Here is a 113,541-nt window from a genome sequence, read left to right on the forward strand (position 1 = left end):
AAGCTACCAGGAGGCTGAGGTTTGAGGATCGTTTGAGCTCAGGAGCTCTGAGCTGCAGCAGGCTATGTCGATCGGGTGTCCGCATTGCGTTCGGCATTGATATGGTGATCCTGGGGGAACCTGAGACCACCAGGTCACCTAAGGAGGGGTGCACCGGCCCAGGTCGGAGACGGAGCAGGTCAAAGCCCCCGTGTCGCTCAGTAGTGGGATCGCACCTGTGAATAGATGCTGTAGCGCAGCCTGAGCAATACAGCTAGACCCAATCTTTATACACATCCTTATACTTGTCTCTAGATCACACAGCAGCCTCATCAGCATGTCTTGGTCTTTTTAATTCAAGTCCAAAACACTCACAAATCTGCTGCTCTGCTTGTCCGGCACCACCTCCACCTGCAGGACAGCTGCAACTACATCCTCCACTCTAAACACGCCACCGCCCAGCAGGTGGAGACAAACTCAAAGTAGGACATTTCCTTGGTGAGGAGAGAGGATGGAACCAAAAATGCATTTATCCCCGTGTTCTGTGTTGATGAAAATCACCCAACAGGAAAGCAGCTGGGCATTCATTTGAAACCAGTTCACAGGTTGGGCTGTGGTTCCACCTCTAGCGTGTCTGCTTGAACTTTCAACTGTGAACCTCTTAGATCCAACCTTCCCAACTGCTCATCTCGCAAAAGACAAAATAGAAGAACCCAGAATGTCTTTTTATACCTGCTCACGCTTTTTCACGCTTCCCTCACAGGACGTCACATTTCACACTTTGGCCATCCAATCAAGTTGTTGACATCTAATCATTCCTGTCCACCACACCTGATCTTTCTATTTCGATCTGACTTACAACATTTAACACAAACTTTTAAATCAATATATTTTCTTAGTAATTATTTTTATTTGTTTATTACATGCACTTAACATACAAGTATGTCAAATGGAAATCAGCAACTGCATGGGATTATTCAACTAGTTGGCTGCTGCAATGTGTCAGGATGGCCGAGCGGTCTAAGGCGCTGCGTTCAGGTCGCAGTCTCACCTGGAGGCGTGGGTTCGAATCCCACTTCTGACAATTGTATCTTGGCACTTCTTTCTTCCTTCTACTCATGTATCTTTGATCAGTGGTTGTTGATCAATGGTCATGAGAATTTGCATAATCGTGATGAAGGAACTGACCTCCAAGCCCACTGTTCCTTCAGGGGGCTACTTTCAGTCATTATGCAAATATACTGTTTATAAGATTGGGGAAACCTGCAGTCAGCTGACACTGAAGAAGTCACTTGGATGAGTGACGAGACATTTTTCCCACTGAAAACGCTACATTCAGATGAACAGAATCAACCTTTGGAGACTTCTTACTGTTGTGACAAAATACACTTGAAACTGGCAATTCTATATCAGTGGAGAACCAATTCCAACAGTCTAAGAGATGTCCATCAAGAGCCTGGGACGGTGGTATAATGTAGACCTCAATGATACCTGGCAACTTGACAAACGAAGGCAAAACTTGGCTAATGACCTCAGGCGGATTAACAACACTGCACTCCTTGAGTGAGGCTTGAGATGTCACTCAAGGACTCCCGGGACCCCATAGTGAGGGGCGCTGCTCCCACCCTAGCAACAGGGAGGAAGTGGACCACAGCCACGTCTGTGCTACAGGCCAAATCGGCTCTGAGCCATAATGACATGGTGGGTCGCGTCCAACAGGGCAGAGAAGGATTTGGTCTTGGCAACCTCGGTGGCAACAGGCATCTGTAACCGAACGTCAAAAAATGGTGGTGGAGGAGGTGTGTCGAAAGGAGGAAACAGTAAGACACGCCAGAGCCATAGTGCTGGCCAAGCAGGGTCACTGGATGAATTGGGAGAGTTTTGAAAAGAGGAAACTCTTATGGAGTGAAATCTGGTGAAATCGGTGGGACCTGATTTTTGGGGGGTGAAACCATACTGCATGTCTTCTCTGGCACATTGAATTTCTGTATGACTTGTGTTTTCTGTGAGAGCTTTATAAAATCAAGCAGCTAACCATGACGTCTGCCTTTACAAAACACTTGTCAATCACTAAAGTTATCCTTCACTTGTCAGTCACTATGTGGTACTAAAGAGCTGTCTGAAATTCAGTTACAGCCCACACAAAGTTACAGATTGGAGTATCCGAGTGCTGAGGTGCGCTTGTGCGCAAAAGTCACAAACACTCTGCTGACTCACTAACTGTACAGCTCCAAACCTCTTCCGACCTCAAAGTCAGCACAGAAAGTGGGCGCCACGAGCTTCGTAGTATGTGTTTACATGGCTGAACAGCTGCTATATTCGAACAAACGCCTTCAGAGGAGACTGCGACCTGAACGCAGTGCCTTCGCCCGCTTGGCGACCAAAAACAAGTTATCACTATGTGACATGCAGTATGGTTTCACCTCCCAATAAGCAGGTCCCACCGAGATTTGAACGCAGATCGCTGGATTCAAAGTCCAGAGTGCTAACCATTACACCATGGAACCGATGTGAAACTGTGTGAACTGTCATGTCATGGCAACCTGCCTAAAAGTATTCAGCCAAATGATCAGTATGGATGACATTGTAGATTATTCGCACTACGTTTCCATGGCTGAACAGCTGCTATATGTGTTATGAGAAGGATAATGTGTGTTTCTTCCAAAGTATCTGACAGTGGTAACCTCCACCAAACTGGCACTGCAATGTCAGAATGGCTGAGCGGTCTAAGGCGCTGCGTTCAGGTTGCAGTCTCCCCTGGAGGTCTGGCTTTGAATCCCACTTCTGACATTGAAGCTTTACTCTTCTTGATATTGTGACAAAATACTCTTGGGTTAACCACGAGCTTTCTAAAAGCTTGCATATAACAATTGTGCACCATTCATTGCTCATCTTTGCTGCCCATCATTACAACTTTGCTAATGATGGGCAGCAGGTTAGTGTCATGATGTTACCTCAGACATGGTTAAAAGCCCTGTTAACGTAAGTGCTTCTCGCCGGGTGCGTTGGCGCGTTCCTGTAATCCAAGCTACCAGGAGGCTGAGGTTTGAGGATCGTTTGAGCTCAGGAGCTCTGAGCTGCAGCAGGCTATGTCGATCGGGTGTCCGCATTGCGTTCGGCATTGATATGGTGATCCTGGGGGAGCCTGAGACCACCAGGTCACCTAAGGAGGGGTGCACCGGCCCAGGTCGGAGACGGAGCAGGTCAAAGCCCCCGTGTCGCTCAGTAGTGGGATCGCACCTGTGAATAGATGCTGTAGCGCAGCCTGAGCAATACAGCTAGACCCAATCTTTATACACATCCTTATACTTGTCTCTAGATCACACAGCAGCCTCATCAGCATGTCTTGGTCTTTTTAATTCAAGTCCAAAACACTCACAAATCTGCTGCTCTGCTTGTCCGGCACCACCTCCACCTGCAGGACAGCTGCAACTACATCCTCCACTCTAAACACGCCACCGCCCAGCAGGTGGAGACAAACTCAAAGTAGGACATTTCCTTGGTGAGGAGAGAGGATGGAACCAAAAATGCATTTATCCCCGTGTTCTGTGTTGATGAAAATCACCCAACAGGAAAGCAGCTGGGCATTCATTTGAAACCAGTTCACAGGTTGGGCTGTGGTTCCCCCTCTAGCGTGTCTGCTTGAACTTTCAACTGTGAACCTCTTAGATCCAACCTTCCCAACTGCTCATCTCGCAAAAGACAAAATAGAAGAACCCAGAATGTCTTTTTATACCTGCTCACGCTTTTTCACGCTTCCCTCACAGGACGTCACATTTCACACTTTGGCCATCCAATCAAGTTGTTGACATCTAATCATTCCTGTCCACCACACCTGATCTTTCTATTTCGATCTGACTTACAACATTTAACACAAACTTTTAAATCAATATATTTTCTTAGTGTTGCACACTTGAATTAAAATGAATTGAAACCAGTGTGGCTTTGTGAGTTCGCCTTTACTGCATCTGCAAATATATACATGGACATAGCACAGCGTTACACACTTTTGCAGTCTCACATAACGCTTATAGGCGCACTGCCTTATGGGTAGTGGCTGGCTTCTTTACTCCCGCTAGAGCTGCTCATTTTAGGGGATACTCCCTCTTGTGGTGTAACGGAGGAATAACTACGCTTCCTGCACTATGTCATTTTTGGAGACTGGGGCACACATTATTTTACCACAATCAAAGAAAATACAGATGTGAACAATCAGACCATTTAACTAACTACAATATTGTCACTAAAGATTATGGGGGGTGTCTTGTTTTGTCCACAATGTCTTTCTTGTCCTTACACTCTCCCCTCAAAAAGTTAATGGCGTCCCGACATTCTACCAATATCAGTCCTTATGTGGCAACTATACATTGCTCGTAGGAGGCTACATCCCTTTAGGAGTCAGAGTTCAGCATCACTGCTAGCCACAGTGAAACACATGACATGTATCTCCCCTTCATGTCATATGTCGCAGCAGGTGTTATTGTGCACGATAACAGTCCACTGCTTTTCCATCCATATCACGGGTATCTGCATCTTTACTGAGTAAGGTGCTCTCACCTGGACATAACCTCGCTACATAACATGGGTGCCATTCTCATTACAGGTCATTCCACTAAGTCTTCTTTATGGCTAACAAAACAGAATTAACATTTCTTTCCTTCTAATAAGCATTAATAAAAACCTGAAAATGTAACTGTTATAACTGTTTTACTGCAATATGTAACATATGACTGTGTCTGAGGTACTTATTCAAGTGCTAATGTTGGCTGTCCTAACTTGTGGTAAGTAAACATTAGCTTTTGTTTTCTCATTCTGAAAGGATACTTTTTCACACTGGCAGGTGACTGGTCAGTGTCCTCTTGGTCACTGCACTCCATCTCGAGCTGGTGCGTCTGCTCTGTGTCTTTAATGTCCTCTTGTGCCTCTGTATCCTCGTCATGCTGGTCGCGTTGGTGTTCTATATCATTCACGCCCAGGTTCTCTTCTTCGCAATCCTCCTGGTGTTCCCTGTCATTGTCATCACAGAGATCCTCCCTACTGCCTGCTCCACTTTCTGCATTGAACTCTGATGCTTCTGTCCACCAGGACAGTCTACCACGTTCCCCTTGTTCTGTTGCCAGTCCTCTGATTGCCCTCCAGTCATCTTCATCCTCCGAACTGTGCTCTTGCTCATGCCGCTCATGTCTGTCCTTGTTGTTTTTCTGTTTTTGCTTTCCCAGTTCTGCATGTGAGTTGACTTTTCCGGCTGGTAAGAAGTCACACGGCAGCAGGAGGTTCCTGTGGACGACTCTGACACGTCCCTTGCCATTTTCTGGCTTAATCTCATATACTGGGCTCTCCTTATGTTTCCTTTGTGTCACCTGAAACACCTGGTCCTCCCAGAAGGATCTCAGTTTCCCTGGTCCTCCCTTCTCACCAAAATTCCGGACCAGTACTCTGCACCCTGGGTACAGCTCTGCACCATGTGTTTTTCTGTCATAGAGCACTTTTCCCCGTCGACTCTCCTTACAGGCTGTCGCTGAGGCCAGTTTGTAAGCGTCCTGCATGCGAATCTTCCACTTCTCAGCATAGTCTTGATGAGAAGGGCTTTGGTCATTAGCTGTGAGACCAAAAATCATATCAATGGGGAGTCTGGGGTTTCTCCCAAACAAGAGGAAATAAGGTGCATATCCAGTAGCCTCGCTGCGCGTACAGTTGTACGCATGGACCACCTTTGCCAGGGATGCCTTCCAGTCTGCTTTTGCCCCCTCTGGAAGGTTCCGAAGCATGGCCAGCAGTGTCCTATTAAACCTTTCTACCTGACCATTTCCCTGGGGGTGGTATGGTGTGGTTCTGGACCCCTTGACTCCACTGTATCCCTCCAGCTTGGCAAAGAGTTTGTTTTCGAACTCTCTTCCCTGGTCATGATGGAGCTGTGTGGGAAAACCAAACTTCAACACAAAGTCTCCAAATATTTTCTCTGCCGCTGTTTTGGCACTTTTATCTCTGCAGGGATAAGCCTGAGCAAATCGTGTAAAGTGGTCCATGGCCACGAGGATATACTCATACCCTCCCTTACATTTCTCCAAATGTAGAAAATCAATGGAGACCAGCTCAAACGGGTACGTTGTAGTGATATTGATCAGTGGGGCTCTGGTGGGCTTGTGGGGACGCTTGTTTTTTAGACAACTACACACCTGTGTTATGTAGTGCTCCACGTCCTTCTGCATGTGAGGCCAGTAAAAGCGATCCCGAATGAGGGCCAAAACTCTCTCCACCCCCAGGTGACCCATGTCTTCATGTAGTTCTTTATAAATGAGCGAATGGAACTTCTTAGGCAGGAGTAGCTGTGTTCGGCTGAGTGTTTTCCTGTACAGTAACCCATCATTATCAAGGTGCAGTTTCTGTTTTTCCCTTGCCAGGGCAGCGATCTCTTTGTTGCCTGCCTGTTTTCTGCCTTTTGGCCACCGATTAGAGATGACATACTTCAGGACTTCCCCGATCACAGAATCCTCTTTTTGTGCATCTCTTAAGTTTGCCTTAGGGATTTCCAGACCTGACATCCCTACCTCCTCACTTTGCTCTGCTACCACAGTTGAGATGTTTAACGGGCAGAGCCAGGGTTCACTTCCCTGCAGCTGAACAGCCAGAGCCTGAGTCACGCTGTCTAGGACCTCAGGTGTCACTGCTTCTGTACACGTTTGTATGTAGTGTTCCATATCCAAGGGCATTCGTGAGAGACCATCTGCATCCCTGTTAGCTCTACCAGGTCGATACTTGATGGAGAACTGGAAGTCAGCGAGTTCGGCCACCCATCTGTGTGTGGTTGCATTCAGTTTTGCCGTTGTCAGCACATATGTGAGGGGGTTATTGTCAGTGTAGACAATGAAGGGTGGTGAATAGTAGAGATAATCTCTAAACCTCTCACATATGGCCCACTTCATGGCAAGAAATTCCAGCTTCCCTGAATGAAGGTGGTAGTTCTTCTCTGGGGCAGTAAGGGTCCTAGACCCATATGCTATAACCACTAGCTTCCCATTTTGTCTTTGGTAAAGCACAGCTCCAAGTCCCTCCTGTGATGCATCACAGTGTAAGATGAATGGTTGCTCAAAGTCAGGATAACCTAAAACGGGGGGCTGAATGAGGAAGTTGACGAGCTGACAGACCACCTGATGATGCTCAGCTGACCATGCCACTGGGTGAGAGGATGGTAGCTGACCCCCTTGATTCTTTGTCTTTTTATTGTGTTTTGACGCCCTGACTCTCCCTTCCCCTGGCTTTTCTGAGGAGAGCAGGTCATAGAGTGGCTTTGCAATGCGCGAAAAGTTAGGAATATAGTTGCGATAGTATGAGATGAATCCCAACAGCTTCCTCACTTCCCCAATGGTGGTGGGGTTCCTTTGTTTTAAGGCTTGGACAGGCGCAATGTCAGCGGGGTCCATGGTGTGACCATCTTGAGTTACCAACCTCCCCAGGAATCTCACCTGATTTTTGAACAGTTCACATTTCCTGGGTGTTAATTTCACTCCATGGCTCTGATAACGCTGCAGGACCTGCTTTAGATCATTTAAGTGGTCCTCAAATGTTTTTGAATGAACAAGGTTGTCATCCAAGTAAGGCAGACATGTGTCGTCCCGCAGCCCTGCAAGGCATTCTTCCATCGACCTCTGAAACTCTGCCGGTGCAGACGACAGCCCAAAAGGAATTCTTACCCATTCATACAATCCCCAGGGTGTGATGAATGCTGTGAGAGGGCGACTTGACTCTTCCAGGAAGCCCTGGTGATAAGCCTTCCCTTGGTCTAAGACCGAGAACCAGGAACTCCCTTTCAATGTGTTGAGCATATCCTGTATGCGTGGTATGGGATGGCGGTCAGGGATTGACTTCATATTTAGCTCCCTATAGTCGCAGCACAAGCGGAGGCCGCCATCCTTTTTTCGTACACATACGATGGGGCTGGAGTAGGGGGATTTTGATTTCTTTATCCACCCTCTATTCAGCAAGTCTTCCAAATATTCTTTTACTTCTTTATGAAGTGGTTTAGGCACTGATATATATGTTCGGCGGACAGGTGTGGGGTCGCTGAGGCGGATCTTAAGCTGCAGTGAGGGGATATTGCCAACATCCTGTTCATCACGAGCAAAGGCATTACTCTCCTCCCTTAATAGCTGCCTGATCTTCAGCTGCTGTGCCGGAGAGAGATGGTCGAGGGGAACTGGGGTGTCCCAAACACCTTCACTGTTGCTTCTTGTTCTGTTTTCCTGTTCCCCAATTTGGCTAGCTGGAGGTGTAGCTGTTGCTTCTACAGTAGATCTTGTTGTTCCCAATTGTTCTATTTCCACTGTCACTGTGTTGGCTGGGTAAATAGAACCCTCTGAGTTTGTCCCAAAACAGTTCTCGGAGGCAGTATGATCTCATAAGCTTTGGTATTAGTGACTGGGAGGCTCATACGGGACCAGCTGCCTTGCTGTAAATGGACAACGCCCTCTTGCACCTCCAATCCCTCTGGCATCTGAGGGTAGGGGCTGGGCTCGAACAGTACATCTTGACCTGCTGGGAGTGGGCCTGCTCTCACACTACACTTGACCACTCTTGTCTGACCAGGTGGGATACTCATTAATTCTCTCCCAGTCTTCACTCTGCCCTCACCTAGCCCATCGTCTCCACTCTTCATCACCTTTATAAAGACCTCAGCTTTCTTACAGTCAATGGAGAATGCTGTGCTAACAGCTTCTGTTACAGCACGAGGTGGCTCTATTCCCCTCTCTAGCATGTATTCAATCACGTTGAAGCCAATTATTGGCTCCTCCGCCACCCCGTCTTCCTGAGCTACTAATACTGGCACGAGAAGTTCTAACTGTGCAGCCTCTTCTGTGGGCAACCTGAATTTGATTTCAACCCACCCGGAAAATGGGATTGGTGTCTGGTTTACTGCCCTCCCATCTAATATACCAGGCCCAATGATTTCAGTTAAACTCCTAACTTTGAGGTGTGGGATGTTCTGTTGTCTCCATTTTTCATTTATGAGACAAACCTGTGATCCCGTGTCCCACAACGCTGCGGTTTTTACTCCCTCAAGCAGGCAGGTGATCAGGTGCTTCCTCCCTATAAGATTGAGGAGCTGGGCTCTTCGTTTTGGGGAGAGGAGGCTGACGGAAACCGCTTCATTCCTCTTATCTGGTGTGGCGGCTGCTGCTTTTGTCTCCAAATGTTTTATACTGTCCGTCAAGAGTTTGTGAACATCTTGTTGTTGCTCACCTTGGTTTAGTAGCTGAAAAGAGGGTGACGGGCGTGGGTTCACCGTGCTAGCTGACATACCAATCTGCTCTGCCCTGTCTGGAAGTTTTCTCCGGGTGCGGCATCCCCTAGACAAATGCCCAATTTGTCCACATTTGAAGCAGTGGTCGCAGTTTTCTCCTCTATTGCTGTCCTGACAATCCCTGCAGCCACGTTTGAGGCTTGGGCGGTGTGAGGGAGAAGGTCGGTGCGACTCACGAATCACTCCTTTTATTTCAGCTATTTCCCCTTTTAGTTGATTGATGATATCAAACAGCTCAGTTTCCTTGCGTGTCACTGTTGCTGGTGCTTTAGCAGCTTTACCTTTTGTCGAGGTGGAGAATGGCTGGTCTTGCCCACCCACTGCACCAACCATTGCCTCCTGCACTGACTGTGCCTCTGCTTTTATCTCTCTTACTTTCATTTCTCGGATGGTCTTTCTGAATTTTTGTTGCCTCTCCCACTCGAGGCTGGCCGCTTCATTTGTCTTTGCAATCAGCACATCGTCAGTGACTGCTGGATCATCCAGGTAGGGTTTGATCTGGTATTTCACATTGTCGCTAATCAGACCTGTGCCAACGGCTCGCAGAAACTTTTTCTGAATCAGTTCGACACTGTATTGTTCATCTGTCCCTGGCTCCCTTGATGATGCTAGGAGTCTTTCTTTCAGCTCGATTGCCCTAAATAGAAAGTTCTGTGGGGACTCATTACTTCCTTGAGTGATATTTATCAGCCGATGATAGAGGTCAGTAGAGCTATCCTCCTTGTAGTGTCCCCTCAGTATGGTACGAAGCTGCATGAGGGTGAGGTCTGTTTTAATCTCCAACATATCACGGAGACTTAGGCCTGGGCTTATGGCCCTAACAACAGCTTCAATAATTTCAGCTTCGCTGTGATTCTTTTTAAGTCCCATTTCGATTTGATGAATCAGGTTGGAGTATGACAGTTTGTCTTTCTGACCCCGTTCCCCAATTTGGCCACTGATTCTAAATTCCCTGCGTATAGTCACTTCAGGGGGCTGTGTTGCTGGTGAAGCAGGTAACGGTGATGGACGAGTAGGTAACTGTGCAGCCAGACCCTGACTAGTTTCTTGGGAGGCCATTCTGTCTGTCAATCTTGCCATTTCTTCCTCTAACCTTTTTGTTGAGGTTTGAAAACTTAGTTGCAATGCTGCATATTGTTCTTGTAGACTGGCCAATGCAACCGCATCCCTACTGACACTCTCTTCACGTTCCTGTGTAGGGTCATCTCTTTCCTTTAATTCTTTAACAGTTTTAATTAATCTGTCCAGGAATGTGTGTGCTACTTCCTCTTCCTCCACTTCAATAATTGTTTCAACTGCTTCACTTATTGTTCTGATCAGCGTGTGCTTCTTTGTCTGTTTTCCGATTGAGATTTTAGCTTGTAAACACACTTCTTGTAGTTGATCTGACCTTAACTGTAGCAAGCTCTCACTTAGCTGGTCTTGCAGTTGCTCCAACTCCATACTGTGGGTGACGATTCTGTAATCTCACACTGCTTCTCAGTAGCACCGCTGATCCCACCGCTGCCACCAAATTTTGTTGCACACTTGAATTAAAATGAATTGAAACCAGTGTGGCTTTGTGAGTTCGCCTTTACTGCATCTGCAAATATATACATGGACATAGCACAGCGTTACACACTTTTGCAGTCTCACATAACGCTTATAGGCGCACTGCCTTATGGGTAGTGGCTGGCTTCTTTACTCCCGCTAGAGCTGCTCATTTTAGGGGATACTCCCTCTTGTGGTGTAACGGAGGAATAACTACGCTTCCTGCACTATGTCATTTTTGGAGACTGGGGCACACATTATTTTACCACAATCAAAGAAAATACAGATGTGAACAATCAGACCATTTAACTAACTACAATATTGTCACTAAAGATTATGGGGGGTGTCTTGTTTTGTCCACAATGTCTTTCTTGTCCTTACATTAGTAATTATTTTTATTTGTTTATTACATGCACTTAACATACAAGTATGTCAAATGGAAATCAGCAACTGCGTGGGATTATTCAACTAGTTGGCTGCTGCAATGTGTCAGGATGGCCGAGCGGTCTAAGGCGCTGCGTTCAGGTCGCAGTCTCACCTGGAGGCGTGGGTTCGAATCCCACTTCTGACAATTGTATCTTGGCACTTCTTTCTTCCTTCTACTCATGTATCTTTGATCAGTGGTTATTGATCAATGGTCATGAGAATTTGCATAATCGTGATGAAGGAACTGACCTCCAAGCCCACTGTTCCTTCAGGGGGCTACTTTCAGTCATTATGCAAATATACTGTTTATAAGATTGGGGAAACCTGCAGTCAGCTGACACTGAAGAAGTCACTTGGATCAGTGACGAGACATTTTTCCCACTGAAAACGCTACATTCAGATGAACAGAATCAACCTTTGGAGACTTCTTACTGTTGTGACAAAATACACTTGAAACTGGCAATTCTATATCAGTGGAGAACCAATTCCAACAGTCTAAGAGATGTCCATCAAGAGCCTGGGACGGTGGTATAATGTAGACCTCAATGATATCTGGCAACTTGACAAACGAAGGCAAAACTTGGCTAATGACCTCAGGCGGATTAACAACACTGCACTCCTTGAGTGAGGCTTGAGATGTCACTCAAGGACTCCCGGGACCCCATAGTGAGGGGCGCTGCTCCCACCCTAGCAACAGGGAGGAAGTGGACCACAGCCACGTCTGTGCTACAGGCCAAATCGGCTCTGAGCCATAATGACATGGTGGGTCGCGTCCAACAGGGCAGAGAAGGATTTGGTCTTGGCAACCTCGGTGGCAACAGGCATCTGTAACCGAACGTCAAAAAATGGTGGTGGAGGAGGTGTGTCGAAAGGAGGAAACAGTAAGACACGCCAGAGCCATAGCGCTGGCCAAGCAGGGTCACTGGATGAATTGGGAGAGTTTTGAAAAGAGGAAACTCTTATGGAGTGAAATCTGGTGGGACCTGATTTTTGGGGGGTGAAACCATACTGCATGTCTTCTCTGGCACATTGAATTTCTGTATGACTTGTGTTTTCTGTGAGAGCTTTATAAAATCAAGCAGCTAACCATGACGTCTGCCTTTACAAAACACTTGTCAATCACTAAAGTTATCCTTCACTTGTCAGTCACTATGTGGTACTAAAGAGCTGTCTGAAATTCAGTTACAGCCCACACAAAGTTACAGATTGGAGTATCCGAGTGCTGAGGTGCGCTTGTGCGCAAAAGTCACAAACACTCTGCTGACTCACTAACTGTACAGCTCCAAACCTCTTCCGACCTCAAAGTCAGCACAGAAAGTGGGCGCCACGAGCTTCGTAGTATGTGTTTACATGGCTGAACAGCTGCTATATTCGAACAAACGCCTGCAGAAGAGACTGCGACCTGAACGCAGTGCCTTCGACCGCTTGGCGACCAAAAACAAGTTACCACTATGTGACATGCAGTATGGTTTCACCTCCCAATAAGCAGGTCCCACCGAGATTTGAACGCGGATCGCTGGATTCAAAGTCCAGAGTGTTAACCATTACACCATGGAACCGATGTGAAACTGTGTGAACTGTCATGTCATGGCAACCTGCGTAAAAGTATTCAGCCAAATGATCAGTATGGATGACATTGTAGATTATTCGCACTACGTTTCCATGGCTGAACAGCTGCTATATGTGTTATGAGAAGGATAATGTGTGTTTCTTCCAAAGTATCTAACAGTGGTAACCTCCACCAAACTGGCACTGCAATGTCAGAATGGCTGAGCGGTCTAAGAAGCTGCGTTCAGGTTGCAGTCTCCCCTGGAGGTGTGGCTTTGAATCCCACTTCTGACATTGAAGCTTTACTCTTCTTGATATTGTGACAAAATACTCTTGGGTTAACCACGAGTTTTCTAAAAACTTGCATATAACAATTGTGCACCATTCATTCCTCATCTTTGCTGCCCATCATTACAACTTTGCTAATGATGGGCAGCAGGTTAGTGTCATGATGTTACCTCAGACATGGTTAAAAGCCCTGTTAACGTAAGTGCTTCTCGCCGGGTGCGTTGGCGCGTGCCTGTAATCCAAGCTACCGCGAGGCTGAGGTTTGAGGATCGTTTGAGCTCAGGAGCTCTGAGCTGCAGCAGGCTATGTCGATCGGGTGTCCGCATTGATATGGTGATCCTGGGGGAGCCTGAGACCACCAGGTCACCTAAGGAGGGGTGCACCGGCCCAGGTCGGAGACGGAGCAGGTCAAAGCCCCCGTGTCGCTCAGTAGTGGGATCGCACCTGTGAATAGATGCTGTAGCGCAGCCTGAGCAATACAGCTAGACCCAATCTTTATACACATCCTTATACTTGTCTCTAGATCACACAGCAGCCTCATCAGCATGTCTTGGTCTTTTTAATTCAAGTCCAAAACACTCACAAATCTGCTGCTCTGCTTGTCCGGCACCACCTCCACCTGCAGGACAGCTGCAACTACATCCTCCACTCTAAACACGCCACCGCCCAGCAGGTGGAGACAAACTCAAAGTAGGACATTTCCTTGGTGAGGAGAGAGGATGGAACCAAAAATGCATTTATCCCCGTGTTCTGTGTTGATGAAAATCACCCAACAGGAAAGCAGCTGGGCATTCATTTGAAACCAGTTCACAGGTTGGGCTGTGGTTCCCCCTCTAGCGTGTCTGCTTGAACTTTCAACTGTGAACCTCTTAGATCCAACCTTCCCAACTGCTCATCTCGCAAAAGACAAAATAGAAGAACCCAGAATGTCTTTTTATACCTGCTCACGCTTTTTCACGCTTCCCTCACAGGACGTCACATTTCACACTTTGGCCATCCAATCAAGTTGTTGACATCTAATCATTCCTGTCCACCACACCTGATCTTTCTATTTCGATCTGACTTACAACATTTAACACAAACTTTTAAATCAATATATTTTCTTAGTAATTATTTTTATTTGTTTATTACATGCACTTAACATACAAGTATGTCAAATGGAAATCAGCAACTGCGTGGGATTATTCAACTAGTTGGCTGCTGCAATGTGTCAGGATGGCCGAGCGGTCTAAGGCGCTGCGTTCAGGTCGCAGTCTCACCTGGAGGCGTGGGTTCGAATCCCACTTCTGACAATTGTATCTTGGCACTTCTTTCTTCCTTCTACTCATGTATCTTTGATCAGTGGTTGTTGATCAATGGTCATGAGAATTTGCATAATCGTGATGAAGGAACTGACCTCCAAGCCCACTGTTCCTTCAGGGGGCTACTTTCAGTCATTATGCAAATATACTGTTTATAAGATTGGGGAAACCTGCAGTCAGCTGACACTGAAGAAGTCACTTGGATGAGTGACGAGACATTTTTCCCACTGAAAACGCTACATTCAGATGAACAGAATCAACCTTTGGAGACTTCTTACTGTTGTGACAAAATACACTTGAAACTGGCAATTCTATATCAGTGGAGAACCAATTCCAACAGTCTAAGAGATGTCCATCAAGAGCCTGGGACGGTGGTATAATGTAGACCTCAATGATACCTGGCAACTTGACAAACGAAGGCAAAACTTGGCTAATGACCTCAGGCGGATTAACAACACTGCACTCCTTGAGTGAGGCTTGAGATGTCACTCAAGGACTCCCGGGACCCCATAGTGAGGGGCGCTGCTCCCACCCTAGCAACAGGGAGGAAGTGGACCACAGCCACGTCTGTGCTACAGGCCAAATCGGCTCTGAGCCATATTGACATGGTGGGTCGCGTCCAACGGGGCAGAGAAGGATTTGGTCTTGGCAACCTCGGTGGCAACAGGCATCTGTAACCGAACGTCAAAAAATGGTGGTGGAGGAGGTGTGTCGAAAGGAGGAAACAGTAAGACACGCCAGAGCCATAGCGCTGGCCAAGCAGGGTCACTGGATGAATTGGGAGAGTTTTGAAAAGAGGAAACTCTTATGGAGTGAAATCTGGTGAAATCGGTGGGACCTGATTTTTGGGGGGTGAAACCATACTGCATGTCTTCTCTGGCACATTGAATTTCTGTATGACTTGTGTTTTCTGTGAGAGCTTTATAAAATCAAGCAGCTAACCATGACGTCTGCCTTTACAAAACACTTGTCAATCACTAAAGAGTTCCTTCACTTGTCAGTCACTATGTGGTACTAAAGAGCTGTCTGAAATTCAGTTACTTTACTTAGTACTATGTTCCTCCTACATCGGGCAGCTAGTGATCTCCATCGATGTCGGTCAGCAGCGACTGCTTCAGCTTCGTCCCAGGCAATGTCGACAGTTCTCAGATCGTCCATAAATGTTCGACGCCATGTGATCTTTGGTCGGCCTTGCTTTCGCTTGCCAGTGCGTGGACGCCATGTCATGGTAATCTTAGCTGGGCGATGAGGGGGTAGGTGTAAAATATGTCCCGCAAAGCGAAAGCACCTTTCTGCAACAACATCGGCTAATGGGCGGGTGCCTGCTCTTCGTAGGACCTCCTCATTTGTTATTCGGTCCCGGTAGGAAATTCTCAGGATTCGCCGCAAGCCACGTTGTTGAAGCACGTTCAGGTGTTGAATAATTGCACTTGTTGAGCGCCAGGTTTCACTAGCGTAACGTGCAGTAGGGAAGACTATAGAGTTCAGTAGTCTGATCTTGACCCTTACATTCAGGGAGGTCGAGTTCCAAATAGGTTGGAGACGTCGCAGGACACCAACTGCCTTCCCTACTCTGCCGTCGACATCCCGATCAGAGACCCCGTCATTCGAGATGATGCTGCCAAGATATGTAAAATTCTCCACCTCTTCAGCACGTTGTTGGTTGATCATGACAGGAATGCGGGCACGTGCATAGCCAACTCGGAGTACCTTGGTTTTTTTGGCACTGATTCTTAATCCAACTTTCGTTGCCTCCCTCTGCAGGGCCGCGGTCAACGAAATTCAGTTACAACCCACACAAAGTTACAGATTGGAGTATCCGAGTGCTGAGGTGCGCTTGTGCGCAAAAGTCACAAACACTCTGCTGACTCACTAACTGTACAGCTCCAAACCTCCTCCGACCTCAAAGTCAGCACAGAAAGTGGGCGCCACGAGCTTCGTAGTATGTGTTTACATGGCTGAATAGCTGCTATATTCGAACAAACGCCTTCAGAGGAGACTGCGACCTGAACGCAGTGCCTTCGACTGCTTGGCGACCAAAAACAAGGTATCACTATGTGACATGCAGTATGGTTTCACCTCCCACTAAGCAGGTCCTACCGAGATTTGAACGCAGATCGCTGGATTCAAAGTCCAGAGTGCTAACCATTACACCATGGAACCAATGTGAAACTGTGTGAACTGTCATGTCATGGCAACCTGCCTAAAAGTATTCAGCCAAATGATCAGTATGGATGACATTGTAGATTATTCACACTACGTTTCCATGGCTGAACAGCTGCTATATGTGTTATGAGAAGGATAATGTGTGTTTCTTCCAAAGTATCTAACAGTGGTAACCTCCACCAAACTGGCACTGCAATGTCAGAATGGCTGAGCGGTCTAAGGCGCTACGATCAGGTTGCAGTCTCCCCTGGAGGTGTGGCTTTGAATCCCACTTCTGACATTGAAGCTTTACTCTTCTTGATATTGTGACAAAATACTCTTGGGTTAACCACGAGCTTTCTAAAAACTTGCATATAACAATTGTGCACCATTCATTCCTCATCTTTGCTGCCCATCATTACAACTTTGCTAATGATGGGCAGCAGGATAGTGTCATGATGTTACCTCAGACATGGTTAAAAGCCCTGTTAACGTAAGTGCTTCACGCCGGGTGCGTTGGCGCGTGCCTGTAATCCAAGCTACCGGGAGGCTGAGGTTTGAGGATCGTTTGAGCTCAGGAGCTCTGAGCTGCAGCAGGCTATGTCGATCGGGTGTCCGCATTGCGTTCGGCATTGATATGGTGATCCTGGGGGAGCCTGAGACCACCAGGTCACCTAAGGAGGGGTGCACCGGCCCAGGTCGGAGACGGAGCAGGTCAAAGCCCCCGTGTCGCTCAGTAGTGGGATCGCACCTGTGAATAGATGCTGTAGCGCAGCCTGAGCAATACAGCTAGACCCAATCTTTATACACATCCTTATACTTGTCTCTAGATCACACAGCAGCCTCATCAGCATGTCTTGGTCTTTTTAATTCAAGTCCAAAACACTCACAAATCTGCTGCTCTGCTTGTCCGGCACCACCTCCACCTGCAGGACAGCTGCAACTACATCCTCCACTCTAAACACGCCACCGCCCAGCAGGTGGAGACAAACTCAAAGTAGGACATTTCCTTGGTGAGGAGAGAGGATGGAACCAAAAATGCATTTATCCCCGTGTTCTGTGTTGATGAAAATCACCCAACAGGAAAGCAGCTGGGCATTCATTTGAAACCAGTTCACAGGTTGGGCTGTGGTTCCCCCTCTAGCGTGTCTGCTTGAACTTTCAACTGTGAACCTCTTAGATCCAACCTTCCCAACTGCTCATCTCGCAAAAGACAAAATAGAAGAACCCAGAATGTCTTTTTATACCTGCTCACGCTTTTTCACGCTTCCCTCACAGGACGTCACATTTCACACTTTGGCCATCCAATCAAGTTGTTGACATCTAATCATTCCTGTCCACCACACCTGATCTTTCTATTTCGATCTGACTTACAACATTTAACACAAACTTTTAAATCAATATATTTTCTTAGTAATTATTTTTATTTGTTTATTACATGCACTTAACATACAAGTATGTCAAATGGAAATCAGCAACTGCGTGGGATTATTCAACTAGTTGGCTGCTGCAATGTGTCAGGATGGCCGAGCGGTCTAAGGCGCTGCGTTCAGGTCGCAGTCTCACCTGGAGGCGTGGGTTCGAATCCCACTTCTGACAATTGTATCTTGGCACTTCTTTCTTCCTTCTACTCATGTATCTTTGATCAGTGGTTGTTGATCAATGGTCATGAGAATTTGCATAATCGTGATGAAGGAACTGACCTCCAAGCCCACTGTTCCTTCAGGGGGCTACTTTCAGTCATTATGCAAATATACTGTTTATAAGATTGGGGAAACCTGCAGTCAGCTGACACTGAAGAAGTCACTTGGATCAGTGACGAGACATTTTTCCCACTGAAAACGCTACATTCAGATGAACAGAATCAACCTTTGGAGACTTCTTACTGTTGTGACAAAATACACTTGAAACTGGCAATTCTATATCAGTGGAGAACCAATTCCAACAGTCTAAGAGATGTCCATCAAGAGCCTGGGACGGTGGTATAATGTAGACCTCAATGATACCTGGCAACTTGACAAACGAAGGCAAAACTTGGCTAATGACCTCAGGCGGATTAACAACACTGCACTCCTTGAGTGAGGCTTGAGATGTCACTCAAGGACTCCCGGGACCCCATAGTGAGGGGCGCTGCTCCCACCCTAGCAACAGGGAGGAAGTGGACCACAGCCACGTCTGTGCTACAGGCCAAATCGGCTCTGAGCCATAATGACATGGTGGGTCGCGTCCAACGGGGCAGAGAAGGATTTGGTCTTGGCAACCTCGGTGGCAACAGGCATCTGTAACCGAACGTCAAAAAATGGTGGTGGAGGAGGTGTGTCGAAAGGAGGAAACAGTAAGACACGCCAGAGCCATAGCGCTGGCCAAGCAGGGTCACTGGATGAATTGGGAGAGTTTTGAAAAGAGGAAACTCTTATGGAGTGAAATCTGGTGAAATCGGTGGGACCTGATTTTTGGGGGGTGAAACCATACTGCATGTCTTCTCTGGCACATTGAATTTCTGTATGACTTGTGTTTTCTGTGAGAGCTTTATAAAATCAAGCAGCTAACCATGACGTCTGCCTTTACAAAACACTTGTCAATCACTAAAGAGTTCCTTCACTTGTCAGTCACTATGTGGTACTAAAGAGCTGTCTGAAATTCAGTTACAACCCACACAAAGTTACAGATTGGAGTATCCGAGTGCTGAGGTGCGCTTGTGCGCAAAAGTCACAAACACTCTGCTGACTCACTAACTGTACAGCTCCAAACCTCTTCCGACCTCAAAGTCAGCACAGAAAGTGGGCGCCACGAGCTTCGTAGTATGTGTTTACATGGCTGAACAGCTGCTATATTCGAACAAACGCCTTCAGAGGAGACTGCGACCTGAACGCAGTGCCTTCGCCCGCTTGGCGACCAAAAACAAGTTATCACTATGTGACATGCAGTATGGTTTCACCTCCCAATAAGCAGGTCCCACCGAGATTTGAACACGGATCGCTGGATTCAAAGTCCAGAGTGCTAACCATTACACCATGGAACCGATGTGAAACTGTGTGAACTGTCATGTCTTGGCAACCTGCCTAAAAGTATTCAGCCAAATGATCAGTATGGATGACATTGTAGATTATTCGCACTACGTTTCCATGGCTGAACAGCTGCTATATGTGTTATGAGAAGGATAATGTGTGTTTCTTCCAAAGTATCTAACAGTGGTAACCTCCACCAAACTGGCACTGCAATGTCAGAATGGCTGAGCGGTCTAAGACGCTGCGTTCATGTTGCAGTCTCCCCTGGAGGTGTGGCTTTGAATCCCACTTCTGACATTGAAGCTTTACTCTTCTTGATATTGTGACAAAATACTCTTGGGTTAACCACGAGCTTTCTAAAAACTTGCATATAACAATTGTGCACCATTCATTCCTCATCTTTGCTGCCCATCATTACAACTTTGCTAATGATGGGCAGCAGGATAGTGTCATGATGTTACCTCAGACATGGTTAAAAGCCCTGTTAACGTAAGTGCTTCACGCCGGGTGCGTTGGCGCGTGCCTGTAATCCAAGCTACCGCGAGGCTGAGGTTTGAGGATCGTTTGAGCTCAGGAGCTCTGAGCTGCAGCAGGCTATGTCGATCGGGTGTCCGCATTGCGTTTGGCATTGATATGGTGATCCTGGGGGAGCCTGAGACCACCAGGTCACCTAAGGAGGGGTGCACCGGCCCAGGTCGGAGACGGAGCAGGTCAAAGCCCCCGTGTCGCTCAGTAGTGGGATCGCACCTGTGAATAGATGCTGTAGCGCAGCCTGTTCAATACAGCTAGACCCAATCTTTATACACATCCTTATACTTGTCTCTAGATCACACAGCAGCCTCATCAGCATGTCTTGGTCTTTTTAATTCAAGTCCAAAACACTCACAAATCTGCTGCTCTGCTTGTCCGGCACCACCTCCACCTGCAGGACAGCTGCAACTACATCCTCCACTCTAAACACGCCACCGCCCAGCAGGTGGAGACAAACTCAAAGTAGGACATTTCCTTGGTGAGGAGAGAGGATGGAACCAAAAATGCATTTATCCCCGTGTTCTGTGTTGATGAAAATCACCCAACAGGAAAGCAGCTGGGCATTCATTTGAAACCAGTTCACAGGTTGGGCTGTGGTTCCCCCTCTAGCGTGTCTGCTTGAACTTTCAACTGTGAACCTCTTAGATCCAACCTTCCCAACTGCTCATCTCGCAAAAGACAAAATAGAAGAACCCAGAATGTCTTTTTATACCTGCTCACGCTTTTTCACGCTTCCCTCACAGGACGTCACATTTCACACTTTGGCCATCCAATCAAGTTGTTGACATCTAATCATTCCTGTCCACCACACCTGATCTTTCTATTTCGATCTGACTTACAACATTTAACACAAACTTTTAAATCAATATATTTTCTTAGTAATTATTTTTATTTGTTTATTACATGCACTTAACATACAAGTATGTCAAATGGAAATCAGCAACTGCGTGGGATTATTCAACTAGTTGGCTGTTGCAATGTGTCAGGATGGCCGAGCGGTCTAAGGCGCTGCGTTCAGGTCGCAGTCTCACCTGGAGGCGTGGGTTCGAATCCCACTTCTGACAATTGTATCTTGGCACTTCTTTCTTCCTTCTACTCATGTATCTTTGATCAGTGCTTGTTGATCAATGGTCATGAGAATTTGCATAATCGTGATGAAGGAACTGACCTCCAAGCCCACTGTTCCTTCAGGGGGCTACTTTCAGTCATTATGCAAATATACTGTTTATAAGATTGGGGAAACCTGCAGTCAGCTGACACTGAAGAAGTCACTTGGATGAGTGACGAGACATTTTTCCCACTGAAAACGCTACATTCAGATGAACAGAATCAACCTTTGGAGACTTCTTACTGTTGTGACAAAATACACTTGAAACTGGCAATTCTATATCAGTGGAGAACCAATTCCAACAGTCTAAGAGATGTCCATCAAGAGCCTGGGACGGTGGTATAATGTAGACCTCAATGATACCTGGCAACTTGACAAACGAAGGCAAAACTTGGCTAATGACCTCAGGCGGATTAACAACACTGCACTCCTTGAGTGAGGCTTGAGATGTCACTCAAGGACTCCCAGGACCCCATAGTGAGGGGCGCTGCTCCCACCCTAGCAACAGGGAGGAAGTGGACCACAGCCACGTCTGTGCTACAGGCCAAATCGGCTCTGAGCCATAATGACATGGTGGGTCGCGTCCAACGGGGCAGAGAAGGATTTGGTCTTGGCAACCTCGGTGGCAACAGGCATCTGTAACCGAACGTCAAAAAATGGTGGTGGAGGAGGTGTGTCGAAAGGAGGAAACAGTAAGACACGCCAGAGCCATAGCGCTGGCCAAGCAGGGTCACTGGATGAATTGGGAGAGTTTTGAAAAGAGGAAACTCTTATGGAGTGAAATCTGGTGAAATCGGTGGGACCTGATTTTTGGGGGGTGAAACCATACTGCATGTCTTCTCTGGCACATTGAATTTCTGTATGACTTGTGTTTTCTGTGAGAGCTTTATAAAATCAAGCAGCTAACCATGACGTCTGCCTTTACAAAACACTTGTCAATCACTAAAGAGTTCCTTCACTTGTCAGTCACTATGTGGTACTAAAGAGCTGTCTGAAATTCAGTTACAACCCACACAAAGTTACAGATTGGAGTATCCGAGTGCTGAGGTGCGCTTGTGCGCAAAAGTCACAAACACTCTGCTGACTCACTAACTGTACAGCTCCAAACCTCTTCCGACCTCAAAGTCAGCACAGAAAGTGGGCGCCACGAGCTTCGTAGTATGTGTTTACATGGCTGAACAGCTGCTATATTCGAACAAACGCCTTCAGAGGAGACTGCGACCTGAACGCAGTGCCTTCGCCCGCTTGGCGACCAAAAACAAGTTATCACTATGTGACATGCAGTATGGTTTCACCTCCCAATAAGCAGGTCCCACCGAGATTTGAACGCGGATCGCTGGATTCAAAGTCCAGAGTGCTAACCATTACACCATGGAACCGATGTGAAACTGTGTGAACTGTCATGTCATGGCAACCTGCCTAAAAGTATTCAGCCAAATGATCAGTATGGATGACATTGTAGATTATTCGCACTACGTTTCCATGGCTGAACAGCTGCTATATGTGTTATGAGAAGGATAATGTGTGTTTCTTCCAAAGTATCTAACAGTGGTAACCTCCACCAACCTGGCACTGCAATGTCAGAATGAGTGAGCGGTCTAAGGCGGTCTCAGGTTGCAGTCTCCCCTGGAGGTGTGGCTTTGAATCCCACTTCTGACATTGAAGCTTTACTCTTCTTGATATTGTGACAAAATACTCTTGGGTTAACCACGAGCTTTCTAAAAACTTGCATATAACAATTGTGCACCATTCATTCCTCATCTTTGCTGCCCATCATTACAACTTTGCTAATGATGGGCAGCAGGTTAGTGTCATGATGTTACCTCAGATATGGTTAAAAGCCCTGTTAACGTAAGTGCTTCACGCCGGGTGCGGTGGCGCGTGCCTGTAATCCAAGCTACCGCGAGGCTGAGGTTTGAGGATTGTTTGAGCTCAGGAGCTCTGAGCTGCAGCAGGCTATGTCGATCGGGTGTCCGCATTGCGTTCGGCATTGATATGGTGATCCTGGGGGAGCCTGAGACCACCAGGTCACCTAAGGAGGGGTGCACCGGCCCAGGTCAAAGCCCCCGTGTCGCTCAGTAGTGGGATCGCACCTGTGAATAGATGCTGTAGCGCAGCCTGAGCAATACAGCTAGACCCAATCTTTATACACATCCTTATACTTGTCTCTAGATCACACAGCAGCCTCATCAGCATGTCTTGGTCTTTTTAATTCAAGTCCAAAACACTCACAAATCTGCTGCTCTGCTTGTCCGGCACCACCTCCACCTGCAGGACAGCTGCAACTACATCCTCCACTCTAAACACGCCACCGCCCAGCAGGTGGAGACAAACTCAAAGTAGGACATTTCCTTGGTGAGGAGAGAGGATGGAACCAAAAATGCATTTATCCCCGTGTTCTGTGTTGATGAAAATCACCCAACAGGAAAGCAGCTGGGCATTCATTTGAAACCAGTTCACAGGTTGGGCTGTGGTTCCCCCTCTAGCGTGTCTGCTTGAACTTTCAACTGTGAACCTCTTAGATCCAACCTTCCCAACTGCTCATCTCGCAAAAGACAAAATAGAAGAACCCAGAATGTCTTTTTATACCTGCTCACGCTTTTTCACGCTTCCCTCACAGGACGTCACATTTCACACTTTGGCCATCCAATCAAGTTGTTGACATCTAATCATTCCTGTCCACCACACCTGATCTTTCTATTTCGATCTGACTTACAACATTTAACACAAACTTTTAAATCAATATATTTTCTTAGTAATTATTTTTATTTGTTTATTACATGCACTTAACATACAAGTATGTCAAATGGAAATCAGCAACTGCGTGGGATTATTCAACTAGTTGGCTGCTGCAATGTGTCAGGATGGCCGAGCGGTCTAAGGCGCTGCGTTCAGGTCGCAGTCTCACCTGGAGGCGTGGGTTCGAATCCCACTTCTGACAATTGTATCTTGGCACTTCTTTCTTCCTTCTACTCATGGGTCTTTGATCAGTGCTTGTTGATCAATGGTCATGAGAATTTGCATAATCGTGATGAAGGAACTGACCTCCAAGCCCACTGTTCCTTCAGGGGGCTACTTTCAGTCATTATGCAAATATACTGTTTATAAGATTGGGGAAACCTGCAGTCAGCTGACACTGAAGAAGTCACTTGGATGAGTGACGAGACATTTTTCCCACTGAAAACGCTACATTCAGATGAACAGAATCAACCTTTGGAGACTTCTTACTGTTGTGACAAAATACACTTGAAACTGGCAATTCTATATCAGTGGAGAACCAATTCCAACAGTCTAAGAGATGTCCATCAAGAGCCTGGGACGGTGGTATAATGTAGACCTCAATGATACCTGGCAACTTGACAAACGAAGGCAAAACTTGGCTAATGACCTCAGGCGGATTAACAACACTGCACTCCTTGAGTGAGGCTTGAGATGTCACTCAAGGACTCCCGGGACCCCATAGTGAGGGGCGCTGCTCCCACCCTAGCAACAGGGAGGAAGTGGACCACAGCCACGTCTGTGCTACAGGCCAAATCGGCTCTGAGCCATAATGACATGGTGGGTCGCGTCCAACGGGGCAGAGAAGGATTTGGTCTTGGCAACCTCGGTGGCAACAGGCATCTGTAACCGAACGTCAAAAAATGGTGGTGGAGGAGGTGTGTCGAAAGGAGGAAACAGTAAGACACGCCAGAGCCATAGTGCTGGCCAAGCAGGGTCACTGGATGAATTGGGAGAGTTTTGAAAAGAGGAAACTCTTATGGAGTGAAATCTGGTGAAATCGGTGGGACCTGATTTTTGGGGGGTGAAACCATACTGCATGTCTTCTCTGGCACATTGAATTTCTGTGTGACTTGTGTTTTCTGTGAGAGCTTTATAAAATCAAGCAGCTAACCATGACGTCTGCCTTTACAAAACACTTGTCAATCACTAAAGAGTTCCTTCACTTGTCAGTCACTATGTGGTACTAAAGAGCTGTCTGAAATTCAGTTACTTTACTTAGTACTATGTTCCTCCTACGCCGAGCGGCGCATCGGGCAGCTAGTGATCTCCATCGATGTCGGTCAGCAGCGACTGCTTCAGCTTCGTCCCAGGCAATGTCGACAGTTCTCAGATCGTCCATAAATGTTCGACGCCATGTGATCTTTGGTCGGCCTTGCTTTCGCTTGCCAGTGCGTGGACGCCATGTCATGGTAATCTTAGCTGGGCGATGAGGGGGTAGGTGTAAAATATGTCCCGCAAAGCGAAAGCACCTTTCTGCAACAACATCGGCTAATGGGCGGGTGCCTGCTCTTCGTAGGACCTCCTCATTTGTTATTCGGTCCCGGTAGGAAATTCTCAGGATTTGCCGCAAGCCACGTTGTTGAAGCACGTTCAGGTGTTGAATAATTGCACTTGTTGAGCGCCAGGTTTCACTAGCGTAACGTGCAGTAGGGAAGACTATAGAGTTCAGTAGTCTGATCTTGACCCTTACATTCAGGGAGGTCGAGTTCCAAATAGGTTGGAGACGTCGCAGGACACCAACTGCCTTCCCTACTCTGCCGTCGACATCCCGATCAGAGACCCCGTCATTCGAGATGATGCTGCCAAGATATGTAAAATTCTCCACCTCTTCAGCACGTTGTTGGTTGATCATGACAGGAATGCGGGCACGTGCATAGCCAACTCGGAGTACCTTGGTTTTTTTGGCACTGATTCTTAATCCAACTTTCGTTGCCTCCCTCTGCAGGGCCGCGGTCAACGAAATTCAGTTACAACCCACACAAAGTTACAGATTGGAGTATCCGAGTGCTGAGGTGCGCTTGTGCGCAAAAGTCACAAACACTCTGCTGACTCACTAACTGTACAGCTCCAAACCTCCTCCGACCTCAAAGTCAGCACAGAAAGTGGGCGCCACGAGCTTCGTAGTATGTGTTTACATGGCTGAATAGCTGCTATATTCGAACAAACGCCTTCAGAGGAGACTGCGACCTGAACGCAGTGCCTTCGACTGCTTGGCGACCAAAAACAAGTTATCACTATGTGACATGCAGTATGGTTTCACCTCCCACTAAGCAGGTCCCACCGAGATTTGAACGCAGATCGCTGGATTCAAAGTCCAGAGTGCTAACCATTACACCATGGAACCAATGTTAAACTGTGTGAACTGTCATGTCATGGCAACCTGCCTAAAAGTATTCAGCCAAATGATCAGTATGGATGACATTGTAGATTATTCACACTACGTTTCCATGGCTGAACAGCTGCTATATGTGTTATGAGAAGGATAATGTGTGTTTCTTCCAAAGTATCTAACAGTGGTAACCTCCACCAAACTGGCACTGCAATGTCAGAATGGCTGAGCGGTCTAAGGCGCTACGATCAGGTTGCAGTCTCCCCTGGAGGTGTGGCTTTGAATCCCACTTCTGACATTGAAGCTTTACTCTTCTTGATATTGTGACAAAATACTCTTGGGTTAACCACGAGCTTTCTAAAAACTTGCATATAACAATTGTGCACCATTCATTCCTCATCTTTGCTGCCCATCATTACAACTTTGCTAATGATGGGCAGCAGGATAGTGTCATGATGTTACCTCAGACATGGTTAAAAGCCCTGTTAACGTAAGTGCTTCACGCCGGGTGCGTTGGCGCGTGCCTGTAATCCAAGCTACCGGGAGGCTGAGGTTTGAGGATCGTTTGAGCTCAGGAGCTCTGAGCTGCAGCAGGCTATGTCGATCGGGTGTCCGCATTGCGTTCGGCATTGATATGGTGATCCTGGGGGAGCCTGAGACCACCAGGTCACCTAAGGAGGGGTGCACCGGCCCAGGTCGGAGACGGAGCAGGTCAAAGCCCCCGTGTCGCTCAGTAGTGGGATCGCACCTGTGAATAGATGCTGTAGCGCAGCCTGAGCAATACAGCTAGACCCAATCTTTATACACATCCTTATACTTGTCTCTAGATCACACAGCAGCCTCATCAGCATGTCTTGGTCTTTTTAATTCAAGTCCAAAACACTCACAAATCTGCTGCTCTGCTTGTCCGGCACCACCTCCACCTGCAGGACAGCTGCAACTACATCCTCCACTCTAAACACGCCACCGCCCAGCAGGTGGAGACAAACTCAAAGTAGGACATTTCCTTGGTGAGGAGAGAGGATGGAACCAAAAATGCATTTATCCCCGTGTTCTGTGTTGATGAAAATCACCCAACAGGAAAGCAGCTGGGCATTCATTTGAAACCAGTTCACAGGTTGGGCTGTGGTTCCCCCTCTAGCGTGTCTGCTTGAACTTTCAACTGTGAACCTCTTAGATCCAACCTTCCCAACTGCTCATCTCGCAAAAGACAAAATAGAAGAACCCAGAATGTCTTTTTATACCTGCTCACGCTTTTTCACGCTTCCCTCACAGGACGTCACATTTCACACTTTGGCCATCCAATCAAGTTGTTGACATCTAATCATTCCTGTCCACCACACCTGATCTTTCTATTTCGATCTGACTTACAACATTTAACACAAACTTTTAAATCAATATATTTTCTTAGTAATTATTTTTATTTGTTTATTACATGCACTTAACATACAAGTATGTCAAATGGAAATCAGCAACTGCGTGGGATTATTCAACTAGTTGGCTGCTGCAATGTGTCAGGATGGCTGAGCGGTCTAAGGCGCTGCGTTCAGGTCGCAGTCTCACCTGGAGGCGTGGGTTCGAATCCCACTTCTGACAATTGTATCTTGGCACTTCTTTCTTCCTTCTACTCATGTATCTTTGATCAGTGGTTGTTGATCAATGGTCATGAGAATTTGCATAATCGTGATGAAGGAACTGACCTCCAAGCCCACTGTTCCTTCAGGGGGCTACTTTCAGTCATTATGCAAATATACTGTTTATAAGATTGGGGAAACCTGCAGTCAGCTGACACTGAAGAAGTCACTTGGATGAGTGACGAGACATTTTTCCCACTGAAAACGCTACATTCAGATGAACAGAATCAACCTTTGGAGACTTCTTACTGTTGTGACAAAATACACTTGAAACTGGCAATTCTATATCAGTGGAGAACCAATTCCAACAGTCTAAGAGATGTCCATCAAGAGCCTGGGACGGTGGTATAATGTAGACCTCAATGATACCTGGCAACTTGACAAACGAAGGCAAAACTTGGCTAATGACCTCAGGCGGATTAACAACACTGCACTCCTTGAGTGAGGCTTGAGATGTCACTCAAGGACTCCCGGGACCCCATAGTGAGGGGCGCTGCTCCCACCCTAGCAACAGGGAGGAAGTGGACCACAGCCACGTCTGTGCTACAGGCCAAATCGGCTCTGAGCCATAATGACATGGTGGGTCGCGTCCAACGGGGCAGAGAAGGATTTGGTCTTGGCAACCTCGGTGGCAACAGGCATCTGTAACCGAACGTCAAAAAATGGTGGTGGAGGAGGTGTGTCGAAAGGAGGAAACAGTAAGACACGCCAGAGCCATAGCGCTGGCCAAGCAGGGTCACTGGATGAATTGGGAGAGTTTTGAAAAGAGGAAACTCTTATGGAGTGAAATCTGGTGAAATCGGTGGGACCTGATTTTTGGGGGGTGAAACCATACTGCATGTCTTCTCTGGCACATTGAATTTCTGTATGACTTGTGTTTTCTGTGAGAGCTTTATAAAATCAAGCAGCTAACCATGACGTCTGCCTTTACAAAACACTTGTCAATCACTAAAGAGTTCCTTCACTTGTCAGTCACTATGTGGTACTAAAGAGCTGTCTGAAATTCAGTTACAACCCACACAAAGTTACAGATTGGAGTATCCGAGTGCTGAGGTGCGCTTGTGCGCAAAAGTCACAAACACTCTGCTGACTCACTAACTGTACAGCTCCAAACCTCTTCCGACCTCAAAGTCAGCACAGAAAGTGGGCGCCACGAGCTTCGTAGTATGTGTTTACATGGCTGAACAGCTGCTATATTCGAACAAACGCCTTCAGAGGAGACTGCGACCTGAACGCAGTGCCTTCGCCCGCTTGGCGACCAAAAACAAGTTATCACTATGTGACATGCAGTATGGTTTCACCTCCCAATAAGCAGGTCCCACCGAGATTTGAACACGGATCGCTGGATTCAAAGTCCAGAGTGCTAACCATTACACCATGGAACCGATGTGAAACTGTGTGAACTGTCATGTCTTGGCAACCTGCCTAAAAGTATTCAGCCAAATGATCAGTATGGATGACATTGTAGATTATTCGCACTACGTTTCCATGGCTGAACAGCTGCTATATGTGTTATGAGAAGGATAATGTGTGTTTCTTCCAAAGTATCTAACAGTGGTAACCTCCACCAAACTGGCACTGCAATGTCAGAATGGCTGAGCGGTCTAAGACGCTGCGTTCATGTTGCAGTCTCCCCTGGAGGTGTGGCTTTGAATCCCACTTCTGACATTGAAGCTTTACTCTTCTTGATATTGTGACAAAATACTCTTGGGTTAACCACGAGCTTTCTAAAAACTTGCATATAACAATTGTGCACCATTCATTCCTCATCTTTGCTGCCCATCATTACAACTTTGCTAATGATGGGCAGCAGGATAGTGTCATGATGTTACCTCAGACATGGTTAAAAGCCCTGTTAACGTAAGTGCTTCACGCCGGGTGCGTTGGCGCGTGCCTGTAATCCAAGCTACCGCGAGGCTGAGGTTTGAGGATCGTTTGAGCTCAGGAGCTCTGAGCTGCAGCAGGCTATGTCGATCGGGTGTCCGCATTGCGTTCGGCATTGATATGGTGATCCTGGGGGAGCCTGAGACCACCAGGTCACCTAAGGAGGGGTGCACCGGCCCAGGTCGGAGACGGAGCAGGTCAAAGCCCCCGTGTCGCTCAGTAGTGGGATCGCACCTGTGAATAGATGCTGTAGCGCAGCCTGTTCAATACAGCTAGACCCAATCTTTATACACATCCTTATACTTGTCTCTAGATCACACAGCAGCCTCATCAGCATGTCTTGGTCTTTTTAATTCAAGTCCAAAACACTCACAAATCTGCTGCTCTGCTTGTCCGGCACCACCTCCACCTGCAGGACAGCTGCAACTACATCCTCCACTCTAAACACGCCACCGCCCAGCAGGTGGAGACAAACTCAAAGTAGGACATTTCCTTGGTGAGGAGAGAGGATGGAACCAAAAATGCATTTATCCCCGTGTTCTGTGTTGATGAAAATCACCCAACAGGAAAGCAGCTGGGCATTCATTTGAAACCAGTTCACAGGTTGGGCTGTGGTTCCCCCTCTAGCGTGTCTGCTTGAACTTTCAACTGTGAACCTCTTAGATCCAACCTTCCCAACTGCTCATCTCGCAAAAGACAAAATAGAAGAACCCAGAATGTCTTTTTATACCTGCTCACGCTTTTTCACGCTTCCCTCACAGGACGTCACATTTCACACTTTGGCCATCCAATCAAGTTGTTGACATCTAATCATTCCTGTCCACCACACCTGATCTTTCTATTTCGATCTGACTTACAACATTTAACACAAACTTTTAAATCAATATATTTTCTTAGTAATTATTTTTATTTGTTTATTACATGCACTTAACATACAAGTATGTCAAATGGAAATCAGCAACTGCGTGGGATTATTCAACTAGTTGGCTGTTGCAATGTGTCAGGATGGCCGAGCGGTCTAAGGCGCTGCGTTCAGGTCGCAGTCTCACCTGGAGGCGTGGGTTCGAATCCCACTTCTGACAATTGTATCTTGGCACTTCTTTCTTCCTTCTACTCATGTATCTTTGATCAGTGCTTGTTGATCAATGGTCATGAGAATTTGCATAATCGTGATGAAGGAACTGACCTCCAAGCCCACTGTTCCTTCAGGGGGCTACTTTCAGTCATTATGCAAATATACTGTTTATAAGATTGGGGAAACCTGCAGTCAGCTGACACTGAAGAAGTCACTTGGATGAGTGACGAGACATTTTTCCCACTGAAAACGCTACATTCAGATGAACAGAATCAACCTTTGGAGACTTCTTACTGTTGTGACAAAATACACTTGAAACTGGCAATTCTATATCAGTGGAGAACCAATTCCAACAGTCTAAGAGATGTCCATCAAGAGCCTGGGACGGTGGTATAATGTAGACCTCAATGATACCTGGCAACTTGACAAACGAAGGCAAAACTTGGCTAATGACCTCAGGCGGATTAACAACACTGCACTCCTTGAGTGAGGCTTGAGATGTCACTCAAGGACTCCCAGGACCCCATAGTGAGGGGCGCTGCTCCCACCCTAGCAACAGGGAGGAAGTGGACCACAGCCACGTCTGTGCTACAGGCCAAATCGGCTCTGAGCCATAATGACATGGTGGGTCGCGTCCAACGGGGCAGAGAAGGATTTGGTCTTGGCAACCTCGGTGGCAACAGGCATCTGTAACCGAACGTCAAAAAATGGTGGTGGAGGAGGTGTGTCGAAAGGAGGAAACAGTAAGACACGCCAGAGCCATAGCGCTGGCCAAGCAGGGTCACTGGATGAATTGGGAGAGTTTTGAAAAGAGGAAACTCTTATGGAGTGAAATCTGGTGAAATCGGTGGGACCTGATTTTTGGGGGGTGAAACCATACTGCATGTCTTCTCTGGCACATTGAATTTCTGTATGACTTGTGTTTTCTGTGAGAGCTTTATAAAATCAAGCAGCTAACCATGACGTCTGCCTTTACAAAACACTTGTCAATCACTAAAGAGTTCCTTCACTTGTCAGTCACTATGTGGTACTAAAGAGCTGTCTGAAATTCAGTTACAACCCACACAAAGTTACAGATTGGAGTATCCGAGTGCTGAGGTGCGCTTGTGCGCAAAAGTCACAAACACTCTGCTGACTCACTAACTGTACAGCTCCAAACCTCTTCCGACCTCAAAGTCAGCACAGAAAGTGGGCGCCACGAGCTTCGTAGTATGTGTTTACATGGCTGAACAGCTGCTATATTCGAACAAACGCCTTCAGAGGAGACTGCGACCTGAACGCAGTGCCTTCGCCCGCTTGGCGACCAAAAACAAGTTATCACTATGTGACATGCAGTATGGTTTCACCTCCCAATAAGCAGGTCCCACCGAGATTTGAACGCGGATCGCTGGATTCAAAGTCCAGAGTGCTAACCATTACACCATGGAACCGATGTGAAACTGTGTGAACTGTCATGTCATGGCAACCTGCCTAAAAGTATTCAGCCAAATGATCAGTATGGATGACATTGTAGATTATTCGCACTACGTTTCCATGGCTGAACAGCTGCTATATGTGTTATGAGAAGGATAATGTGTGTTTCTTCCAAAGTATCTAACAGTGGTAACCTCCACCAACCTGGCACTGCAATGTCAGAATGAGTGAGCGGTCTAAGGCGGTCTCAGGTTGCAGTCTCCCCTGGAGGTGTGGCTTTGAATCCCACTTCTGACATTGAAGCTTTACTCTTCTTGATATTGTGACAAAATACTCTTGGGTTAACCACGAGCTTTCTAAAAACTTGCATATAACAATTGTGCACCATTCATTCCTCATCTTTGCTGCCCATCATTACAACTTTGCTAATGATGGGCAGCAGGTTAGTGTCATGATGTTACCTCAGATATGGTTAAAAGCCCTGTTAACGTAAGTGCTTCACGCCGGGTGCGGTGGCGCGTGCCTGTAATCCAAGCTACCGCGAGGCTGAGGTTTGAGGATTGTTTGAGCTCAGGAGCTCTGAGCTGCAGCAGGCTATGTCGATCGGGTGTCCGCATTGCGTTCGGCATTGATATGGTGATCCTGGGGGAGCCTGAGACCACCAGGTCACCTAAGGAGGGGTGCACCGGCCCAGGTCAAAGCCCCCGTGTCGCTCAGTAGTGGGATCGCACCTGTGAATAGATGCTGTAGCGCAGCCTGAGCAATACAGCTAGACCCAATCTTTATACACATCCTTATACTTGTCTCTAGATCACACAGCAGCCTCATCAGCATGTCTTGGTCTTTTTAATTCAAGTCCAAAACACTCACAAATCTGCTGCTCTGCTTGTCCGGCACCACCTCCACCTGCAGGACAGCTGCAACTACATCCTCCACTCTAAACACGCCACCGCCCAGCAGGTGGAGACAAACTCAAAGTAGGACATTTCCTTGGTGAGGAGAGAGGATGGAACCAAAAATGCATTTATCCCCGTGTTCTGTGTTGATGAAAATCACCCAACAGGAAAGCAGCTGGGCATTCATTTGAAACCAGTTCACAGGTTGGGCTGTGGTTCCCCCTCTAGCGTGTCTGCTTGAACTTTCAACTGTGAACCTCTTAGATCCAACCTTCCCAACTGCTCATCTCGCAAAAGACAAAATAGAAGAACCCAGAATGTCTTTTTATACCTGCTCACGCTTTTTCACGCTTCCCTCACAGGACGTCACATTTCACACTTTGGCCATCCAATCAAGTTGTTGACATCTAATCATTCCTGTCCACCACACCTGATCTTTCTATTTCGATCTGACTTACAACATTTAACACAAACTTTTAAATCAATATATTTTCTTAGTAATTATTTTTATTTGTTTATTACATGCACTTAACATACAAGTATGTCAAATGGAAATCAGCAACTGCGTGGGATTATTCAACTAGTTGGCTGTTGCAACGTGTCAGGATGGCCGAGCGGTCTAAGGCGCTGCGTTCAGGTCGCAGTCTCACCTGGAGGCGTGGGTTCGAATCCCACTTCTGACAATTGTATCTTGGCACTTCTTTCTTCCTTCTACTCATGTATCTTTGATCAGTGGTTGTTGATCAATGGTCATGAGAATTTGCATAATCGTGATGAAGGAACTGACCTCCAAGCCCACTGTTCCTTCAGGGGGCTACTTTCAGTCATTATGCAAATATACTGTTTATAAGATTGGGGAAACCTGCAGTCAGCTGACACTGAAGAAGTCACTTGGATGAGTGACGAGACATTTTTCCCACTGAAAACGCTACATTCAGATGAACAGAATCAACCTTTGGAGACTTCTTACTGTTGTGACAAAATACACTTGAAACTGGCAATTCTATATCAGTGGAGAACCAATTCCAACAGTCTAAGAGATGTCCATCAAGAGCCTGGGACGGTGGTATAATGTAGACCTCAATGATACCTGGCAACTTGACAAACGAAGGCAAAACTTGGCTAATGACCTCAGGCGGATTAACAACACTGCACTCCTTGAGTGAGGCTTGAGATGTCACTCAAGGACTCCCGGGACCCCATAGTGAGGGGCGCTGCTCCCACCCTAGCAACAGGGAGGAAGTGGACCACAGCCACGTCTGTGCTACAGGCCAAATCGGCTCTGAGCCATAATGACATGGTGGGTCGCGTCCAACGGGGCAGAGAAGGATTTGGTCTTGGCAACCTCGGTGGCAACAGGCATCTGTAACCGAACGTCAAAAAATGGTGGTGGAGGAGGTGTGTCGAAAGGAGGAAACAGTAAGACACGCCAGAGCCATAGCGCTGGCCAAGCAGGGTCACTGGATGAATTGGGAGAGTTTTGAAAAGAGGAAACTCTTATGGAGTGAAATCTGGTGAAATCGGTGGGACCTGATTTTTGGGGGGTGAAACCATACTGCATGTCTTCTCTGGCACATTGAATTTCTGTGTGACTTGTGTTTTCTGTGAGAGCTTTATAAAATCAAGCAGCTAACCATGACGTCTGCCTTTACAAAACACTTGTCAATCACTAAAGAGTTCCTTCACTTGTCAGTCACTATGTGGTACTAAAGAGCTGTCTGAAATTCAGTTACAACCCACACAAAGTTACAGATTGGAGTATCCGAGTGCTGAGGTGCGCTTGTGCGCAAAAGTCACAAACACTCTGCTGACTCACTAACTGTACAGCTCCAAACCTCCTCCGACCTCAAAGTCAGCACAGAAAGTGGGCGCCACGAGCTTCGTAGTATGTGTTTACATGGCTGAACAGCTGCTATATTCGAACAAACGCCTTCAGAGGAGACTGCGACCTGAACGCAGTGCCTTCGCCCGCTTGGCGACCAAAAACAAGTTATCACTATGTGACATGCAGTATGGTTTCACCTCCCAATAAGCAGGTCCCACCAAGATTTGAACACGGATCGCTGGATTCAAAGTCCAGAGTGCTAACCATTACACCATGGAACCGATGTGAAACTGTGTGAACTGTCATGTCTTGGCAACCTGCCTAAAAGTATTCAGCCAAATGATCAGTATGGATGACATTGTAGATTATTCGCACTACGTTTCCATGGCTGAACAGCTGCTATATGTGTTATGAGAAGGATAATGTGTGTTTCTTCCAAAGTATCTAACAGTGGTAACCTCCACCAACCTGGCACTGCAATGTCAGAATGGCTGAGCGGTCTAAGGCGCTGCGTTCAGGTTACAGTCTCCTCTGGAGGTGTGGCTTTGAATCCCACTTCTGACATTGAAGCTTTACTCTTCTTGATATTGTGACAAAATACTCTTGGGTTAACCACGAGCTTTCTAAAAACTTGCATATAACAATTGTGCACCATTCATTCCTCATCTTTGCTGCCCATCATTACAACTTTGCTAATGATGGGCAGCAGGATAGTGTCATGATGTTACCTCAGACATGGTTAAAAGCCCTGTTAACGTAAGTGCTTCACGCCGGGTGCGTTGGCGCGTGCCTGTAATCCAAGCTACCGGGAGGCTGAGGTTTGAGGATCGTTTGAGCTCAGGAGCTCTGAGCTGCAGCAGGCTATGTCGATCGGGTGTCCGCATTGCGTTCGGCATTGATATGGTGATCCTGGGGGAGCCTGAGACCACCAGGTCACCTAAGGAGGGGTGCACCGGCCCAGGTTGGAGACGGAGCAGGTCAAAGCCCCCGTGTCGCTCAGTAGTGGGATCGCACCTGTGAATAGATGCTGTAGCGCAGCCTGTTCAATACAGCTAGACCCAATCTTTATACACATCCTTATACTTGTCTCTAGATCACACAGCAGCCTCATCAGCATGTCTTGGTCTTTTTAATTCAAGTCCAAAACACTCACAAATCTGCTGCTCTGCTTGTCCGGCACCACCTCCACCTGCAGGACAGCTGCAACTACATCCTCCACTCTAAACACGCCACCGCCCAGCAGGTGGAGACAAACTCAAAGTAGGACATTTCCTTGGTGAGGAGAGAGGATGGAACCAAAAATGCATTTATCCCCGTGTTCTGTGTTGATGAAAATCACCCAACAGGAAAGCAGCTGGGCATTCATTTGAAACCAGTTCACAGGTTGGGCTGTGGTTCCCCCTCTAGCGTGTCTGCTTGAACTTTCAACTGTGAACCTCTTAGATCCAACCTTCCCAACTGCTCATCTCGCAAAAGACAAAATAGAAGAACCCAGAATGTCTTTTTATACCTGCTCACGCTTTTTCACGCTTCCCTCACAGGACGTCACATTTCACACTTTGGCCATCCAATCAAGTTGTTGACATCTAATCATTCCTGTCCACCACACCTGATCTTTCTATTTCGATCTGACTTACAACATTTAACACAAACTTTTAAATCAATATATTTTCTTAGTAATTATTTTCATTTGTTTATTACATGCACTTAACATACAAGTATGTCAAATGGAAATCAGCAACTGCGTGGGATTATTCAACTAGTTGGCTGTTGCAATGTGTCAGGATGGCCGAGCGGTCTAAGGCGCTGCGTTCAGGTCGCAGTCTCACCTGGAGGCGTGGGTTCGAATCCCACTTCTGACAATTGTATCTTGGCACTTCTTTCTTCCTTCTACTCATGTATCTTTGATCAGTGGTTGTTGATCAATGGTCATGAGAATTTGCATAATCGTGATGAAGGAACTGACCTCCAAGCCCACTGTTCCTTCAGGGGGCTACTTTCAGTCATTATGCAAATATACTGTTTATAAGATTGGGGAAACCTGCAGTCAGCTGACACTGAAGAAGTCACTTGGATGAGTGACGAGACATTTTTCCCACTGAAAACGCTACATTCAGATGAACAGAATCAACCTTTGGAGACTTCTTACTGTTGTGACAAAATACACTTGAAACTGGCAATTCTATATCAGTGGAGAACCAATTCCAACAGTCTAAGAGATGTCCATCAAGAGCCTGGGACGGTGGTATAATGTAGACCTCAATGATACCTGGCAACTTGACAAACGAAGGCAAAACTTGGCTAATGACCTCAGGCGGATTAACAACACTGCACTCCTTGAGTGAGGCTTGAGATGTCACTCAAGGACTCCCAGGACCCCATAGTGAGGGGCGCTGCTCCCACCCTAGCAACAGGGAGGAAGTGGACCACAGCCACGTCTGTGCTACAGGCCAAATCGGCTCTGAGCCATAATGACATGGTGGGTCGCGTCCAACGGGGCAGAGAAGGATTTGGTCTTGGCAACCTCGGTGGCAACAGGCATCTGTAACCGAACGTCAAAAAATGGTGGTGGAGGAGGTGTGTCGAAAGGAGGAAACAGTAAGACACGCCAGAGCCATAGCGCTGGCCAAGCAGGGTCACTGGATGAATTGGGAGAGTTTTGAAAAGAGGAAACTCTTATGGAGTGAAATCTGGTGAAATCGGTGGGACCTGATTTTTGGGGGGGAAACCATACTGCATGTCTTCTCTGGCACATTGAATTTCTGTATGACTTGTGTTTTCTGTGAGAGCTTTATAAAATCAAGCAGCTAACCATGACGTCTGCCTTTACAAAACACTTGTCAATCACTAAAGAGTTCCTTCACTTATCAGTCACTATGTGGTACTAAAGAGCTGTCTGAAATTCAGTTACAACCCACACAAAGTTACAGATTGGAGTATCCGAGTGCTGAGGTGCGCTTGTGCGCAAAAGTCACAAACACTCTGCTGACTCACTAACTGTACAGCTCCAAACCTCTTCCGACCTCAAAGTCAGCACAGAAAGTGGGCGCCACGAGCTTCGTAGTATGTGTTTACATGGCTGAACAGCTGCTATATTCGAACAAACGCCTTCAGAGGAGACTGCGACCTGAACGCAGTGCCTTCGCCCGCTTGGCGACCAAAAACAAGTTATCACTATGTGACATGCAGTATGGTTTCACCTCCCAGTAAGCAGGTCCCACCGAGATTTGAACGCGGATCGCTGGATTCAAAGTCCAGAGTGCTAACCATTACACCATGGAACCGATGTGAAACTGTGTGAACTGTCATGTCATGGCAACCTGCCTAAAAGTATTCAGCCAAATGATCAGTATGGATGACATTGTAGATTATTCGCACTACGTTTCCATGGCTGAACAGCTGCTATATGTGTTATGAGAAGGATAATGTGTGTTTCTTCCAAAGTATCTAACAGTGGTAACCTCCACCAACCTGGCACTGCAATGTCAGAATGACTGAGCGGTCTAAGGCGGTCTCAGGTTGCAGTCTCCCCTGGAGGTGTGGCTTTGAATCCCACTTCTGACATTGAAGCTTTACTCTTCTTGATATTGTGACAAAATACTCTTGGGTTAACCACGAGCTTTCTAAAAACTTGCATATAACAATTGTGCACCATTCATTCCTCATCTTTGCTGCCCATCATTACAACTTTGCTAATGATGGGCAGCAGGTTAGTGTCATGATGTTACCTCAGATATGGTTAAAAGCCCTGTTAACGTAAGTGCTTCACGCCGGGTGCGGTGGCGCGTGCCTGTAATCCAAGCTACCGCGAGGCTGAGGTTTGAGGATTGTTTGAGCTCAGGAGCTCTGAGCTGCAGCAGGCTATGTCGATCGGGTGTCCGCATTGCGTTCGGCATTGATATGGTGATCCTGGGGGAGCCTGAGACCACCAGGTCACCTAAGGAGGGGTGCACCGGCCCAGGTCAAAGCCCCCGTGTCGCTCAGTAGTGGGATCGCACCTGTGAATAGATGCTGTAGCGCAGCCTGAGCAATACAGCTAGACCCAATCTTTATACACATCCTTATACTTGTCTCTAGATCACACAGCAGCCTCATCAGCATGTCTTGGTCTTTTTAATTCAAGTCCAAAACACTCACAAATCTGCTGCTCTGCTTGTCCGGCACCACCTCCACCTGCAGGACAGCTGCAACTACATCCTCCACTCTAAACACGCCACCGCCCAGCAGGTGGAGACAAACTCAAAGTAGGACATTTCCTTGGTGAGGAGAGAGGATGGAACCAAAAATGCATTTATCCCCGTGTTCTGTGTTGATGAAAATCACCCAACAGGAAAGCAGCTGGGCATTCATTTGAAACCAGTTCACAGGTTGGGCTGTGGTTCCCCCTCTAGCGTGTCTGCTTGAACTTTCAACTGTGAACCTCTTAGATCCAACCTTCCCAACTGCTCATCTCGCAAAAGACAAAATAGAAGAACCCAGAATGTCTTTTTATACCTGCTCACGCTTTTTCACGCTTCCCTCACAGGACGTCACATTTCACACTTTGGCCATCCAATCAAGTTGTTGACATCTAATCATTCCTGTCCACCACACCTGATCTTTCTATTTCGATCTGACTTACAACATTTAACACAAACTTTTAAATCAATATATTTTCTTAGTAATTATTTTTATTTGTTTATTACATGCACTTAACATACAAGTATGTCAAATGGAAATCAGCAACTGCGTGGGATTATTCAACTAGTTGGCTGCTGCAATGTGTCAGGATGGCCGAGCGGTCTAAGGCGCTGCGTTCAGGTCGCAGTCTCACCTGGAGGCGTGGGTTCGAATCCCACTTCTGACAATTGTATCTTGGCACTTCTTTCTTCCTTCTACTCATGGGTCTTTGATCAGTGCTTGTTGATCAATGGTCATGAGAATTTGCATAATCGTGATGAAGGAACTGACCTCCAAGCCCACTGTTCCTTCAGGGGGCTGCTTTCAGTCATTATGCAAATATACTGTTTATAAGATTGGGGAAACCTGCAGTCAGCTGACACTGAAGAAGTCACTTGGATGAGTGACGAGACATTTTTCCCACTGAAAACGCTACATTCAGATGAACAGAATCAACCTTTGGAGACTTCTTACTGTTGTGACAAAATACACTTGAAACTGGCAATTCTATATCAGTGGAGAACCAATTCCAACAGTCTAAGAGATGTCCATCAAGAGCCTGGGACGGTGGTATAATGTAGACCTCAATGATACCTGGCAACTTGACAAACGAAGGCAAAACTTGGCTAATGACCTCAGGCGGATTAACAACACTGCACTCCTTGAGTGAGGCTTGAGATGTCACTCAAGGACTCCCGGGACCCCATAGTGAGGGGCGCTGCTCCCACCCTAGCAACAGGGAGGAAGTGGACCACAGCCACGTCTGTGCTACAGGCCAAATCGGCTCTGAGCCATAATGACATGGTGGGTCGCGTCCAACGGGGCAGAGAAGGATTTGGTCTTGGCAACCTCGGTGGCAACAGGCATCTGTAACCGAACGTCAAAAAATGGTGGTGGAGGAGGTGTGTCGAAAGGAGGAAACAGTAAGACACGCCAGAGCCATAGCGCTGGCCAAGCAGGGTCACTGGATGAATTGGGAGAGTTTTGAAAAGAGGAAACTCTTATGGAGTGAAATCTGGTGAAATCGGTGGGACCTGATTTTTGGGGGGTGAAACCATACTGCATGTCTTCTCTGGCACATTGAATTTCTGTGTGACTTGTGTTTTCTGTGAGAGCTTTATAAAATCAAGCAGCTAACCATGACGTCTGCCTTTACAAAACACTTGTCAATCACTAAAGAGTTCCTTCACTTGTCAGTCACTATGTGGTACTAAAGAGCTGTCTGAAATTCAGTTACTTTACTTAGTACTATGTTCCTCCTACGCCGAGCGGCGCATCGGGCAGCTAGTGATCTCCATCGATGTCGGTCAGCAGCGACTGCTTCAGCTTCGTCCCAGGCAATGTCGACAGTTCTCAGATCGTCCATAAATGTTCGACGCCATGTGATCTTTGGTCGGCCTTGCTTTCGCTTGCCAGTGCGTGGACGCCATGTCATGGTAATCTTAGCTGGGCGATGAGGGGGTAGGTGTAAAATATGTCCCGCAAAGCGAAAGCACCTTTCTGCAACAACATCGGCTAATGGGCGGGTGCCTGCTCTTCGTAGGACCTCCTCATTTGTTATTCGGTCCCGGTAGGAAATTCTCAGGATTCGCCGCAAGCCACGTTGTTGAAGCACATTCAGGTGTTGAATAATTGCACTTGTTGAGCGCCAGGTTTCACTAGCGTAACGTGCAGTAGGGAAGACTATAGAGTTCAGTAGTCTGATCTTGACCCTTACATTCAGGGAGGTCGAGTTCCAAATAGGTTGGAGACGTCGCAGGACACCAACTGCCTTCCCTACTCTGCCGTCGACATCCCGATCAGAGACCCCGTCATTCGAGATGATGCTGCCAAGATATGTAAAATTCTCCACCTCTTCAGCACGTTGTTGGTTGATCATGACAGGAATGCGGGCACGTGCATAGCCAACTCGGAGTACCTTGGTTTTTTTGGCACTGATTCTTAATCCAACTTTCGTTGCCTCCCTCTGCAGGGCCGCGGTCAACGAAATTCAGTTACAACCCACACAAAGTTACAGATTGGAGTATCCGAGTGCTGAGGTGCGCTTGTGCGCAAAAGTCACAAACACTCTGCTGACTCACTAACTGTACAGCTCCAAACCTCCTCCGACCTCAAAGTCAGCACAGAAAGTGGGCGCCACGAGCTTCGTAGTATGTGTTTACATGGCTGAATAGCTGCTATATTCGAACAAACGCCTTCAGAGGAGACTGCGACCTGAACGCAGTGCCTTCGCCCGCTTGGCGACCAAAAACAAGTTACCACTATGTGACATGCAGTATGGTTTCACCTCCCAATAAGCAGGTCCCACCGAGATTTGAACGCAGATCGCTGGATTCAAAGTCCAGAGTGCTAACCATTACACCATGGAACCGATGTGAAACTGTGTGAACTGTCATGTCATGGCAACCTGCCTAAAAGTATTCAGCCAAATGATCAGTATGGATGACATTGTAGATTATTCACACTACGTTTCCATGGCTGAACAGCTGCTATATGTGTTATGAGAAGGATAATGTGTGTTTCTTCCAAAGTATCTAACAGTGGTAACCTCCACCAAACTGGCACTGCAATGTCAGAATGGCTGAGCGGTCTAAGACGCTGCGTTCAGGTTGCAGTCTCCCCTGGAGGTCTGGCTTTGAATCCCACTTCTGACATTGAAGCTTTACTCTTCTTGATATTGTGACAAAATACTCTTGGGTTAACCACGAGCTTTCTAAAAACTTGCATATAACAATTGTGCACCATTCATTCCTCATCTTTGCTGCCCATCATTACAACTTTGCTAATGATGGGCAGCAGGATAGTGTCATGATGTTACCTCAGACATGGTTAAAAGCCCTGTTAACGTAAGTGCTTCTCGCCGGGTGCGTTGGCGCGTGCCTGTAATCCAAGCTACCGGGAGGCTGAGGTTTGAGGATCGTTTGAGCTCAGGAGCTCTGAGCTGCAGCAGGCTATGTCGATCGGGTGTCCGCATTGCGTTCGGCATTGATATGGTGATCCTGGGGGAGCCTGAGACCACCAGGTCACCTAAGGAGGGGTGCACCGGCCCAGGTCGGAGACGGAGCAGGTCAAAGCCCCCGTGTCGCTCAGTAGTGGGATCGCACCTGTGAATAGATGCTGTAGCGCAGCCTGAGCAATACAGCTAGACCCAATCTTTATACACATCCTTATACTTGTCTCTAGATCACACAGCAGCCTCATCAGCATGTCTTGGTCTTTTTAATTCAAGTCCAAAACACTCACAAATCTGCTGCTCTGCTTGTCCGGCACCACCTCCACCTGCAGGACAGCTGCAACTACATCCTCCACTCTAAACACGCCACCGCCCAGCAGGTGGAGACAAACTCAAAGTAGGACATTTCCTTGGTGAGGAGAGAGGATGGAACCAAAAATGTATTTATCCCCGTGTTCTGTGTTGATGAAAATCACCCAACAGGAAAGCAGCTGGGCATTCATTTGAAACCAGTTCACAGGTTGGGCTGTGGTTCCCCCTCTAGCGTGTCTGCTTGAACTTTCAACTGTGAACCTCTTAGATCCAACCTTCCCAACTGCTCATCTCGCAAAAGACAAAATAGAAGAACCCAGAATGTCTTTTTATACCTGCTCACGCTTTTTCACGCTTCCCTCACAGGACGTCACATTTCACACTTTGGCCATCCAATCAAGTTGTTGACATCTAATCATTCCTGTCCACCACACCTGATCTTTCTATTTCGATCTGACTTACAACATTTAACACAAACTTTTAAATCAATATATTTTCTTAGTAATTATTTTTATTTGTTTATTACATGCACTTAACATACAAGTATGTCAAATGGAAATCAGCAACTGCGTGGGATTATTCAACTAGTTGGCTGCTGCAATGTGTCAGGATGGCCGAGCGGTCTAAGGCGCTGCGTTCAGGTCGCAGTCTCACCTGGAGGCGTGGGTTCGAATCCCACTTCTGACAATTGTATCTTGGCACTTCTTTCTTCCTTCTACTCATGTATCTTTGATCAGTGGTTGTTGATCAATGGTCATGAGAATTTGCATAATCGTGATGAAGGAACTGACCTCCAAGCCCACTGTTCCTTCAGGGGGCTACTTTCAGTCATTATGCAAATATACTGTTTATAAGATTGGGGAAACCTGCAGTCAGCTGACACTGAAGAAGTCACTTGGATCAGTGACGAGACATTTTTCCCACTGAAAACGCTACATTCAGATGAACAGAATCAACCTTTGGAGACTTCTTACTGTTGTGACAAAATACACTTGAAACTGGCAATTCTATATCAGTGGAGAACCAATTCCAACAGTCTAAGAGATGTCCATCAAGAGCCTGGGACGGTGGTATAATGTAGACCTCAATGATACCTGGCAACTTGACAAACGAAGGCAAAACTTGGCTAATGACCTCAGGCGGATTAACAACACTGCACTCCTTGAGTGAGGCTTGAGATGTCACTCAAGGACTCCCGGGACCCCATAGTGAGGGGCGCTGCTCCCACCCTAGCAACAGGGAGGAAGTGGACCACAGCCACGTCTGTGCTACAGGCCAAATCGGCTCTGAGCCATAATGACATGGTGGGTCGCGTCCAACGGGGCAGAGAAGGATTTGGTCTTGGCAACCTCGGTGGCAACAGGCATCTGTAACCGAACGTCAAAAAATGGTGGTGGAGGAGGTGTGTCGAAAGGAGGAAACAGTAAGACACGCCAGAGCCATAGCGCTGGCCAAGCAGGGTCACTGGATGAATTGGGAGAGTTTTGAAAAGAGGAAACTCTTATGGAGTGAAATCTGGTGAAATCGGTGGGACCTGATTTTTGGGGGGTGAAACCATACTGCATGTCTTCTCTGGCACATTGAATTTCTGTGTGACTTGTGTTTTCTGTGAGAGCTTTATAAAATCAAGCAGCTAACCATGACGTCTGCCTTTACAAAACACTTGTCAATCACTAAAGAGTTCCTTCACTTGTCAGTCACTATGTGGTACTAAAGAGCTGTCTGAAATTCAGTTACAACCCACACAAAGTTACAGATTGGAGTATCCGAGTGCTGAGGTGCGCTTGTGCGCAAAAGTCACAAACACTCTGCTGACTCACTAACTGTACAGCTCCAAACCTCTTCCGACCTCAAAGTCAGCACAGAAAGTGGGCGCCACGAGCTTCGTAGTATGTGTTTACATGGCTGAACAGCTGCTATATTCGAACAAACGCCTTCAGAGGAGACTGCGACCTGAACGCAGTGCCTTCGCCCGCTTGGCGACCAAAAACAAGTTATCACTATGTGACATGCAGTATGGTTTCACCTCCCAATAAGCAGGTCCCACCGAGATTTGAACGCGGATCGCTGGATTCAAAGTCCAGAGTGCTAACCATTACACCATGGAACCGATGTGAAACTGTGTGAACTGTCATGTCATGGCAACCTGCCTAAAAGTATTCAGCCAAATGATCAGTATGGATGACATTGTAGATTATTCGCACTACGTTTCCATGGCTGAACAGCTGCTATATGTGTTATGAGAAGGATAATGTGTGTTTCTTCCAAAGTATCTAACAGTGGTAACCTCCACCAACCTGGCACTGCAATGTCAGAATGAGTGAGCGGTCTAAGGCGGTCTCAGGTTGCAGTCTCCCCTGGAGGTGTGGCTTTGAATCCCACTTCTGACATTGAAGCTTTACTCTTCTTGATATTGTGACAAAATACTCTTGGGTTAACCACGAGCTTTCTAAAAACTTGCATATAACAATTGTGCACCATTCATTCCTCATCTTTGCTGCCCATCATTACAACTTTGCTAATGATGGGCAGCAGGTTAGTGTCATGATGTTACCTCAGATATGGTTAAAAGCCCTGTTAACGTAAGTGCTTCACGCCGGGTGCGGTGGCGCGTGCCTGTAATCCAAGCTACCGCGAGGCTGAGGTTTGAGGATTGTTTGAGCTCAGGAGCTCTGAGCTGCAGCAGGCTATGTCGATCGGGTGTCCGCATTGCGTTCGGCATTGATATGGTGATCCTGGGGGAGCCTGAGACCACCAGGTCACCTAAGGAGGGGTGCACCGGCCCAGGTCAAAGCCCCCGTGTCGCTCAGTAGTGGGATCGCACCTGTGAATAGATGCTGTAGCGCAGCCTGAGCAATACAGCTAGACCCAATCTTTATACACATCCTTATACTTGTCTCTAGATCACACAGCAGCCTCATCAGCATGTCTTGGTCTTTTTAATTCAAGTCCAAAACACTCACAAATCTGCTGCTCTGCTTGTCCGGCACCACCTCCACCTGCAGGACAGCTGCAACTACATCCTCCACTCTAAACACGCCACCGCCCAGCAGGTGGAGACAAACTCAAAGTAGGACATTTCCTTGGTGAGGAGAGAGGATGGAACCAAAAATGCATTTATCCCCGTGTTCTGTGTTGATGAAAATCACCCAACAGGAAAGCAGCTGGGCATTCATTTGAAACCAGTTCACAGGTTGGGCTGTGGTTCCCCCTCTAGCGTGTCTGCTTGAACTTTCAACTGTGAACCTCTTAGATCCAACCTTCCCAACTGCTCATCTCGCAAAAGACAAAATAGAAGAACCCAGAATGTCTTTTTATACCTGCTCACGCTTTTTCACGCTTCCCTCACAGGACGTCACATTTCACACTTTGGCCATCCAATCAAGTTGTTGACATCTAATCATTCCTGTCCACCACACCTGATCTTTCTATTTCGATCTGACTTACAACATTTAACACAAACTTTTAAATCAATATATTTTCTTAGTAATTATTTTTATTTGTTTATTACATGCACTTAACATACAAGTATGTCAAATGGAAATCAGCAACTGCGTGGGATTATTCAACTAGTTGGCTGCTGCAATGTGTCAGGATGGCCGAGCGGTCTAAGGCGCTGCGTTCAGGTCGCAGTCTCACCTGGAGGCGTGGGTTCGAATCCCACTTCTGACAATTGTATCTTGGCACTTCTTTCTTCCTTCTACTCATGGGTCTTTGATCAGTGCTTGTTGATCAATGGTCATGAGAATTTGCATAATCGTGATGAAGGAACTGACCTCCAAGCCCACTATTCCTTAAGGGGCTGCTTTCAGTCATTATGCAAATATACTGTTTATAAGATTGGGGAAACCTGCAGTCAGCTGACACTGAAGAAGTCACTTGGATGAGTGACGAGACATTTTTCCCACTGAAAACGCTACATTCAGATGAACAGAATCAACCTTTGGAGACTTCTTACTGTTGTGACAAAATACACTTGAAACTGGCAATTCTATATCAGTGGAGAACCAATTCCAACAGTCTAAGAGATGTCCATCAAGAGCCTGGGACGGTGGTATAATGTAGACCTCAATGATACCTGGCAACTTGACAAACGAAGGCAAAACTTGGCTAATGACCTCAGGCGGATTAACAACACTGCACTCCTTGAGTGAGGCTTGAGATGTCACTCAAGGACTCCCGGGACCCCATAGTGAGGGGCGCTGCTCCCACCCTAGCAACAGGGAGGAAGTGGACCACAGCCACGTCTGTGCTACAGGCCAAATCGGCTCTGAGCCATAATGACATGGTGGGTCGCGTCCAACGGGGCAGAGAAGGATTTGGTCTTGGCAACCTCGGTGGCAACAGGCATCTGTAACCGAACGTCAAAAAATGGTGGTGGAGGAGGTGTGTCGAAAGGAGGAAACAGTAAGACACGCCAGAGCCATAGCGCTGGCCAAGCAGGGTCACTGGATGAATTGGGAGAGTTTTGAAAAGAGGAAACTCTTATGGAGTGAAATCTGGTGAAATCGGTGGGACCTGATTTTTGGGGGGTGAAACCATACTGCATGTCTTCTCTGGCACATTGAATTTCTGTGTGACTTGTGTTTTCTGTGAGAGCTTTATAAAATCAAGCAGCTAACCATGACGTCTGCCTTTACAAAACACTTGTCAATCACTAAAGAGTTCCTTCACTTGTCAGTCACTATGTGGTACTAAAGAGCTGTCTGAAATTCAGTTACTTTACTTAGTACTATGTTCCTCCTACGCCGAGCGGCGCATCGGGCAGCTAGTGATCTCCATCGATGTCGGTCAGCAGCGACTGCTTCAGCTTCGTCCCAGGCAATGTCGACAGTTCTCAGATCGTCCATAAATGTTCGACGCCATGTGATCTTTGGTCGGCCTTGCTTTCGCTTGCCAGTGCGTGGACGCCATGTCATGGTAATCTTAGCTGGGCGATGAGGGGGTAGGTGTAAAATATGTCCCGCAAAGCGAAAGCACCTTTCTGCAACAACATCGGCTAATGGGCGGGTGCCTGCTCTTCGTAGGACCTCCTCATTTGTTATTCGGTCCCGGTAGGAAATTCTCAGGATTCGCCGCAAGCCACGTTGTTGAAGCACATTCAGGTGTTGAATAATTGCACTTGTTGAGCGCCAGGTTTCACTAGCGTAACGTGCAGTAGGGAAGACTATAGAGTTCAGTAGTCTGATCTTGACCCTTACATTCAGGGAGGTCGAGTTCCAAATAGGTTGGAGACGTCGCAGGACACCAACTGCCTTCCCTACTCTGCCGTCGACATCCCGATCAGAGACCCCGTCATTCGAGATGATGCTGCCAAGATATGTAAAATTCTCCACCTCTTCAGCACGTTGTTGGTTGATCATGACAGGAATGCGGGCACGTGCATAGCCAACTCGGAGTACCTTGGTTTTTTTGGCACTGATTCTTAATCCAACTTTCGTTGCCTCCCTCTGCAGGGCCGCGGTCAACGAAATTCAGTTACAACCCACACAAAGTTACAGATTGGAGTATCCGAGTGCTGAGGTGCGCTTGTGCGCAAAAGTCACAAACACTCTGCTGACTCACTAACTGTACAGCTCCAAACCTCCTCCGACCTCAAAGTCAGCACAGAAAGTGGGCGCCACGAGCTTCGTAGTATGTGTTTACATGGCTGAATAGCTGCTATATTCGAACAAACGCCTTCAGAGGAGACTGCGACCTGAACGCAGTGCCTTCGCCCGCTTGGCGACCAAAAACAAGTTACCACTATGTGACATGCAGTATGGTTTCACCTCCCAATAAGCAGGTCCCACCGAGATTTGAACGCAGATCGCTGGATTCAAAGTCCAGAGTGCTAACCATTACACCATGGAACCGATGTGAAACTGTGTGAACTGTCATGTCATGGCAACCTGCCTAAAAGTATTCAGCCAAATGATCAGTATGGATGACATTGTAGATTATTCACACTACGTTTCCATGGCTGAACAGCTGCTATATGTGTTATGAGAAGGATAATGTGTGTTTCTTCCAAAGTATCTAACAGTGGTAACCTCCACCAAACTGGCACTGCAATGTCAGAATGGCTGAGCGGTCTAAGACGCTGCGTTCAGGTTGCAGTCTCCCCTGGAGGTCTGGCTTTGAATCCCACTTCTGACATTGAAGCTTTACTCTTCTTGATATTGTGACAAAATACTCTTGGGTTAACCACGAGCTTTCTAAAAACTTGCATATAACAATTGTGCACCATTCATTCCTCATCTTTGCTGCCCATCATTACAACTTTGCTAATGATGGGCAGCAGGATAGTGTCATGATGTTACCTCAGACATGGTTAAAAGCCCTGTTAACGTAAGTGCTTCTCGCCGGGTGCGTTGGCGCGTGCCTGTAATCCAAGCTACCGGGAGGCTGAGGTTTGAGGATCGTTTGAGCTCAGGAGCTCTGAGCTGCAGCAGGCTATGTCGATCGGGTGTCCGCATTGCGTTCGGCATTGATATGGTGATCCTGGGGGAGCCTGAGACCACCAGGTCACCTAAGGAGGGGTGCACCGGCCCAGGTCGGAGACGGAGCAGGTCAAAGCCCCCGTGTCGCTCAGTAGTGGGATCGCACCTGTGAATAGATGCTGTAGCGCAGCCTGAGCAATACAGCTAGACCCAATCTTTATACACATCCTTATACTTGTCTCTAGATCACACAGCAGCCTCATCAGCATGTCTTGGTCTTTTTAATTCAAGTCCAAAACACTCACAAATCTGCTGCTCTGCTTGTCCGGCACCACCTCCACCTGCAGGACAGCTGCAACTACATCCTCCACTCTAAACACGCCACCGCCCAGCAGGTGGAGACAAACTCAAAGTAGGACATTTCCTTGGTGAGGAGAGAGGATGGAACCAAAAATGTATTTATCCCCGTGTTCTGTGTTGATGAAAATCACCCAACAGGAAAGCAGCTGGGCATTCATTTGAAACCAGTTCACAGGTTGGGCTGTGGTTCCCCCTCTAGCGTGTCTGCTTGAACTTTCAACTGTGAACCTCTTAGATCCAACCTTCCCAACTGCTCATCTCGCAAAAGACAAAATAGAAGAACCCAGAATGTCTTTTTATACCTGCTCACGCTTTTTCACGCTTCCCTCACAGGACGTCACATTTCACACTTTGGCCATCCAATCAAGTTGTTGACATCTAATCATTCCTGTCCACCACACCTGATCTTTCTATTTCGATCTGACTTACAACATTTAACACAAACTTTTAAATCAATATATTTTCTTAGTAATTATTTTTATTTGTTTATTACATGCACTTAACATACAAGTATGTCAAATGGAAATCAGCAACTGCGTGGGATTATTCAACTAGTTGGCTGCTGCAATGTGTCAGGATGGCCGAGCGGTCTAAGGCGCTGCGTTCAGGTCGCAGTCTCACCTGGAGGCGTGGGTTCGAATCCCACTTCTGACAATTGTATCTTGGCACTTCTTTCTTCCTTCTACTCATGTATCTTTGATCAGTGGTTGTTGATCAATGGTCATGAGAATTTGCATAATCGTGATGAAGGAACTGACCTCCAAGCCCACTGTTCCTTCAGGGGGCTACTTTCAGTCATTATGCAAATATACTGTTTATAAGATTGGGGAAACCTGCAGTCAGCTGACACTGAAGAAGTCACTTGGATGAGTGACGAGACATTTTTCCCACTGAAAACGCTACATTCAGATGAACAGAATCAACCTTTGGAGACTTCTTACTGTTGTGACAAAATACACTTGAAACTGGCAATTCTATATCAGTGGAGAACCAATTCCAACAGTCTAAGAGATGTCCATCAAGAGCCTGGGACGGTGGTATAATGTAGACCTCAATGATACCTGGCAACTTGACAAACGAAGGCAAAACTTGGCTAATGACCTCAGGCGGATTAACAACACTGCACTCCTTGAGTGAGGCTTGAGATGTCACTCAAGGACTCCCGGGACCCCATAGTGAGGGGCGCTGCTCCCACCCTAGCAACAGGGAGGAAGTGGACCACAGCCACGTCTGTGCTACAGGCCAAATCGGCTCTGAGCCATAATGACATGGTGGGTCGCGTCCAACGGGGCAGAGAAGGATTTGGTCTTGGCAACCTCGGTGGCAACAGGCATCTGTAACCGAACGTCAAAAAATGGTGGTGGAGGAGGTGTGTCGAAAGGAGGAAACAGTAAGACACGCCAGAGCCATAGCGCTGGCCAAGCAGGGTCACTGGATGAATTGGGAGAGTTTTGAAAAGAGGAAACTCTTATGGAGTGAAATCTGGTGAAATCGGTGGGACCTGATTTTTGGGGGGTGAAACCATACTGCATGTCTTCTCTGGCACATTGAATTTCTGTGTGACTTGTGTTTTCTGTGAGAGCTTTATAAAATCAAGCAGCTAACCATGACGTCTGCCTTTACAAAACACTTGTCAATCACTAAAGAGTTCCTTCACTTGTCAGTCACTATGTGGTACTAAAGAGCTGTCTGAAATTCAGTTACAACCCACACAAAGTTACAGATTGGAGTATCCGAGTGCTGAGGTGCGCTTGTGCGCAAAAGTCACAAACACTCTGCTGACTCACTAACTGTACAGCTCCAAACCTCTTCCGACCTCAAAGTCAGCACAGAAAGTGGGCGCCACGAGCTTCGTAGTATGTGTTTACATGGCTGAACAGCTGCTATATTCGAACAAACGCCTTCAGAGGAGACTGCGACCTGAACGCAGTGCCTTCGCCCGCTTGGCGACCAAAAACAAGTTATCACTATGTGACATGCAGTATGGTTTCACCTCCCAATAAGCAGGTCCCACCGAGATTTGAACGCGGATCGCTGGATTCAAAGTCCAGAGTGCTAACCATTACACCATGGAACCGATGTGAAACTGTGTGAACTGTCATGTCATGGCAACCTGCCTAAAAGTATTCAGCCAAATGATCAGTATGGATGACATTGTAGATTATTCGCACTACGTTTCCATGGCTGAACAGCTGCTATATGTGTTATGAGAAGGATAATGTGTGTTTCTTCCAAAGTATCTAACAGTGGTAACCTCCACCAACCTGGCACTGCAATGTCAGAATGACTGAGCGGTCTAAGGCGGTCTCAGGTTGCAGTCTCCCCTGGAGGTGTGGCTTTGAATCCCACTTCTGACATTGAAGCTTTACTCTTCTTGATATTGTGACAAAATACTCTTGGGTTAACCACGAGCTTTCTAAAAACTTGCATATAACAATTGTGCACCATTCATTCCTCATCTTTGCTGCCCATCATTACAACTTTGCTAATGATGGGCAGCAGGTTAGTGTCATGATGTTACCTCAGATATGGTTAAAAGCCCTGTTAACGTAAGTGCTTCACGCCGGGTGCGGTGGCGCGTGCCTGTAATCCAAGCTACCGCGAGGCTGAGGTTTGAGGATTGTTTGAGCTCAGGAGCTCTGAGCTGCAGCAGGCTATGTCGATCGGGTGTCCGCATTGCGTTCGGCATTGATATGGTGATCCTGGGGGAGCCTGAGACCACCAGGTCACCTAAGGAGGGGTGCACCGGCCCAGGTCAAAGCCCCCGTGTCGCTCAGTAGTGGGATCGCACCTGTGAATAGATGCTGTAGCGCAGCCTGAGCAATACAGCTAGACCCAATCTTTATACACATCCTTATACTTGTCTCTAGATCACACAGCAGCCTCATCAGCATGTCTTGGTCTTTTTAATTCAAGTCCAAAACACTCACAAATCTGCTGCTCTGCTTGTCCGGCACCACCTCCACCTGCAGGACAGCTGCAACTACATCCTCCACTCTAAACACGCCACCGCCCAGCAGGTGGAGACAAACTCAAAGTAGGACATTTCCTTGGTGAGGAGAGAGGATGGAACCAAAAATGCATTTATCCCCGTGTTCTGTGTTGATGAAAATCACCCAACAGGAAAGCAGCTGGGCATTCATTTGAAACCAGTTCACAGGTTGGGCTGTGGTTCCCCCTCTAGCGTGTCTGCTTGAACTTTCAACTGTGAACCTCTTAGATCCAACCTTCCCAACTGCTCATCTCGCAAAAGACAAAATAGAAGAACCCAGAATGTCTTTTTATACCTGCTCACGCTTTTTCACGCTTCCCTCACAGGACGTCACATTTCACACTTTGGCCATCCAATCAAGTTGTTGACATCTAATCATTCCTGTCCACCACACCTGATCTTTCTATTTCGATCTGACTTACAACATTTAACACAAACTTTTAAATCAATATATTTTCTTAGTAATTATTTTTATTTGTTTATTACATGCACTTAACATACAAGTATGTCAAATGGAAATCAGCAACTGCGTGGGATTATTCAACTAGTTGGCTGCTGCAATGTGTCAGGATGGCCGAGCGGTCTAAGGCGCTGCGTTCAGGTCGCAGTCTCACCTGGAGGCGTGGGTTCGAATCCCACTTCTGACAATTGTATCTTGGCACTTCTTTCTTCCTTCTACTCATGGGTCTTTGATCAGTGCTTGTTGATCAATGGTCATGAGAATTTGCATAATCGTGATGAAGGAACTGACCTCCAAGCCCACTGTTCCTTCAGGGGGCTGCTTTCAGTCATTATGCAAATATACTGTTTATAAGATTGGGGAAACCTGCAGTCAGCTGACACTGAAGAAGTCACTTGGATGAGTGACGAGACATTTTTCCCACTGAAAACGCTACATTCAGATGAACAGAATCAACCTTTGGAGACTTCTTACTGTTGTGACAAAATACACTTGAAACTGGCAATTCTATATCAGTGGAGAACCAATTCCAACAGTCTAAGAGATGTCCATCAAGAGCCTGGGACGGTGGTATAATGTAGACCTCAATGATACCTGGCAACTTGACAAACGAAGGCAAAACTTGGCTAATGACCTCAGGCGGATTAACAACACTGCACTCCTTGAGTGAGGCTTGAGATGTCACTCAAGGACTCCCGGGACCCCATAGTGAGGGGCGCTGCTCCCACCCTAGCAACAGGGAGGAAGTGGACCACAGCCACGTCTGTGCTACAGGCCAAATCGGCTCTGAGCCATAATGACATGGTGGGTCGCGTCCAACGGGGCAGAGAAGGATTTGGTCTTGGCAACCTCGGTGGCAACAGGCATCTGTAACCGAACGTCAAAAAATGGTGGTGGAGGAGGTGTGTCGAAAGGAGGAAACAGTAAGACACGCCAGAGCCATAGCGCTGGCCAAGCAGGGTCACTGGATGAATTGGGAGAGTTTTGAAAAGAGGAAACTCTTATGGAGTGAAATCTGGTGAAATCGGTGGGACCTGATTTTTGGGGGGTGAAACCATACTGCATGTCTTCTCTGGCACATTGAATTTCTGTGTGACTTGTGTTTTCTGTGAGAGCTTTATAAAATCAAGCAGCTAACCATGACGTCTGCCTTTACAAAACACTTGTCAATCACTAAAGAGTTCCTTCACTTGTCAGTCACTATGTGGTACTAAAGAGCTGTCTGAAATTCAGTTACTTTACTTAGTACTATGTTCCTCCTACGCCGAGCGGCGCATCGGGCAGCTAGTGATCTCCATCGATGTCGGTCAGCAGCGACTGCTTCAGCTTCGTCCCAGGCAATGTCGACAGTTCTCAGATCGTCCATAAATGTTCGACGCCATGTGATCTTTGGTCGGCCTTGCTTTCGCTTGCCAGTGCGTGGACGCCATGTCATGGTAATCTTAGCTGGGCGATGAGGGGGTAGGTGTAAAATATGTCCCGCAAAGCGAAAGCACCTTTCTGCAACAACATCGGCTAATGGGCGGGTGCCTGCTCTTCGTAGGACCTCCTCATTTGTTATTCGGTCCCGGTAGGAAATTCTCAGGATTCGCCGCAAGCCACGTTGTTGAAGCACATTCAGGTGTTGAATAATTGCACTTGTTGAGCGCCAGGTTTCACTAGCGTAACGTGCAGTAGGGAAGACTATAGAGTTCAGTAGTCTGATCTTGACCCTTACATTCAGGGAGGTCGAGTTCCAAATAGGTTGGAGACGTCGCAGGACACCAACTGCCTTCCCTACTCTGCCGTCGACATCCCGATCAGAGACCCCGTCATTCGAGATGATGCTGCCAAGATATGTAAAATTCTCCACCTCTTCAGCACGTTGTTGGTTGATCATGACAGGAATGCGGGCACGTGCATAGCCAACTCGGAGTACCTTGGTTTTTTTGGCACTGATTCTTAATCCAACTTTCGTTGCCTCCCTCTGCAGGGCCGCGGTCAACGAAATTCAGTTACAACCCACACAAAGTTACAGATTGGAGTATCCGAGTGCTGAGGTGCGCTTGTGCGCAAAAGTCACAAACACTCTGCTGACTCACTAACTGTACAGCTCCAAACCTCCTCCGACCTCAAAGTCAGCACAGAAAGTGGGCGCCACGAGCTTCGTAGTATGTGTTTACATGGCTGAATAGCTGCTATATTCGAACAAACGCCTTCAGAGGAGACTGCGACCTGAACGCAGTGCCTTCGCCCGCTTGGCGACCAAAAACAAGTTACCACTATGTGACATGCAGTATGGTTTCACCTCCCAATAAGCAGGTCCCACCGAGATTTGAACGCAGATCGCTGGATTCAAAGTCCAGAGTGCTAACCATTACACCATGGAACCGATGTGAAACTGTGTGAACTGTCATGTCATGGCAACCTGCCTAAAAGTATTCAGCCAAATGATCAGTATGGATGACATTGTAGATTATTCACACTACGTTTCCATGGCTGAACAGCTGCTATATGTGTTATGAGAAGGATAATGTGTGTTTCTTCCAAAGTATCTAACAGTGGTAACCTCCACCAAACTGGCACTGCAATCTCAGAATGGCTGAGCGGTCTAAGACGCTGCGTTCAGGTTGCAGTCTCCCCTGGAGGTCTGGCTTTGAATCCCACTTCTGACATTGAAGCTTTACTCTTCTTGATATTGTGACAAAATACTCTTGGGTTAACCACGAGCTTTCTAAAAACTTGCATATAACAATTGTGCACCATTCATTGCTCATCTTTGCTGCCCATCATTACAACTTTGCTAATGATGGGCAGCAGGATAGTGTCATGATGTTACCTCAGACATGGTTAAAAGCCCTGTTAACGTAAGTGCTTCTCGCCGGGTGCGTTGGCGCGTGCCTGTAATCCAAGCTACCGGGAGGCTGAGGTTTGAGGATCGTTTGAGCTCAGGAGCTCTGAGCTGCAGCAGGCTATGTCGATCGGGTGTCCGCATTGCGTTCGGCATTGATATGGTGATCCTGGGGGAGCCTGAGACCACCAGGTCACCTAAGGAGGGGTACACCGGCCCAGGTCGGAGACGGAGCAGGTCAAAGCCCCCGTGTCGCTCAGTAGTGGGATCGCACCTGTGAATAGATGCTGTAGCGCAGCCTGAGCAATACAGCTAGACCCAATCTTTATACACATCCTTATACTTGTCTCTAGATCACACAGCAGCCTCATCAGCATGTCTTGGTCTTTTTAATTCAAGTCCAAAACACTCACAAATCTGCTGCTCTGCTTGTCCGGCACCACCTCCACCTGCAGGACAGCTGCAACTACATCCTCCACTCTAAACACGCCACCGCCCAGCAGGTGGAGACAAACTCAAAGTAGGACATTTCCTTGGTGAGGAGAGAGGATGGAACCAAAAATGTATTTATCCCCGTGTTCTGTGTTGATGAAAATCACCCAACAGGAAAGCAGCTGGGCATTCATTTGAAACCAGTTCACAGGTTGGGCTGTGGTTCCCCCTCTAGCGTGTCTGCTTGAACTTTCAACTGTGAACCTCTTAGATCCAACCTTCCCAACTGCTCATCTCGCAAAAGACAAAATAGAAGAACCCAGAATGTCTTTTTATACCTGCTCACGCTTTTTCACGCTTCCCTCACAGGACGTCACATTTCACACTTTGGCCATCCAATCAAGTTGTTGACATCTAATCATTCCTGTCCACCACACCTGATCTTTCTATTTCGATCTGACTTACAACATTTAACACAAACTTTTAAATCAATATATTTTCTTAGTAATTATTTTTATTTGTTTATTACATGCACTTAACATACAAGTATGTCAAATGGAAATCAGCAACTGCGTGGGATTATTCAACTAGTTGGCTGTTGCAATGTGTCAGGATGGCCGAGCGGTCTAAGGCGCTGCGTTCAGGTCGCAGTCTCACCTGGAGGCGTGGGTTCGAATCCCACTTCTGACAATTGTATCTTGGCACTTCTTTCTTCCTTCTACTCATGTATCTTTGATCAGTGCTTGTTGATCAATGGTCATGAGAATTTGCATAATCGTGATGAAGGAACTGACCTCCAAGCCCACTGTTCCTTCAGGGGGCTACTTTCAGTCATTATGCAAATATACTGTTTATAAGATTGGGGAAACCTGCAGTCAGCTGACACTGAAGAAGTCACTTGGATCAGTGACGAGACATTTTTCCCACTGAAAACGCTACATTCAGATGAACAGAATCAACCTTTGGAGACTTCTTACTGTTGTGACAAAATACACTTGAAACTGGCAATTCTATATCAGTGGAGAACCAATTCCAACAGTCTAAGAGATGTCCATCAAGAGCCTGGGACGGTGGTATAATGTAGACCTCAATGATACCTGGCAACTTGACAAACGAAGGCAAAACTTGGCTAATGACCTCAGGCGGATTAACAACACTGCACTCCTTGAGTGAGGCTTGAGATGTCACTCAAGGACTCCCGGGACCCCATAGTGAGGGGCGCTGCTCCCACCCTAGCAACAGGGAGGAAGTGGACCACAGCCACGTCTGTGCTACAGGCCAAATCGGCTCTGAGCCATAATGACATGGTGGGTCGCGTCCAACGGGGCAGAGAAGGATTTGGTCTTGGCAACCTCGGTGGCAACAGGCATCTGTAACCGAACGTCAAAAAATGGTGGTGGAGGAGGTGTGTCGAAAGGAGGAAACAGTAAGACACGCCAGAGCCATAGCGCTGGCCAAGCAGGGTCACTGGATGAATTGGGAGAGTTTTGAAAAGAGGAAACTCTTATGGAGTGAAATCTGGTGAAATCGGTGGGACCTGATTTTTGGGGGGTGAAACCATACTGCATGTCTTCTCTGGCACATTGAATTTCTGTATGACTTGTGTTTTCTGTGAGAGCTTTATAAAATCAAGCAGCTAACCATGACGTCTGCCTTTACAAAACACTTGTCAATCACTAAAGAGTTCCTTCACTTGTCAGTCACTATGTGGTACTAAAGAGCTGTCTGAAATTCAGTTACAACCCACACAAAGTTACAGATTGGAGTATCCGAGTGCTGAGGTGCGCTTGTGCGCAAAAGTCACAAACACTCTGCTGACTCACTAACTGTACAGCTCCAAACCTCTTCCGACCTCAAAGTCAGCACAGAAAGTGGGCGCCACGAGCTTCGTAGTATGTGTTTACATGGCTGAACAGCTGCTATATTCGAACAAACGCCTTCAGAGGAGACTGCGACCTGAACGCAGTGCCTTCGCCCGTTTGGCGACCAAAAACAAGTTATCACTATGTGACATGCAGTATGGTTTCACCTCCCAATAAGCAGGTCCCACCGAGATTTGAACACGGATCGCTGGATTCAAAGTCCAGAGTGCTAACCATTACACCATGGAACCGATGTGAAACTGCGTAAACTGTCATGTCATGGCAACCTGTCTAAAAGTATTCAGCCAAATGATCAGTATGGATGACATTGTAGATTATTCGCACTACGTTTCCATGGCTGAACAGCTGCTATATGTGTTATGAGAAGGATAATGTGTGTTTCTTCCAAAGTATCTAACAGTGGTAACCTCCACCAAACTGGCACTGCAATGTCAGAATGGCTGAGCGGTCTAAGACGCTGCGTTCAGGTTGCAGTCACCCCTGGAGGTGTGGCTTTGAATCCCACTTCTGACATTGAAGCTTTACTCTTCTTGATATTGTGACAAAATACTCTTGGGTTAACCACGAGCTTTCTAAAAACTTGCATATAACAATTGTGCACCATTCATTGCTCATCTTTGCTGCCCATCATTACAACTTTGCTAATGATGGGCAGCAGGTTAGTGTCATGATGTTACCTCAGACATGGTTAAAAGCCCTGTTAACGTAAGTGCTTCACGCCGGGTGCGTTGGCGCGTGCCTGTAATCCAAGCTACCGGGAGGCTGAGGTTTGAGGATCGTTTGAGCTCAGGAGCTCTGAGCTGCAGCAGGCTATGTCGATCGGGTGTCCGCATTACGTTCGGCATTGATATGGTGATCCTGGGGGAGCCTGGGATCACCAGGTCACCTAAGGAGGGGTGCACCGGCCCAGGTCGGAGACGGAGCAGGTCAAAGCCCCCGTGTCGCTCAGTAGTGGGATCGCACCTGTGAATAGATGCTGTAGCGCAGCCTGAGCAATACAGCTAGACCCAATCTTCATACACATCCTTATACTTGTCTCTAGATCACACAGCAGCCTCATCAGTCTTTTTAATTCAAGTCCAAAACACTCACAAATCTGCTGCTCTGCTTGTCCGGCACCACCTCCACCTGCAGGACAGCTGCAACTACATCCTCCACCCTAAACACGCCACCGCCCAGCAGGTGGAGACAAACTCAAAGTAGGACATTTATTCAGGTGATTTTTTGGTTTCATATTTGCATCTTATACTGTATATAAAATGACCTGTTTTGAAAGTATCTTTATGACTCTGCATTGTTTTACATACATTATAATGAATCCAGTCCTTTTTGGTCCCTTAAAGTGTGTTTATAGAATTGTTATGTTACATTTGTTCTAATCCCTTCTGCCCTCTTGGTCAGATCTGTTTTGAAAATATTTTTTTCCAAAAAGCTGATTGTAGCTTCTATCTTGTGATAGGAATGCTCTTTCTGGTCAAAATGACTCAATATCATTCATGAGAGACATGTTTGACATATTTGTTTGACAGATTATAAGCCAACAAGTCATTTATTTTTTTAACAGTTTAAATTCTCTGACACAGTGACCAGTTTGGTGTCTGGTTTGTGTTCACTAAGTATTTCAAATGTGTCACTGAATAGAACAAGACCTCAGATAATCCTGAAGAAAGAGAAAGAGATCAAAACTAAAAGTGAGTGACTTTATTTGTCCTCTGTCCTAAATTGCTCAATGCCTCCTCTTCCCGTTAGGTCCTCTGTGTTAATGGGTAATCAGTCATCAAATAAAGGAACTGACTGCATGTCAATAGAAACACTGTTGTTGCGGCTTCTGTTACTTAAAGGTAAAAAAGAAGTTGCTACAGAGACCAGCCATGCACCCCAGGTCTATACTATGGATCCTCCTCCTCGTGTTGGTCCATAGAGGTGAGCATTTCACTTTTAAGTGCATTTGATTGTGTCAGATGTGTGTGGACTGGTGCCACATGTGTGCGTGCAGAGCTGCATGTTTGTTACCCACAGTTTTACTGCGTGCGCTCTAGGGTCCCTGCAAAAGACCGACTACGACTATGTATATGAAACGTACGATGATGAAGAGCCCGTGAACTGCTCGGTCACAGAGAGCATCAAAGGTGGACATGTCACCTACTCCAAGGTAACAAAAGTAATATGTGCACCTGGGGGAGAGGTTTAAGTAAAATGCAAATGTACAGCATTTTAAATAGTGTAAATATTCAGTTTTAGTTCTCATAGTTTTAGTGCAGTTTTAACGTTGCTGACAACAGAAGAATTAGAATTTTCTGATTATGATAAAAAAACAAAAAAAGAAAATAAAATCCAAGTGATGCAACAGGGACATGGCTTTACTGGAAAACCTCATGTTACCTAATCTATTTATTTAAACAACTGTTTGTTTCCTCACCAGGGAGGGCTGGTGGGCAGCGTGCTGACCTATCACTGCGGTCCAGAGAAATACCCGTCCCCAGTTAGCTACAGGACATGTGAAGAACATGGGGAGTGGTCGCCCATGAGACTAGCCAGTGGGAGGCTTGCATCTAGGGCCACATGCAAAGGTAATGTTGATGATGATGATGCCTTCGGTATCATACACACATGAAAGCGGTCCCATTCTGGTGTGCACATACATCTTCCTCTCACCCAGACGTGCTGTGTCCGGCTCAGCTGCAGCTGGATCATGGTGACTTCTGGCCCAGGGACCAGTGGTTTGCTGTTGGGGCGACACAGAGCTTCTCCTGCCAGGAAGGCTTCACCCTGTATGGCTCAGCTGAGAGAAACTGCACTCTCTCTGGGGAGTGGACGGGAGAAACTCCCATCTGTAACAACCATGGTGAGAAAAGAAGAAATTAAAAAGCAAATCTTTCTGTATGAATCATATAATTTTAAGGAACTCCACTTACGTTTGCACGGGTCTTCTTCCAGTTTATCACACTTGCTTATGCTGCAGTTTACACTGCAATGATAATATTATTTCATTGTGACGTGCAAATATTCTGATGTCTCAAAAAGACCATTTGCATAATTTCAACATGCTACATAGTTGCTTTTTTTATAATAAAACCTAATTCTTTAGTCACTGTAATAGTGAAAACATGAAAAGCCTTTTCAAAGATGCTGAAATTCCCAGAAATCACTATTTTATATTTTTTGCATCTGTTTGCAAATTCAGCTGATGACTGTGACGACCCGGGGATCCCACCCGGTGCCCTGAGGTCAGGAGGCCGGTTCTTCAGGGGTGAAAAGTTGACTTACCGGTGTCAGACCGGTCTGGATCTGCTCGGGTCGGCTGAAAGGTTCTGTCTGGAGCACCGGGAATGGAGCGGATCAAAACCACGTTGCCATGGTGCTTAAAATTTAGTTTTCTGTCTATAATTTCACAGGACATTAATTCTTTAATAACAAAAAAAGAAAAGAAAATTGAGCATCATGACAGCAAATTAACAATGTGTTGCTTTGTCACAGGTCCAAATACCTTTGACTCCCCCAGTGCTGTGGCTGCAGCCATGACGGGATCACTTGCAGGACTAATGGATGTACTGTCACCTGATGACAAAAAGAAAGGTGGTTACCATGAAATGTTAAGCACATGTTGATATAATTGGAATACACATAATCAGTAACAAAAAGCCAAAAAAAAAGAAAAATCCACTTTGTGTGTTTAAGAGGAAAGCATTTCCTTTGGCCGAACCTTCCGCGTGGCTGAAGTCAGCCGTATGCACATCTACATCTTACTGGACACATCAGGAAGCATCGAAAGGGAGGAGTTTGAGAAATCCAGGGATGCCACCATTGCTCTGATCAGAAAGGTCAGCATTGAAACAGCTCAGCGTGACGACCTGAGACCCAACAGTGAAATCCTTGATGCACTTATGATCCTAGTTTATGTGTCTTCCTCTTTCAGCGAGTAAGAAACCCACTCATGTTCTTCATTTTTTCTCCAGCTGGACAGTTACGATGTAAAGTTGAATTTCCACGTGTTGTCTTTTGCCACCGAGGCCAAAGACATCGTCGACATCATAGACGAAGAAAGTGGTAACATTGACGACGTCATCTGGAGCATCATGGATTTTAACTACACGAGTATGACTCTGCTTGTTCTGCCTTTATTGGAAAACCACGTCTTTTGATCTGAGTCAGTCTGCATAGCATCACAACTGTGATGCATTTATTTCCATAGTGATTTATTCCTCTTTGTTTGTTCACTTACAGGCCACGGGCGCAAGACAGGCACCAACATCCACGGTGCTCTAAAGCGCGTCGAAGAGAGGATGAGCATCTTTAAGCGCAACAACAATCAATTTAATGAGACCCAGAACATCATCATCATAGCAACAGATGGTGACAACACTCGGAGACACTGTTTTAATGCTGTATATATTACACTAAGTCTGAATATGTAAGATGATATAGTCTGAATAGAATGAAAGTCTGAATACATTGAGTGACGTTACAAAGGATTTGGGACCATCTTTATATATATATATATAAATGGTAAATGGCCTATATTTATATAGCGCTTTACTAGTCCCTAAGGACCCCAAAGCGCTTTACACATCCAGTCATCCACCCATTCACACACAGGTGATGGCAAGCTACATTGTAGCCACAGCCACCCTGGGGCGCACTGACAGAGGCGAGGCTGCCGGACACTGGCGCCACCGGGCCCTCTGACCACCACCACCAGTAGGCAACGGGTGAAGTGTCTTGCCCAAGGACACAACGACTGAGACTGTCCAAGCCGGGGCTCGAACCGGCAATCTTCCGATTACAAGGCGAACTATATATATCACCTTGTAACACAAAGTGTTTCTGGAAAAGCACTTTGTAATGCTGGTTTTAAAAGTGCTGTAAAAATATCATCAGAAAATAAAAGTCAACATTTATTCTGTCTTAATGTTTATCTACTCACAGGTTACTCCAACACAGGGAAATCGGCTAAGATTGTCCTCACAAAGATCCGGCATTTGCTGGGTTATAGTAACCCAGACCCAGACCATACAAATGAGAAAATGCTAGGTATTGTGATGGAAATAACATATTAAAAAGGCTGAGCTGGAGTTGGCGCACTTATCTGCATTTATGCTTCCATGTGCACTTTCAGACGTCTATGTGTTTGGCGTCAAGGAGAAGGTGAATAAAGAGGAGTTGAATTCTTTGGCCTCAAAAAAACGTGGTGAGACTCACGTGTTCATCCTCAAAGATTATGACAAACTGGGAGAAGTGTTCAACAGCATCATTAGTAAGTGGAAGTCAACCCTCCACTCTAACACAAAACAGCCAAATGAAACAACATTAGTGATTTATCTTTCACATTTCATGTTTGTTGAAAAAAACAAAAGTGAAAAACTGAAGTGGAAACATTCATTTGTTTAATCTATAAATCAGGTGACGAGAGTGTGACCATGTGTGGGGTGGCTCAGGAAGACATCTCCAAGGATGAGCAGGACGGCGGGAAGAGAGCTTACACCACCCCCTGGCACGTGACTCTGAAATCAGTAAGAACTTTATTTCAATAAGGAATTCTTTGTGTTCAATATTATCGAGTGGATTTTTACATACTGACATTTTCCTTCCCTGTAGCCTGAATGGGGAAAGGACAAGTCCTGCTTTGGATCCATTGTAAGCCAGAACTGGGTGCTGACGGCTGCTCATTGCTTTGCCAGAGAAAGCACGGGCAGTGTCCCACGGCAGCTGGACATAGAATATGGTCAGTGGTTATTGTGGAAAATTCTTAAATGTGTAGATCAGGGCGTCAATATCATTTTACACTGTGGGCTACATACAGCCCATTTAGATCATAAGGTGGCCAGACCAGTGAAACTACATAATAAATGTGTGAAATTACATAAAAAGTCAGGATAGTTCGTTGCACAGACTATCCTGAAATTATAAAATATAAATATGTTACTATGGACTCAATAATAAAAATAAAAAAAACTGTTAGTGAATTACTTTGGTATAATCCCATTTTATAAACCTTATTTAGTGTTTAATCTTAATCTTAAGATTCTCATTAAATATGAATTCTGTTTACTTTTTCATTCTAATTTAATTTAAATCCTAATCAGGTGGTTTTTAACCCTAAAAAAAGTCTTAATCAGTAATATAGTGTTTTATCCTATTTTCTATTTGATCATATTTCTATCTAATTTAGTTCTAATTTACCTTTTTATCTTACTCAAGTTTAAAGCTGGGTGACAAATTATAATCTAATTTAATCGAATTTACTTTTTAATTCTAATATTCTTTTTAATCCTTTTTCATTTTAATTGCTGATAAAGTTTTAATTTTAATACGTTCTTTTAAATTGTAATTTAGTTTCAATATTCACGATCAATTAAAAAGAAATCCCAGTTAATTTTGTAATTTGCTTCTAAATCCTAAAAAAATGACATAAAAATGTCATCTTTTAATCCTGATTAAAACCCTCCAGTTGTGTGCAACCCCTTACTTTATTGTTCTGGGGGGGTTCTGGGGGGGTATGGGGGTGGATTCCCATTCATTTCCTTTCGACCGGGAGCACCACAGATGCAACAAAATTGATAAAAACAGTCAAAATTGAACGAAAGAGGTGCTCATCACTTTTATATGTTCAAGTGCATAGTGTGGAGGATGTCATAAGGCCTTGAAGCAATCAGATGTAAAACACAATATTTTTGAGTTTTTTAATTTGTAAATCAGTCAGATTTGCCCCGAACACAACAGGAGTATTTAATCCTAGTTTAGCTTTTAATGAATAAACTGCAGGTGCTAATCATTGTGTTATAGGCTGTGGTTGTTTGTCCTCAGGTCTCCCACCCTCCCAGTCAAATGTCAAATTTAAGAGAGTGATCATGCACCCCAGCTACAGCACCAGCGCACTCAAACACAGAAACGTCTCAGAGTTTTATGACTATGATGTAGCTCTGGTGGAGACAAACAGGAGCATCCCACTGTCATGGATGGCCAGGTAAGACGAGTTATACATTGTGTGCGTTTCTAATCCTCTTGTCATGCTTATTGTCTGTGTGCCGTACAACAGACCCATCTGCCTGCCATGCACCGTACCAGGCTCCCGAGCCATGAAGAAAGTCAACTCTACCTGTGCAGACCACAGTACGTGACCTTTACCTTCTCCACAACGTGATTTGTGATGAGTCTGTTATAGTGTGACACAAAACTGAGGATAAATCGTTGAATAAATGATAATTTATTCTGAATAAAATTAATGTTCCAGGAGTGGAGTTACTAACGCTCGAGCAGACTCCTGCTTTTTTCAATCATAAGATCTCAGGAAGCAACAAACGCAAAGAAACACATATTCATACAGGGCGTCAGGTGAGCGCTGCTTTCATCTTATCATCAGTACTGTGTTAACAGGGATTTGTTACAGTGCATCATTTGTCTGCAGAGGCTTGGCTGTGTGGAGAAGGCAAGGAAGCTTGTGGAGCACACGGATGTGACTTTGGATGAGTTTGTACCTGACAGATTCCTCTGCTCTGGGGGAACTGCAGGATATCAGGATGCTATCACCTGCCAAGGTCTGGTCTCTTCTGCATAGTAATCCTAACAGTTTGACCAACATCGGAATCACCTAACAGCTCAATGCGTTTCTTTCTAGGCGATTCTGGTGGGTCCCTGTTTCTGCAGAAAAAGAAGCGCTACTTTCAGGTCAGTTTGCCGATATTTATAAGAGCCTAACTTTGCTGGGGAATCAGGATCAAAGCGACAGTTTCCTTCTCTAATCACCAGGTTGGTGTGGTGTCTTGGGGCATCGTAGATGTGTGTAAAATAATAGGATACACGAGGAGGCCTCCTCCAGATGCTCGAGACTTTCACATTGACCTCTTCAAGATAATGCCGTGGTTGAAGCAGCATCTGGGGAAGGAGATCCAGTTCCTGCCTGAGATAAACTGAGCGGGTCCAGGATTAGACTGCAGATTTCAACAGAGCAAACACAGAGGAGGTGAACTCTCTCCAAACTTAAATACTTACAACCAATCAAATAGATTTTCTAAAGCTTTATTGACATATTCAAGCTGTGCAGTAAAATTACACAACGTACATACTACGTGACGCATCAAACTACTGTTATGTTTATTCATATAGATGTTCAACTGGCCTTTGTTAAAACACCATTTTAATAACGTCTCTGACTTTGGAGTTGGACTTTGTGGCTAGAGATCTTACTGAATGCAGCTTGAAAACACTGGGCTGAAATAAATGTGGACGTCTGCTGATGTTACTGGGTACCATTTGTGTTTTTTCTTTGTCAGTAAAGTAAAAGGTGTCCAGTCAGCCCTCAGAAAACTGTCTGAACAGAGTTTCTGATTGCTTGTCTTTGAAGCTTGGAACAAAATGGATTTGGAGGATCTCGGAGAATCCCTCGGAGAGAGCAGGAGCCTGGAAATGTTTCCTGTTCAGGGAGAGACGGAGAATCTTTTAGAATAAAGAATTAACCCGGTACTGAAAATGGTAGACATGGGCCTTTTGCTACAACAAACAAATATGTCTTAAACTTAAAGAATGAGGGAGGGAGGGCTGTCCTTCCTGACCAGTGTTACTTACTTATAGCTGTGGAAAACCATGTCATTGACCTTGGCGTGTTTGCTGTCTGACGGAGCCATCTCACGGAACTGCCGACAATAATGATGCTTTTTAAAAAAACACAACACAAAAACCCACGAGTGTATAATGGGGCAGTGTGGACGAGTGAGTCATACCCTGTTGTTGTGTTTGGCCTGCTCCAGAGTGGCAGAGAAGTGAAAGCAGCGACAAGGAACACCTGCTGCTTTGGCCACATCCACATAGCTACAAAATACACACAAATACACACAAAGGAACAAAAATAAAATGATGAAACACAACAATAACAATCACTTTGAGAGCATTTTTCTGTAAGGGTAAAATTAGTGCTTGTCATGGCTCTTCTCTCTCTTTACTTATCAAACTTGAAATACAGCACCAGAGTCAAACAGTCTGTCACATAATTCAATGTGACAGACTTTGGTGAGCTGATTCCAGAAACACCAAGCAGATAAGTGACTCTATTAGACTTCAGTGTAAACAGGGTGAATATCTCCACCCTGATTGCAAATATCTGATATATACTTTGAATGTGATGGTAGATACTGGATACGTGTTCATCTTTGAATGACTCCCCAGCCCAGTGAGTGTTCAGGTCAGGTGGGTTTGAAGATATGGGGGTACTATGACAAGTCAGGACACACACCCACACATGCACTCAGACTGAGGTGCTTTACCGTTTGCGAGACTCTGGGTCTGGATTTGTGTTGTCTACGGTGACGCTGCGGCCCTCCTTCAGAGCACGCTCACATGCCGACACGCAGTTTTGCCACGAACCGAGTGTGTCCTGACCCGGAAACAAATGGAGAGGTGTCAATGTGTGTGAATAAATGCTTTGAGTGCTCAGGGAGAGTAAAAAAAGCACCAGATAAGAACCAGTCCATATATGCCATATAGATAATTTTCACTATAGTTAAAATAGTTCGGTGCAAAGACAAAATTAAAGTGGATAAGCACATATTGCCGCAAGCGCCACTCACCCTGTTGACATAAACGTAGCCCTTTGGAATAACGTGGGTGTGGAAGAAGGTGGATTTACCCGCTGCAGATCAAAGGAAGACAGAATGAGATCAGAAGGGTGTTTGTCAAAGGTGAGAACAGAACGATGACTCTGTGGTTTTCTTACATGCTGGGAATCCCACGGCAACAATGACTTCGGTGTCACCGGAGGTGAGGGAGGCAGACGGTGGGTCGTACAGCCTGGCAGCAGAGTCGAGCTTAGTCTAGCGATTTAAATAAAGACAAGCGTCAACGAAACACTGAAGCAGAAGACATATATAGTGTAATATGTACAGTCTATATTGTACCCACAGGGTTAAGTTCAGGCAGGTTGTAGGGGGCGCGCTTCCAACCCAAAAAGTACTCCTCTGGGGTGTAGAACTGCAATCCGATGTTCAGAGCAAACTATGACATAAGAAATATACATCCTCCGTTAACATAAAGAGACAACAGGTAATACTTGACATGCCACAAAAGATCAAGAGTGTAAATAGGGTTTCCTCTAAGCTGCTAACATAGCTCTTACCAAGCGATCACTGCAGGAGAAGTCCTTTTTCTTCTTCCCTGGAGCCCAGTTTTCTGGTCTTCCTGCGGCATCTGAGCACAGATGTAAGTCACGCTGTGTGTGCATGTTTGTGCAGCTTGCATGTGATTGAGTTAATGCGTAGGTTAATTTAGGAAGGAGACGGGGGAGGGACTGAAGTTAGTTTAGTCTCCAAACTGCAGAACTTAGTAGGTAACGCGCAATTTAACAATGGTTAAATGTTCAAAAATAGCCCGACATTTTCTTCTGTTTATGATGAAAACAAGTTTGTGCTCTGTGACAACAGCTGGAATAAATGGACAAAAAAATAAGCAAACAGGAGAAAAAAATAAAACATTAAATGTACTCGCACTTATATAACACTGTTCTAGTCTTCCTGACACTAAATGTGCCATACAAGTCCCACTTTAGATTTGTTTAGCACTTAATTCTATGCATTTCAAGCCTCTCTCTCTCTCACACACACACTCCTACTTGTTACTCAGTATTATTTCAGATTTCAGCATTTATACTCTTCACTGCTGGGCTCTAGATAACAGCCAGTCCTGCATTACGTATGGGCAGCTCACTGTGAAAAGAAGCTGGGATCACTCACCTCCAACATAAAAACTCTGTGTCATGTCAACAGTCACGTCATCATTGGCCTGAGCGGGAAACATACATGCAAAAATATTCAAACTAAATAATAATATATTTTTTAATAAGGACTTGCTGAAACACAAGTATATGTTACACTCACATAAACACATTAAAATACATACACTCATTACACCATTGGATCGTTTTTAATGGTCCTGTTCATTAAAACTGTGTTTGTGGATCACATGACTTTTTAAAATGATTTCATAATCAAATCAAAGGATTTTTCATTTACTTTTTGTTGTCTTACTCTTCTTTGTTTGAAATGAGAAAAGATGAGTGCGGCTTCTATGACTCATCACATCTGTTAACTGCTTCTTTGTGCAGGCTGTGTCTGTGTAAATAACAGATGAGGTGTGGCTCTTAAGTGGGCGTGTGCGCCTTTTTCATGGATGTTACCTGGCATTTACCTTCTCACATAGGTGATTCCACATTCCCATGACTGGTTTCCTGTAAATACCAGGACCTGTTGCTACAAACACCTGAAACACAGACAGTGAGATCACCTATAAATAGTACTATAAACAATGGGAACCAGCTCATGCAACGTGACCAACCTGCACAGGCAGCTTCAAAGTGGCAAGGATGTCCTCCACTTTGGACTTGAACACTTCTGGTCTCAGTTTGCCTTTAGCAATCCCCAACTGGTTGGTGAAGAAGACCACCTGCAGGACAAGAGACAAACCCAGTGACAAATGCTGCCAGAGCAAATCAAATTTAACCTTGCAAAAGTACACTTTAGCATTAGCATCACATTAGCTTCTCCTCACCTTGTAACCTTTCTTGAGCAGGCTGGCTAGCTTGGGCTGAATCTCTGGGTACAAAATTCTGGTAATTGAACACAAACAAACCGTGAAAGTCTGACAAACAATCTGGAAATGAAACTACGAAAAAAAAAGAAAACACAGACACTTATTTGTAACTCTTAATAAAATCAAATAAAATGGAATGAGAAAGATGAACAGGAAAAGCTGAGGAGTGCAGACGTACTTCCAGTCGTCTGGTGCTGTGGGAAAGACTTTGCCAGACTTGGTGGTGATGATGCAGCCATCAATGTCAAACCCAGCGATCTGGAGTTAGAAGAGGCAAATTAGCCATATCTTTCACAAAACCTTGTGCATAACACATAAACCTGAATTTTAACATCTTTTTCATCTCCGAGTCAAGCTCATCTGCTCATGCAACTCTGGTGTGTAAGCCCACGACTGCACGCATCATGAGCTCTGCAGTTCAAACAAACCTTAAACTCGTTCAGGCAGCAAGCACCGACTCCTCTGACAAACTGACCCAAATTTCACATGAAGGATCATCGCTGGTGATGGCAGCCGGGCCTTTCACACAGCGAGACCAGGAGCATGCTCAGTGCCCCGTTCCCCTCCTCCCTGCACCCAGACCTCAATACCAAAATCTCTGCCCACTGCTCACCCCACACAGCATATTTGAATCCATGTGACACACTGGAGGTGATCCAGCAGTCACTGGACAGACACAAATCAAAGGGGACAGGATGGGAATTCCACTGAGAAATATAAAAAAAAAGAAGCAGCTGTGATGGAAGACCTCCAGAGGAGCCTGAGAAGATGATCTTGAAGGGGTAAACGGTCGTGATTTTAATCAGGTAAGGCTTTTTTATTTTGATGGGTGCATTTTTTGACCTTTTGGATCCCAGTTCACACAATAACAAAAAGAGTTGCTGATTAATTTTCTGAGAAGAGCTGAACATGATATGCTGCAGAGTTTTTTAGGTCTTTCGCTCATTTGAACGTTATATAAAACACTGCCTGCTGTAGATAAAGACTCCATATCTGCTGATCATCTGAATGAATCACTCCCCACCTTGTCACTCCCTTTGACACCAGCGGCTGTGTAAACCATTAAGCTGCCAAACTGCTGCCAGCTGCTCTTTAGACTTGGTTTTGAAGACGATGACGGCTGATTGCTGCTGCTCTCCTCTGTCAGGGACTTTTTGGCAAATTCCTGAAGGTACTTGAGCCGTTCGCCAGCCAGTCTCTCCTCCTCATCCTCCTCCTCTTTCATCTGCCAATCAGAAGCTTCCTCCTCTATTCTTTGGCGCTTCACCTCAGGTTGCTCTTTCTTTGGGCTCAGTTGCCTTTTAGATGACTAAATAACAAGGAACAAAACAGCAATTTCTCTCATTCTGGCTTCTCTTTATACATATGCTTGTAGACAGCTAGATCCATGAATCAATACATCACAGAGGTTTACCTTCATGGGAGAGCTAGGGAAGAAATCCTTTATGTTGCGTTTGGGTGTGGGACTGGACTGTGCCTCTTTTTCTTTTGAACTCGTCCCTCCTTTTGTCTTATCTGCTGCTTTCAGCCCTCTCTGTGCCGTGCTGGAGGTGATTCCATTGGAGCTCAGAGAGTAGTTCAGTGTGAATGGGTGGCTCTGGTTAACTAGGTAGAGAGTACCTCCATGGCTGAGTTTACCAGACTGACCCCGGCCCAGCTTCTCACCATCCAGAGAACTGGGGTTGGGACCCAGCTGTGGAGAAATGGACATTGGACTGTAGCAGTTACAGTTAGCACATGAGCTGTGAGGTAGCAAGAGTGGACAAAGAGGACAATGTGCTGACATCAGCTTTGAACATAATGACACGCCGGTTGCTGTGGATCAGGTGTAATTGCTTGGGGTTAAATATTAATTCGCGGTGATGTTGAAGGGAGTGTGCTCTAGTTTAATAGGCAGGGTCATTATTCTACTGTGGAGGCACCCAGTGTTTGTTCTTCATACCTGTGTAACAACAACATCCTGGTCTGCAAAGCAAGCCACCACCTTCACTGTAATAAATAAAAAGACACACACACATTTCGTATGTATACACATCTAGAGCTGGGACCAAAAAAACTAAAAGAAGACAAAACAACAACTTTCTAACTCATTTTAATGCAGATTTTCCATTTAAATGCAGTTTTTATTTTGCAATATGAAAACTAAATGCATAAAAAAAATGCCTCGGCTAATTTTGAAAATTACCATGTGCCATTACATACAGTACTGTGCAAAAAAGGTCTTGAGCCACCCATGTTGTCTTTATACTTTAACAGACTTGTTTTTTTTTTTAAATAAGTCTTGAGTAATAGTCCTCCTGGATTTCTCAAGGTCTTCAAAGTTTTCTTTGGACATTAGCTGCTTTTTCACTCATTTTCAACCCACTCCTTGTACCTGACCGTTTTCAGAGAGATGTTTTTTTAAATTTTGTTTTATTTTTTTTTAGGCCACTTAACACTGAACTAGTCAAGGAAGGAAGTAGTGTTGTGTCTTTAAATAAAAGCTAAAGAACCAATTCCAAACTGTGTTGCAAGAACACAGTCATTTGTTGCCATTTCTTTAATTGAACCTATGAGAAATATCAAAGATAACTCAGTCTACCAGGCAAAAAACTGTATGTATGCACCAATATGGTGATTCCCAAAAAACTATTGTAGGGCACATCTGGCCCCACTAAAACATTTATATACATACCTACTGATTTTCAAAGAGAAAAAAAGTACCAGCCTGGTTCTTTTTCTTGCTCTATTTGACTCCCCGTGGATGCAATTTTAAGCTCCTCACTTATTAAGTACATATGTATGTATGTAAAACTGTAACCAAAGTTCAGTCATCATGAGTTTAAATCCCTGTTAGTGACTTGTAGAGTGAATGCAAGACACTCAAAACACAAAACTCAGTCAGCCCCACTGATTTACTTTCTCACATAAATACATGAATGAATTAAAGCTTACAGCCACATTAGCAGTATTTTCTTGCGTTGTACACTGTAAAGTAATTTACAGCTTTAGGGTGGTTTGTTATAAAGTTAAGCTTCAGCAGAGCACGAGCACTAACAGCTTCGCAGATTTAAATCTAGAGTCTCGCGATAAATGTGACACATAAGCGGGACGCCTCACCCTGATGTCTGGAGCACTTCTTATCTGTGACACCAGTGTCCGGATCCCGGCCCAGAATCACAGCCCGTCCATCTTCCAGGGAGATCCGAGCTCCAGAGGCGCCAACCAGCGTGCAGGACATTCGAACAAGCGGCCACAGAGAGGCTGTTTGCCCCTTAATATGTTGTGTTTAAGAGTCTTTTTTTAAGTCAAGCCAAAGTACAGGACATTAAACGGCCTCACGCAGTAGTGTTTAGCATCATTACAACTTCAACTACCTCAATTTCTTTTCGTCTTCTAAAGAAAAACTTGAAGAATGTGTGAACTACAAACTACACGGGTCTGATTTTGCAGCGTTGTCCCCGCGGTCCGACGCAAAAATAATTACGTTTAGCAACGTCGTCCCCGCGTGAGGTTCCGCTCAAAGTGTAGGTTACATGAGCAAAGTCGCGGTCAAGCTAGCAGGAGCTGAAATTATTTGGTTTCTTTTCTTTTTTGGAGGGGAAAGTCAGCGTTGAAATAACTTTTAAAGTTTAAAAAAAAAAATATATATATATATATATATATATATATATATATATATATATATATATATATATATATATATTAGAGATGGCACGATACCACTTTTTTATGTCCGATACCGATACCGATATCATAAATTTGGATATCTGCCGATACCGATATGAATCCGATATAGTGTTTTTTAATCAACAAAACTGTTTTTTAAATATCTTGCTGCATTTTGCAAGTCTGCAAGTTCATACTCAAGTTTAAAACAACAACTACACTAAAGCTATTCTGTTATACCTGTATACAAAAAAAATATTTCATAGTTCAGCAATACTGATCAATCTAATAAACTTAGACCTACACCATCCTCACTATTCTGGTATTTTAAAGAGTACTTAGCATAAATATTAAGCAACCTAACTAATAGGGTTCCAACTCCCAGCAACAACAAAAATAAATAAATAAAAAATAAGGAACCACCCCTCACGCTCCACCTCATGATGCTTAATCGACGTAATCAACCTTAATTTGATGCAGTGTGAAAAAAAAATGCACAGAAATCAATTATTTTTCAAGAAATATTAAATAGATTCAACATCTTTCTTCAACAAAATTGCAGACTGCACAGATGGTACCTTCCCAAAGTAAAAAGTACTATAGCTTACTAGGGTATATTAGACTTAATAGTCACTATATACAGTAATTGACTTCTATTCATTTTACATCAAATTAAAACTTTGGGTGTTAGATAATTATTTATTAAAAGCTAGACATTTTTAAATGAGAATAAGAAAGAAAAGTATGTCTTTGTGCCCCCTTTTCCCTGTTCATGCCCTATCGGCCCCCCTGGCTAAACTTTGCTAGATCCGCCCCTGCACAGTTACCAGCGTCAGCTACGTAGAAAAAGATCCTGGTGTAGAAAGAAATATTAAATAAATTCTAACAACAGCTTATCAAGCTTAAACGTGCTGCTGTTGTTCAGCCGCTGGTTTCCTCTTTCTGGTGCAAAGTGGGCCAAAAACAAACAAGAGAGACGGACTCGCGACAGAAAAGCCGATCAGCTGATCATTAAGCAGTTTCACGATTGAAGTAGCAGCAGGAGAGCAAGAGGCAGTCACTTGTTAAGCTTAACGTGGGAATGCTTTACAAACATTCAGAGATGGACTTACACACTTGCTTTACTTCTCTCGGGGATAACTTTGTCGGAGATGAAATGCCAGGTTGCTAGCGAAGCTCCAAATGCTATCCAGACCACCGACAGGTCCGGCATGCCACAGCCGCTCTATCACGTGATGCATACTGCTCCGACTGCTAACGTTCTGAGGTGAGTTACGGCGTGTTGCAAGTTTTGCGAGGTGCTTTCGTGATATTTAATGGATCGGATTACATTTTTTATTTTTCTCCGATATCCGATCCAGTAATTTAGGTCAGTATCGGACCGATACCGATACGTAATATCGGATCGGTCCATCTCTAATATATATATATATATATATATATATATACATATAATGCGTAATGTAATAATGATAATGTACAATCATTGTGGACTGCGCAATCACATGGTAAAAAAACAAAACAAACCCTACAGGATAAAGAAAACTATTCTGTTGGGTTTCTGAGTCATTCGGCACTGGTACCGTGTTATCAGAAAGAAAAGCGCAACAACATTCTAGGTGCCGCTGACTGAACCACAACATAATGTTTCCACTCTCTCGTTGTTGACACGTGTAATATAACAACAATGCATATTCATATTACTCTCCCTAGATGGAATAAGACGTTGTCATTTGTTGTCCATTGAAGGAGTTCAATATTTAACACATCAGTATTGGTGAGTCACTATTTTCCTTTTCAGGTCCTTTAATGGGCGAGACGGGAGAAAAAGATAATACGGAAATAAGACAAAGTAACACATTGTTCTGGTTACACTTTCAGCTAAAAGCTCATCTAAAGACTAATTTAGTGTGACGGACAAGTGATCACTATTTATTATGCAAACTTTAAGTCTAAAGCGGAACGACGAACGAATAAAGTGTAATCACGCTATGGTCAAGCTGAAAGATGTAATACTTCGATATAATGCAAAACCCAGAGAATAAAAAAACACCATATTCTGCTGTTTATTTTACCTCCAGAAAGTTCTGTGTTGTGCTTTTCATCATTCACAACTATTTACTAAAGATGACAGGAGGAGCAGGTTTCTCTACATACTCGTTTAGGGTGTATCAGCAGTGGCGGTCCTAGCCTGTTTGGCGCCCCCGGGCGAACACTCCCTCAGTATTCTGATTTTGACTCTGATTGTTTCAGGATGACCTGCCATTATCCAATGACACATCTGCTTACCTGTATCCTTTGCTCGTTTCTCTTCCTCTTCTTTTCTATTTTTTCTAAACTGAGCACCTGGTGGCTTTGAACTTTTCTTGTCCATCTTCCATTGGTTTTAATTTTGCACTCCAGTATGAACACAAATGCCCCAACTCGAGGATCGCCACAACATAACCTAATAGACCTACACCTTAGTTCACAGATTCACTTTGTCTAGGGTTTATTTCTGGGATTTCACACAACCCAGGATTCAAATCAGGAATACATAATGGGCTTGGATTTACAACATTATGAATGAAATGCGCTCTGTTTGGAAGCAGCCGCCCCCCTCCCCTTTCGACGGGTTGTGTGTGAGACTTTAAATCATCAAACTGTAAATTATAAATTTTCAATTGTTATTGATCCCTTTACCCCAAGTCCTGAAGTGTATATTTATTTTCTTACTCTTCTTATATATATTGTTTGTTTACTTGCTCTGCTGTAACTGGAGCCTCGTCTCTTGTCTCTCTATATACTGGACTGTGTGTAGCAGAGATGACAATAAACAACCGCCCGTATCAAAAACTGCTACTGTGTATCAGTGATTATACCATTGACACATTGATAATGTTGATACTGCTGTCATTTTCCCTGCTTCTGTTTATTTTTTGTTGTGCTCAGTAGCCCGTCCTCATCGTAAACCTACTCATGATCTTATCTCCTCAACTCCTCAAATAGGCACTCACTTCCACATTCTTTATTCTGTCAGGTGGAGCTCCTTGTGTGTCACCCGCCTTCAAAAACTATTGAGCTGCACCGGAAAGTCATCTTGCAGGTAAAATATATGTATAAATAAATAAAAGAATGTCCTTTTTAAAGGTGTTTAGTAGTAACCAGATATGTAAACTCTGAGTCTTGGTGCTATCATGTGTATTTAACTTTTCATCTCTGAACCTGCTTTATTTTCAGAATTTGCTGTAATGTCTTGTCATGGTGTATGAGGCATTAGTCACCAGTCATACTTTCACTTTATTTGTTTTTGTTATTCACAGTACACTGTGAATGTGCTTCTTGTTATTCTGTGAATACATTTCTTGTTTTTGCATATATTACCTACTTTAACTGCTGTCTAAGTGCAAAAGTTTGTTTCACCTCAAGTGAATACATGTGCTCAAATGATAATAAAACTACGTAATTCTTTTTTTCCCTCTATCTCTAATTGATGCAAGAAATACTGTGAAGTCGAATCTGCTGGCACAACTTGCCCTCGATCTTCATCATTCTTCAGAGTATAAATCCTCTACACTATGTCGTCCAACCAATCATTCAAAAGCCAACATGAAGAAGCCTACATGTCTCTGATGAGAGGCCTGAAGGAGCTGGACCTACAGGGACCCTGTGTTCCCAGTGACCTGTTGCTGATCGGAGACCATGCCTTTCCTTTAGCAATGAACAGCCGAGGTCAGGTCCTGATGGCTGCCTCTCTGTACGGCAGTGGAAGGATTGTGGTCCTGGGTCATGAGGGCTACTTGACAGCCTTTCCTGCTCTGGTAGAAAATGCTCTGACCTGGCTGAGAGGTGATGGATCTGATAACCTCTCTGTAGGGGTGCACAGAAATGTCAGTGCAGTTGCTAATAACCTCCAAAAATCCAGCTTCCAAGTAGAAGTTGTGGGAGCTTTCAGTGACAAACTGGGAGTTGGTGTTTATGTGACCGATGCCTACAGCGTGGGCTCAGACCCAGTGGAGCTTGTAGCATTTCTGAAAGCTGGAGGAGGGGTGCTGATAGCTGGGCAGGCGTGGGGCTGGGCTGCAGATCACCCCAAAGAGAACGCACTGCATCAGTTTGATGGGAATAAAGTGGCAGGAGTGGCAGGAATCTACTTCACTGAGCGTTATGGTGAGGCGGAGAACCTGCCTGTCTACCCTCAGATCCCGTCCTCCTGGATGTCTGTGGTGTGAGTACATGCTATAACTATTATAGATTCCATGTTAGTTTTTTTTAAACCCACAAGTTAACTATAACATGAAATAAATTGCAATCTACTATAGACTATATGTACAGTATTTTTACAGGAACTTGTTGATAATAACATTAAGAAATCAATTTTATGTTGAAGTTTCATATTTATTGTTTTTATACATAGTCACTGGTAATAATTATACAACATGAATGCAATTCAAATTTTCATGGTGATAATCTTCCAAAAATGTAAAAAATACAATTACTTGTATGTTGGTTAATTGTTTTGTTAACATGCAAAGACTCATTTGAAAACGCAATTTGCACAATTATTCTTAATAGTGTCTCTCATTCCTATCATGACTCTTCCACCTTTCAGCTTGGGTAAGGATTTTGAAGACGACTTGCAGTTCTTACTCCAGGGGGTTTCAGAGTTCCAGCTCCCGTCTAATTTAACTGCTTCGGAGGTTTTAGTCCATGGACCGCTAGCATTTCCCATCGCGACCACAGGTGATGGACGGGCATTCCTGGCAGGAGGCTACTATGGACAGGGACGAGTGATTGTGGCTACACATGAAGGATTTCTGGGACTTGAGGTAAATTAGGCATTTGTTATTTTCACTATATATATTTTTTAGTATTGTATATTTCTGTCAGCACTTTGATGCTTACTGTAGATTTAGACCATCTGTGATGAGAGAATATAAAAGAACATTCTAACTGTTTGATGTCTGAGCCATCATTGGTGATAACCCTAACTCTGTATGAGGCACGACGCAGGGGTTAGATATCGTTGTCTACTAATCTAAAGGCTTGTCTGTTGATCCCATGCTTCTTCAGTTTGGATGTTGAAGTATACTCGGCAAATACGCTGAACCCTAAGTTTCTTTTGATGTCTATAGTGTGAGTACCCGAGTCTGAGCATGGTGAATGTTGGTTAAACCATCAATGGTTAAAAAAGAAATGCTTCTGCTGTTCCGAGAAATCTTTTATACATCACATGTACACGTAACTGCCTTTGTTCCTGCTTTCCTTCCATTTTTTAGAGTATGGCTCCATTTTGGCAAAATGCCATTCACTGGTTGGATGAAGGCCGCAGAGGGGTTGTTGGTGTCATGAATATAGATGCTGCAATCAAAATTCTCAGCAAGTCAGGGCTGAAGTGTGAGAAGACAAAATTCAGGAAAGACCTCAGCGTGTTTGTGTGTAAAGCGTATATCACTGAGCATTTGGAGGAAATCAAAAACTTTGTGGCAGAGGGAGGAGGCCTGCTGATTGGAGGACATGCCTGGTACTGGGCACAGACACATAGTGGGCAAAATCCACTTACAGAATTCTCAGGTATGAAAGTGCACGACCAATGCATCTGATTAGTGTGACATCTCCAACAATACACCAGAGTATTTTAAGTCAGATTTGTTTTAATGTCTTTCAGGAAACAAGATCTTAAATCAAAAGGGATTGAGCCTGTTGGGCGCAACAATCGGAGGAGGAACATACAAATCTCTCGTACCCAGCCAGGCTATTAATGACAGCTACCACTTCCGCCACCTTCTATACCGCTTTGCTGCCCATGTGACTGCAGGTGAAAAACTTAGCAAACATGAGGAGGGATGTCTGAAAAAGCTGGGCAACGACTGCAATGCCTACTTGCAGATGAAAGCCCATGACTGCTCCCACTACCGGCAAGTGTTGGCCACACTCACTGACTTATTAAAGAGGTCAGGCCTGCCACAGGTGAGTAGCTGCCCTTTATGGATGGGGTTTGTTGAGGGGTCGCTCGTCTGCCCTTTTTTTTGCAGATAGTGTCATAATGTGGGGACATATCTAATAACATTCACCATTCACTTTCAAGGTGAGTGACAGCTGCCCTGTAAAGAGTCCCAAAGACCACCTCCTCCTCGCTGTGGGTACCCAGGTATATAAGGTTTGCCCAGATCCCGATGCCCTCCTGCCCTATCTTATCAAGGACAACCCAATGATGCCTGTTGTCTATAACCACCGGATCAAGGTTGATGTTGATACAGCAGGTCAGATCTCACTGCTGTGTTCAAAAATGTGAATGTGGTTATTTGAATTTAGGTACAAATTTAAATTGTACAGCATCGTTCAGCATGATGCAGCAATGCCTGTTGTTCAGTGTCACACAGTATTAATACATGCACCTCTTTGTAGACACTGAAAACTGTGAAATACATTTTTTAAATGCATATTTTATACATGTAAACGTCCCTGACTGTCATCTTTTATAATTGTGTGTTTCAGATAAGGAAGAGTGGATCAGTACAGGTCTCTACCTCTCTCCTGGTATGAAGACCTACATCGCTATACCACCTCAGATTGTCAAAAAGAATTGGAAGGTAGAGCATATGAAATCAATTGATTTTGAGTTCACTCAGAATGTTGCAACTTTGTTACCTAAAGATAGTGAGGTGCCAGAAACTGAAAAATTCCAGACACAAAACTTGTCTCTGGTGAATAGATACTGTAAGCTGTTTCAGGCCATTTAGTTGTTTAAACACAGAGCAGTCATTGCAATTTTTAGTTATTCCTTTTTACAGTGTTGCACACTTTGTGGTATTGCTTATATTATTATATTTTTGCTTGTATTATTGCTTATAATGCATTTTCCTTTTCTTCTGCAGATTCAGATAGGATGTCAAACTGATTCTCTGCACAAGAACGATGTCCTGAAGAGACCACCGTCTGTCCATGAGCGATTTCCTGTCACCTCAGAGATGATACAAGTTTGGAACCTTTGGGGAGGACTCATCTACCTGGTGGCCCCACCCAAAACACAAGTGAAGGGGTTGGAGGTCACAGCACAGATGGCTGTACCTGCTCCATATTATAAGACTGGTGAGTCTGCGGTAGATTGAACTTTAATATGTGTTTGCACTAGTGTGTACCTTTGTTTGTACTGGTCTAATAGACTATTTTTTAAACAGTCTATAATTTGAAGGGCTGAGGGCAGCATCTCCCAGGTAATAATGCAAAGCAATTTAATAGATCCACTCCTCTCTGTTCTTTTCAGGTGTAACAACTGCAGCTGAGTGGTCGTCGCTGCGCACAGCTCCTTCACCCTGGGCAGAGTTGGAGTTTGAAAACATCATCCTCACCGTACCATCAGATGCTGTTCGGGGTCTGGAGCGCCCTGACAAGGTGGCTGCTCTGTGGGATGAAATCATGAGGGCCATTGCAGATCTGGCTGCCAAACCACACAAATTTCCCCGCAAGGAGCGCTTTGTGGCAGATGTGCAGATTTCTCACGGTAAGTGCATTGTGCCTCATGTTGTACAGTACACACCTGCCTATTATTTTCTTATCATATATAGAGTCTCAAGTAATGCTGGGTGACAGGCAGGGTATGCATGAACCAGTTCTCTGGAATAGAACTAGCAAACAGAAAGTATTCAGTCACCAATCCAAATTCAATTTTTCAATTCAATTCAATCTTATTTATGCAGCGCCAAATCACAACAACAGTCGCCTCAAGGCGCTTTATATTGTAAGCTAGACCCTACAATAATACATACAGAGAAAAACCCAACAATCATATGACCCCCCATAAACAAGCACATTGGCTGTGACCAGTTGTTGTGATAAAAAAAAAAAAACAGGATAAGAAAACATGCTGTGAAAGAGAGCCAGCGACTGATAACAAGTAGGATTCAATGTAGAGAGGTCTGTTAACATATAGTGAGTGAAAAGAGTGAGTGGAGGAGAAATATTTAAGGCATCATGGGAATCTCCCAGCACCCTAAAACTATTGCAGCATAACTAAGGGAGGATTCAGGGTCACCTGATCCAGCCCTAAGTATATGCTTTTTTCATCACCAAGCACAATGCAAAGCACTCATTCAGAATGGGATGTCACTCAAGTTCATATGGGTGTGAAGGCAGACGTGCAAATACTTTTGGCAAAATAGTGCATATATACAATTACAATGCTGGCTTTACCTGTCTATCAAGTTTGAGAAAATGAAGTAAGCGTGTGTACGCTTAATCCCTGTAAGCTGAAAGCTCAGGCTTTAGAGCTCTAAATGCTCATTTTTTCCTTCTACTTTTGGTTCTGGTTGAAATCCCTGAGGCCATCCACTGGAGTCTATCCCAGCTGTCACACGGCAAAAGGCTGAGTAGACCCTGGACTGTTGCATTGAAAAACCATAATCATGTCATACTTTTGCTTGTTTGTTTGCTTGTTTGTTTGTTTTTACATAAGAATCATCACTGTACTACTGTTCATTTCTCCTTTTTCTGTTCAGGTTTTATGCATGCAGGTTATCCTATCATGGTACAAAAAAACTCAGCTGCTAACCTGGTTGACGTTAAAAAAGGTAAAGGCATGTGGGGCCCCATCCACGAGATGGGACACAACCAACAGAGAGGCTGCTGGGAGTTCCCACCACACACCACAGAGTGTACATGCAACCTGTGGTCAGTGTATGTGCATGAAGAGGTGCTGGGCATCAAGAGGGAGAAGGTGGAGTAAATCACATGCATCTTTCAGACCAATGGCCAGAAAAGCTTTTGTTGAATTGTGATGCTTTTCATATCAATCAGTTTTAGAAAGCATAACTCTTTTTTTGATATCCTATGAGGACAGAAGACTTAACACTGTTTTCCTTAGAGTAAAATGCTTAACAGTCACCTCATTACATACTATTCAATGCAGGCTCATGGAGCTATGACTGCAGCAAAACGACAAAGTCGAGCCAAGGATTACGTCGCAGGAGGCAGGAAACTTGAGAGCTGGAGCATGTGGGTGGCTCTGGAAACATATATGCAGGTGAGAGAATTCTACTCTGTAGAGAAACTGTCCTTTGTCCACACACCTGCTTTCACTGGAAAAAAATGATTGCATGGAAAACTGAAAGCAGAGTGTGAAACAAGGCACGTTCCAGAAACTGTAAGATGATACCTTTTAAATCAAGTCACTATCAAGAAAGTGTGGAGACAGAATTAAAACAGTATCTTAACAAACAGAAATAAGCCTGACACAAACACTTTATTAGACATAACATGATTATCAGCATTATGATTTTTGTCTCCTCATCTGCAGCTCCAGGAAAGGTTTGGCTGGGATGCCTTTAAGAAGGTGTTTACTGCGTATCATCACATGAAAGACATCCCCAAGGACAAGAAAAGAAAAATGAATCTGTATGCTGAGACCTTCTCCCAGACTGTGGGGATGGACCTGACTGGCTTCTTTAAGGCCTGGGGCTGGCCAATAGAAACAGCCACTGAAGGGAAGCTCTCCCAGCTGCCTTCCTGGAACGATCACCCCATGACCCAGTATGACTAAACCTCAAACCACTGCAGTGTGCTGAGAAATGTCTTCAACCAATATCTTAATTTGAAGTGAATGATGAGCAACACGGTGAACTGATTTGGTGTCTGGTGTTCTGTTTCAACAACATTTATTAGAGTATCTGAATAGAGAAACAAATCCTGTACATAGCTTGTACTCACTACAGCCTGTACATACTTATAGTTATAGAATATTCACAACATACTTCATACCGTGTACATTATAACATACCATAATAGACCCATTTCTGTAATATACTTACATATCTATATTATTGCTAATATATATTGTAATATATCTATATCACTAAAGCACTTCTGGATGGATGCAAACTGCACTTCGTTGCCCTGTACCTGTGCATGTGCAATGACAATAAAGTTGAATTCTATTCTAATTCTATTCTATTCTAAATGATGTGGTGAGGTTGTAGTTATTGAATTCAGTTTGAATTTTTTTTTCCCTTATGTACCTGTACGGGGTAGGTACAGTAGGCTTTCACTTACTGCCAGGTAGACTAGACATTCGATGATAACAAGAGTGGATCTTTGCCTTTGTTTTGTACAGGGCTGAAATCATAGCAAGACATTGCACTACTATAACATACAACGCAATACACTTGCCTTACACTGTGCTCTACTGAATACGTTCACTGCAACCCTTTCCTTAAAAAATAGTAGTCTTTTATGAGGACACAGGATTTTTATAAGGACACTTATATTATTAGAAATGTGGATTTTCTTTATGTGAATAAGCATAATATTGAAACTCTCATTTGCTCTGCTGCTGTATTTTCATGTTTGCATTATGTTGGGTTGCAATAAAGAGGTCAGACTTTATAATAAAAGAACTTTAGTCTTTAGTTTCACTACACTGATATCTGAAACAGCTTCAATAATAATCCACTTTATCTTTTTCCATTAAGAGAGAGAAAAAAAGTGAAAGACTTCATTTCATTCTGAAATACTGTTATATTGTAGCTGCATCAATATGGTGATTCCCAAACAGCCATTAGCTGAATACTGCATATCTCAACATGGTCTGCTGTTTGTCCTTACAAATATTTTGAGGACCCCCCCATAAGCATACCCTCTTGGGACCTGTGTGAGGCCAGATTATGATTATGTATTTACAGTCTAGGTTTATTTTTTTTCTAAAATATTCAGCAATATTATCCAGCATTAATCACGTGCAGAGTTGGGAGTCAGCATTGAAATCACTTGATGTGCGATGTGCGATAGTTTGTTAATATAGCAAAACTTGTGCTGGGCTGCGCAGTCAGATGGTGAAAAACTGCAGGATAAAGAAAACTTTATCCCGTTGGCTTTCTGAGTCACTCGGCACCCGTACCGTGTTATCTGAAAGAAAAGCGCAACAACATTCTAAACTTCTGCTGACTGGACCACATTTCCATCTCATTTTTGGACTCTGTCTTTGTTGACACGTGTAATATAACAACAATGTGTATTTATAATACTCTCACTGGATGTAATAAGACGTCGTTATTTGCTACTCACCGAAGGAGTTAAATATTTAACACATCCGCATTGGTGAGTCACTATTTTGGTTTTCAGGTCCTGTAATGGGCGAGGCAGGGAGAAAAAGTTGATACGGAAAGAAGACAAAGTAACACATTGTCCTGGTTACATTTTGAGCTAAAAGCTCATCTGAAGACTAATTCAGTGTGGCAAAATAGTGAGCACTATTTATTATCCAAACATTTAGTCTAAAGCCTAACGATGAACGGATAAAGAGTAATCACGCTATGCTATCCCGCTATGGTAATGCTGAAAGATGCAATAATTTGATATGGTGCAAAACACACTGAATTAAAAACACCACATTCTTCTGTTTATTTTACCTGCAGAAAGTTCTGCGCTGTGCCCTTTAGCGTTCACAACTAGTTACTAAAGATGGCAGGATGAGCAGGTTTCTCTGTGGGCTTCATACTCGTTTAGGGTGTATCAGTAATTACAACATTCACACAATGGGAATGTTGACATACTGCTGTCATTTTCCATGCTTCTGTTTATTTTTTTGCTGTGCTCAGTAGCCCGTCTGTGGGCCGTCCTCATCATAACCTACCACTCATGATCTCCTCAACTCCTCAAATAGGCACTCACTTTCACATTCTTTATTCTGTCAGGTAGAGCTCTTTGTGTCACCTGCTTTGAAAAACTCTTGAACTGCACCGGAAAGTCATCTTGCAGGTAAAAATATTATTAAATAAAAGAATGCATTTATTTTTTTTAAGTTGTTTAGTAGTAACGAGATATGTAAAATCTGGGTCTTGGTTGTACCAAGTGGAAAGCAGCTATTTAACTTTTTATCTCTGAATCAGCTTTATTTAGTGTAATGTTTTGTCATGACTTATGAGGCATTAGTCAGCAGTCATACTTTCATTTTATTTATTTTTGTTATCTTATTCACACTACACCGTGGATATGATTCTTGTTTTTGCATATATTACCTACTTTAACTGCTGTGTGAGTGCAAATTTTTGTTTCACCTCAAGTGAATACGTGTGCTGGAATAATAATAAAAAACAATGAATTTTTTTCTGCCCTATTTCCACAGGTCACCTTGGCATACATTGATGCAGGAAATACTGTGAAATCAAATCTGTTAAGACAACTTGCCCTCGACATTCAGTCTTCAGAGTAAAAATCCTCTACACTATGTCATCTAACCAGTTGTTCAAAAGCCAACATGAACAGGCCTACATGTCCCTGATGAGAGGCATGAAGGAGCTGGACCTACAGGGACCCTGTGTTCCCAGTGACCTGGTCCTGATTGGAGACCATGCCTTTCCTTTAGCAATGAACAGCCGAGGTCAGGTGCTGATGGCTGCCTCTCTGTACGGCAGTGGAAGGATTGTGGTCCTGGGTCATGAGGGCTACTTGACAGCCTTTCCTGCTCTGGTAGAAAATGCTCTGACCTGGCTGAGAGGTGATGGCTCTGATAACCTCTCAGTAGGGGTGCACAGAAGTGTATGTGCAGTTGCTAATAACCTCCAAAAATCCAGCTTCCAAGTAGAAGTTGTGGGAGCTTTCAGTGACAAACAGGGAGTTGGTGTTTATGTGACCGATGCCTACAGTGTGGGCTCAGACCCAGTGGAGCTGGTGGCGTTTCTGAAAGCTGGAGGAGGGGTGCTGATAGCTGGACAAGCGTGGAGTTGGGCTGCAGATCACCCCAAAGAGAACGCACTGCATCAGTTTGATGGGAATAAAGTGTCGGGAGTGGCAGGAATCTACTTTTCTAAGAACTGTGGTGAGGCGGAGAACCTGCCTGTCTACCCTCAGATCCCGTCCTCCTGGATGTCTGTGGTGTGAGTGTTTAATGTAGTTCTGTTTTGTTGTTATTGTTACTGTTAGTCTAAACCCACAAGTTAACTATAACATGAAATAAATTGCAAACTACTATAGATTGCATATAGAGTTTAAAAAAAATATTATTATTATATTTAATGTAAACTTTTACATAATTTTACATGGATTTATCAGTTTTGACATTTTCTGCCTAAGCAATAAAACAAAGTATCTATTGATGTCAAACTCAGCACCTGTGAATTTACAAAAGGACTGTATTTTTACAGGACTGTGTTTATAATAACAGTAGGAAAATCAATTTTATGTTTCATATTTATTAATTTAATATCAGAATACTTTATTGATCCCTAGGGGAAATTATTTTGGTTACAGTGCTCTGGTACAAACAGTAACAAAGACAGACAATACACTACAGTAAGAAAATAGCACAATATATACAAAATATACATACATACACATATATATATATATATATATATATATATATATATATATATATATATATATATATATATATATAGATATAGATAGATATATATATATATAGATATATATATATAGATATAGATATAGATATATATAGATATATTGATAAATATCTGAATAAGAAAGAAGAGCATGTGCAAAAAGGGTGTAGCTACTGCAGTATACAGTGTGTTAAGTGGATGAGTTGTACAGGGAGATGGCAACAGGCAGGAATGTATTCCTGTGTTGTTCAGTGGTGCTTTTTTACATTCTGAAAATGTAAAAATTAAACTTGCTTGTATGTTGGTTAATTGTTTTCTTAACATGCAAAAACAGATAAAAAAAAATGCAATTTACACAATTATTCTTAAGTTTGTCTCTCATTCCTATCATGACTCTTCCACCTTTCAGCTTGGGTAAGGATTTTGAAGACGACTTGCAGTTCTTACTCCAGGGGGTTTCAGAGTTCCAGCTCCCGTCTAATTTAACTGCTTCGGAGGTTTTAGTCCATGGACCGCTAGCATTTCCCATCGCGACCACAGATGATGGACGGGCGTTCCTGGCAGGAGGCTACTATGGACAGGGACGAGTGATTGTGGCTACACATGAAGGATTTCTGGGACTTGAGGTAAATGTGAGAGTTGGTCTTCCTTTCCAAGCACTCATAGGTCAGAATCAGCACGTGATTCGGACCTATGAATGAACAGGTTTCCTTTGATTTTACAAGTTTGATTTGCATCAGAAGGTTTTTATGTGTGTCACTGTAATGAATAGTTTCTTTGTTAACTGATTGCCAAGACTTGGGTGAATAATTTAATTTAAAACAAAGCTATTCTTATTGCCTAGGATGGATAGAGGGATGGAGGTTAAAGTTTAGGTTAGGGTTGGGTTCTCCACTGATGATGACTCAGGCCTCAGAGGGTTAAAAATGTGAGTAGTAGTAGTTTGTGCAACTCGGAATGGATGTATGACTGTTTTTATTGTGTTTCTCCCTGACTTTGAGCAAACATTGCAGATAACATAAATTGTGTATTGTGATAGGGTTAGAGTTAGGAGTCAGTGGTAAGCAGACCTATAATGGTTAAAAAGGAGATGTTTCTGCTGTTTTGATGCAATTTTTATACATCTTATGTACACATGACTGCATCTGTTCCTGATTTCCTTCTATTCTTTTAGAGTATGGCTCCATTTTGGCAAAATGCCATTCACTGGTTGGATGAAGGCCGCAGAGGGGTTGTTGGTGTCATGAATATAGATGCTGCAATCAATATTCTCAGCAAGTCAGGGCTGAAGTGTGAGAAGACAAAATTCAGGAAAGACCTCAGCGTGTTTGTGTGTAAAGCGTATATCACTGAGCATTTGGAGGAAATCAAAAACTTTGTGGCAGAGGGAGGAGGCCTGCTGATTGGAGGACATGCCTGGTACTGGGCACAGACACATAGTGGGCAAAATCCACTTACAGAATTCTCAGGTATGAAAGTGCACGACCAATGCATCTGATTAGTGTGACATCTCCAACAATACACCAGAGTATTTTAAGTCAGATTTGTTTTAATGTCTTTCAGGAAACAAGATCTTAAATCAAATGGGATTGAGCCTGTTGGGCGCAACAATCGGAGGAGGAACATACAAATCTCTCGTACCCAGCCAGGCTATTAATGACAGCTACCACTTCCGCCACCTTCTATACCGCTTTGCTGCCCATGTGACTGCAGGTGAAAACCTTAGCCAGCATGAGGAGAGATATCTGAAAAGGCTGGGCAACGACTGCAATGCCTACTTGCAGATGAAAGCCCATGACTCCTCCCACTACCGACAAGTGTTGGCCACACTCACTGACTTATTAAAGAGGTCAGGCCTGCCACAGGTGAGTAGACAAAAATAATATGAACACCTTTTAAAATAACAAAATTAAACAAAGCTATGCTAGCTGATGTGGTTTGTGACCATTATGTGTGCCAAAACATTACAGTGCATGTCACAGCTATTAGTTGGTATATTACAGTTATCAACAAGTAATATGTGTCTCAAAAATGTGTTTTAAAAAAGAAACAACACCAATGTGTTTTAAATATGATTGACCACTGCTTTTTATGGATGGGGTGTGGTGGAGGTGGAGACTAGTTGCCTTTGTTTCTGCAGATAGTGTCATAATATGGGGACATATATAATGAGATTGACTATTCACTTTCAAGGTGAGTGACAGCTGCCCTGTAAAGAGTCCCAAAGACCACCTCCTCCTCGCTGTGGGTACCCAGGTATATAAGGTTTGCCCAGATCCCGATGCCCTCCTGCCCTACCTCATCAAGGACAACCCAATGATGCCTGTTGTCTATAACCACCGGATCAAGGTTGATGTTGATACAGCAGGTCAGATCTCACTGCTAAAAATGTGTTAATATATGCAGCTCATTGCAAACACTGGAAACTGTGAAATACAGTTTTTAAAATGCATATTTTATACCTGTAAACGTCCCTGATTGTGATCTTTTATAATTGTGTGTTTCAGATAGGGAAGAGTGGATCAGTACAGGTCTCTACCTCTCTCCTGGTATGAAGACCTACATCGCTATACCACCTCAGATTGTCAACAAGGATTGGAAGGTACAGCATATGAAGTCAATTGATTTTGAGTTCAACCCCATATAAGTCTCTGTCTCCAGTAGTGACAGAGACTCACCACAAGTACAGCTCATGTCCACATGGCAAGGTGCCAGAACCTGAATTTTTTTTTGCGGTGAATAGATACTGTAAGTTGTTTCAGGTCATTTAGGTGTCTAAACACAGAGGAGTCCTTGCAATTTTTAGACATTCCTTTTTACAGTGTTCAATACTTTAGCATATAGAGATTGCTTACAGTGCATTTTTCTTTTCTTCTGCAGATTCAGATAGGATGTCAAACTGATTCACTGCACCACCATGAGGAGCTGAAGAGACCACCGTCTGTCCATGAGCGATTTCCTGTCACATCAGAGATGATACAGGTTTGGAACCTTTGGGGAGGGCTCATCTTCCTTGTGGCCCCACCCAAAACACAAGTGAAGGTGTTGGAAGTCATAGTGCAGATGGCTGTACCTGCTCCATACTATAAGTCTGGTGAGTCTGTGGTGGATTTGACTTTGTTAACTTTTTTTGTACTGGTCTAATAGACTATTCTCAAACAGTTTATAAGGCGATTTAAGGGGCTGAGGGCAGCATCTCCCTGGTTCTAATCAAATATGAAGTGTTAGGAGTGTTAGAAATGTTCAGTAAAGTAAAGTAAATATCCAACAGTTTAACGTCTGATACAATGAATTAGGCTTCCCTAACTGTTAATATTTCAAGTTGGTGTTAGCTAGCCCTTGATTCTGTTTTTATGTGTTGGAGCCTGAAGCATTTTAATAAATTCACTCCTCTCTTTGTTCTTTTCAGATGTAACAACTGCAGCTCAGTGGTCGTTGCTGCGCACAGCTCCTTCACCCTGGGCAGAGTTGGAGTTTGAAAACATCATTCTCACCGTACCGTCAGATGCTGTTCGGGGTCTGGAGCGCCCTGACGAGCTAGCCGCTCTGTGGGATGAAATCATGAGGGCCATTGCAGATCTGGCTGCCAAACCACACAAATTTCCCCGCAAGGAGCGCTTTGTGGCAGATGTGCAGATTTCTGCTGGTAAGTGCATTTTGCCTCATGTTGTATATACACCTGCCTTTAACTGGCTTGTCATATATAGAGTCTCAAGTAATGCTGGGTGACAGGCAGGGTATGCATGGTCCAGTTCTCTGAACTAGCAAACAGAAAGTATTTAGTCACCAATACAAATCATTGGGGTAAGGTGTTCCAATCACTTCCATGACACAGGTGTATAAAATCAAGCACCAAAGCATGCAGACTGCTTCTATGAACATTTGTAAAAGAATTGGTCGCTCTCAGGAGCTCAGGGAATTCCAGTGTGGTAATGTGATGGGATACCACCTCAGCATGAAGTCCAGTCATGATATTTCCTTGCTACTAAACATAGTGAGTAGTGGAAGGGACTGGGAACAACAGCAACTCAGCCACAAGGAGGCAGGCTAAGTAAAATCACAAAGCAGGGTCATCGGATTGGGAAGTATATAGCGTGCAGAGGTTGCCAACTTTCTGCAGACCTGCAAACTTCATTTGGCCTTCAGATTAGCTCAAGAACAGTGCACAGAGAGCTTCATGGAAAAGGTTTCCATGCCTGAGCACCTGATTCCAAACTTTACACCACGAGGGACAGTGCAAAGCATATAAACCTTTGCATTTAATGCTTTGAACTAGTGCAAAGCATTGTGCTTTGGTGATGTACAGAATGCTGCTACTGGACTCTTTGTATCTGACCACACAAATGTGCTTCTGGATGGTCAAAAATTCCCATAAACACACTCCTAAATGTTGTGGAAAACCTTCCCAGAAGAGCTGAAGCTGTTATATCTGCACATGGTGGGCTGACATCATATTAAACCCTATGGATTCAGAATGGGATGTCTCCCAAATTTGTGTGGGTGTGAAAGTGGACGAACAAATACTTTTGGCAAAATAGTGCATATATACAGTAACAATGCTGGCTTCAGCTGTCTAACAAGTTTCAGAAAATGAGGTGTGTGCACACTTAATCCCTATAAGCTGAAAGCTCAGGCTTTAGAGCTCTAAATGCTTATTCATCAGACAGTTTTTCCTTCTACTTTTGGCTCTGTTTGAAATCCCTGAGGGTGTGTATCCCCAGCTTAGCTTCTGAGTGCAGAAGCTCTACCCATTTGTTATTGAAGTCTTGTGTTTATAAAGAACTGCCAATCAGAGAAACTTGTTTAAACGTCTATCCATCCACTGGCGTCTATCTCAGCTGTGACAGGGCAAAAGGTTGAGCAGACCTTGGACAGGTCGCAAGACCACTGCAGGGTTACCACAGAGACAGATGAATATTTACACTTAACATGACTAACTTTTACCGAAGAACCATAATCATATCATGCTTTTGGTTGTTTGTTTGTTAATTGTTTATTTTTTTTAAATAAAAGCTATCAAATCTATAAAATCTAAAATCTATAAAAAATAAAGAATCATCACTATACCACTGTTCATTTCTCTTTTTCTGTTCAGGCTGGATGCATGCAGGTTATCCTATCATGGCACACAAAGTCTCAGCTGCTGAGCTGGTCGGTGTTAAAAAAGGTAAAGAAATGTGGGGCCCCATCCACGAGCTGGGACACAACCAACAGAGAGGCTGCTGGGAGTTCCCACCAAACACCACAGAGTGTACATGCAACCTGTGGTCAGTGTATGTGCATGAAGAGGTGCTGGGTCTCCACAGAGGACAGGTAGAGTAAATCACATGTGTCTATTTTGATATCCCATGATAACTGATGATTGAACTCAGTTTTTACTAAAAGTAAAATATTTTACAATCATCTCATTCCATGTTTTTAATGCAGGCTCATGGAGCTATGACTGCAGAAAATCGACAAAGTCGAGCCAAGGATTACGTCGCAGGAGGCAGGAAACCAGAGAGCTGGAGCATGTGGGTGGCTCTGGAAACATATATGCAGGTGAGAGAATTCTACTCTGTAGAGAAACTGTCCTTTGTCCACACACCTGCTTTCACTGGAAAAAAATGATTGCATGGAAAACTGAAAGCAGAGTGTGAAACAAGGCACGTTCCAGAAACTGTAAGATGATACCTTTTAAATCAAGTCACTATCAAGAAAGTGTGGAGACAGAATTAAAACAGTATCTTAACAAACAGAAATAAGCCTGACACAAACACTTTATTAGACATAACATGATTATCAGCATTATGATTTTTGTCTCCTCATCTGCAGCTCCAGGAAAGGTTTGGCTGGGATGCCTTTAAGAAGGTGTTTACTGCGTATCATCACATGAAAGACATCCCCAAGGACAACAAAGGAAAGATGAACCTGTATGCTGAGACTTTCTCCCAGACTGTGGGGATGGACCTGACTGGCTTCTTTAAGGCCTGGGGCTGGCCAATAGAAACAGCCACTGAAGGGAAGCTCTCCCAGCTGCCTTCCTGGAACGATCACCCCATGACCCAGTATGACTAAACCTCAAACCACTGCAGTGTGCAGAGAAATGGTTTCAACCAATATCTTAATTTGAAGTGAATGATGAGCAACACGGTGAACTGATTTGGTGTCTGGTGTTCTGTTTTAACAACATTTATTAGAGTATCTGAATAGAGAAACAGAAATGGTGGACTGAGGTTGTAGGTATCGAATCTTTCCCTTTATTTTGTACAAAGCCAAATAATTTTGTTCCCTGCAGAAAATGCAACTTGATGTTTGTGACTTGTGAAAACTGGAAGACATTACATTACTAAACAGAGATTGTTTCTGAAGATGAAAATGTTCTTGCATGTTTGCATATTTATTACTTACTTGCATTTCTTTACTTGCATCCAAAACTGCCATGGTTTTCTTCCACACATAAACACACACAGTGACATATAGGATGCTATTGCAGAGCCAGCCCTTAAAACTAGATGAATGAGTGCGTAATAAAGCCTGGGTGTGTCGCTTGTCTGAGTTTTAAAAACAGATGCAGAATGTTGACTAACAGGTTTTGAAGCCTTCTCTGTTCACTGACACCTCGTCTTTCACTTAATTCCATCAGCCTGAGTCAGTCGGTTGCCCTGACTAAAGTCACTCCTCTAATTGTCTTTGTCTTTTTCACTCAAGTAGCCCCTCCTGTTCTTATTTGTATACACTCACTTGCTGTTGTTGCAAAGTTTTCACCAGTCGTTCTAAACAAACCACAGATTCAGCCAACCCTATAGGCTGAGGAAGGCTGTTTCAGCTACAACATCAAAATTTGATGGCCTCTGATTATAACATAAGAGCTTGAAAATAAGGCTTGAAGAGCCAACAGCAGTAGCAGTATAATGTCTGGGAATCTCTGCTATATACCCGGGACCCTGGCCATGTAGGACTTTGTTATTAAGATTATTAAGACCCTCGATCAGTCCAAGTAACTGACGGGCCACAGCTTTCTCTCAAATGGAAGGGATGGAGACAGGACAAAGGTGACACCCTGGTTGTGTCTTTGCCGTGTAATTTGTATTTTACTGCGTGCATTCAGCCTTTATGCACTTCTTTCTATGGTGACATATAATCATTGATCCAAGGGAAAACATTGATGGCTCAAGGTAATCCAGATTTTAAAGGGGCTACACTATCAAGAAATGATCAACACAGATCATTAAATCATTCATGTAAATCACTGAAAACCCAGGTGTTCAAATGTAAAAATAGGAGAACAGAGCTGCTGAATTGTCATTAACAATGCCAGACTAAGTCTGCTATGGGAACACAAAATTAGTGAAGTTATATTTTGACAGTAAATCAGACGTACAAAGGTTGTTTAAGGACAGGCCACAAGTAGAAACATACTCCAGGGTGTGCTCACCAATAAGAACGGGACTATTAAGAATATTACAACCAGAGGAAAGATCTAAGAAAGAAGATGTGAAAGTTAAAGTCACCAACCATAATGAACTGCTCAAATTAAAGAACAACAGATGAAAACACATTTGAGAGTTTATTTAGGAATTCAGAAGGAAATTTAGGAGGATGATAGAAAACAAGGAGACTGGATTCTTACACAAAGTATTTTGAATGAATTGAAAAAAGAAGAAGCGAGAAGTAAATGGAACACAATTTAAGTTGTTCCTGTAAACCCTTCTGTTGAATGAAAAAATTAAGAAGGGAGTAGAAATTTGATGAAAATGTTACAGTCTCCTTCTGTGTGTTATAATTACAGAGTTTGGTTAACCTGATCAGATTTTGAGGTCAGTGACTTATCATTTTCTCTTAAATTGTGATCACTAAGTAATTCGGATAATAAGTACAACGTAGCATAAGATAGGTTACAGGGGGGTGATAGTGTTGTGGACATAGGATAGCAACACAGTGGACTTAGTTTGTGAGGCCTGCAGAGAAAGCTTGTTATGGAACGGCTGTGTGCAGGCAGGGAAAGGACCCAAAGTGCAGCTGCTCGGAGACACAATGTAAACTCAAAACAGTTTTAATGCTGAACTCAAAAGGGTAACAAAACTGAGAATACACAATACTTAAATACACAGAGGAAGCAATCAGGGAATGGGTAACAGGAGGGAAACACCGCTGGGGCAAATCAGGCCTAACGAAACAGGAGAAGCAAAACCAGACACATTAACATAAGACAAGGACCTTCAAAACAGGAAACATAACACAGACTGAACATACAGACACAGACTCACAGGCAGGCACTACAACAGAGAGAACAGAGACGTGGGACCAGGACAGACGCTGACTGGACACGGGGATACAGCAGACAGGGGAGACAGCAACTAAGGATTACACAGAGACCTAAACCATAAGAAAGAACTCTAACAAAGAAACCAAAGACTAGAAAAGATAAATAATATAATAAACTCAAAAATCCTGGGTCAACGACCCAGGCATCCTAACAAAGCTGGCAGATAAAACAGAACTACTCATGGCTGAGAAGGGGAAGAAGGCTCCAGAGGCAGTCACGTGTAGCAAAATGGACAATATACAGCATGTCAACTGCTAGAAATGAGCCAACTAACCAGTTGGGCTGGTTTTCATCTGTCCTAAAAAGGGAACAACAGATTAAAATTGCCAATAAAACCTATGTTTATTCTGAAGCCAGGTGTTGAGGCTGAGGAGCCTGCTAAAATGCCCCACACTGTTTTAAGAGGTTAAAAAGCTCTTCACAGTCAGCTCAGACTGCAGACAAGCTTACCCTGATCCTCATTTCCCTAAGGTGTTAGGTTACTGTGAGGCAGGGAAGGAAGGACAGGGTGTGGTGGAAGGGAGTAACCTTGAAAGGGACAAATCCATGACAACCATGACATCATCTATGCATGTTTCTGTGTTGCCTTCTTAAAGAGATGGAGGGAATTTGGCTTGTTTGTCCAGCGTGATGGAATATTTAGGACCATTCACTTCTCAGTGCAGGTTATTTTTTGTCCTGGCAAACAGAATTTACCTGTGTACAGTAGATCTGCCTCATGCTTAGATTTACATGTTGCTCCGAGTCAGGAAATCTTAGTGGTTGAATAGTAGAATATATAGTTTCTTACTTCGACTGTGCCAGTCAGAGTGTGGAGTGTTTGTTGCAGTTTGACACAAACTGAATCTTAAATATGTACAATTTAAGATTCAAAAAGTTACCTTAGTATCAGACTTAGACTCAGTTTACAATACACAAATGCAGCTTTCATTTCTGAAATGTGGTGGTTGCTGCACTGCCTTCAGCGTTGGCATTTGAAAACATCATGTCAATTCTCCCAGCTGGAGCAAGCCCTCACTGAGGAAGTGAGGGCTTCCTCAGTGACACCAGGATATACATGGTGTCACAAACACGCATGTTTGTGGTCAGAATTGCAACATGGTGAGTGTATTGTGTGAGTTTTTTCTGTTGTGTTCGTATCATTCACACTAGTTAACTTCAAGCGACATGATGAGCAGGTTTTGCTTAATCCTCTTTTAGGGTGTGTATTCAGCCACAGTGAAACATCATTCCTATTCTGAGAAAGCTTATCCACTGCTGATATTTTTCTATGAATCTGATGTTTAATTTAGCTCTGGCCATTTGTTTGTCCATGGGTTTGTCATCACAGTAAACCCTCCCCTTATTATTAGGGCACCTGAAGTAGGCACTCCTCCTATTCCTGCTCTCATTTGACAGAACAAGGACAACTACAGGACAACTTCTACATAAGAAGAGTTGAACCTCAGGGGCTAAGATAACTTCTCCTGATATCTTGCTCTCTGCCTTCTTCGGCACCTTCTTCTTTGTCTTCAAATTACAAATCCTACAGGCCATGTCCAACCAGTCCTTCCAAAACCAACATGAAGAGGCCTACGCCTCCCTGATGAGAGGCCTGAAGGAGCTGGACCTACAGGGATCCTATGTTCCCACTGACCTGTTGCTGATCGGAGACCATGCTTTTCCTTTAGCAATGAACAGCCGAGGTCAGGTGCTGATGGCTGCCTCTCTGTACGGCAGTGGAAGGATTGTGGTCCTGGGTCATGAGGGCTACTTGACAGCCTTTCCTGCTCTGGTAGAAAATGCTCTGACCTGGCTGAGAGGTGATGGATCTGATAACCTCTCTGTAAGGGTGCACAGAAATGTCAGTGCAGTTGCTAATAACCTTCAAAAATCCAGCTTCCAAGTAGAAGTTGTGGGAGCTTTCAGTGACAACCTGGGAGTTGGTGTTTATGTGACCGATGCCTACAGTGTGGGCTCAGACTCAATGGAGCTGGTGACGTTTCTGAAAGCTGGAGGAGGGGTGCTGATAGCTGGACAAGCGTGGAGTTGGGCTGCAGATCACCCCAAAGAGAACGCACTGCATCAGTTTGATGGGAATAAAGTGTCGGGAGTGGCAGGAATCTACTTTTCTAAGAACTGTGGTGAGGCGGAGAACCTGCCTGTCTACCCTCAGATCCCGTCCTCCTGGATGTCTGTGGTGTGAGTGATTCTATTGGTTCTGCTTTACTGCACATAAACAAAGATTACAATTTTATCAAAAGTAAACAGCTTATCTGTCACTGAAGCAAACAGATTTTTTTTTCTGTTAGTTGTTAAATATATTTTATTCTATATCCATTTACCCATTTCTAGAGTGTAAAAAATTAAAATGCAAACAAAATACATTCCATAGACTGTCTTTCCTTCTTAAAATGTCTTTCCCCTTTTATTCTTCCCTCTTTCAAATGCAGCATAGGTAAGGATTTTGAGGATGACTTAGAGTTCTTACTCCAGGGAATTTCAGAGTTCGAGCTCCCGCAGGGGTCAACTGCTTCTGAGGTTCTAGTCCATGGACCGCTAGCTTTTCCCATCGGTACTACACATGATGGACGGGCATTCCTCGCAGGAGCCTATTATGGACAGGGACGAGTCATTTTGATTTCACATGAAGGATTTCTGGGACTTGAGGTAAAGTTGACACCTTGAACTAGAATTTAAATTAAAGCTTTTTTCATGAACATATAACAGGAATTTGCTCCTATTGTACACGAATGCACTATTTTATAGATAGCATGTTTCAGCTTAGACAGTAAATATGCTTCCTTTCAACATTTATTTCGGTGTACATTACATTTGTCTACATTAGCAGTTCCCTACGGATTACCCTAGTGTTTGGAAGTAAAAAATAAATTTACATTTAAAAAATGTAAATATAGTTACCTTTAAGTAAAACATTTCAAATGCCCTAAAATTCACATATCCTGATAGGGTTAGGAGTTAACAGGAAGTAGTTCTCAAAGAGTTAAATATTTCTGCTAATCTCCCAAACCTTTTATATATCAGATAATCTGGAGCGATCGTGGCTCAAAGAGTTGGCAGTCTGTCTTGTAACCGGAAGGCTGCTGGTTCGAGCCCCGGCTCGGACAGTCTCGGTCGTTGTGTCCTTGGGCAAGACACTTCACCTACTGCCTACTGGTGATGGCCAGAGGGGCCGATGGTGCGATATGGCAGCCTCGCTTCTGTCTGCTACAACTGTAGCTTGCCTCCACCAGTGTGAATGTGAGAGTAAATGAATAGTGGAATTGTAAACTTGCAAAGATTATTATTAAACACATGACTGTATTGTTGCTGCTTTTCTTCCTTTGTTTTAGAGCATGGCTCCAATTTGGAAAAATGCCATTCACTGGTTGGATGAAGGCCGCAGAGGGGTTGTTGGTGTAATGATGGATCCTGCACTCAAAGTTCTCAGTGATTCAGGGCTGAAGTGTGAGAAGACAAACTTCAGGAAAGACCTCAGTGTGTTTGTGTGTACAGCATATATCACTGAGCATTTGGAGGAAATCCAAAACTTTGTGGCAGAGGGAGGAGGCCTGCTGATTGGAGGACATGCCTGGTGGTGGGCTCATTCAAATGCTGGGAAAAATGTGCTAACGGAATTCTCAGGTATGAAAATGCACGACAAGAGTGATATATAAAGTTATAAAGATATATAAAGTTAAGGATCTGGTTGCTCCTGGCCCAGATAATATGACTTATAACTTCTTGGCTTTAATTAGCATTCTTTCGAGTAAGGAGAGTGTATTGCCTCTAGGCTGAGTCTGCCAAGTATGTCAGAAAAGCAGGACCTAACGCAGGACTCGCAGACAGGGAATTTGGTTACAGTGTAAAATAATGCAGTCCAAAGCAGTTCCAATAAATGTGATCTCCTCAGCAATGACTTCCCAGCTTCCAGTGCAGAGAATTCCAGAGCCCCGCCCTGGAGCAAGGCCCGGGAAGGGTGCCTGAAGGCAAGCATCTGGCAGCTAGGCCTTAGTCCATGTAGCCTTGCCAGACAGAGCCCAGAAAAGGGACATCGGCCCATTGTCCTGTAGACTCACAACCAGCAGGAGATGCTGTAGGGGTCGGGTGCAATGTGTGTTGGGCAGTGGCCAGGAGTGGATGCCCTGGTGGACTGATCCCCCACTACCTAAACTAGTGATTGGGGCATGGAATGTCACCTCTCTGGTGGGGAAGGAGCCTGAGTTAGTGCGTGAGGTTGAGATGTACTGGCTAGATATAGTCGGGCTCACCTCAAAGCATGGCTTGGGCTCTGGAAGCAGACCCCTGGAGAAGGGCTGGACTCTGTCTCAGTCTGGAGTTGCCCTTGGTGAGACGCAGTGGGCTGGGGTGGGTATCTGTATCCCCTTGGCTTGCTGCCTGTACGTTGGTGTTTCTCCTGGTGGAAAAGAAGGTTTGTTCCCTGTGCTTTTGGGTCGGGGAATGTCAATGATCGATTTTATAATTATATCACCAGACCTGTGGCTATATGTTCTGGACACTCGGGTGAAAAGAGGAGTCGAGCTGTCAACTGATCACCACCTGGTGGTGAGTTTTCCTGCACTAGAGAAGGTTGCTGAAAGCTTAATCCTGATTTGTCTTTGGCCTTTGATGTGTTGTACCAACTGACCTTTGTCCATCAACTTTGAAACTTCTTCTACAATGGAGGATGGTAAGAATGTTCTAAATTCCTTCAGGGTCTGGCTGATCTTGTTTCGGAGTGCATCTATGGTGAAATGGACCCATCCTATCCTTTTACTCAGGAGCTGTTTCTGTGCTTCCCATAAGATCTTTTCAGGTCCATGTCCTTGAGTGTAGAACGAAGGCACAAACTCCTGGGAACCAGTGTGAGATTCAGTCTGTCTGCGTCTCAGGTTAAAGTGGAGGTCGTTCCTATAGTCCCCTAGTTTCCCCAAATCCCTTACATAGACCAACCTATGTACCAAGTGAACTCACACTACTCACATCTTGTCCTATCTGACCTAAAATGGTTACATGATGTAGTTAGGCAAGGCTTTACAGTGGTTTCACCCTTAACGACTAGTGATGGTAAGGACCCATGCCTTTTTTCACACCTTGGCTCATTTAATGACTCACATAATCAACAGTGGGTCAGCAACCTTTACTTCCACCTCCAAAGCAGAAAACCCCCACTAGAGGTTAAGTACCTGGGACTCTCCAACTGTAGTTTTTAGAACTGAAAATGCATCATGATAAGAGCTAAAACATCTCCACAAACTTAAATAAAATCCAGTTGCCTTTATTTTTTTAAAGCTCTGGATGATAGAAAGCTACACACACATATCGCTGTGCTGTTTCCCAGGAAATCAGACATGAAAATGAGGAATTGAGGAATAAGAGCTTTGTTTTGCACTCGAGGGTTGTCAATACTTACCCCTGAGTGCTGGTCAGGATACAAGACTGAGATTTCCTTCCTTTTAGGGCATTTATTGCTGGCTGGTAATCATGTAGGTGTATGTGGGCCAATAAGTCACCAAAGTAACATTACAGTGGTGTCAGTTCAAAATACCACTCACTCTGCTGACATACTTTATCTTTCAAGCTCGGTTCCTCTAATCTCTCTACTAAGAGATTAAGTATTCTGCACAGTATCTTTGGTGCTTCCTGGACTGTACACTTCTTGATAGAGATCTCGGATGTTGGTCTTGGAATCTGCTGGAGTCACTCGCACAGTTTACGGGTGACTGCCCTGAGGAAATGATACTACTACTACTACTACTACTGATACTACTACTACTACTAATTATTATTATTATTGACCCAGCATTGTTTCCAGAAGTCCTGCAAGGCTAAAAAGCTTATTCACGGCCAGAATGGACCATGCATTTTTCCTCTTGAAACTGACAGTTGGAGTCTTCTCTTGTCCAACAAATTATGGACCTAACTGTATGTGGTATACATGAGTCACTAAATGTGAAAAAATATTTTTGGGCTTGTTTTCAAACTCAAAATTTCTGGTAGTGTTTTTATAGTTTGCCTGTATCATTTAAATCATTTTACACTACAAGCCATGATTGCTCATAAAAACATCACAAAGCTCTTTTATTATATACATACAGAGCTCTAATAGCCTACAGTGATGATAAGGTGGCACATCTTGGGCAAAAAAAACCAACCTTCTGCAGTTTAATGAAAAAACCAAAGTCATTACACTTCCAACAGTAAACGAGAGTATTTTAAGTCAGATTTGCTTTAATATCTTCCAGGGAACAAGATCCTGAACCAAATGGGATTGAGCCTGTTGGGAGCAACAATCGGAGGAGGATCATACAAAGCCCCTGTACCCAGCCAGGCTATTAAAGACAGCTACCACTTCCGCCACCTTCTAAACCGCTTCGCTGCCCATGTGACTACAGGTGAAGAACTTAGCCAACATGAGGAGAGATATCTGAAAAAGCTGGGCAACGACTGCAACGTCTACTTGCAGATGAAAGCCCATGACTCCTCCCACTACAGACAAGTTTTGGCCACACTCACGGATATATTAATAACATCAGGCCTGCCAGAAGTGAGTAGACAACATAATATGATCATCTTAAAAAAAAATTCCAAAAGAATGAAACAGTGCTGTTGACTTCTCACAGCTATAAGTGATCAATGACTGACAGCTGCCCAATCTATGAATGTTTGGTTTTGGTAGTTTTTTTTTTTTTTGGCTGCAGATGCTGTGATAATGTGCGAAAGATAATTTTTATAACATTCACTATTCATTTTCAAGGTGAGTGACAGCTGCCCTGTAAAGAGTCCCAAAGACCACCTCCTCCTCGCTGTGGGTACCCAGGTATATAAGGTTTGCCCAGATCCCGATGCCCTCCTGCCCTACCTCATCAAGGACAACCCAATGATGCCTGTTGTCTATAACCACCGGATCAAGGTTGATGTTGATACAGCAGGTCAGATCTCTCCTCTGTGTTATGTGAACTGGTTATAAGTTTACAATTTACAATATGTGTACAGTGGTTATTGTTTTGCTAACACATTTGAATCACATAGCAATGTTAACCATGATGCAGCAATGTTTGTTACTTAATGTTACACAGTTTTAATCTGTGAACCTCACTGTAGACACTGAAAACTGTGAAATACAGTTTTTAAAATACTGATTTTATACCTGCAAATGTCCCTGACTGTGTTGTTTTATTTTTTAAACATAATTGTGTTTCAGATGGGGAAGAGTGGATCAGCACAGGTCTCTACCTCTCTCCTGGTATGAAGACCTACATCGCTATACCACCTCAGATCGTCAACAAGGATTGGAAGGTACAGCATATGAAGTCAATTGATTTTAATTTCAGTGATAATGCTGACCCCATGTAAGTCTCTGTCCTCAGGAGGCATCTAATCGGGATGCCTCCTAAAGGTTGGGGTCCACAATATTTTATTCTCATTATTTATTTTAAATATGCATTTTCTAGCCTGATGTGATACTTTGAAGATTATAGACCATCATAAGTATAAGCTGAGATTCCAGTCAAGCCCACTAGACTGCCCCCAGCAGTATAATGATATGGCATGCCTCAGCCTTCAATATCAATCCACCTATATCTAATGGGTGGGTGACATCACCCACTGGTTTTAAAGCTTAAAGCCTCAACTTCAGTACTCTGGCTACAATCATGTTGGGTTTTTTTTTTTAATTGCAAATGACCATATTGGGATGAGACAGAGTCAAGTTACCCAATTTAACAAGGTCACGCAGATACAAAAACATAACTGCAGTTATAATTACTTTAAAAATGTAAAAAAAAATTTGGTAGAAAGATCAGATTTGGCAGGGAGATTCCTATCAGGCAATGCGGCAATGGTCCAAAATCTAAGGCTTAAAAAAGAGAGAGACTGCAGTTTCTGGCACCTATTCAGTTAACTAACACATGCTAATAATGCATTTTCCTTTTCTTCTGCAGATTCAGATAGGATGTCAAACTGACTCACTGCATCATAATGACGAGCTGAAGAGACCACCATCTGTCCATGAGCGATTTCCTGTCACTGCACAGATGATACAGGTTTGGAACCTGTGGGGAGGACTCATTTACCTGGTGGCCCCACCCAAAACACAAGTGAAGGGGTTGGAGGTCATAGTGCAGATGGCTGTACCTGCTCCATATTACAAGTCTGGTGAGTCTGTGGTGGATAGAACTGTAATATGTGTTTATCCAAGTGTGTCTCCAAGTAACAGTGAAACAGGGTTTCTTAACTGTTAATCAAAGCTACTAACTGAACAATAATTGTGTACGTCATAATGTATAATGTACTGTATAAAATGAAAAGACTGTGATTTATATCATGAGCATTAATTTCCTGTGGACCATTGTTATCTATGAAACCTCATCATTATAAAGTCGTTATTTGTCTCTGTAGATCTTGATGTGACACAAGTTTGTAATTTATCTAGTATGGGACATTAGCTAACTTTAAGTTAAAGCTAGCTAACCCCTAGTCCTTTTTTATACAGGGAGTGCAGAATTATTAGGCAAGTTGTATTTTTGAGGAATAATTTTATTATTGAACAACAACCATGTTCTCAATGAACCCAAAAAACTCATTAATATCAAAGCTGAATGTTTGTGGAAGTAGTTTTTAGTTTGTTTTTAGTTTTAGCTATTTTAGGGGGATATCTGTGTGTGCAGGTGACTATTACTGTGCACAATTATTAGGCAATTAACAAAAAACAAATATATACCCATTTCAATTATTTATTTTTACCAGTGAAACCAATATAACATCTCCACATTCACAAATATACATTTCTGACATTCAAAAACAAAACAGAAACAAATCAGCGACCAATATAGCCACCTTTCTTTGCAAGGACACTCAAAAGCCTGCCATCCATGGATTCTGTCAGTGTTTTGATCTGTTCACCATCAACATTGCGTGCAGCAGCAACCACAGCCTCCCAGACACTGTTCAGAGAGGTGTACTGTTTTCCCTCCTTGTAAATCTCACATTTGATGATGGACCACAGGTTCTCAATGGGGTTCAGATCAGGTGAACAAGGTGGCCATGTCATTAGTTTTTCTTCTTTTATACCCTTTCTTGCCAGCCACGCTGTGGAGTACTTGGACGCGTGTGATGGAGCATTGTCCTGCATGAAAATCATGATTTTCTTGAAGGATGCAGACTTCTTCCTGTACCACTGCTTGAAGAAGGTGTCTTCCAGAAACTGGCAGTAGGACTGGGAGTTGAGCTTGACTCCATCCTCAACCCGAAAAGGCCCCACAAGCTCATCTTTGATGATACCAGCCCAAACCAGTACTCCACCTCCACCTTGCTGGTGTCTGAGTCGGAGCTCTCTGCCCTTTACCAATCCAGCCACGGGCCCGTCCATCTGGCCCATCAAGACTCACTCTCATTTCATCAGTCCATAAAACCTTAGAAAAATCAGTCTAGAGATATTTCTTGGCCCAGTCTTGACGTTTCAGCTTGTGTGTCTTGTTCAGTGGTGGTCGTCTTTCAGCCTTTCTTACCTTGGCCATGTCTCTGAGTATTGCACACCTTGTGCTTTTGGGCACTCCAGTGATGTTGCAGCTCTGAAATATGGCCAAACTGGTGGCAAGTGGCATCTTGGCAGCTGCACGCTTGACTTTTCTCAGTTCATGGGCAGTTATTTTGCGCCTTGGTTTTTCCACACGCTTCTTGCGACCCTGTTGACTATTTTGAATGAAACGCTTGATTGTTCGATGATCACGCTTCAGAAGCTTTGCAATTTTGAGACTGCTGCATCCCTCTGCAAGATATCTCACTATTTTTGACTTTTCTGAGCCTGTCAAGTCCTTCTTTTGACCCATTTTGCCAAAGGAAAGGACGTTGCCTAATAATTATGCACACCTGATATAGGGTGTTGATGTCATTAGACCACACCCCTTCTCATTACAGAGATGCACATCACCTAATATGCTTAATTGGTAGTAGGCTTTCGAGCCTATACAGCTTGGAGTAAGACAACATGCATGAAGAGGATGATGTGGACAAAATACTCATTTGCCTAATAATTCTGCACTCCCTGTATATGTTATAGCCTGAAGCATTTTAGTAGATCCACTCCTCTCTTTGCTCTTTTCAGGTGTGACAACTGCAGCTCAGTGGTTAATGCTGCGCACGGCTCCTTCACCCTGGGCAGAGTTGGAGTTTGAAAACATTATTCTCACCATACCAGCAGATGTTGTTCGGGATCTGGAGCGCCCAGATGAGCTGGCTGCTCTGTGGGATGAAATGATGAGGGCCATTGCAGATCTGGCTGCCAAACCACACAAATTTCCCCGCAAGGAGCGCTTTGTGGCAGATGTGCAGATTTCTCACGGTAAGTGCATTGTGCCTCATGTTGTACAGTACACACATTGCACTTATTTGCTTGTTCTTAGAGACTCCCAAGAACATAAGGCCTGACCAAAAAAAACGCTGGGTGACTGACTGGTTACATGTGGACCAGTCTTTGGACCAGCTGGCACTCCTAACACTCAGGAGTGTTAGCTCCTAACACAGCTAACACTCCTTTGAAGGAATTAATTGTTTTAATTGAGTAATTCATTCTTATTTGCTTGGGATGGAGTCACTGGGAACAGGAAGCCAGACTCAGAAGAAGAAAACAGTAACCAACCAAGAAATCAGTGTGGACTCTCCTGAAAGCTCAAGTTGAATACCTGCCATCCCAAGTCTGCTCCCTCTGCTTCAACCCCTCATGTCAGACATCTTGCAGCCCATTTGGTGTACTTCCTTTCCTTCCAAAGCCAATTACTGCTTCACTCATCAGCTTCTGATAGTGATGGCTTGAATCCACATTTTCTTCTCGGGGACCCGATTGTTGTCCTCTGCAACCCACCTCTACATGAAATACCTAGGTACACCTTGTTCTGCATCGGCTGCTATGTCTATATGTTTGTGATCGGAACCTCACAGAGTGTTGAAAGCCACAACAAATGGGAGAGTAATACGAACTGCCAACACCGTATTTTTTGAATTTGCGAGAGTAGCAGGTTCTATCTATGACAACAAGGCGTTTCTTCCTCAGTTAGTCAATATGGTCTGAGTCTTTAAACCTCCCATTCTATCACTGCCCTGAATGTTTGACTGATTGCTCTGCCAGCACTGGAGTGGATATTACATGGATAGCCTGCAAAAGATAAGCTCCAAGATTTGCTGGGCTTCAATTTCATGTCACCCATGTAGGTGTGAATAGGAGGCAGCTGCTGTCCAGCCTGTAGATGCTCTGCTCCAACAACCCACTTGAAAGCTCAGATGAGCTGTGGTGAAGGTTGCTGGGGAGTTCGGGCATTCTGCCACTATTCACACTTGGTAAATGGACTGGTTCTTATATAGCGCTTTTCTACTCTTTCTGACCACTCAAAGCGCTTTATACAACTAATTCATTCACCCAATCACACCCATTCACACAAGCACTTTTTTCTGAACTCTTAAGTGCTAAGTAGCTACCATTCACACTCTGATGAATGCATCGGAGAGCAACATGGGGTTAGTATCTCGCCCAAGGATATTTGGCATGCAGACAGGAGCAGCCTGGGATCAAACCACCAACCTTCTGGTTAGTAGCTGACCTGCTCTGCCACCTGAGCTACAGTCACCCTTTCAGTGATCAACTATAGAGTAATGATGATTTTGTTTGGTTCTTTGCTCAGATAGATACAATGGCATTCTCTCTCTCTCTTTTTTTTTTATTTTTTTTTATTTTATTTTATTTTTTTTTGGTCTATCAATGCTGTAAAATCTGAAAGAATTATCACTATACCACTGTTTATTGCTCTTTTTCTGTTCAGGCTGGATGCATGCAGGTTATCCAATCATGGCACACAAAATGACAGCTCATGAACTGGTTGGCGTCAAAAAAGGTAATCCAATGTGGGGCCCCATCCATGAACTGGGACACAATCAACAGAGAGCTTGCTGGGAGTTCCCACCAAACACCACAGAGTGTACATGCAACCTGTGGTCAGTGTATGTGAATGAAGAGGTGCTGGGCGTCGACAGGGAGAAGGTGGAGTAAATGACAAAGACAAATGGCCAGAAACATCTTATATTGTTACGCTTTTTATGATAACTTCTTTGATGTTATATGATGACAAACCACTTAACTATGTTTTAGAGTACAATATTTTACAATCATCTCATCCCATGTTGTTTAATGCAGACTGAAGGAGCCATGACTTCAGCAAACCGACAAAGTCGAATAAATGACTATGTCGCGGGAGACAGGACACCTGAGAGCTGGAGCATGTGGGTGGCTCTGGAAACATATATGCAGGTGAGAGAATTCTGCTCTGTAGAGAAACTGTCCTTTGTCCACACTGGAGTGACCTGCTTCCATAGGAAAAAAAATGATTGCATATAAAACTGAAAGCAGAGTGTGAAACAAGGAGAGTTCAAGAAATGTTTTCCATTAAGTCACTTTTAAGAAAGTGTGGAGACATAATTATAAACAGTATCTTAACAGTCAGTCCTTTGTCCACACTGGAGTGCACATACAGTGGGGCAAAAAAGTATTTAGTCAGCCACCGATTGTGCAAGTTCCCCCACTTAAAATGATGACAGAGGTCAGTAATTTGCACCAGAGGTACACTTCAACTGTGAGAGACAGAATGTGAAAAAAAAAATCCATGAATCCACATGGTAGGATTTGTAAAGAATTTTTCGTAAATCAGGGTGGAAAATAAGTATTTGGTCAATAACAAAAATACAACTCAATACTTTGTAACATAACCTTTGTTGGCAATAACAGAGGTCAAACGTTTACTATAGGTCTTTACCAGGTTTGCACACACAGTAGCTGGTATTTTGGCCCATTCCTCCATGCAGATCTTCTCGAGAGCAGTGATGTTTTGGGGCTGTCGCCGAGCAACACGGACTTTCAACTCCCGCCACAGATTTTGTATGGGGTCGAGGTCTGGAGACTGGCTAGGCCACTCCAGGACTTTCAAATGCTTCTTATGGAGCCACTCCTTTGTTGCCCGGGCGGTGTGTTTTGGATCATTGTCATGTTGGAAGACCCAGCCTCGTTTCATCTTCAAAGTTCTCACTGATGGAAGGAGGTTTTGGCTCAAAATCTCACGATACATGGCCCCATTCATTCTGTCCTTAACACGGATCAGTCGTCCTGTCCCCTTGGCAGAAAAACAGCCCCATAGCATGATGTTTCCACCCCATGCTTCACAGTAGGTATGGTGTTCTTGGGATGCAACTCAGTATTCTTCTTCCTCCAAACACGACGAGTTGAGTTTATACCAAAAAGTTCTACTTTGGTTTCATCTGACCACATGACATTCTCCCAATCCTCTGCTGTATCATCCATGTGCTCTCTGGCAAACTTCAGACGGGCCTGGACATGCACTGGCTTCAGCAGCGGAACACGTCTGGCACTGCGGGATTTGATTCCCTGCCGTTGTAGTGTGTTACTGATGGTGACCTTTGTTACTTTGGTCCCAGCTCTCTGCAGGTCATTCACCAGGTCCCCCCGTGTGGTTCTGGGATCTTTGCTCACTGTTGTCATGATCATTTTGACCCCACGGGATGAGATCTTGCGTGGAGCCCCAGATCGAGGGAGATTATCAGTGGTCTTGTATGTCTTCCATTTTCTGATGATTGCTCCCACAGTTGATTTGTTCACACCAAGCTGCTTGCCTATTGTAGATTCACTCTTCCCAGTCTGGTGCAGGTCTACAATAGTTTTCCTGGTGTCCTTCGAAAGCTCTTTGGTCTTGGCCATGGCGGAGTTTGGAGTCTGACTGTTTGAGGCTGTGGACAGGTGTCTTTTATACAGATGATGAGTTCAAACAGGTGCCATTCATACAGGTAACGAGTGGGGGACAGAAAAGCTTCTTACAGAAGATGTTACAGGTCTGTGAGAGCCAGAGATTTTCCTTGTTTGAGGTGACCAAATACTTATTTTCCACCCTGATTTACGAATAAATTCTTTACAAATCCTACCATGTGAATTCATGGATTTTTTTTTTTCACATTCTGTCTCTCACAGTTGAAGTGTACCTCTGGTGCAAATTACTGACCTCTGTCATCATTTTAAGTGGGGGAACTTGCACAATCGGTGGCTGACTAAATACTTTTTTGCCCCACTGTAACACGATTACCAGCATTATGATTTTTGTCTCCTCATCTGCAGCTCCAGGAAAGGTTTGGCTGGGATGCCTTTAAGAAGGTGTTTGCTGCGTATCACCACATAAAGGACTTCCCCAAGGACAACAAAGGAAAGATGAACCTGTATGCTGAGACTTTCTCCCAGACTGTGGGGATGGACCTGACTGGCTTCTTTAAGGCCTGGGGCTGGCCAATAGAAACAGCCACTGAGGAGAAGCTGTCCCAGCTGCCTCCCTGGAACAATCACCCCATGACCCAGTATCAATAAACCTCAGACCACTGAAGGGTGGTTTTAACCAATATCTTAGCTTGAAGTGAATGATGGGCAACACAGTGAATTGATTTGGTGTCTGGTGTTTTGTTTTAACAACATTTAGAGTATCTGAATAGAAAAAAAGAAATGATGTACTGAGGTTGCAGGGTTTGAATTCAGTATTGCAACTGGTTTGTGATTCTCATGTTCCCGAGGGGAAGTACATTAGGCTTCCACTTACTGCCAGGTAGACTAGACTTTTGATGGTATAAGGAGTGGCATCTTTGCTTTTATTTCATAGTTGATGTGAAGATACAAGCAGGAAATATGACTTGTTATACATGTTCTGGGCTGAAATCATACCAAGGCATTGCACTACTATAGCATACATTTCAATCATTTGTTCTCTATAAAGAAATACAATGCATTATGCATTATGTTTCTGTTTTGCTCTTGGTTTCTGTTTGCCAACCTGTTTCGGTTTCTTTTACTTGCACTGCAACCCTTTCCTTATGTAAAATGAATTTTTATAAAGAAATTAATATTCAAAAGAATACAAGGGACTTTCTACAGGTTTATACTGTAAGAGTGTGGATGTGGAAGATGTGTATTTTCTTTGTGTGAGTAAGTAAACTGCATCTTTCATTTGATCTGCTGTTGCACATTTGAATTATGCTGGTTCATAATACAGAGGTCAGACTTTATTTAAGCAAACCTTTGTCTTTACTTTCACACTGATATTTGTTTGCTCACAACTGAAACACCAATAAACGTGAATTATACCTCTCAGACACTTCCTTTTTCATTCAGCTCTGAAAAGAAACTTTAGAGCTCACGTTTTTTTCTGTGCTGTAGAAGATTATCTGTTGAAGACAAATGCAGGTATCAATAGGTGTGTGTGAGTGGGTGGGAAGATCAGTAGAACAGATGCATGTGAGAGTCGGGTGACAGGTCAAGAAAGAAAGGCTGAGGACATCTACAGGTGATATGGAGAGCTGCATGAAGGGGAAACTGAATGTGGCAAAAGGAAGCGACCAATAGAAAGAATGGATAGAGTAAACACAATATAACTGGGAGTCAGGTGTGTCAGGTGACAAGAGACATATGGATGGTGTGTTACTGTGAGTCAATTGAAAAATGGCAGAGAGTTGGGGTAGTAGTGTAGCCTTGAGAAAACATGCCATGGCAACCATGACATCACATATGTTGTCCTTGTTTCCCCATGAAGGATACACACACATGTATAATCCTTGTTTAAATGGGATTGATATTCTCACTCGCAGATATCCCTACATCTGTTTTCTCTTCTGTAGCTCCTTTGGCTGGGATGCTGAAAAAAAAGCGTTCACTGCTTGCCACCACATAAACAACTTCCCCGTGACAACACAGGAAAGATGAACCTGTTTGCTGAGACTTTCTGGCTGGGCCATAAAAAAACGGCTACTATAGCTCTCCTTCCTGGACTGATCACCCCTCTCTGGCTCAGTATGACTGAAGCTTAGAACACTACAGACTGAAAAACAAAGATTATAAGTTTAAGTGATTTTTTTGTTGTGTAGTTAATCAATATTGTTCTTTATATAAAATGCATTGTAATATTGGAATGAAACCATTCAGCTGTTAAATCCGATAACTTCTTTTATAAACAAAAGAATGTGATCATGTTAGTTGGGAAATGTTGACTGTTACATTTTCTAGAGGGTTCACCAAAGTCACCAAATTCTGTTAGTCAGAGTTTGTGAGACTGTTTTAACACACTACTATTGGCATACCTATTTGTTAGGGGTGCAACGATACACAAAATTCACAGTTCGGTTCGATACTTTGGTGTCACGGTTCGATATTTTTTCGATACAAAAAAAATGTTCATGCCTTTTTAATTTGTCATTTATTAAAATTATAAATATATATTTTAACTCAAAAGTACAGTTTTTAAATTTAATGTTGCTGAAACAACAAAGTAATAAAATAAAAAATATATATCTGCAGGGCTCGCGAAATTTCTAAATCCCTGGTAGCCCTTCGGGCAGGGACTCTTCAGTTTTTGGTAGCCCAAAATAAATTTAAGTAGCCCAAATAAAAAAGAGAGCAATTTTTTTTGATTGATGTTTTGTTTCCTGTTTTGTTTCCTTTACAATATTATTCATTAAAGTATAATATTGTAAAGGAAACAAAACATTAATCAAAAAATTGTTGAAAAACAAATTACAACATTGTATAAAAATTACAATCATCAACTCAAATACTTGGTTCTAATTGAACAGAAATTTCTATGAACTTGTAAGAACTGTGTAGGACATGAATCAGTCTGTGTCAGATCCTGAATTTGAAATTTCCACTGAAGTCACGGGTAAGAGGCAAGTGGAACCAAGATCTAGGCCATTTGCTTTTTGAAGTTTGCAAAGACTGCTAAATTTTGCCAGTGGTAGTTCACTCTTTGCAACATAGTACGCTGTTTTAAACTGATTTTCAGGTTTATTTTTAGTATGTTATTTGCAATTGGTGTTTGTTCTGGGAAAGATATTGCAGACTGAGCAATAATGCATTTCTTGCATTTCTCATGGGCAAGGCTGGACTGGGACAAAAAATCGGCCTGGGCATTTTGACTAGAGACCGGCCCACCAGGATAAAGATTGAAAATGTGACGTCATTCAGGGGTAAAACCGCAAAGGATTCTGGGAACTTGCGGCAAGAGGTACTAGCGCATGCAGGCTTTCAATTGAACTCAGTTACACAGCGATAAAAAGAAACACAAAAATGTCAAGAAGCTGTTGTATTATTAACTGCAATAGCCGGTCGCATGACAGCCACGGGAAGCCGACGGGTAAAGAGATCGGTTGTTATAGGATTACGTCGTTGAAGAGAAATTGTTCGAGCCATGTTTCCGAAGTGACAAACAGGCGACGGATGGCCTGGATTGCAGCCATTCAAAGACCAAATATAACGTCCCAGAACACTCCAGCTCACAGGTTAGTCTGCTCCAAGCATTCCCACAAAGGTCAGTCTGCTGTTGTAGTTAATACGTCATTTTTCTTAACATAATTGGTGATATAGGTTTATTTATTGTGCATAAATAGTGAATTGTCCTGACACAATATTGCATTTCGCTTCTGTTATTACCATGGTACACTGACAAAAACATATACTTTTATTCACAGGATAAAACAGTTGTTTTGTGTCACTAATTGTCCAGTGCGATTACAGCATACAATATTATTGTCACTGCTACATTTCTGTAATGCTACCAGAAATTATTTCCACTACTAATTAGTTACCGTTGAGCTCAAAGGTCCTATTAATAAACGGTTAACGAATGTGTATTTATGACGACGATTTGTGAAACTGGTAAACTTACCTTTGTTCGTACGATGGTCTTTCGTTCTACACGGTGCATTTCAAGGTCCTGTACCCATCCGTCGGTAAACTGTACCTGGGCTTGTTGCAGTGACCTGAAGTTACTAAACTTCATGAGTGTATGCACTCACTCCAAGAAGCGTATAATTATAAATCTGAGCGTGGTGAAAGTTGGGCAGCACGCTAACGTCTTTTGTCCACTCTGTGTGCTCGTAAGGGTCTGACCCTTTCACTCCTTTGATTTTTCCTCATATCTTTTCTTTGTCTTTTCATCGAGTCTGTCTTTGTATGGACCGGCATTGTTCTCCTTTTGTTTTGTACATTCCTTTTTTGTGCGGCAAAGAAAAAACAAGAAGGCATTGGAACCGGAGAATGAACGTTTTGTGGTGCTGCAAATACTTGCATTTGACGCGGTACTTGATTGTTTTGCCACTAGTTCCCGGCATGCAATGCGCGAAAATCACGTGATTGCTAAACAAGGGGGAGGGTGCATCCGGCCTCCTCGGTCTAGCCCAGAGTCGATCATGACCAATTGGCCAATCCAACACCTTTCATTACATATACCCTCCCTAAAAAAAAAAAAAAAAAAAAAAAAAAAATCCATCGGCCCATAAAAACAAAAAATCGCCAGCGGCCCACCGAGCAAATGCTATGTCCAGCTATGC

The 113,541-nt window shown here is 44.2% G+C and overlaps 4 protein-coding genes and 1 long non-coding RNA gene across 5 annotated transcripts; 3 read left to right on the forward strand and 2 right to left on the reverse strand.

Moving 5' to 3' along the window:
* The first annotated feature begins 60,132 nt into the window (after positions 1-60,132).
* LOC309687476 (complement C2) lies at positions 60,133-66,224 on the forward strand. The gene is made up of 19 exons (XM_082502477.1): positions 60,133-60,225; positions 60,342-60,454; positions 60,725-60,872; positions 60,962-61,147; positions 61,487-61,660; positions 61,780-61,878; positions 61,981-62,123; positions 62,259-62,397; positions 62,527-62,655; positions 63,229-63,333; positions 63,419-63,556; positions 63,703-63,812; positions 63,898-64,024; positions 65,107-65,266; positions 65,339-65,412; positions 65,534-65,634; positions 65,708-65,837; positions 65,918-65,967; positions 66,049-66,224. The coding sequence occupies exons 1-19, from the start codon at positions 60,174-60,176 to the stop codon at positions 66,211-66,213; spliced, it is 2,343 nt and encodes a 780-aa protein (XP_082358603.1). The 5' UTR covers positions 60,133-60,173; the 3' UTR covers positions 66,214-66,224.
* Positions 61,060-61,624, reverse strand: LOC309687480. Its single transcript, XR_014270778.1, has 3 exons — positions 61,570-61,624; positions 61,218-61,270; positions 61,060-61,133 (listed from the first exon to the last, which is right to left on the reverse strand). It is a non-coding gene; the product is annotated as an uncharacterized lncRNA (long non-coding RNA).
* An 80-nt stretch (positions 66,225-66,304) lies between the features above and the next one.
* pnkp (polynucleotide kinase 3'-phosphatase) lies at positions 66,305-75,791 on the reverse strand. Its single transcript, XM_082502479.1, has 18 exons — positions 75,600-75,791; positions 72,976-73,129; positions 71,819-71,865; positions 71,291-71,569; positions 70,901-71,185; positions 70,055-70,134; positions 69,835-69,892; positions 69,622-69,729; positions 69,475-69,546; positions 69,021-69,069; positions 68,408-68,478; positions 68,194-68,286; positions 68,009-68,105; positions 67,863-67,924; positions 67,560-67,669; positions 67,020-67,107; positions 66,865-66,932; positions 66,305-66,712 (listed from the first exon to the last, which is right to left on the reverse strand). The coding sequence occupies exons 1-18, from the start codon at positions 75,630-75,632 to the stop codon at positions 66,592-66,594; spliced, it is 1,875 nt and encodes a 624-aa protein (XP_082358605.1). The 5' UTR covers positions 75,633-75,791; the 3' UTR covers positions 66,305-66,591.
* LOC309687645 (uncharacterized protein) lies at positions 74,983-93,198 on the forward strand. The gene is made up of 25 exons (XM_082502738.1): positions 74,983-75,301; positions 76,544-76,609; positions 77,004-77,731; positions 78,116-78,332; positions 78,783-79,077; positions 79,172-79,473; positions 79,592-79,766; positions 80,002-80,096; positions 80,382-80,595; positions 80,771-81,007; positions 82,002-82,219; positions 82,412-82,525; positions 82,799-83,039; positions 85,191-85,254; positions 85,647-86,372; positions 87,250-87,466; positions 88,015-88,309; positions 88,404-88,705; positions 89,034-89,208; positions 89,348-89,442; positions 89,721-89,934; positions 90,250-90,486; positions 91,936-92,153; positions 92,268-92,381; positions 92,655-93,198. The coding sequence occupies exons 3-25, from the start codon at positions 77,082-77,084 to the stop codon at positions 92,895-92,897; spliced, it is 5,658 nt and encodes a 1,885-aa protein (XP_082358864.1). The 5' UTR covers positions 74,983-75,301; positions 76,544-76,609; positions 77,004-77,081; the 3' UTR covers positions 92,898-93,198.
* A 3,112-nt stretch (positions 93,199-96,310) lies between these two features.
* On the forward strand, positions 96,311-110,299 carry LOC309687474 (TRPM8 channel-associated factor homolog). Its single transcript, XM_082502469.1, has 11 exons — positions 96,311-97,329; positions 97,581-97,797; positions 98,481-98,772; positions 101,373-101,674; positions 101,885-102,059; positions 102,332-102,426; positions 103,071-103,284; positions 105,233-105,469; positions 106,941-107,158; positions 107,312-107,425; positions 109,295-110,299. The coding sequence occupies exons 1-11, from the start codon at positions 96,683-96,685 to the stop codon at positions 109,535-109,537; spliced, it is 2,754 nt and encodes a 917-aa protein (XP_082358595.1). The 5' UTR covers positions 96,311-96,682; the 3' UTR covers positions 109,538-110,299.
* Positions 110,300-113,541: the final 3,242 nt, after the last annotated feature.

Source organism: Aulonocara stuartgranti (genome assembly GCF_965226115.1).
Source record: "Aulonocara stuartgranti genome assembly, chromosome: 14".
Taxonomy (NCBI): Eukaryota; Metazoa; Chordata; class Actinopteri; order Cichliformes; family Cichlidae; genus Aulonocara; species Aulonocara stuartgranti.

Bases quoted from the DNA above. Each gene is read 5' to 3' on its own strand.
- LOC309687645 (XM_082502738.1), top strand. From the start codon at position 77,082: ATGTCGTCCAACCAATCATTCAAAAGCCAACATGAAGAAGCCTACATG. The intron at 89,935-90,249 runs GTGAGTCTGTGG...TGTTCTTTTCAG, and splicing joins TGCTCCATACTATAAGTCTG to ATGTAACAACTGCAGCTCAG. The intron at 90,487-91,935 runs GTAAGTGCATTT...TTTTCTGTTCAG, and splicing joins AGATGTGCAGATTTCTGCTG to GCTGGATGCATGCAGGTTAT.
- LOC309687476 (XM_082502477.1), top strand. From the start codon at position 60,174: ATGCACCCCAGGTCTATACTATGGATCCTCCTCCTCGTGTTGGTCCAT. The intron at 60,226-60,341 runs GTGAGCATTTCA...CGTGCGCTCTAG, and splicing joins CCTCGTGTTGGTCCATAGAG to GGTCCCTGCAAAAGACCGAC. The intron at 63,813-63,897 runs GTAAGAACTTTA...CCTTCCCTGTAG, and splicing joins GGCACGTGACTCTGAAATCA to CCTGAATGGGGAAAGGACAA.
- pnkp (XM_082502479.1), bottom strand. From the start codon at position 75,632: ATGATGAAAAGCACAACACAGAACTTTCTGGAG. The intron at 69,730-69,834 runs GTGAGGAGAAGC...CTTGTCCTGCAG, and splicing joins TGCTCAAGAAAGGTTACAAG to GTGGTCTTCTTCACCAACCA. The intron at 68,106-68,193 runs GTGGGTACAATA...TTAAATCGCTAG, and splicing joins ACCTGCCTGAACTTAACCCT to ACTAAGCTCGACTCTGCTGC.
- LOC309687474 (XM_082502469.1), top strand. From the start codon at position 96,683: ATGTCCAACCAGTCCTTCCAAAACCAACATGAAGAGGCCTACGCCTCC. The intron at 97,330-97,580 runs GTGAGTGATTCT...TTTCAAATGCAG, and splicing joins TCCTCCTGGATGTCTGTGGT to CATAGGTAAGGATTTTGAGG. The intron at 102,427-103,070 runs GTACAGCATATG...TTTCTTCTGCAG, and splicing joins TCGTCAACAAGGATTGGAAG to ATTCAGATAGGATGTCAAAC.